Source organism: Amblyomma maculatum, chromosome 1, assembly GCF_055883805.1.
Source record: "Amblyomma maculatum isolate TAMU_Amacu chromosome 1, ASM5588380v1, whole genome shotgun sequence".
In the NCBI taxonomy this organism is placed as follows: domain Eukaryota; kingdom Metazoa; phylum Arthropoda; class Arachnida; order Ixodida; family Ixodidae; genus Amblyomma; species Amblyomma maculatum.
In genome coordinates, this window is record NC_139344.1 from 414,034,251 (window position 1) to 414,178,429 (window position 144,179).

The 144,179-nt window shown below is 43.7% G+C and overlaps 1 long non-coding RNA gene and 1 pseudogene across 1 annotated transcript; both read left to right on the forward strand.

The window, feature by feature from the left end:
* The first annotated feature begins 8,485 nt into the window (after positions 1-8,485).
* Positions 8,486-76,788, forward strand: LOC146208975 (uncharacterized). The gene is made up of 3 exons (XR_014703416.1): positions 8,486-8,733; positions 48,450-48,527; positions 76,702-76,788. It is a non-coding gene; the product is annotated as an uncharacterized LOC146208975 (long non-coding RNA).
* Positions 76,789-143,618: 66,830 nt separating this feature from the next.
* Positions 143,619-144,179, forward strand: part of LOC146208976 (uncharacterized) — a 2,218-nt pseudogene continuing 1,657 nt past the window's right edge.

The window sequence follows — 144,179 nt, forward strand, 5'->3', positions numbered from 1 at the left end:
TCGAGGTCTCTGGCTCACTGCCGGGCCACTTCCTCATTGGAGTACACCAGAATCCTCTAAAATGTTGCACTCCTGCTCAAACCTTTTGCACGTCTTTCGATACTGTCTTCTTTTGCACTTTCACCTCGTCTGGAAAACCATTTCCGAGCTCACTGCAGAGTCCGCACTTTTCAAATGCCTATGCCAGGCGTTGCTGCGTTGTCAGAGGTGCGTCAGCAGAATTCCTTCAGTGGTGGATACTGATCCTGTCCTTTCCTGTACATCATTTATAGTCTGTAATTAATTTTCTTGCCAACCCACATAAACCAACCCACAATATTTTTTTTATTTGCACATATTTCCTTCATGATGTCTCCGATGGTAACTCTCCTTTTTTCGATATAGCAACTACTTCCTCTTCTGCGAGTTTCAGGTACTGAGCATTTCTTTTCTTGTCAACTAATTAACTGGGTTCAAGTTTCGATGAAGGCGAAACGAAGAGACATCCCTGTGCTGTGGGAGGTCAGTGCTCATTAAAGATCCCCACGTGGTGGAAATTATTGCAGAGCCCTACAGTACAGCACACCTTCCATTCTTTTTGCTTTCACTCCCATCTTCCTCCCTTCTTTTACGGCGCGGTTGTGTCCTCAGAACAAGTATGACAGACATTGCGCCTTTCCTTTTCTGTGAAACAATTAATATTGTTATTGGCTTTATATAATTACAAAATTTAACTCATTATTTTATTTGCTTCCCTGTTCTTGATATTTTATCCTTTGGCAGCATTGTATTCTCATATGCCAACTAGTTCCCCTCTCACAGCACTCACAAAGTTATGCTCGCGCGAAACCCACCTACACAGTCACATAATGCTTACGCATTAAAATAGCAGCTTGTGTGCGAATCAGATCTCTGAAGAGCCCACAGTTTAGGTCATCTAAAAAGCGCGGCAACCTTTCAAAGCTCTCATCTCTCTACATTCCCTACAGACGGTTCTCACGACCACGCGCCAATATCATGAAGGATACGTATAGACTGCAGATTTAAAATAGACGGAATCCGGTCTGTCACTCCTCAATTCGATGCCGAATTGCCAGGCGCATGCGCGGGGCCGCTTGCAGACCAACAGATACACCAAGCTGTACGCCGCCGCCCCCCCCCCCATAGAGACAGACACGCACACACACACACACACACACACACACACACACACACACACACACACACACACACACACACACACACACACACACACACACACACACACACACACACACACACACACACACACACACACACACACACACACACACACACACACACACACACACACACACACACACACACACACACACACACACACATACACACACACACACACACACGCACGCACACACACGCACACACACACACACACACACACACACACACGCGCGCGCGCACGCACGCACGCACACACACACACAGATATATCTGATGGCAACACCAATGTGAATGTCAGCTTTCACAAGATAACACAAACAAGATAACAAACACAAGATAACCCACATCCTATTGTCATGTCCACGAATGTCAGCGCTGCGCCGCCATACACACCACAGTGCTGTGGAAGGCACTCGGGTGCGAATTTACACCTGCCTTTCAAACGATGGCATGGACCTCGGCCGCGGAGGCCCGCCCGGGCTCAAACTCTCCCGGATGTATGATTGACTGTTTTCCCTATATTAGATACTAATAACTAATCAATCAATCAGTCTGTCAGAACGATAGAAGTCGAACAATACCATAAACGTATATTGGAAGTAGCGTTTGGGCTAAATAAATAGAACCAATGTTTTAATCACGAAGGTGTCTTCTTGGACAGCGGTGACAAGGTCGCTGTGATGGGAACCGTGGGGAATATTGTACGGTATTTCTCTGTTGAGATCTATATGTTTCGTGTCATGAAGCCTTGAATAGAATCGTATCATTTGCGCAAGTGATATATAACGAATACAAAAATATAGGTTTAGCTTTGTTTCAGCAATATGCAAGGTGACTCTGAAGGGTTTCATTTTAAACTTCATAACAGCGCAATGGAAACACTTATTCGTTGCCGCCATTTTGAGCTTGAAATATCGAAATGTATAATCAATTCAACAAAAGCATAAGCCGGTTTTACCGGGGCAGTGTTTATGTTGTATCAACGCATTCACAATAGCTCCTCTATGTTTTGCATTATTTTAGGAGCGTAATAAACGAGGTCGAAGAACAGCTTACACACAAAATGGCCCTCATGTCCGTATTTCCTCTTAATCCTCACTTTTTCCTGTTTTCTTTATGTTTATGCTAGGCAGAAAAAAATATTTAATTTCAGTGGTAGCGTTAGCATAATCCCTAAATAGCGGCTAATACTTCCACTTTGTCTGCTTTTTTGTTGCATTCAATGCCAAAGAGAAGTAACTTAAAGCAGCGATTATATGACGACCTTTTAAACCCAGGTTGGCACCCAGCATACGAACATGTTCCAGAAAAACTCCTTTTAATATAGTAAAGGCACAATGCACGTTTTGCTGTTGTCTATAAAGCTTACATTTTCTACTACAAGCCCTCTCCGGACATTGCAATAAATACATATTTCGAAACACCTCGAGCGACGGCATACTCGAGGGACGAGTGGTATTTGTTAGCAAAATAAATCTGCTTTTTGTTTCGGGAAACCTAAAAATAAAACTTTTTTCCACATTTGCAGGCACAATTCCCGCGCCTGAGTTTGGCCTCCTGCTGGGACGAGTCGCCATGACTGAGAAACGATACAAGGCGACCACAACGCGAAGACGACGTCAACACGACAAGCTAGGTGCCCTGGTGGCAGCAGCTCCAATCGCTGCGTTGTATCTAGTTCCCTCCAAAGACGTGAAGCGCCAGCCGAAAGTTGGGAAGACATCCTTTACCGCCCCATTGAAGTCAACCACGCTATTCGGAAGTATTTTGAGGCTTAGCAAAGACCCGGTCACGAGCGTATGGGTTCGGGCTCTTGTATTGCCGACGGTCAGCACTCGCGCTCCACTGCCATTTTAATAGTCTACATTTCGCATAAATGTTAATGAAACAAGAATATAAGAACACATCGGGGTGTATGGCTAATGAAGTGTTTCGTATTCAGCTCTTTAACTGTAACGTAAATGTCTTCTTTATAGAGACAATCTGCTCCTTGTTTGCCGGAGCCATTTGCACTTTTTACCCTCTCAAGCTTGTGAACAGGAGAGGGATTCTGTTGTTTTCCTTATACTGTCAAGGTGATGATCTCAGTTTGAGTGCGCTTCCTCTTGTACTAACATCAACCAATAAATCCTGGCTACAAAACATTAGGCTTCTAGCGTTTGCCTGCTTGCTATCCCTCAAAGAAGTGTAAGACGTGCACTCAAAACACCGGGGAGTGCTCACTGCCGAATCGTATGCTTGACAAGTAGAAGTGTTCTTGTATTAAAGATCTAAAAAAGTGTTGGTTGTATGAAGCCTCACAGGCAGTGTTCAATGTTATTACAGAATTTTATCTAGGAGTAGCAAATGTTTCCAGCTGTATTGTCATGCTGTACTTTTAAATCATGGGATTGATTGAATTTTGCGAGTCGCGTTAAAACTTTCAGTCAACTTAATGTTTTCGTCCGCGGCATTACCGGAAAGCGCGCTCTGTGTCTTGAGGGTCAATGCAAGCAAATGTTCAACACATTGCTGATGAATAAGTTTTTTTTTTATATAGTAGCGTGCCTAGCAATATTCTTTTATTTATTCAAATATTCAATTCCCCTCTTGGGTGGTGCTGTGGTAGAGCGCTCAACTGTTGTGCTCAAGGATGCAGAATTGAATCCTCGCCTCGGCGACCGCTTTTCGATGGAGGCGAAAAGGTAGGCGCCCATGTGCTGTGTGATGTGAGTGCATGGGAAGACCTGCAGTCGGTTGCAATTTCCGGAGCACTCCACTACGGCATCTCTCATAGCCTGAATCACTCTGGGACGTTACATCCCACAAATTAAACTAAACCAAGTATTTATTCAATCATTAGATATAAAGATCGAGGCACGCATGGAACATAGGCACCTCACTTCAGCACTTTTATTCCACTGACTTCTTGATGCAGTAGACTATACAAAAGCTGGAAGATTGGCAGATTGCCCATACTTCCAGAGTAGACAGATACTCTGGATCCTCCTACAACCTCTATCGAATTGTGTGGATATCACTGCCATTAAACCACTTCCGTGCTGCCAGATAACCGAAACTTCGTCACCGTTAAAAACATTTCGCGACCTATAGCGACTCCCTGAAGTTGCGCTACCCGATTTACCGACCAAAATCGTTTATATAGCTGCTCCCTTAGCATAGGTCTTATCTGCAGCATATTGCGCTTCATATCAAGGTCGCGAAACTATCTCGATATTCCTGCAATCACCCACCCGCCCTCTCGCTCTATCTGGAAGACACCACCACTAGTCAACAGTACTCTCTCATTCAAGTGCTTTACAGCCTATCAGGTGGCATTTACATTGTCATATACCTTTGTAATGCCGATTTGTTTGTGCTAAAGCAACCGTCCTGTCAATTTACCTAGTGTTTACTACATTAGTCGATGCCATGTAAACATAAACTGTTGATTTTCATGCTAAATCGGCTCTCTGCTGTTATAGATATTCATTAATCGTTACGGTTCCTTGTCTCGAAACTTGTGAGCAAACTGTAATGTGATTCTGGATGGGAGCCACAGGTATGGTGCACATCCGCTGTCGCCGAGCAACCTTGTGCCTTTCTCCACCACAGTTTTCCATTCTTCGCGGGCGGAAAGCCGAATAATATAGATATACTATCAATATATTATCAATATAATTACAAGTCAATGTTTTCGTTTGTAGCTGACGCAAGTCTCTCCACTACATCACGTTATACAATAATGCAAAGCAGCGTATACAGAAAGTTTATATTGGTCGCATTTTTGTAACCCTATGAGAGCGTCTGCAAGAACCTCATGACAAAACTTCCTCTTGTCACTATGACACTGAGATGGATTCCCTTTGTTCCTTGAATCATAGTTTCGAAATATATTCCTGTTTCCTCTCGCCCACACGCTGGAACGTCCACATCGGTACGGATTTGCCAGCAGTTATGGCGCAGTATTCTTCTTCGCAAACGAGTGATAAACCTTCACTACAGATACGTGGGGTAGAATACGTTATTTTGCTGGTTGGTGTATTGAATGAGAGGGGATGATCCAGCCAAAAAGACGCACACGGGAAGAAAAACAGGAGCCAGTATCTTGCCTGCTTGCTTCTTTGTGTTTTTTTTTCCTGCGTGTGTCTTTTTGTGTGCGCACCCATGGAAGCCTTTCTAACCAAAGTTGTTGATAAGCTGGAAACTGAAAATGGAGCCTACAGGAAGAGGAATGGCCCGCAAACAACAAAGTAAAGAATTCTGATAGCGCAGCCAAGAACGCTGGAGACATGTAAAGCTGAAGAAAGCAGGAACATCGAAGCAATCACCACAGACCAGCCTCGTGTTGAAAAGGACGCTGGAAAGTATCCTCGAAGTCACTATGCATTATTAATTTGAGCCATACTTTTCGATTGCTTGTTCGAAAATTTTTGCACTCATTTTTCCCAGTTTGCACTTTTTTCAAGATCACACTCAAAAAACTACCATTTCTAAAATCTATCGCCAAATGCGGCTTTCAAGGGGTTGCTGGACAAATTTTCTTGGAAAGAAGATAAGGTACTTTTTGGATTCCTAATTGTTCTCTAAGATAAAATAAGTATCAATTATGTGACGTATTATGACAACCAAAAAAGGAAATGCTTGCAGTTTTATCAAAATCTTATAAAGAGCCCAATATTGCCTTTATCCTGCACAATGCACTACCCAGAAGTAATCCAAGAACAAGCGGTTAGTAGCTAGTACATATTTATTAGTTTTGAAATGATAGTTTTTCTATACTGGCCCATGTCGTTACTCATTATTACTGTCGAAAATTATATTCCCTTTGCTCTAAAGTGATGAAACTTGGAATCTGTTCTAATAGGCTCAAGGTACGCCGCCACTGGAAACTTTATTTATTTCGTAAGAGAGTTCAAAAGTGGACCCTTCAGCTCCGCATGTCGCCTTAAGCGCACCGTGGCTATAGTTGCGCACCGTGGCACATATAGTTGCAAAAATTCAAAATAAATTCCCCGCCTGTAGAATCTCCACGTCGCATATAATCTGAGATTGCGCTGAAGTTCACTTTCGCGCCAGTGTGAACGTCCGGTCACTTGACTAAGGCAAAATGTTTATTATTACTGACCTATCCCCATAACTCTTCACTTTTGAAGCCTACAGTCTGGCCATAAGAATTTAATTACCAAATTCACTAATTAATTGGAGTAATTTTAAACAATTGCAAAGAAGACAAAGAACAGAAAACGCTGCGGCATCGCTATCACCATCGCTTGTCTCCGGCGCCCATCTCGCTCGCGCTGAAGCTGTGCCCTGCGGCTGGTAATTCGATCCTGCTGTGCCCGAATTACTGCCAGCGCTAGACGTTCAAACCAACCATTAAATCCACATTTCACTAGGATGATTGGCTGTACTTCCCCCTGGTGTCATCGTGTGGCCCCTGGAGACGATCACATTTTGAAAGAAAACGAGAATTCACGCAGTTTCGGAACTGAAACGGTGGTGCTGAATGATGGCTTGTCTCTTCTGTAACATGACATATTTGTTTGGTGGAGGTGCTGGGTAATTTTGCAATAATTTTTACCTTAACTTCGTGGAATAAAAGCACAACTTGTTTTAATGAAGCCACTCCCTAGATTTTGCAGATGAAAAATCCTTAAGGGAATCCTTTCCCCTTTTGTTGCGAGGAGAGAGACTCGAGGGATGCAATACTACCGGAAGAAACCAGACATTGCCTGCACGGATGGATGAAGGTTGTGACGCTGGTAAAGAATATACTATCTTATGGTCGTTGCCGCAAGCGCAATCCTATAATCAAACAAGCAAAAGTCGCTAGGAAACAACACCCGCCCCTCAGATTTTACTCAAAGACCGACAATCATGCACCTAAAAGATTTTTTCTGCAAGAGTATTAGTACAAAGAGGCATATTTTTAGTGCGAAATATGATTAACAACACGTGTTTACTGCATAAAAATTCCAACATTTGTATGCATCAGACATAGATTGAAGGAAACGAGACGCCTACGTAAGAAAGTATGAGAATACAAGAAAGTATTGGGGGCCAGCATACAAGCCATTGTGGAGCCAGCGCTTTCGCCTCACACAAAAACTCCGAACTTTTTCGCTATGTCCAGAGGCGCCTGATGATAAGTGATTTTGTATCCTGAGCAACTTGTCTCCAGTTTACTTGTTAGACTATCGAGTTTTCAGGTCATATTGGATGGAAAAACATCTCAAAGTACGAACACCACAGCAAAGAAACACAAGACGAGCGGTGTTTGTTTTTTGCGTTGTGCGTTACATTATCATTTCTTGTACCTTTTTTATTTTTATTTTTTGTCAAGCTATTGTCCCCAATATATCTATATAGTTACAAACAGAGGATTCTTAAGGATTCCCTTTACTAACGTACTGTAAAGAACAAGCTATCTGCCGAATTATTAATGCCGGCGCCGATATCCGATCGATACCGTCGCGAAGCAACCCCCATTTAGATTAACTTCATAAAATGGAATACTTCAACGAGTCTATAAAGCACGGTTACTTTCACAGCCACCCAGACACTCTCTCTTCGAGCCTAAAAGTTTCATTCGTAGCAAACGCTGACCACCTGCAGTAGTTTTGGGGACGATTAAATATTCAAGCAGGGTAGTTTTTGTTCTTGAACAGTTTCTTAGCGGAAATCTCCTTTAAGAACTTTCTGTTATAGCGTTTTTAAAGGGAATTTGCGTGCTTCACTTAAGGGTTCATAGTTTTTACTTTCGACATCGTTACTCACGTTTTCTTTTTTGCGATGTTGCGTTTGCTGGCTTTGCACTGCTGCTTCAAGAATCCAATATTTTTGTCAAAACTATTATAATATAAAGAAATATTAAATATGAGATAATCCAGGCTAAGATTCGCCGAATGTTAGCAATTTAGTCCTCCCAACAGATCGGTGTTAGGCTTTTAAATTCATATTGAAGCATTCCAACACACATTAAGCCTTCGTAAAACGGTGGACCAGGATAATGATATCCATAAATTATTGGCGGCATATAAGCACTTTAGCTGTATGACACTGCGGCAAAGCATTTTGTTTGCAAAGTACGAGGTCTAATCACAATTTCCGCGGGATATTTCGTCCGGGAATCAAAGACTGAGTTGGAAAGGAAGCACTTCACCGGTATTAAAACGTTCCCTACCCAACGGCATTGGGAAAACTAAAAGAACCTCAATCTATGAGATACGCAATTATTGCTCGCAGCCTAAGGTGGTTTTGAGCACACCTTTCACCTCCGCCATTTACATTCAGATTCAAAATATCACCGGAATCACTGGAACACTAATTAAATCACGTCACGCAGCTGCAGCCACGACAACTAAGACAGAGGATCTTGAGGGCAAGTTCCGTCATTGAGCGATTGGCTTATTGCATTCCAGCGATCAGGGCAAAGTTACTATTGTGAAGTCATGAGGCAGCATCTCAAGGTGCAGAGGATTTTACACTTGAATCAAGAGCGGTTTCTTGCACACCTACACGATGCTGTAGGCTTTTAATTTGTTCATTCGTGGCTGCCAATGGCCACAAGTAAGTATTGCCTTTGCACTGTTGCCTTTCTAGAAAATTCATACCTATAGATTTAACTATTCCCGAGAACAACTAGGAGCCTAAGTATTACTCCAATATACTGTGCGAGCCCAAAATGTTCTAGGTTTTCCGCGTCGGAAAAGCGTCTACTAAATTGAAGTACCTGATTCTCTTTATCATCTCTTTGACTTGACCTATGCCTGACGTTTGGAAATGAACGTCGGTGATAATAATAATATTGCGGTCTAAAATATTTTAGGTAATAATAGTACTGTGCGCAGAAAGGCTTCAGTAACAGAAGTGGAGTATACAAATGTCGCGCATCGTCTGACAAAGTACTGCTTCCGATACTTCAAAACGTTAGTTGATATGGTATCTCGCACGGTATTCAGGAAGGCTCAGTGTTACAGGGGCTCAGTGTTACTGTTTTGAACGAGACAACTCCCTCACCCCTTCTCCTTCTCCCTTAATTTTTAACATTGTTCTCTGCGTTTGGCGCTGCGAGGACGGAAGAGAGGGACAACACAACGGCCCGCGATGCTCACAGAAAAAACGCCGGGGATCCGCGCCGCGCGGCAGAATAAGAGGCAACGCGAATAATTAGGTTTCCTGAACCCGCACAGTCGTGACAGTATGGCTTGCGTGTTCTCATGTTGAGACAAACAGCTTTCCGCGTTGTGCTGAATCCCTTCCGCGAGACAACTTTGTTTCCTGGAAACTAATCTCTCTGTATTATGATTACAGTCTGTCGAAATCCAAGGCAGTCGATTACATGCACCAGTGCCAATATGTTCCTACAGTTTTTTGACGTTTACCTTGCTTTCTATTTCTGTCTCTAAACGAGCTGTGCCCCTTTACCATTTCACATGTTTGTTCTGCTGCAGACATAATGGAGATTGTTGTAAGCAGGGTCTCTTCCTTGAGACCTCGGACAGCACACGGAAAGGCCTGCTCCAAGCAGCTTCAATCCCGAATTTCCGCACGTGTACGACGACGTCTACTTCCGACGTTGCGCCTTCGTATTTCTCAAAATACTAACATTAAAAATTCTTAAAACCAGAAATGATTTGTGGCGCGATGATTCCAGTTCTGAAGAAAAAAGTGGAAATCCTTCATAAATGATGTCTCTGCTCTGGTGCCACCAAATATAGCTTAATCTGACGGATACGAATACCACGTGCCCTTATTTCGGAGGAGTCATTCCGTAGAAGCTAAAAATATACAAGGCGAAACTACAAACTCTTTCCAAATACCGTCTCAAGTTCTTCAAACAGGAAGTAATTTGCGCAAAGTTTCTTTTCGTGGGTAAGATCAAGCCACCAGTCAAAACGTTCCAATAACCTTCTCTGCACAAGCGCTGTTAAAGATAGCAATTTCCGACGACCGCCAGCAGATTGTTTTCCCAGTATTCCCGACTAGACTTGCTAAAAAAGAAGCTTACAAACACTTCGTCAGCGCATGCTCGAATGAACGAATAAGAAAGCACGTGTTAGAGAACAGCGTGTTCTAAAATACTAATAGCAGAAAGCGATCAATAAAATATTTGTTGTTTAGCCTGAACAGGGGGCTATTATGTTGAAGACCACTGTTAAACCTATTCTCGAAATATAGTTCATGTACAATGAATATGATCTTTCCTCTTCCTTCCGCGCGGTATCACGAGACGTGCGAACCCAAAAGGTTTAGCGGGAAAAACGAATTATTGTAAAAGAAGGCCCAAAGGAAAAAGATAAGGGACGATGTCAGAGTTCATTCGTTTTTGTGGTAACGTGGATATTGCTGAGACTTTTTAATGCAGCAAAATTTCCCATAAACTAGGCTCAAAACCGATGTATGCTGTCATTCGTTAAAGCGTGACTTCTGGTTTCCTGTGCCTTCTCGGAACATGTCAGAAGCTCCTTCGCCTCTTTCCACTTGCATTTATTGCGATACCTATTTTCGAAAACACACATGTTCGTTTTCCTATAACAAGTAAAATTCATAGCCAACTTCGAAGTCAAGATTGCCGTGCGCGTTAGAAAATTACATTACCCTCTTGAAGGCATCTTCCGTTTCTGTTTCCTCACAATAAGTCTCAAAACCAGAATCCTATGGTCGTTATAAGTTTTGTTAACTCATCGTGAGTACACAGAAACCTTTCAAAAAATCAACACCTTTAAAGCAACGTCATCGTTTTTGTTTTAAAGTTAGTACGAAAATAAATGTGGTGTGCCGGTAAGCTGCCCTTGCGGAGGCTGTATACAAATATGGATGGTTGGGTTGGGGGGTTTAACGTCCCAAAGTGACTCATGCTATTAGAGATGCCGTAGTGGAGGACTCCGGAAATATCGACCACCTGGAGTTCTTTGACGTGCACTGACATCGCACAGCACACGGGCGCCTTACTTTTCGCCACCATCGAAAAGCGGCCGCCGAGGCCGGGAGTCGATCCCGCGTCCTTCGGAACAGTAGTCGAGCGCCTTGTATACAAACATGTTTTAGGAAGACGACCAAGGCAACCGCCAATATAAATGAATACAATTTAATTTCAATCCATCTAAACAGCCATTGTTATCTAATATTAGGTTTTGAACCACCATCAATCATATCTATGAAAACAAATTGTTCGAGCAGTATGGTTGAAGAGGTAAAGAAAGAATATTTATAGCCCTATAACGAACCATCATCATTTGATATTGGGTTCCGGGAGAACGAAGGCAACCCTACAAGATTAGATAATGCAGTTTCATCTTATTGGAACGCCTATATTGGCCGCCAGCGTTTCTGCACTCGGGCAACATCCGCAATACCGAATTTCAGATATCTGCGATAACTGAGATGTTCTTTTAATTCTCATATTCTTGCCATAATTTTGCATAAAATGTAAGAAAATTGTTGTTGTATGTTCCGCACTTCCGCCTAGGAAGAGCTCAATGAATAAATAATTTGCCGTCTCAATCCAGCACACAATTTCTTCCATGCAGAGAAGCAATATTTTAAATAGTCCTTTTTTTTTTTACAAGTCACACTTCTTTAGTATATTACAAGATTGTGTACTTTGCTATCTTAGTTTTCTTGCAGTAACGAACGTTTTATTGGTGACGTTGTCAGGTAATATCAAGTTCCCTTTTGGTCAGAGGCGTAGAAAATGTACGGAAATCTCTACTCGCCTTAATTTGTCACGCTGCTCCGAAAAATGGTATTTATGGAGTATTAAAAAAATACAGGATGCTTTTCTAGATACAGAAAAATACATATGGCAAAAAACGTATCGAGCACAGTTACTCTCCGTCATTTGTACCTTGCCGTTAACGTCTCTTTCGCAGCAGCAGATTCATTGATAACTTCATCACGTAAGCCTTTTAACCACGACGTCTAGAAGCGCCCAGCGAAAAATATCTTTCATTGTTAGAGAATACACTAACAAATCTCAACGCGCAGCTCTTAATTTAAGGAATGACATCGGCATAGAAGTCAATTTACTTGAAAGAATTCTGCTAACGGTTATGTCATTTATTTAGTTTTTAGTCAGAGTTGAGAGTGGCAGTCATGAGATGTACTCTAATGAGAGAGACGAAGTTTTAAATGTATCTATTGAAACTAATTTACCCTTTTCCCATGTCACAGACCTCCAGCTATTTCAACAGATGTTGTTTCACTTAAAATTTTAAGTAACTGCGGTTTCACTTTGAAGCAAAATGTTGCATTAGTTTTTACATGCAGTGTAAATCAGTGTTAAAAGAAGATGAGTTAAAAAGAGAGTGTCGGTCTTCAAAGTATATTTTTTAAAACAAGCAAGCTTCTCCACATGCAAAGGTCCAATTCAAGCAGTACTTGTGGAGCAGAGTCTATGAAGGAGATTTTCGGCAATTGTATGTTGTGATCACACTAAGAGTGACTTGAACTCTTTCCTCTCTTTGGTCACGCCACTTCACACTTCAGGTCTTCGCCTTGATTGCAGGTGGAGCGCTTTTTACGAAAGGGTTATCGATAATGTGTTGCACACAGTGACCAGGCATGACCCTTTTCTTTCCCACATTTGCCGCTGAATATCTTGCTGTGGCATGAAGACAAGCTACACCCCCCCGCCCCCCTCCCCTTGTTTTTTAGAGGTTTACTAGTGGTGTGATTTGAATCGCCATTTAAAATAACTCAAGCTAGCGGTAGACATCTCATAACCTTCCAAAATGATACGCCGCGCAATTATGCGAAACCGCACATGACTTGTGCGAAGTTCTTGTCGGAGATATAACATTGTTCTCTTCGATATTCGTAATCACTTGAAAATAGTGATGCCAAGTTGTATTATAATTATGAATATTGCAACAAGAAATATCGACTGCACGCTCTGTAACTCTTCCAAAAAGATTGTCTCTAAGAGCCGGAATATCAACCATGACGGGGACGGTAATATTGTAAACATTTATTTATTTAAAATACTCTCAGGGTAGAGATGTGCGTTACAGAGGGTAGGGGCGTTACAGGATATATATATATATATATATGTATATATATATATATATATATATATATATATATATATATATATATATATATATATATATATATATATATATATATATATATATATATATATATATATATATATATATATGTAACACAGAAGGTTAGCCCAGCCGATGTGGCGCAGTGGTTATGGCGCTCGACTACTGTTCCCAGGGACGCGGGATCGAATCCCGGCCTTGGCGGCCGCTTTTCAGTGGAGGGGAAAAGCAAGGCGCCCATGTACTATGCGATATCAGTGCACGTTAAAAAACTCCCGTCGGTCGAAATTGCCGAAGTCCTCCACTATGGCGTCTCTCATAGCCTGAGTCACTTTGGGACGTTAAGCCCCACAAAACAAACAAACAAACAGAAGGTTAACACAATAAGCGTACAAATGTCTGAAAAACAAAGCACATAAAAAACGAGGTACATGTGTAATTTAGGAAGACGGCTTAGGTTTAAAAATAACAAAATATTAAAATATAATTAGCAACACAGCATTCAATGAAGATAAGCAAATAACCATACAATGTTTTAATACTAGGCAAAGTCTGCAGCGTGAATTTAAACTGTTCTTCTTCAGTTACACTTGTTAGGAATTTAATTTTTCTTGTTATTCTTGTTGTTATGTTATTCATTTCTCTTCCCAGAAATTAAGCAAAGACATCTTTGCAATACATTTATCGAGGGTAAAAATAGAAGTGGCCGCTGGAAGTCAATCAGAAGGCCATTTGTTTTGTTGTGGCTGTAGGAAGAAGGAAACGAAAATGCACGTGCCTGCAACTGCCTCTGTAGCTGAGTCACCTCCGCTGCCTCTTGCGGTCAGAAAGAAAAGTAGAGACGAAAGTTTTTTTAGTGACCCCTTACGACGAACCGACCGAAGATTCCTCTGTGCCATGGGCTGCTTTCCCTCTACGTGCTTGTTACTTGTATGAGTTTATTTGAGCTTTGAATTTCATTTGCAGTATGCAATAAGATATTTTTACTGCTGTGACTCTGTAAGTTAATATTTTTTTTTTTTCAGTTTTAATTTCCTAGGCATTGCAGACATAACAGAAAGAGCTCACCTAATCAATACTTCTTATGTGCAACTTTGGTCGTTCTTACCTTTCAGACGTAACAATAGGTTGATGTCTTCAAGAGAGTGTGCGAGGTGGCGCAAAATTATGAAGCCAATGTAAGGAATGCAAAACAGTAAAAATCTCCCTCTCTGTATCAATGCTTCGCTCTGAGGAAAAAAATAATAAAGAAAGCAAAAAATTGCCGAATGACGCTACAAATGGCGTCTTCTACCGTGCAGAACACAAACTTGCTGCATCTGATATATGGGCAAACGAGCCGTTGGTTCGTCAGCTTTCGCGCTAGCACGTTTTTAACGAAGGCGAAAGACATAAAAGCGCCCTGCTCTGTGCATTGGGAGCACAGTCAATGAACACGGGTTTATCCGGAGCCATCCACAAGGGCAATTTTGTTCTCTCTGGCATCCTTCACTTCCTTCTTTGGTTCACGGCTTGACTGACTGTAAACAGGGAAGTGAAGTAGCAACTGCGGTCTTACTTTTCTCAAAATGCAGCCAAAATCCAGCAAAATGACGCTCAAAATGCAGCCTACGATTTAGCCTGTCCCTCCACTGACGTATCTCACAGTATCTGAAAGATTTTCCTAGCAGCGTTCAGGAGCAGCTTTTCAGAAATGATGTAAACCATAGCCTAATTCACAAAACAGTTAAGAACTTAGAAAGACCTCCTGACTACTAATAGTAGCCACAGGTCCACCTCTAGACTGAGCAATCAGTTGTCAACGCTAGCTTGATTCATTCGTTACAGGCCGTTGTCATCTACTTCATCCAAGGAAAGTCTTCACAGCCTGAGCATCATCGCAGAAGGTGAGAGGATTTTGTCTGGGCAACTCGCGGGTAACGGGGCAATAAAAGCAGCCTGTCATTGTCAGAGTATGGCGTTACGCAAGACGTAATAGGTAAATATAGTAAATAAAACAAAAAGTAATTCTTATGTCTGCAAACAGGAACGAGAACCGGAGAATTGAGACTAGATTGGCTTCGTATAGTCCGCGGCATTACACCACTACGCCGCCGCCCTTTTTTCATTGTAAGACATAATACATGCCCAAGAATCATATTCTGAAAAGAAAACGTGAAGGCCGAGGTTATTTTGAGACATAAATCTAAAACAATTTCTGTATAGGTTCGAAGAATCTGCGCTATAGACTGCCAGTTTCTCGTGCTGTGCTTCGGACGTGAGTCTGCATTATCTTCGATCCGTGCGCAGGACAGTCCAAAAGCAAGAGCTCGCCTGCACTTGCACCTGTTGTCCAACATTTGAACGGGTGTTTGCTCTACTGACAGTAAGAAAGGCGCTTGCAAGCACCATCTCGTAACAATGAAGCTAATCATGAAATGACGGCCAATTCGAACAAAGTTAAGCCATAATATTTTGCTTTCACCTAGAGTTGATATCTAATGCTGCCGAATTATTCATGGTTGGTGGTAATTACACATCCGAGAAGTTCAATTTCACTTGAACATACATGAACATGTAGGGAAAAAAAGGTTATATGTTTATATGCGAACCGCATACAGCGCGTCCGGCCAAAACTAAATTGAAGAAAACAAATGGTGTTGGAGAGTATACACACGTGAATTCGCATTTAAGTTGCCACTGAAAAGTATTTGTCTCGATGGAGGCGAAAACCAAGGCGCCCGTGTGCTGTGCCATATCAGGGTGCGTTAAAGACCCCCAGGTAGTTGAAATTTCCGGAGGACTCCAATACGGCGTCTCTCATAGCTTGAGTCGGTTTGCGACGTTAAACCTCACAAACCAACCAACCCGTAATTTGTCTAGGGTTTACAGCGATGTCATATCATTTACGGTTACATTAAGCGTCTATCTTCTTGTCCTGTTGGAGGCTTGGTTAATTTGCGGATAATTATACGGCTAATTACGGATACGGATAACGTATGCACCCCTCACTAGTGTAAATGTACATCTAAAAAGATGGATACTGCGCCTTCCTTTTCTCAGTAACTAAATTAAACAAATGTATAATTTATTCAAGCATGGAGACTCCTGTGAAATATTTCAGTGAATCATCTTGTATTGGAGATCTGGGAGATGTTGATTCTCTGATACGTTTCAAAAACAGCTGGATAGATGGTCATGGCCGACCAGTCATTGATTTTGTCACTGCTAAGTCAACACTATTATTTCATTTTTATCAGAGAGAAGAGTAGGAATCCGTACACTACAGAATATGGTTATGGCGAAATTTTCTAAATAACGGAAGCGCTCGTAAGTGATAAGGCAATGACATTATGCATGAAGAATTAAAGCTAGTTGCTCACTGGGGTACCGTTGTCAGCAATTCGCGCGTCTTACATGCCTTGGATATGCCGCCTAATGCCTTAGCCTGTTTATGAACGATCTGATGAAGCTATAAGCATCACTATCGCTTGCAGCTTTTCGCAAATAATTTGCGTCGCTCTTGCCGTCTCATCGTTTTTTTTTTTTTTTAATTTCGAGTTTTGTAGTCTGCCACAACTCGACTATACGTTTTCAAGCCATTAAAGATATCAGCAAATATGGACCTAGTTTCTGCAAATCCTCCAAAGCAGGTTGTTTATTTGTTCCGCTGCGCTAATTATTCACGCCCCGTGGTATTGCGGTCAATCACTCTTCCCTTTCTCATGTCACACAACAATCCCGTACCTTCAATTTCAGCAATTGCGTAGATGCGAGAACGTTCGGCATGTCCTTGTTTCTTTCTCTCTACATGTTGCTGCGGCGGCCGGAAAGTAGTGAAGTGAACGCATACCTTGGGCCCAAAGAAGGGCTTCGTTCGGTCTCGTTTTATTCTGCTATCCTTTAATTTAAGCCACTTAAGTGGCCATGCCATGCACCAAGCGTTAACGGCCCTTAATAATCCCAATGAACACTCCACACCGGTCTGTAAACTAAGGCACGTTGATACGGCTTGGTTAAAGTGGGGCTTTATATGTGGGCTGGCAGGAGCTGCCAACTTGGGTCTCTCGTTTCATATGGGACGGTTATGACAAAATCAGTCTGACTGGACCCTGCCATTCACGTTACTCTTATAGGTCAGTAAGACACGTTTATACGGCTTGGCTAAAGCCTTATTCAAGGTGAAACGTGGCCTTTCCCGGGACTACGTGACGAGCTGAAACCTGGCGCAGTATTGCTAACGCAATACTGCGCCAGGTATTGCGCAGTATTGCGCAATCAGGGAACGCATGAAATTGTGCTATAATAAATTACACGACGTATGAATGCCAGGAATCATCTCTACATTAGTGTAGCGCATATTAACCGCGCGAAAAATTTCTGACTTAAAACAAGTTAATCGATTTCATTTTAGCATTTTAGCTGTGCGCAAAAGCCACTTAGCCAATACACTCGTAAAAGCCATCAGTTGTGACGCAGCTATCCTAATACACGAACGCCAGCACTGGAGTCTGCAAGTAAATATTTTAGGTTAGACCGCGTTCGGGCTGATTTGCAAGCAAACCACTGAAAACAACTTAACAGGGATGCCATTCAGTCCTGACGAAATAATCGCCCTTTAGTTCATGGAAATCAATCAAGTGCCATTCCGCAAATGCTACTTTTCGTCCATCTCAGACAATGAAGTGGAGCATGTCTAAACCATACTCGATTCATTTCCTATGGGCCTCTTCAGCCTGCATTCGTTAACTACTTGATGCGCTAGAGCTTTGCAAATAAATATATCACAGCTCAATTTTCACTCGAACTGCTTGTACGTATTCGTTTTTGTTTATATGCACCATTTTGAAACATTATGACTGCCACAGTAACTAAACACGCCTAACCTCATATAGGCTATTTTCCCCTAAAGCTACATACCTGAAACTGCATATTTATTACAATTCTTGCGCATTACCGAAGAGAACATCGGAGAATCAGTGACAAAGGTCCTACACTGCACCATTTTAAAAATAGCATAGGCAATATGGAGACAGCAGCAAACAACACTAGCCCTTCTGGTTAGTTTTCTTGTGTATAAGAGACAGTATGGAGAGAGTAGCGGACAACCAGGCTCATTGCTGAAAGTGCAGCGCACTGGCAATACCCATATAGATAGACCGCAAGACAATCAGGGCCTATATTGGAAGTCTCAGAAAGTGGTACTGACAATATGGACAATACGCATTGCAGGTAGGGTCATCGTTGGAAGTGACAGACAGTGGTATTGGCTATATCTGGGAGCTGGTGACAACACTGGTAAATTGGAGTATCTGACTTTGTCATGACCTTGCAATCTCTTCCCCAATATTGGGCCTTTCCTTGTGCTGCCTGTAAAAGGGACAATGTCAAAAGCAGGCGTTGTTGTGCCCGCGCGGTGATTTCGGATGGGCGTTCGTAAGAGCAATGCTTTTCTTGAGCTGTCCGGAGCCTCGAGGAGAAGATGCAGCATAACTGAATACTGCAAGAGTTTATGGGCGTTAGGCATTTTTTGCACACCGAGAAAGAAAAGTTTTCAAAAGAAACAGGCATAGACAAAGAAAGCGTTGACTATCAACAGAATTGTTTTATTCGGAACACGAGCATAAAAATGCTTAAACTGCTGCCATGCGCACGCGCACAAGGCATAAAAAATCAAGTATAAAAAACGGACAAACCGAACCACTCATGCGCATATCATCTCTGCATATAACTTCACGCAGATTGCCGCATCGAGTTCCTAGCGTGTTGCTGAATCCGCGGTGGCGTTACACCAGATATAAATGGATTATTTTCATTGACATCTAAAGTGCAAGAAGCTATGCGCACCTGTCGTTTGGTTTATCCCTTTTGTGTGTTTTTCACGTTTTGTGCAACATTTGAAATCTTTTTAAGCACGAGTTCTTAATCAAACGTTGAGTTCACAGTGCGCGCTTCCTTTCTCTTTGTGTGCATCTTCCGCAGTCTTCAATTTCCGCGCTCTGAAAAAATGCTTAAGGGAATCAATTTGCAACAATCTTCGCTTATTTAAGGAGCGGACATGTACAAGGATAAAAAGTGTAGAGGGTTTTAAAAAAGAGAAACAGAGGACAAGGATAAACGTACATATTAGTAGAAACACATAAACAAGAGTGGTTGTAGTCGACACTGGCTTTCGGCAAACTGAAACCATAGCACAGACAAAGGATCTTCCAGGAAACAAAGTGGAAACAAACACGAGATCATGCAAGCCTGGCATTCACCGCTGCGCCGCAACCCGAAGGATAATTCTTTGCGCTCCCTTTTTTTCTTCCGCACGGCGCGGACATCGCCGTCTTTTCTCTGGAAGCATCGCGTGCAGCTCCCTGATCCCATTTTCCAGTCTTCACTGCGCCGAATGCCGAATGCCGTTTTGAAACACATTTTTGGCAGCTGGGTAGTTGTCCCGTGCAAAGAAATGTTTCCCCTGTAACGGAGTCTTCTTACACAACGCACAGCATACCTTGTGACTGGTCTAATGCACGCACCTGCAGCGGTGTTTTGTCACAGGCTGGGCCACATGAGTCGCCTGCACTCGCGTTTCGAAAGTTTTTGCTCATCATATCAATAATACCTGAAAATTATTTGGGGCTCTACATCATTTTTATCATCTACGCTCATATATCTCAGGCATAGGTCACACCAAAGAGATTATAAAGAGAATAAGACACCAGTATTAAAATGGCTTTCTGACGGAGATGAAAAAGAACTGAACAAGGGTAAATGGGGTTCGCCTCAGTTCGCAGATGAGACAACGTTTCGACAAGTAGACTTATCTTCGTCTGGGTATAGCGATCATCACTGGCAGGGGTTTAAATACGCTTTTGCTTCCGAAGAAGAAAAGCTGGGGAGGGGAAAGTGGGTGTGGAAGAGTTGGGAGGAGAGGATGGGTGGAAGAAAATGGGTAATGAAGTGGAAAAAAAAAATCTTCAGTATGTACTTATCAGCCATGGAACCAGGGATTCTGTAGCCTGCAAAAGAAGAAAAAGCGGCAGGAGCAAGAAGAACTACAATGCCGGTAAGGTGATTAGTCACCACCAAAATCGGTTTGGTGCTGATACACCATACAAAGGGAGGCTATGCAAAGGGCCCTGATAAGGCATACATCTAGGGGGACAATTCTTAAAAGCAGGGGGTAGGGGGAGTACATAGTCACAGGATAATAACCGCATAGTAATATATATATATATATATATATATATATATATATATATATATATATATATATATATATATTATCATCATCAGCCTGATTATACCCACTGCAGGGCGAAGGCCTCTCCCATATTTCTCCACTTAACCCGGTTCTGTGCCAGCTGCATCCACTTGACCCCTGCGAACTTCTTAATCTCATCCGCCCACCTAACTTTCTGCCGCCCCCTGCTACGCTTTTCTTCCCTTGGAATCCAGTTAGTTACCCTCAGCGACCATCGGTTATCCTCTCTTCGCACTACATGTCCTGTCCATGTCCATTTCTTCTTCTTAATTTCTACTAGAATGTTGGTAACTTGAGTTATTTCTCTGACCCACTCTGCACGCTTTCTATCTCTTAATGTTACCCCTACCATTTTTCGTTCCGTAGCCCTCTGGGTTGTCCTCAACTTAAGTAGAACTCTCTTGGTTAGCCTCCACGTTTCAGCCCCATAGGTGAGTACAGGCAAGATGCAACTGTTGTATACTTTCCTCTTGAGCGATACCGGTAAGCTGCTAGTCATAATCTGCGAGTGCTTCCCAAATGTGCTCCATCCCAATCGTATTCTTCTTGTTATTTCCTTTTCGTGGTCCGGATCTGCGGTTACTACCTGTCCTAAGTGGACATATTCGCCTACTACTTCCAGTATTTCGCTACCTAATGTAAACTGCTGTTCCTTCCCGAGGCAGTTGAACATTACCTTAGTCTTCTGCATATTAATTTTCAAGCCTACCATTCTACTTTTCCTGTCTAGGTCATCAATCATTATTTGCAGTTCATCCCCCGAGTTGCTTAGCAAGGCAATGTCATCAGCAAATCGCAGATTACTGAGGTATTCTCATCTACCCTTATCCCTAACTGCTCTCATTCCAAGTATCTGAATAGTTCCTCTAAACAAGCTGTGAATAGTACTGGGGAGATTGTGTCTCCTTGCTTAACACCTTTCTTTATGGGAATTTTGTTACTTTCTTTATGCAGAACTATGGTTGCTGTGCAGCCACTATATATATCTTCCAGCACTTTCACGTACGGCTCGTCTACTCCCTGATTTCGCAATGCCTGCATCACCGCCGAGGTTTCAACTGAGTCAAATGCTTTTTCGTAATCAATGAATGCTATGTATAAGGGCTGGTTATATTCCGAGCATTTTTCTATCACCTGATTGATGGTATGGATATGATCGATAGTAGAGTACCGTTTCCGAAACCCTGCTTGATCCTTTGCTTGATTGCAGTCTAAGGTTGTCCTGATTCTATTAGCGATTACCTTAGTAAATACCTTATATGGAACAGACAATAAGCTGATTGGTCTGTAATTTTTAAGGTCCTTAGAGTCCCCTTTCTTGTGAATGAGGATAATGTTGGCATTCTTCCATGGTTCCGGTACCGTCGATGATACCAGGCACTGCGTATACAGGGTGGCCAGTTTTTCTAGCACGACATCCCCCCCGTCTTTCAGCAAATCTGTAGTTATCTTATCCTCTCCAGCAGATTTCCCCCTTTTCATAGTTTCTAGTGCTTTCTTGGCCTCGTCCTTCGTCACTGGTGGGACGTCTGACTGTTTTTCCCTACCGCCAATCTCATTACGGTCCTGACTACTTTGGCTACTGTAGAGATCTGTATAGAACTCCTCGGCTACTTTGACTATCTTTTCCATGTTAGTGATGACGTTGCCCGCCTTGTCCCTTATCGCATACATCTGGTTTTTGCCTATGCCCAATTTCTTCTTTTCCGCTTTAAGGCTTCCCCCGTTCTTTACAGCATGCTCAATTTTCTCCATGTTATACTTCCTTATATCGGCCACCTTGCGCTTATTGATTAGCTTTGATATCTCGGCCAATTCGATCTGGTCTGTTGGATTGGAAGTTTTCATACTCTGGCGTTTCTTAATCAAATCTTTCGTCTCCTTAGACAGCTTGCCGGTATCCTCTCTAACTATCCTACCACCTACTTCTACCGCGCACTCAGTAATGATATCTCTGAAATTATTGTTCCTTGCCTCTAGGTTAACGTCGCCATCCTCAGTTAGAGCTGAACACCTATTCTGTAGCGAGATCCTGAATTCTTCTGCCCTCCCCCTCACCGCTAATTCGTTAATGGGTTTCTTTCTTGCTAATCTGTAGCGTTCCTCTTTCAGATTTAGGCTAATTCGGGACCTCACCATCCTGTGGTCACTGCATCGCACTTTCCCGATTACCTCTACATCTTGCATAATGGCGGGGGTTGAACACATTATGAAGTCGATTTCATTTTTAGTCTCTCCGTTAGGACTTTTCCATGTCCATTTCCGATTCTTCCGGTTGCTGAAGAAGGTATTCATGATTCGTAAGTTATTGCGCTCTGCAAACTCAACTAGTAACTCCCCCCTGCTATTCCTAGAACCAATGCCATAGTCACCTACTGCCTTGTCTCCTGCCTGTTTTTTCCCTACCTTGGCATTGAAATCGCCCATTAGTACAGTATACTGCTTCTTTTCGCATTGCCGATTGTACATCTTCATAGAAGCTTTCAACTGCCTGGTCATCATAACTACATGTAGGTGCATAGGCCTGTACAACCTTTAGTTTATACCGCTTATTAAGCCTAATTAGGATGCCTGCAACCCTCTCATTAATACTATAGAATTCATCTATATTACCCGCTATATACTTATAGACCAGGAAACCTACTCCTAGTTGTCGCCTCTCTGGTAAGCCTCGATAACATACATGCCCATGCTTCAGTACAGTATATGCCTCATTCGGCCTCCTAACCTCACTAAGACCTATGACATCCCATTTCATGCCCTCTAGTTCCTATGTATATATATATATATATATATATATATATATATATATATATATATATCTATATATATATATATGAAGTAAAGAAGCCAACAGTCGGCGAGGCCAAGGAAAGCGTTGGGGATGGTACTTTGTCTTTTTGTTTTAATGTTGACTTGGATTAAAAAAAAAAAAAAAGACAAAGTACCATCCCCAACGCTTTCCTTGGCCTCGCCGACTGTTGGCTTCTTTACTTCATGTATTATAACGAGCACCCTCATTTCCCCTATATATATATATATATATATATATATATATATATATATATATATATATATATATATATATATGCATAAATATAAATACAAGTAAAACACATAGAAAAAACAATGTTTCATACTCAAAACGTACTTAAGTAACATATGCCAACTGTGCATTGTAATAAAAGGGCAGAAAAAGAAATGGAAATTTTAAGAAAGAAAGTAAGATACCTACCACACGGGCGCTGTGCTTTTCGCTTCCATTATAAAGCGGCAGCCGCGGCTTGGATTGGATCAGCTGAAACCCTTCATTGTTTTGTAAGTCGTACACCAGCCTATATTGATGGGTCGTCTCCATATCTCCTGGGGTAGCCGGGAGCTTGTGGTTCCCAGCGAGTCATGGAGGTTCTATTGGCGGCTTTTGCGTAGCTAGCCTTGAGTCGGACACTGCGATCTGCCATCGCTTCACGTCGATTAGCTGTCATTCGAAAATGTAGAAGACACGGCGAAAGTCAGCTCTGGGTGTCCATTCATTCATTTCATTTATTAATACTGTCAGTCTGTGCAGGCTATTACAGGAGTGGAAATAAACAAAATGCACAAAAAAAGGAGTACATTTCAATAACTACAAAAGTCCGACACAAAAATACAAGCAAATACAATGGACGTCAAACAGAACGCCAAATAATACAGCGAAAGGAACAAAGGGAAACAGATTATGCAGAGGGACCACTTTTATATAGGCGCGTTTTGTTCAAAGTATGTTTTTAGGCTTTCAAGAAAGGAATCTAGAGTATTGCCTTTTACAATGCAGTCAGGTAGCATGTTCCACTCTTTATTCACACGAGGAAAAAAGCTGTATTTAAAACAATCATTATGAGAAAGCGGCACAGGAATATAAATACTATGCCGATGTCTTGATGACTCATAGGGCTGTATTGCAAAATATTGTGATGTGCTAATCGTAAAGTGACCATGGATTAGTAGAAAGAGATACTTCAGCTTTTCTATCTTAGTGCGGCATTCTATTTTTTCGAGGTTGGCTGATTTACACAGTTCGGTTGGTGAATTTGTTCTTCGGTATTTATTGTAGATAAAACGGGAAGCAAGTCTTTGGACTTCTTCATTTTTTTTTTGTTTTGTTAGATGTGGTGTAGGGGTCCCACACAATTTTCCCGTATTCAAGTACTGGTTTTACCAGGGTCCTATAAGTGAGTATTTTTATATCGGGAGGTGCGCTGCGGATATTACAACCTAGCCCCCATATTACCCTGTATACTTTAGAGCATACATTATTTATGTGCGTATTCCAGCGTAGGTGAGAACTTAAGGTCAAACCAAGATACTTGTGCTGTTGCACCCTATTAACTTGTTTACCTGCAATGTAGTAAGGAAATATCATGACATTTTTTTCCTGGTAACAGACATGATTACAGATTTATCATGGTTGAGTACCATTTGCCATTTAGCGCACCAGTTTTCAATTTCTTGTAGGTTAGTGTTCAGGTCTTCTTGGTCACTTGCGGATTTCATTGTTTTGTGCAACACAATCATCAGCGAACAGTCTGACCGGAACAGTGATTGATTTTGGAAGATCATTTATAAAAACCAAGAATAAAAGGGGGCCCAAGACACTTTCCTGCGGCACACCTGAAAGCACTGGGGAAGAAGTCGATTTGTAATCTCCTATATAGATATACGAACTGTTTTCGGGAGGTTAGGTAGGAAGAAAACCAGCCTGTTATTTTGGGATTTCTGAATATGGCGTTAGTTTTAAGCAGCAACTTTGGATGGGATACCTTATCGAATGCTTTTGCAAAATCCAGGAATATTACGTCAGTTTGGCACCGGCAATTTATTCCTACGGAAATATCATGAACGGTTTCTATAAGCTGAGTAATTATGGAAAGGCCTTTTCGGAACCCATGTTGAGAAGGATGAAGCATGTTGTTATTTTCAAGGTACGCCATGAGCTGTTTAAATACAATGTGTTCAAGCAACTTAGAACATGTACAAAGGAGAGGGATTGGTCGGAAATTATTGATACCAGATGTAGAACCACTCTTATGGATCGGAATTACTTTAGCAGTTTAGAACTCCTTGCTCTCTGATATATATTTCTTGAATTGGTGGGAAGAGATGTGAGTCTATTAAATTTGGTGACAAGCCATCCTCAGAAGTGAAAACTGAAGAGAAAAAAGAATTAAGGCTTTCGGTACGTTCTTGACAATAGTTATCTCCCACATTTTGAGTCTTCGCTGGATTACATATCGCCAAAATTTGCTAGGTGCCTCAGTTAAAAATTTTTTGAGTGTTACTTTATAAAACTTATCCTTAGCCACTTTGACAAGACGTTTAAGTTCCTTACTCATTCGGCTAATGACACTACTCCGATTAGTATCAGACCTATTCCTGTTTGCCCTCCGTTTACGTTTTCATTTTCGTTTCGCATGTATGATATCTCTTGTGATCCAGGGAGACCTTTTTCTTGTACATTTTAGGCGCTTGGGAATAAACTGCTTAATACAGTGTTCTACCACGTTTGAGAAGTAAAACCATAGTTCGTCAACTGTAGTTCCGCTTTCGACAAGACACATAAAATTATCAAATGAACGCTCGAGGTAGTCTAAGACAGCAACATTATCACCGGCCGCAAAGTTTAGAACCGTCTTACGAATGTTGTGGGAATACTCTGGTATCATGCCTAACTCCATTATTACCATTTTATGATCCGATATACCGTCGTGGAGTTCACATGTACGTAGATATGGTAGCAGTACGGAGGATACAAAAACTAAGTCAAGGAGTGATGATGTCGTTTCACATATTCTGGTGTAACCTTCTACAACATGTGTTAGGTTATAACAAAAAGCAAGTTCTACTAAATGCTAACAGCTAGGTTTATCCGTTGCACTAAAGGAAAAAGCATTCCAATCGATATCTGGCAAGTTAAAATCACCTAAAAGCAGGATTGGGTTATCATGATTTAACTTTGTGCCCAAGATATGTCTCAGATTCACAAGCATATTTAGAGAGGAATCTGGGGCTCTATAAACACCACCGACAAACACCGAGCGGTTGTTCAACTTAATTTTAATCCATACTGATTCTATATTAGTTGGAGCGTCTAACACAGAAAATACTACATCGCTTTTAACCATCATTGCCACTCCACCACCTCTATCTATTCTATCTTTTATTATTATTGTATAGTTTTGGGGCGTGACCTCCGCATCTGAAACGTTCTGATGAAGCCAAGTTTCAGTCCAAGTTTCAGTTATTACGAAAATATGAAGGTTCGTGCTCTAAGGTAATGTTTTCAATGGCGGGTACTTTGTTAACCATGCTTATGGCGTTTATGTTTATAATCTAAACAGATTCATTAGAAACTTTACTGAGTCACACATGCTCGCTTTCTGCTGGAGCATTACACCTCACTCTTTCACATGTGACTTCATCCCACACGTATAGGACATCGCTAATTTTAATCTTCATCATCATCAGCCTGATTATACCCACTGCAGGGCGAAGGCCTCTCCCATATTTCTCCACTTAACCCGGTTCTGTGCTAGCTGCATCCACTTTACCCCTGCGAACTTCTTAATCTCATCCGCCCACCTAACTTTCTGCCGCCCCCTGCTACGTTTTCCTTCCCTTGGAATCCAGTTTGTTACCCTCAGCGACCATCGGTTATCCTCTCTTCGCACTACATGTCCTGCCCATGTCCATTCCTTCTTCTTAATTTCTACTAGAATGTCGGTAACTTGAGGTATTCAAAGCATTCATTGATTACGAAAAAGCATTTGACTCAGTTGAAACCTCGGCGGTGATGCAGGCATTGCGAAATCAGGGGGTAGACGAGCCATACGTGAAAGTGCTGGAAGATATATATAGCGGCTGCACAGCAACCATAGTTCTGCATAAAGAAAGTAACAAAATTCCCATAAAGAGAGGTGTTAGGCAACGAGACACAATCTCCCCAGTACTGTTTACAGCTTGTTTAGAGGAAGTATTCAGAGACTTGGATTGGGAGCAGTTAGGGATAAGGGTAGATGGAGAATACCTCAGTAATCTGCGATTTTCTGATGACATTGCCTTGCTAAGCAACTCGGGGGATGAACTGCAAATGATGATTGATGACCTAGACAGGAAAAGTAGAAAGGTAGGCTTGAAAATCAATATGCAGAAGACTGAGGTAATGTTCAACAGCCTCGGGAAGGAACAGCAGTTTACATTAGGTAGCGAAATACTGGAAGTAGTAGGCGAATATGTCTATTTAGGACAGGTAGTAACCGCAGACCCGGACCACGAAAAAGAAATAACAAGAAGAATACGATTGGGATGGAGCGCATTTGGCAAGCACTCGCAGATTATGACTAGCAGCTTACCGGTATCGCTCAAGCGGAAAGTATACAACAGTTGCATCTTGCCTGCACTCACCTATGGGGCTGAAACGTGGAGGCTAACCAAGAGAGTTCTACTTAAGTTGAGGACAACCCAGAGGGCTATGGAACGAAAAATGGTAGGGGTAACATTAAGAGATAGAAAGCGTGCAGAGTGGGTCAGAGAAATTTTAATCTTATCGAAGATTAATTTAACTTTCGCGCCGTCGCTCCCCTCCACGACTGACGAATACCAAAGCTTTTTACGGATCTCAACAACTACTTTAGAATAGTCTTCTGATATGCTCGTTTCAGTGCCCTTGAGTTTGTGACGGTTTCGCATAGCTTTCATTTTATCTCTAAAATCTAATAACTTCAAAATAACAGGACGGTCCTTACCCAATGTTTTCTTTCCTAGTCTTTGAATTCTTTCAATAGAATTCAGTTTCTGTCCAAGTTTTTCTCCAAATATATCATCATTCACCTTCTTCAGCAAAGTCTCTTCAGTTTCGCGCCCTTCCTCTTTTACACCCCTAATTATGAGATTGTTTCGACGGGATCTTTTTCAAGATCATCAAGCTGCTTGGAGACACTATCCATGTTGATGACATGACCCTCAACAACAGTTTCTAAGTCAGCAAGCCTTTTGTGAGTTCCGTCAAGACTCTGAAATTTGTTTTCGATAATCTGAAGCCTGGTTTGTATTTCTAAAGTGCGTGCGTCAGAAGATGATTGGTTTTGCTGAATTTGTAAGATTTTGGACAATATTTCTTTCTGTGTGCTAATAATTTCATAGCACATTTGTTCAGTAACATGGCCTGCATTAGATTCAATGTCTCCAGCCAGCTTAAGTAATAAGAGTGCCATTGAAGAACAGTCACAGACACATTGCAGCAGCCTATGTGGACACATCCCGCATAGGGTACTTACAGGAGGCAAAGGCAGGAGTGGATATGGAGAAAGTGACATGCCAATAGAAAGGCTTGCAACCGCAGATCACCTGCTCGAGTTTAGAGGGGTGTTTTTTTTCAGGGGGAGGGGGGGGGGGGGCGAGGTCGGGCTGGATAGTGCCGTCGTTGTTCCTTATAGTAAAGCAAATTCTCTTTATATTACACCATACGGTCCCGTGCACTGCCTGGTTCTATAGCTGGCCCGGCTCCGTTGACGGATTCGATCCCGCATTCTAGGGCACACAAGTCGAGGGGCCTAGCATCTGCAGCAAGACCCCCAAAAATAAAGCTGCAATAAGGCAGACATGTCATATCCTTTAAAGCGCAGTTGAAGTTTCTCAGATTTCTATTTTAGGCCGCGTCCATGGCCAGATCTCCAGTACACGACAGGACACTTTTCATCCACTCAACTCAAGCAAACCCCCTAACGAATCTACCTAAAAGTGTAAAGTACTTCCGAGCATTACGGAAGTTCACTCTGTCTAGAATTCACGCTATGTAGCACTCAGGTAGGTTGCAAAACAACTTTGGAACGACTTAAACTCGCCTTTGAGCCTATGGTACGACCACATTAGAGAATCCCGTCTACCGCTCCGCGTACGCGCTCTTAGCTGCTTGCGTAAACATGAATCCCTGGATTCGTATCACTTTTGATTTGCACTTACGCATGCCCTATTACACTAACGACTATCTGACACTGATATACAACCTCGTTTTACCCAATCAGTATGAATGTGTCTGTGTCGCGTAGGTGTAGCGTGTCTAACTCGACCTCCAAGTGTCCGAGAAGAATACGGTTTCTGTTCACCTTTACTTAACACAATAATAGCCCAAGCTGGCCGTTCGCGCTTCATAACGCGGGTTCATCACTTCACACAACTCTCCACCTTATCAGTGGCAGTTTATATTACCAGCAGTCACTGTCAGTGGCACAAGTATTCTTGCGAGATTTCGCTCACATCACCAGAAATATAAGATTTTCTGCAGCACGAGTGATTTAATAATGTTGTTGAGTTAGATCTGGCGCAACATTCAACTAGGAGCGCCTATCATCCAAATGAGTGTCGTCAAATAGAGCTGATGTAAAGAACAGATTTGAACACCCCAGGCAGGAGCTTATTCGTTGCAATTGGGAGCCACCTGCCTAACACTTTCTTCAAGATAAATATGAAAGTTCGGCCCAATAAGCTACCACTATGACACCAAATTCAAGTGGCTAACACACATCCTTCACAAAGAAGCACATGTCTTGTACCGGGCTCTTCCGGCTATTTAGCGCACCAAGTGTACCAGCGATGTGCCGGAAAGAAAGTCGTGATAAGTAAGAAGGTGGATCAGGGATGAAAACAAAACTGCGGAAAAATAAGGGTAGTTAAGAACAATTGGAAAAAATTGCATCTGCTTGCCCTCAGCTGCAATAAATATATAAAGCTATTCTTAGTTTTTTTTATATTTCCTTCGTATTAATTCACTTCGTCACTGCCTAAATGGTTCTATTTTACGGACTAGCTAAAACGTTAAAGCACCTATGATAAGTTGCGCACGTTTTTTTTAAATTAATCAGCATGAGGATTAACTTTGCACGCTGTAGATGTGTTGAATTTAGGCTGTCCCCAAAATGACGCCCATTTATCAGGGCACGCGAGAAAGCGAACGTAGAAGCACAGCGCAGGAATATAGCGTGGCAATAACGAAGAGAACGCGTAGGCAAAGATGATATAGCGGCCGGACAGAAAGGAATGGGAGGAGGAATGCATGATGCAAGCGTGAGAAAGAGAGTTGGATGTAGATAGGCGAGACAGGCCTCACATTTTATCTGCATATCTGCGGCAACTGATTCTAAAGCGTCAGTGGATAAAGAGGCATTTCTAGCTTTCTGATTAGGTCAACCTGTTGTCATGCGCCGCTGTTATCCTGCGCAGCCTTACATGTGCAATGGCTTATGGTTACCATGTATGATCTGCTTCACATACATTTTGATATTTTTTCATTCTTTTGATATGTCCTGTTTTGCTGTCAAGTACTATAACGGTTTGCGTTCAAGAGAACGAAGAGTATTGCCAAATTTATTTTTCGTTTAGGGCTAACTTCAAAGGCGTTCACAAAAAAAATATCTATTCATAGGTTTGTCAGACTACACCCACAACGCCGGACATGCGCTGCCTTTGCAGTGACGCATTTATTCCGCCCGCGTGCAAGATGCTCAGCATTCTAACAGCCGCCGTGTCACTCGAAAATTCGAAAAGCTTCAGGATATTCTTCGCCGCATTAGATTGAGGAATGGCAGTTGCCCTCCTTACTTCACCAAGCCTGCCTGCAATTAATCGCTGACCTATTTTTCTCTGTAATATTTACGCTTTACAATGACACTTTCCCCAGGTTCCACGTAAAACGTACGCAAATTCTCTATGATCTGTGTATCTCATTTTGGGAACACTTCCCTGGAGAACAGCAAAGAGGTGTTCTTTTGCAAACAATACGAATGCTATACATTCCTTTCGAATGCGATGCTACTAACCAAAGGGCTTCATCTTTTGTCTTAGGTTTTCCCTCACGTTTTCTGTAAGACGCACGCCAGGAAAAGCTGCGCTAGTCTGCTTTATCCCACTCAGATGAAAACCATGACTCGCTTGTTTATTTTCTTGTTTTTTATTTCTAAGAAAGCCTTACATTAGGCATGGTAGAATGCCATTTCCAACTGTCTCCGGTGATTTCTTGATTACTTTGCTAGCACTATAGCTCACAAAGCTCCAATTTGTACTACAACAAACTATTCGTCCTATAGCCTATCTTTATATTACAAGCCTATATATATTATAAGCCTATCTTATAATATATACAGAGAATGACTTTGCGCTAGCTTTTTCTTAGTGCGAGATATTTGAATAATACAGACGTTCTTCTTTCATCTACATTTTTATTCCAACAGTTGCTCTGGGTCTCACGCCACCATAAATAGGTGTAGGTACACTTTCTTCCACCGCGTTTGACGACTTACCTCGCAGACTATTCTCCTAAAATCAGGAGAAAAAAAGTGTTATTCTTTTTTTTCGTCTCCACAAATAGTAGCCTGCAGTTGGGAAGCGCTTCGTACCATACTGCATGAATATAAACTCTGACATAGTCATGCATGACCTTTGTATGTATGCAGCTACCTCATTGGGATACGGCATTAAAATGGAGCAGGTGGAGGTGATTTATCCGCGTCTTAAAGCGCGGAGTCGCAACAACCAGTGAACGTAGTAAGAATTGCATAAATTCGGCTATGATCAGTTTGTCATGAATCGCAAAAGATTTGAAAACTGCGGGAATGTTGCTCGAACAAAGTATATTTGAACAAAGACAAATTTTGAAGTCGGCGTCCGGCGTCTGCCGATAAAAAAAAAAAGGAGGGGGGGGACACTTGGCACCGTCGTATTAAGTATGAAGCGATAGTATTAATAGATCTCATCTGCGTGTCGTGTTGCGAATACTCATTTACGTAATGTATAGGGCAAATGTTTGAAATTCAAGATTTTTTGTTTTGAGCCACAGTACGTAACTCGCAATTACTTCTCAGCATTCCAAACCTCCGTCTGAAGGTAAGACTATTATGGGCCTACCGGTTCCAGCCAGTACAACAACCAAGAAGCCTCCAGCAGTCGCACTACAAATTAGCTCCAATGCCCAACGTTCTACACTTGACGAGTGTAAATACGTGCATCTCACTTTGTTCGTTTTCATTAGCCCATTGAACTTTGAAGCTCGCTCAATCAATACTTCTTTATTTTGGGCCACTGTTATTCACTCATACTTTTCAGGACACACGGTAAGCTACCCTATAATCATCCCGCATATTCTTTAGCGTAAAAGCAAATTATATGGAAGGCCGTACCAAACTGATATAAGGTCTCACTTAACTAAGCTGTTTGAGTGCTCCCAAGTGTCGAAAAGTATCATATCTGAGCCTCGATGCAAGAGATACTGTACCAAAATCCAAAGGAGTTTGTGCCTAAGGGTGGTCCCTCATGAAATTTGGTGGATGACGACTGTATGCTGATAAATGTTATCAGATATTAGAAGAGAAAATAAAAGGATTCATAAATAGGCGAGAAAGAAATTGAATATATCCGAACGGGGGTCAGTATGGGAAGGAGGCCTGCGGGAGCCAATTCAGTCGCAGTGTCTTGCCCCTGAAAAAGAAGCTTAGGACACTTAACATTTTTCACATCAAAAGGTACAGCAGGCCAGTAAGCGGCGCATTTCCGGTAAGCGTCAGCAGTCACTGCGGCGCATACACCTTAACCATGTTAACTAGATGCCTCGGGCTACAGAATAAAGAAAGAAGACGACGAGAACACCCCCCAGGCTGCAGACACTGCGTCAGCGACGAGAATCTTCGAGTCAGAGTTTTAAACAATCCGTTTGGAAGCTTTCTATGCGCTTATAGATGCGTAATCAGATTGTGACACCGTGATTTTGTTTTCTTGAACCAACCATGTTGCCCTGGTGCATAATCCTTAAACCATCACCAATGATCATATTGACTGCAGTAATTTCAACATACAGTGACATATCTGAGTCCACCGATGTAATACTACAAAACCATCGAAGATGAAATTATCATCATATAATATTACCTTATGACTTATGCTAGCCGCTCTCGCTTTTTTCAAGCGCAGCATAATTTATATGCCTTCAGTTATAAAGAGTTTCTTACAACTTGCATTTCCTCTAAAAGGAAGCACCTGAAATCCATTTGGGACACTTAAAAAGCCCACTACCTCACTAGTGCTGAAATTTTTCATAACTTTGCTGTTCGATCTGTCGTGGCTGACAAGTAGTACCTTTATGTCGCAGCACAAAACTTACATACTTCCTTAACACAAAACATACCACAACGCTAAAGTGCACGTGTTTCGGCTTGTTTATAATTTCATCGCCATCCCTCTCTAGAGACGTTTCCTTTTTTGGTAATGTGGGGGCTTTATTAACTTTAGTAAACATCCTTTCAAATATGGAGTGGAGAGCTAATTGGTCAGATATAACTTCATATAGCGCAAGCCTCGTGCCATTGTGCTGCATCGGCTGAATCCTTTTAAAACTAAATCCATTGCCTTTTATTTATTTCTTAATGCCGACTCATGCACTGGTTCCAATGCTGTTCAGAACTTTGTCAGGTCAGACATACTTGAGCAATACATATTATACCGCTCTAATGCCCTGTTCGCTGAGAATTGTGCAATGAAGCTATGTCGCTTGTATTCCAGGAAAATATACGCCTTATCAGGAGCACTCAGCCGCACTAACTAAACTTGTGACTCTTGGCGAATAAGTACGGTTCGCTGCATACGTATTTCAAACGTATTTGTCATCCCACGAATAATGGCTCCATCAATAAAAAGGAGGGAGAACAGGTGGGCAAGGGCACTATGCCAAAGGAACCATTATCTATTTTCAAAGTTGTTGGACGTCTATCTTACAGTGACATCGAACCGAACAGCGAAAGGAAAGACGCATAAAGCACAAGATAGTGTGTACAGGCTTTAACAATGGTCATCTCACTCACCGCACACACCGGTTGATTACTGGCTCCGTACTTCAGCCAACCATTAAAATTAACGGCCCGGTCGCTTACCACAAACTACTAAAAGCTCCGTCGTCGTCACACAACAGCGATGAATCTCAGGAAATAAATAGATCTCAAGAGTGAAATGAATAATAACTTTTATGGAACAAAGCGCCCAATGCGTCACGCAATGGCTCCATCTATAGGACAGACGCATTGCGAATGCTGACTCCTGATTTTGCAGCCTACCCAGAAGTGCAGTACATGGCACGACTTGACTTATTAAAACTGTGAATACAATTCCCACTTCACATTTTAAAGATACAGAGGGGACTAATTTTCCAGTTATTTTTGTAAATATTTGAAGACGTATTTCCGGTCGGCCAAAGTATCTGAGAATCTATTCGTCGCTCTCCTGCTACCTAGATTGACCCAGAGAGCAGCAATGTATGTTGATGATAAGATGGCTCGCCATTTTTCTGCACACACAGTTCGCTTCTCCAGCGAAAGAAAGAGCAACTATAAGGCAATCAGGATAACGTGAACTGCGCCATTCCATTATCAAGCGCCTATTGTCAAAGGCAGCACAGCATGGTAGTAGCTCAATCATAGTTTACGCACCATCCTAGCTGCATGTGATCGCCCTTCCTTTCCGTAATGCTGTACACAGCTTGAGAAGGATGATATGTTAAGTAACAATCAAATAAACAGGTTTAAAATGCAACAAAGTCAAAATAATTTAAAACAATGAACGCAGCAAATATTCATAGGCTTCTTTCTAGATATTCAGAAAGGACCTAATTTATGCATTTCGATTTATTACTCAGGAAATTATCGAGATGCGCGGTGGGAGACATATCCTTAGACCTCCTTATTTGTTATCTAAATTATTGATATCAGGTGGTCAAAACCAGCGATGCAGTACCAAGGATTTCGAAGCTAAAACAAGGAGTGCAACAAGGATTGAATCTTAGGTCTATTGTAGTGTCTCAATTTACAATAACATTGTCTAGGTAGATAGCACCGCTGAAATTATCATGTATCCAGATGAGACTAATATCTTACCCTCTTGACATATTCTACTGACATTACAATCTTCTCTATAAATCTACCCTACACCCATAGACTGAGCTCTCTCAGTGCCTCTAAAACCACATATATTTCCTCCTATTTAAAACATACACCTGATAAACTCACAGCAACATTTGAGGCCAGCTTGATAAGTCAAGTGCAGAAGCTAACGTTCCTCGGTGTTTGATTTCACGAGGATCTATGCTGGTCTGTACACATCAAAAACTTAAGCATAGGATCAGCCCGTACGGCTATATGTCTGTGCAGGTTACCTCTGTTGATATCATTTTAGTGAAGAAAAAAGAATACTTATATAGCAATTTTTATACAACAAACAACCACATTGTTTAACTTTGGGGGCTATTACGCAACACACTAACTATAAACTCGTTAAGTTACTAAACAAAGCGTTGCGATGCTTTGAATTTTTTTATGGAAGCATACAGGATTTAAAAACACTTCTCTAGAAAATCGCAGCATACTTAGGGGGTACCAAATTTATTTTCGAACTTGGTAAAGACAATACATCAGAAGAAAGTTCATCACAATAAAAACTCTGGAAGTGCTCAATATCTTGTAAATAACCGAAAACTTCGAACGCCAAAAGAAATGACTAATTATTGGTAGCAAACAATGGCCTATCAAATACCAACCCACTAAATGAAACTCTATAATTAATAAACCTTGAATGTACTACAGCACATGTTTTAAACAGCATATTACAAAGATTGTGTTATCCACTGGTGTAAAATACACGAAAATGAAGCTCCTTTTGTAGATAATGCTTCTATAGCAGAGGAAGTTTACTGAGCACCTTTCTTATGACACTGTTTTTGTATTCATTTATTATTATGTGTAACGTTTTCACAATCTACAAATGCAATGTATCTTAATTTTCTTGTGCTATTAGCAACCATATATACGTAATATTCTGATAGAGGTTCTGCTAATGCCGTGCAATATATGGTCGTTTGTTTCGTGACATTTTATACGTGAAACAATTTTAAAATTTGTGAACAATGTGACTTGTATGCCTTGCCATATAAAGAAAAATATTGGCATTTAAATCTGCGTAGCTACGTTAATCCTAACAGCAGTGAATAGAGGCCTGTTCCCCACACCTGTTGAAAATACTACATCAGCAGAAATTTCACCAAAATAAAGACTCTGCAAGCGCTCAGTATCTTTTATCGAACCGTAAACTTCAAACACCAAAATTAGGGTCAAAGCATAGGAAGAAAACAAAGCCCTATCCAATAAATGCCACAGTAAACAAATTTCAAGGATCTGTAAACCTTTGATGTACAGCAGATGTGTTCTAAACACTATATTATTGAGATATTGTTGTCCTCTGCCATAAAATATAGACGCAATTGAACTTCATTTTGTAATTAATAGCTTCACTAAGACAGCAAGCTTACTTTGTACCTTATATCCTGGCCTTGTTTTTGTATTCATTTTACTTGAATTGTAAACTTTTCACAATCTACAAATGCATGGGCCTGATTGGCATGTGCAATTACACAAGCGGTAAATTTGTAATATGTTGATAGACATTAGGATAATACCGTGCAATATGTGGTGGTTGTTTTATGCTATTGTTCATGTGAAATATTTTTGCAATTTTACATAAGCTTCATTATAAACCTTGTCTAATAGAGAAAAATATTGTTATTTAAACATGTGTAGTAGCGTCACTTCGAACTACAAGAGACAGAGGCTGCGTTGGAGTCGTTGTTGTTAACTAATATTGACACATGCCATTCAAAGACGACGAAGGTTTGAACGGGCGATTCGGAAAAGACGACGAAGCAATACGGTGCTGCGCTTTTGTGCTGCCTTGACTGGCTGTTGGTGTTCTTCGGTGCCAGAGTGCCTTCTCTGTAACGTTACGTTACAAATCTGGTGGAGGAATAGCCAGGTATCGATCCAGTCCTGCATAATCAACCTGTCAATACGGAGCTTACCCCCGTACATCAACGCCTCGGCCGCCGCCTACGTGGAGAGCCCCCTGAATTTGGACCCCTTCCGGCCGCTACCAGGACGACGCACCCTCAGACGGCCGTAGAACCTGCTGCAATGACATCTGAGAGCAGGCTTCCCACCCACATTCTGTGTCATCAGCCGCGAACACCCCCCTCTTTTCATGGCGACGTGTTCGAGGACGCCGAGGACTGGCTTGAGAACTACGAGCGAGTTGCTCGTTACAACGGGTGGACTGATGAGCGTAAGCTCCACAACGTGTTCTTCGCTCTTGAAGAGTCTGCACGGACATGGTTTGAAAACCATGAGGCTTCCTTCCCATCCTGGGCAGCCTTCTGTCGTGATTTCAAAGCCACGTTTCCTAGCGCCGACCGCCGGGAGCGAGCAGAAGCTGCGCTACACTCACGCATTCAGCGCCAGAACGAGAGCGTGCGTATGTTCTTTGAGGACATGACACGCCTTTTCAACCGTGCAGACCCACAAATGTCAGAAGATAAGAAGCTGCGTCACCTGATGCGGGGCGTTAAGCAAGAACTTTTCGCGGGACTGGTGCGCAGTCCACCACGCACTGTGGCGGAGTTTCTCAGCGAGGCAGCGACCATGGAGACAACGCTGCAACACCGAGCCCGTCAGTACAACCGTGACGTGAACATCATTAGGTCCGACGCACCCCCTGTACATGTCGGCAGTGACATGGACTCATTACGCAATCTCATCCGTTCGGTCGTGCGGGAGGAACTGCAAGCGCTCCGGATGCCTTGCAGCACAGCATCTTTTCCTTCATTGGCTGAAGTCGTCCGGGACGAGGTGCGTATGGCAGCTCAGCAAGTTGCTGACGTTGTTCCCCAGCAGCGCGTTCCTCACCAGACGTTTGACGCGAGGCCCACCTACGCGGCCGTCCTGAGTAAGGCTCCCCCGCCAGACCATAGTATCAACGCCCCAGCTCCAGCAATGGAACCGCAGGGTCCCCGCATGGAGCACCTCGCATGGAGCCGCATGCAGCCTCGCTACTCCCCTCCGCCAGTCTACCAGCCACCCCGTAGAAGTCAAGTATGGCAGCCCCGGGATCGTCGGCCCCTGTGCTATCATTGCGGTGAAGCCAGTCACCTTTACCGGGCGTGCCCGTACCGCCGCGTCAACATGCGGGGTTTCGCCTCGGAGGGCCTCTACCCTCGGAATGCAGAACGGCCCACTGAGATTGCAAGCGACCTTGCAGCACGACAGTACCCCGTCACATCCGGTTACCAAGAGCGTCGGTCTACGTCCCCGACGAGCAACCGTTCGACAAGTCCCCACTCCTCCCGACGCCGCTCTCCCAGCCCTGGCCGGGAAAACTAATACCAGCGGCCTTCGGAGGCAGGGTCGCTGATGTCAGGAAATGTGAAGATCCTCCGTCATCGTCAGGCCGACCCGACGAGATTTCACTTGTGCCAGGTAGCGACAGCATCCGGCATACTACCTCCGATTTGTGTGTAACGATTGATGGAGTGGATGTCACCGCGCTACTCGACACTGGTGCCGATTATTCTGTAATGAGCCGTGGTCTCGCCCGAGAATTGAAGAAAGTTTTGACAAATTGGTCCGGCCCGAAAATTCGTACGGCGGGAAGTCACTTGATTGAACCTGCAGGCAAGTGCACAGCGCGGGTCGGCATCCGTGGTTTTGTGTATGTCGGAGAATTTATCGTGCTTCCTGAGTGTTCGAAAGACTTGATCCTTGGTCTAGACTTCCTGCAGACCAACGGCGCTGTCATTGACCTGAAAGAAGCGCGTGTTTCTTTTTCGACGAAACGAGCCGTGGCGCGCATTGAAAACGAAGATCCGGGTCTGAACGTTTTGCGTATAGTCGACGATGACGTGAGGGTTCCGGCACGTTCTAGTGTGCTGGTTCTTGTAAAGCATGATTTGTTCCACGATTACGAGGGCATCGCCGATGGGCATCTTCCGCTACTACTCGAGAAGGAATTAGCCGTTGCTCGAGGACTCGTACAACTCCAGAACAGTTGTGCTACTGTCCTCCTGACAAATTTTGCTAAGGAGATGCGGCATCTCGCCAAGGACACGGCTGTTGTCGTTCTTCACGATGTTACTGCCTTACCTCATTTATGCACTGCCGGAACGAACCCTAAAGAAGAGGCCGCACCTTGTCATGCTCTGCAAACCGTTAAAATTAGCCCCGACTTGAGGCCCGATCAAAGGAATCTTCTCTCGGCTCTTCTGAGCGATTTCGCAGACTGCTTCGCCACAGGCTCGAAGGTCGGTCGTACTCCTGTCGCCAAGCACCGCATCATCACCGATGAGACCACGTTACCGGTATGCCAGCGCCCGTACCGGGTTTCTCCTAAGGAACGTGACGCCATTAAAACGCAAGTGGATGAAATGCTTGCGGACGACGTGATCCAGCCTTCGACGAGCCCATGGGCGTCGCCAGTGGTCCTTGTCAAAAAGAAAGATGGCACCTTGAGATTCTGTGTCGATTATCGAAAGTTAAATAACGTGACCAAAAAGGACGTCTATCCGCTGCCCAGGATTGATGATGCCCTCGACCGACTACGCGATGCCAGGTACTTCTCCTCATTAGACCTCAAAAGCGGATACTGGCAAATCGAAGTGGATCAGAGAGACAGAGAGAAGACTGCATTTGTGACGCCCGACGGCCTATACGAGTTTAAGGTGCTTCCGTTTGGTCTTTGCTCTGCACCGGCCACGTTCCAACGTATGATGGACACGGTTTTATCAGGTCTCAAGTGGCAATCGTGCTTGGTGTACTTAGATGATGTTGTTATTTTCTCGCCTACTTTCGAGCAACACTTGGACAGGTTGCGCATCGTGCTTCAAGCACTCAAAGGCGCGCAACTAACGATCAAGCCTGAGAAATGCCACTTTGCTTTCAAAGAACTACGCTTCCTCGGCCATGTTGTCAGTGCACAGGGCGTTCTCCCTGATCCCGAGAAGACTACCGCAGTGTCAAATTTTCCACGCCCCACCGACAAAAAGGCACTTCGACGATTTCTAGGTCTTTGTTCGTACTATCGACGCTTCGTCAAAGATTTTTCTAAGATAGCTGAACCACTGACAGCACTAACCAGAGATGACATACCTTTCCTGTGGGGAGACGATCAAGAGCAAGCCTTCCAGGAGCTTAGAAGCCGCCTACACAAACCCCCAATTCTCGCCCATTTCGATGAAGACGCCGCAACAGACGTACATACTGATGCCAGCAACGTTGGCCTCGGCGCGGTACTCATTCAGTGGCAAGGCGGAGTAGAACGGGTTATCGCCTACGCGAGCCGAACACTCTCACGATCAGAGGCGAACTATTCGACAACGGAGAAGGAGTGCCTTGCGGTAATCTGGGCCATCAGCAAGTTTCGACCATATTTGTACGGACGACCCTTCCGTATTGTCAGCGACCATCATTCCTTGTGCTGGCTGGCAAGCCTTAAAGACCCGTCTGGACGCTTAGCTCGTTGGAGCCTCCGTCTTCAAGAGTATGACGTTACTGTTGTCTATAAGTCGGGACATAAACACCAAGATGCGGATTGCTTGTCACGCGCGCCATTGGACTCCACCGCAGTAGAAAACGCCGACGAGTTTCCCTTTATTGGCGCCATTACTCAATCCCACATGGCTGACCTTCAACGCAAGGACCCGGAGCTGGCGCCGCTCATCGATTATCTGGAAGGACGCGGTGGTAGAGTACCGCTTGTTTTTCGTCGTGGCTTGCAGTCATACGCTCTACGAAGTGGAGTTCTCTACAAGCGCAATTTTGAAAGATCAAGAGAGACATTTCTACTCGTAGTACCTACGCAGCTACGGCCTGACATCTTGAGCGCTTGTCACGACGAACCGTCCGCCGGCCACTTGGGAGTTAGTCGTACGCTTGCAAGAATTCGGGAGAAATACTATTGGCCGAAATTATTACCTTCAGTACGATCCTACGTTAAAACCTGCCATGACTGTCAACGCCGAAAGACTCCACCCGTGAAACCAGCTGGATTTCTTCAGCCGATCGCTCCACCGCAAACTCCATTCCAACAAGTGGGAATGGACCTTCTTGGTCCTTTCCCGAAGTCAACTAATGGAAAGCGTTGGATTGTTGTCGCTACAGACTACTTGACCCGATATGCTGAAACCGCGTCGCTCAAAATTGAACTGCCACCGAAGTAGCAGAGTTTTTTGTCCGCGACATCGTGTTGCGTCATGGCGCTCCGGCTCTTATCATTACCGACCGCGGGGCAGCTTTTACGGCCCGCCTGACTAAGGCTGTACTGAACCTTACACATACTAGCCATAGACGGGCCACGGCATACCACCCGCAAACTAATGGCTTGGTGGAACGGCTAAACAGAACTCTGGCCGACATGCTGTCTATGTACGTGGATATAGAGCATAAGACCTGGGATCAAATCCTCCCATATGCCACGTTCGCATACAATACGGCACTTCAGGAGACGACGCGGCTCACACCCTTCGAACTTGTCTTCGGCCGTCGAGTGACCACTCCACTGGATACAATGCTGCCCGTATACACCGACGACGAACATGAGCTTGACCTGGACATTGCTAGTTTTACTCAGCGTGCGGAAGAAGCGCGGCAGCTGGCAAGACAGCGCATATACCTACAACAGCAACTAGACGCTGACCGTTACAACAAGGGACGGCGCTTCGCTGCCTACGAGCCTGGAGACTATGTCTGGATTTGGACGCCCGTTCGTCATCGTGGGCTCTCTGAAAAATTGTTGCGTCGGTACTTCGGCCCATACCGTGTCCTCCGCCGCCTCAGCGACGTAACTTACGAAGTTGAATCCGCGATCCAAGATCCCTCAAGCCGCAGACGACGCAAGTTCACTGATGTTGTGCACGTCGTCCGGATGAAACCCTACCACGATCGCCCCGCTGACTAATCTTGAGACTGATGGCGCCCCGTTTTGTGCTGTGGTATCCCATACCAACCTAGCATACTATCTGTCAGCTCATCGCATCAAGCAGCATTTGCAGCATCGAGGCGATGCTGCCAAGAAGGGGGGCAATGACACATGCCATTCAAAGACGACGAAGGTTTGAACGGGCGATTCGGAAAAGACGACGAAGCAATACGGTGCTGCGCTTTTGTGCTGCCTTGACTGGCTGTTGGTGTTCTTCGGTGCCAGAGTGCCTTCTCTGTAACGTTACGTTACAATATAACATATGGCCCATACCGACAGCGGGGAATCGGCCATGAAGTTGGTAGCAAAAAAAGAAAGAAAGGCCCCAACTTCCTTCAGCTTTTCTTCTTTATCAGGCATCCCATTTGACTGACGTCTTAAGCCCAATAAGTATTCCCCTTCCCCCTGTATTCCAGACACAGAAAGGCTAGGAAAGTTCAATATATTTTATTTATAATTCAATTTGTTATTCCGTATTTTTTATTTTAAATGTTAAATTATGAATACGATAAGCGAGCTGAGCTTAGAACCCATGAAGTATAGGAACACTCTACCATATTCATATTGTTTCACAGTTTTAATTCAGTCAACTTATTACTTGAATATGCAGTGTAGGAATGTCCAGCAATGAGCAAGCGGAGCTATCCCATTTTCCCGAATGCTCCACACGATTCTACCTGACATAGTGCAAGAGATATCGAGCTATCTCTTCTCTAAAGCCAAAATTGATGCAACGTGAGCGAGCAAATTATCCGAACAATTTCTTTGTTTAAAGAGAAAATATCACATGGGAAATGGATAATGAGGGAAATGGATTATACTCCAGGCCAACACGTTTCTTTCCACGTTTAAAAGAAATTCATGGCAGCTCAATTTGGTTAAACGTGGATGTGTGTAGCGAAAGGAAGTAAATTAATTCTTCACAAAATCTGACTGGAACGTTCTTGTTGCAGATTATGCGGCTTTAAACCGGATGACAATCTCTTCGTCTTATTCATCCATTCTGCGGCAGCCGGCAGCAAATGGTTGCGACGGGCATAGTGCATACGCAGCATAGTAACTAGGGACACTTACCGGAACTTCACCGCTGTCTAGCTTCTTGTTGCTTTTGCTACGAACAAATGTGGGGCGACTTCAGCTTCTTTTTAAGGGTAAGACACTACAACTGAAATGGCTCCCGCAGGCCTTCATTCAATTCTGATCCCAGTCAAAATTCAAATTCTTTCTCGCTTATTTCACAGCCCTTTTAATTTTGCATCTAGTATCTCCAAAATATTTTCATCATAAAGTCATTTTCCACCACGTTATTTGAGGTTTCAACCGACGTAGGTACAAACTTCTTTCGAGTTAGGTTCAACATCCATTGCATTCATACGCAGACATGATAACCTTTGGATCATACATTAGCATTTTACAACTTGGTTAAGCGGGACGTTATGTCGATTTGGTGCAGCATTTAGTACAATGTGGTTGCTTATAGGTGTACTAACGAATATATGAGATATAACACATCCGCACATACTAAATGGCGCCTTATATTATCTTAAGATTAGAAGGAGTGAACAACAGTGGCAGAAATTAAAGGATTATAGATTAAGTGAATTGCAAAGTTCAATGCGTTGATGAATAAGAAGGGAGCGAGAAGCATGTATTTACACCGTTGAAGCCCAAAACGGAGGGCCTTGGTGCTAATCATTGTAGTTCGGCTGCTGCAGCATTAGTGTTTGTTCTACCCGATGGAGCTGGGAGGCCACAATTATTCTTACCTTCAGGAGGTTTGTAATACTGACAATAGTTTATAAGTTAGGCATGGTGGGTCATAAGAAAAAGCCTTGCATTTCAATTTTTGTGCATGTAATGCACGTAAACTTGCATTGGCAAAAACGAAACTCATATGAGATATGTTAACGCTATCGCGGCATATTCATTTAGGGTGTGCCAAGTGTTCCTCCTATTTTTACTGAAGGACGCTGGACACCCTACGATGAAATTTTGATTACCCTGTTCTCAAAACTGTCAAACCTGACTGCAAATAATGTTTTCTTCCTTTATTGCGTAAGACATACTACGCCAGGCTTCAGCCCGTCGCGTAAACCCGGCCGGTAGCCACGTTTGACCTTTAGAGCGATCAGGTAAACCCGGTTGGTAGCCACGCCGCGACGCAGGAGGAAAAAGATGATGAAGAGTTAGAAGAAGAAGAAGAAGAAAAGGAAGAAGAAGAAGAGCAAGACAAGCTACGTCGGCTTTGCTTACGCAACCTACCGGGTTTAACTAAAGCTAAACGCCAGCTACTTTTTTTGTCTTTATTCAAGTGGACTTTGATCAAGCATCATTCTCGCAGTTTTCAAATCTTCTGCGATTCTTGCAAACACTTGAGGTCAGAAAGTATAGATGTCTTGCCAAGTAGACTGGTTGTTCTGACTCCCGCGTTGGAACGCGCTTCAATGAGCTCCACCTGCACGCTTTTCTTCAATGACGAACCCCAATGAGGCAGCTGCATCCACACCGAAACCATGCATGTTTATGCCACAGTTTATTTTGATGCAGTATGGTACATCTTTTCTGAAGTGAGATGCATACGCTGCTTTTGCTGAAAAGTACACATTTGCAGAAGGCGCAAAAAAGAAGAAAACAGTTTCGCCATACGAAAAGAATATTCTGTGAGCTGCGCCGACAAATGCCGAGGCAGAAATTGCACCAGCCCTTACTTCTGGGTGCCCAGGCCGAGAGCAACTCACGAAATACCAACGTTCATGAAAAAAGAAACGAAAGTGTAATATGCAGATCTCTCGCCCTAAGAAAAAGCTAGCGCAAAGCCATATTCTGCATATATTGTAAGAGGGCTTTCGGCATAGAGTCCACTTTCTTCAGTCGTGACGAAGATTTGCTGCGACAGATATTACAGCTTTCTGAACTATATTGTTTCAGCATGTGTATGTAGAGCTTCCTTAGAAACAGAATAACAAGCAGCTTATGCTCTCTGTGAAAAAGCAGAAAACTGCTTGGGCATACAGCTGACTAGGGTAACTTTTCCTTCCGTACTTCTTGCAAAAACCATAAGGGAAATATGGAGAGGAAACATGAAGTGCTTTGATTTGCAGCATCGTATTCCCAAGGGCGCAATCTCATTCGTGCGGCTTGCGAAAGGACAGCTCATTGCAAGTCGCCAGTAGCATTTTCTTGGAATGACATACACAGATTATGCAAGATCTATGTACATATGTTTTAGGTGGAATCAGAGGAAGGTGTTATTGTAAAGCATAAACATGACATAGAAAACGTAAGTTACTGGCAAGCTTGCATGGTGAAGTTGGGAGTGCAACTGTGACTCCCAAATCAATTGCGGCGAAGAAAATCCTGAAGTTTTTCGCATTTGCGAATGCAATGACCGCTGTTATAATGCTGACCATCTTGCAAGTGAGCGGAATAACGGAGTTACTGCGAAGGCAACGCAATTTTGACTTTGCAGATGCAGTCTGACAAGTCGAACGGTCGAATTTTTTTTGCGAGCTTTCTTGCTGTTAGTTCAAGACGGAAATAAGAATAAAAAATAACATTCATTCTCTTGCAAGCCCACTATCAAGTAGTTGACAGCGAAATAGGACATACCGAAATTACAAGCAAAAAATCTAAATTTATGCGCAGCAGATCACGTATGCAACTATAACCTATTCCATACGTATAGGCTGTGCAAGACAGTCTCGGTGCATGGCTTCAGCTTGCTCAACTAAAGAACCTACAAATGGTCGTTTCCTTCACTGACTTTGTAGAAACAGCCGCACACATGCAAATGGAATGCGAGGCTAGTCTCGCCTAACCACTCCCTATTCTCTTACTGACGCTTGCGTTCTACATTTCTTCTCCCCGTTTTTTATAGTGCAGCCTCGATACCACTTTCGCCTTTCTCTACGGCCTGCCTTGATATTGCCGCACTATCAATATTCCTGCGCTGTGCTCCACGTTCGTTTTCTCTCGTGCTCTGGTAAATGGCCGTAAATTTTCCATAGATGAAATTCAACCCACGTACAGCTCGTCAAATTATTTCTTCTGATGGCTCGTTTAATGAAACCCGCGCTACTTATCATACGCACTCTAAACTTCTAGCTAGACGGCAAACCAGAATCATTTTGACAGAAACGCTGTGAAATCATACGCAGAAAACGTTAAAGACTAATATTTGCATTGCAGCTGAGGGTAAACGGGCGCAATAACTTCCAAGTGTTCTTAATTTGCATTCTTTTTTCACTGTTTGGTCATCCTTGTGTCACCTTCTTCCTTATCAGACCTTCTTTCCAGGCACAGCGATTGTTCACATACAAAACAGCCAAAGCAATTGCTGCGTTTAATAGCCGGAAGAAGAAACGTTCCTGTGCCGGTTATGGCTCGATGTTGCTTGCAGGAGCAAATATGCTTTCCATATTGGAGCAGCCGAAAGCACTGTCTGGGAAAATTGTGGCTGTAAAGAGGCAGTTGAATATCTCTTGTGCTAATGATCTGAATTTGGGAATGAGAGACATGAGTTATTTTGTACGCTAGATGGCCTAGATTCTAGCACTTTTACTGCGTATACAATCCTTCGTTCGTGTCCACGATAGTCGACTGCCTTTAAGCCATACATGACACTGTTTTGTTACCTGACAGCTGCTGGCTTGAGTGAAAAGTTGTGACTGTGTTCCAAATAATATTTCCCTTCCCCTCATCAATCCCCTTATCCATTTTCCCTAGTGAAGGGCAGCCAACCAGAAGCCTTTCTTGTGCGCCTCCCTGCATTTCCTCTCCTACCAATTTATTATATCCTAAAAAAATAATGGTGGTTTAACTTGAATAAGTTTGGATATTTGGAAACCATAGCTCGTCAACTGTAGTTCCGCTTTCGACAAGACACATAAAATTATCAAATTAACTCTCGAGGTAGTCCAAGACAGCAACATTATCAGCGGCCGCAAAGTTTAGAACCGCCTTACGAATGTTGTGGGAATGCTCTGGTATCATGTCTAACTCCATTATTACCATTTTATGATCCGATATACCCTCGTGGAGTTCACATGTACGGTGATATGGTAGCAGTACAGAGGATACAAAAACTAGGTCAAGGAGAGATGATGTCGTTTCACATATTCTGGTGTAACCTTCTACAAAATGTGTTAGGTTATAACAAAAAGCAAGTTCTATTAAATGATCACAGCTAGGTTTATCCGTTGCACTAAAGGAGAGAGCATTCCAATCGATATCTGGCAAGTTACAATCACCTAAAAGCAGGATTGGGTTATCATGATTTAACTTTGTGTCGATGAAATGTCTCAGATTCACAATCATATCTAGAGAGGAGTCTGGGGCTCTATAAACACCATCGACAAACACCGAGCGGTTGTTAAACTTAATTTTAATCCATACTGATTATATATTAGTCGGAACGTCTAACACAGAAAATACTATATCGCTTTTAACCATAATTGCCACTCCACCACCTCTTTCTATTCTATCTTTTCTTATTATTGTATAGTTTGGGGGCATGACCTCCGCATCTGAAACGTTCTGATGAAACCAAGTTTCGTTTATTACCAAAATATGCCCTTCGTGCTCTAAGACAATACTTTCAATGGCGGGTACTTTGTTAACCATGCTTCTGGCGTTTATGTTTATAATCTTAAGAGATTCATTAGAAAAATTACTGAGTCACACATGCTCGCTTTCTGCTGGAGCATTACACCTCATTCTTTCACCTGTGACTTCAACCCACACTTATAGGACATCGCTAATTTTAATCTTATCGAAGACTAATTTAACTTTCGCGCCGTTGCTCCTCTCCAGGACTGACGAATTCCAAAGATTTTTACGGATCTCAACAACTCTTTTAGAATAGTCTTCTGATAAGCTCGTTTCAGTGCCCTTGAGTTTGTGACACTTGCGCATAATTTTCATTTTATCTCTAAAATCTAATAACTTCAAAATAACAGGACGGTTCTTACCCAATGTTTTCTTTCCTAGTCTTTGAATTCTTTCAATAGAATTCAGTTTCTGACCAAGTTTTTCTACAAATATATCATCATTCACCTTCTTCAGAAAAGTCTCTTCAGTTTCGCGCCCTTCCTCTTTTACACCCCTAATTATGAGATTGTTTCGACGGGATCTTTTTCAAGATCATCAAGCTGCTTGGAGACACTATCCATGTTGATGACATGACCCTCAACAACAGTTTCTAAGTCAGCAAGCCTTTGGTGAGTTCTGTCAAGACTCTGAAATTTGTTTTCGATAGTCTGAAGCCTGGTTTGTGTTTCTAAAATGCGTTCGTCAGAAGATGATTGGTTTTGCTGGATTTGTAAGATTTTGGACAATATTTATTTCTGTGTGCTAATAATTTCATAGCACATTTGTTCAGTAACAGGGCCTGCATTAAATTCAACGTCTCCAGCCAGCTTAAGTAATAAGAGTGCCATTGAAGAACAGTCACAGACACATTGCAGCAGCCTATGTGGACACATTGGGCAGAGGGTACGTACAGGAAGCTAAGGCAATGGTGGATTTAGGAAACGTGACATGCGAATAGAAAGGCTTGTAACCGCAGATCACCTGCTCAAGTTTAGAGAGGTGTTTTTTTTTTCAGGGGGAGGGGGGGGGGGCGAGGTCGGGCTGGACAATGCCGTCGTTGCTCCTTATAGAAAAGCAAATTCCCTTTATATTACACCATACGGTCCGGTGCACTGTCGGGGTCTATAGTTGGCCCGGCTCCGTTTACGGATTCGATCCCGCATTCTAGGGCACAAAAGTCGAGGGGCCTAGCATATGCAGCAAGACCCCCAAAAATAAAGTTGCAATAAGGCAGACATGCAATATCCATTAAAGCGCAGTTGAAGATACCTAGATTTCTATTTTAGGCCGCGTGCAATGCCAAATTACCAGTACACGACAGGACGCTTCTCATATACTCAACTCAAGCAAACCCCCTAACGAATCTACCTAAAAGCGTAAAGTACTTCCGAGCATTACAGAAGTTCACTCGGTCTAGAAGTCACGCTATATAGCACTCAGGTAGGTTGCAAAACAGCTTTGGAACGACTTAAACTCGCCTTTGAGCCTATGGTACGACCACATTAGAGAATCCCGTCTACCGCTCCGCGTGCGCGCTCTTAGCTGCTTGCGTAAACATGACTCCCTGGATTCGTATCACTTTTGATTTGCACTTACACATGCCCTATTACACTAACGACCCTGTGACACAAATGTACAACCTCGTTTTACCCAATCAGTATTAATGTGTCTGCGTCGCGTAGGTGTAGCGTGTCTAACTCGACCTCCAAGTGTCCGAGAAGATTACGGTTTCTGTTCACCTTTACTTAACACAATAATAGCCCAAGCTGGCCGTTCGCGCTTCATAATGCGGGTTCATCACTTCACACAACTCTCCACCTTATCAGTGGCAGTTTATATTACCAGCAGTCACTGTCAGTGGCACAAGTATTCTTGCGAGATTTCGCTCACATCACCAGAAATATATGATTTTCTGCAGCACGAGTGATTTAATAATGTTGTTGAGTTAGATCTGGCGCAACATTCAACTAGGAGCGCCTATCATCCAAATGAGTGTCGTCAAATAGAGCTGATCTAAAGAACAGATTTGAATACCCCAGGCAGGAGCTTGTTCGTTGCAAGTGGGAGCCACCTGCCTAATACTTTCTTCAAGATAAATATGAAAGTTCGGCCCAATAAGCTACCACTATGACACCAAATTCAAGTGGCTAACACGCATCCTTCACAAAGAAGCACATGTCTTGTACCGGGCTCTTCCGGCTATTTAGCGCACCAAGTGTACCAGCGATGTGCCGGAAAGAAAGTCGTGATAAGTAAGAAAGTGGAACAGGGATGAAAACAAAACTGCGGAAAAATAAGGGTAGTTAAGAACAATTGGAAATTATTGCGCCTGCTTGCCCTCAGCTGCAGTAAATATATAAACCTATTCTTAGTTTTTTTCAATATTTCCTTCGTATTAGTTCACTTCGTCACTACCTAAATGGTTCTGTTTTACGGAATATCTAAAAGGTTAAAGCACCTATGATAAGTTGCGCACGTTTTTTTTAAATTAGTCAGCATGAGGATTAATTTGGCACGCTGTAGATGTGTTGAATTTCAGGCGTCCCAAAATGACGCTCATTTACCAGGGCACGCGAGAAAGCGAACGTAGAAGCACAGCGCAGGAAGATAGCGTGGCAATAACGAAGAGAACGCGTAGGCAAAGATGATATAGCGGCAGGACAAGAAAGGAAGGGGAGGAGGAATGCATCACGCAAGCATGAGAAAGAGAGTTGGATATAGATAGGCGAGACAGGGCTCACCTCCCATCTGCATATCCGCGGCAGCTGATTCTACAGCGTCAGTGGATAAAGAGACATTTGTAGGTTTCTAATTAGGTCAACCTGTTGCCATGCACCGCTGTTATCTTGCGCATGTGCAATGGCTTATGGTTACCATGTATGATCTGCTGCACATACATTTTGATATTTTTGTCATTCTTTTGATATGCCCTGTTTTGCTGACAAGTACGTTTTGCGGTTTGCGTTCAAGAGAACGAAGGGTATTGCCAATTTTATTTTTCGTTTAGGGCTAACTTAAAAGGCGTTTACAAAAAAAAAAATATCTATTCATAGGTTTGTCAGACTACACCTACAACGCCGGACATGCGCTGCCTTTGCAGTGAGTCGTTTATTCCGCCCGCGTGCAAGATGCTCAGCATTCTAACAGCCGCCGTGTCACTCGAAAATTCGAAAAGCTTCAAGATATTCTTCGCCGCATTAGATTAGGAATGGCAGTTGCCCTCCTTACTTCACCAAGCCTGCCTGTAATAAAACGCTTGCCTATTTTTCTCTCTAATATTTACACTTTACAATGACACTTTCCCCAGGTTCCATGTAAAACGTACGCAAATTCTGTATGATCTATGTATCTCATTTCGGGAAGACTTCCCTAGAGGACAGCAAAGAGGTGTTCTTTTGCAAGCGATACAAATGCTATACATTCCTTGGAAATACGATGCTACTAACTAAAGGGCTTCATCTTTTGTCTTAGGTTTTCTCTCACCGTTTCTGCAAGACGCACGCCAGGAAAAGCTGCGCTAGTCAGCTATATCCCCACTCAGATGAAAACCATGAGTCGCTGGTTTGTTTGCTTGTTTTTTATTTCTAAAAAATCCTTACATTAGGCATTATGGAATGCTATTTCCAACTGTCTCCAGTGATTTCTTGATTACTTTGCTAGCACTATAGCTCACAAAGCTCCAATCTGTACTACAGGAACGATTCGTCCTATAGCCTACGTTTATATTAAAACCCTATATATATTATAAGCCTATCTTATAATATATACAGAGAATGACTTTGCGCTAAATTTTTCTTAGTGCGAGATATTTGAATAATACAGACGTTCTTCTTTCATCTACTATTTTATTCCAACAGTTACTTTCGGTCTCAAGCCACCATAAATAGGTGTAGGTACACCTTTTCTACCGCGTTTGACGACTTACCTCGCAGACTATTGTCTTAAAATCGGGAAAAAAGTGTGGTTCTTTTTTTGCGCCTCGACAAATAGTAGCCTGCAGTTGGGAAGCGCTTCCATCTCACAACAGAAAATATGTACCATACTGCATGAATATAAACTCTGACATAGTCATGCATGACTTTTGTATGTATGCAGCTACCTCATTGAGATACGGCATTAAAAACGTGCAGGTGGAGGTGATTTAGCCGCGTTCCAAAGCGCGGAGTCGCAACAGCCAGTGCACGTAGTAAGAAATCCATACATTCGGCCATGAACAGTTTGTCATGAATCGTAAAAGATTTGAAAACTGAGGGAATGCTGCTCGAACAATGTCAATTTGAACAAAGACAAATATGGAAGTCGGCGTCCGGCGTCTGTAGATAAAAAAGGGGGGGGGGAGGGACACTTGGCACCGACCTATTAAGTATGAAGCGATAGTATTAATAGATCTCACCTGCGTGTCGTGTTGCGATTACTCACTTACGTAATGTATAGATCAAAGTTTTGAAATTCAAGATGTTTTGTTTTGAGCCACTGTGCGTAACTCGCGATTACTCCTCAGCATTCCAAACCTCCTTCTGAAGGTAAGATTATTATGGGCCTACCGGCTTCAACGACTACAACAACCCAGAAGCCTCCAGCAGCCACACTACAAAGTTTAGCTTCAATGCGCAACGTTCTACACTTGACGAGTGTAAATACGTGCACCTCACTCCAGAGGTGGGCATTTGACCTCAAAAACCTCGACCTCACCTCAAACTCAACCTCATCAATTGAGGTTGAGGTCCCCCAGGCGACCTCACCTCACTTTTCAGGTGACCATTGGCGACCTCACTCAACCTCACCTCAAACTCAAAATGTGAGGTTGAGGTCAGGCGCTCGACCTCAAAAAAAAAAAAAAAAAAAGAATCATTAAATTAAACCGTAACTTACAGCAAATATACATTTCTCGGTAATCCTGGCGTATATATAGGCTAGCCAGAATTTTGTCGTATGAAGGCTGTATTTTACTCCTAATTTTATACTACAATTATATCCTAGATAAAAGCAGAGAAACTCTGGACACTACATGTCCAACTCTGCACTAAAGTGGCAATCCTCTCCCCCTCCTCGCCTACCCTTTTGTGGTCGGTTTCAATCTAAGGCCTACATGGGTACCACGTTACTACGCATAGGCCCATAATGCAATACAAAGAGTTTATCCCATCTGACCCATGTGAATAAGATTCGTATTAGAAATAAAACAAGCCAGTTCTTACTATAAACTGAAAAGACAAATGCTGTTGACCCTAGTGATGACGACAACAATGACGATATGCTCTTTTTCTTTTCTTGCCACATAGCGTTAAACAGACAAGGTACAGCGAGACACACGGGACGGGCACTTTTTTTTTATCGCCCATCCCGTATGTATGGCTGTGTCCCTGTCTGTTTAGCGCTATGAGGCAAGAAAACCGACACCAACGCGCCCAAGCTTTCATCCTTGCTCTTTTTCTTAATTCGAAAAAACATTTGATGATTGCCGAGCTTTTTCTTAATACACTGTAAATTGTTTTGCGACAGAATACATTAAATTAAGAAAAAAATAGGAATACAGTCGTGCCTCGTTAGTATGAACGCTTTGGTTTCCGACCAAAACTGTCCATAAAGCGAGTCATCCATAATAACGAGTCATGAATAAAAACTAAAAGTATATCATTGAGAAAAAATTTATAATTAATGGCTGCTGTTTTAATTATTTGGGTATATAAACACCGCCTTGATGTCGATGCTACCCTCTTCTCCAAAAATCCGTCAACGCAAAACGTCATGTCTGTTCTTAAACCTTGTCAGCCATCCTCTTGAGTAGCTGAAGTCAGTAACGCCTAGACTGAGTGTAGAATAATATTTCTCAGTAAACATCTCCCTGTTTTACTGAACAAAAATTCCGTAAGTCATCACAGGTAAAACCTATCAAGACGGAGGAGAAGAAGCACCCATAATGTTGCCGAGGCAGCGAGCCTCCTCTTGAAGCATTTCGTCGCTCAAGACAGCACCATTCGCGAGCACATTTCCGAACCACATTAACAAGGCTGACTCCATTTCTTCGAACTGTGCTGGGCGCTGTCGGACTGTGGCTTACGCTGTGATGCCGACGTTGAGCCATTTATCGGAGTCCGGTAGTATATATAGATGGTATACCGTCGACCTGACGAGGATGAGGCCTAGTTGAACTTGGGTCCAGTCTTTCACGGCTTGGATTGACTGAGGTTGCTTTTGCCGCTTGTATTCACAGATTTCCCGCTTCGCGCCTAAGTTCAGCTCCATTCTTTTGCGTTTAACTCCCACCATGCCAAAAGTCACACTAAAGTTGAGAGTTACAGGCTCCTGCTTCTTTGCACTCTTTTTCCCTAGTTAACCTCCCTGACTTTCCTTTCTTCTGATTCTCTTTCTTGCCTTGTACTGTTTTTGTAAGGAAGAGAGGGAATCAATTTGGCAGGCTACTATACAGAGGGCTATCAAACAGCCCTTTCCTGTGCCGTTTGTATGTGTTCCTATAAAACAAACACTGCAAGCTGAAGTACAGTTTAGAACGACGGCTAGCCGACTACGAAGAGCTCAGACCTTGTCAAGGCCGCATCGTTGACTCAAGGCGAAGCCGACATGCGGATCGCTGTGGTGCAAAATGTGGTAGTTCGGCAGCGCAACAGTGACGAAAACCAGGAGCATGAGAAAGGAAGGGCGTCCAGGACGGGACGCCCGGTCCTGGTTGCGTGGTCGTCGCGTTTCTGTTGCCGCTCTACTTCGTGAGTGTGTCTTAACCCTGACCGAAAAGCGTTAACGGCTTCATGGAACACACTTTGTGTTCTGGGATAGAGAAACTTCAGTTGCCACCCCCAAATTTGGCGCTTGTCTTTCTTCTTATTGTTTCTTTCTTACGCTTTTACCGGTCTCTCTTCTGTTCAGCGACCACATGTTGCTGTTTTCCCGACTGCGGCCTCTAGTTGCGGCGCTGCCGCTGCACCCAGAAATCTCCCGGTTCCCTCCTTTTGAGGTCTTTCTTAGTTAGCTGACCCTCGGTTTGCTGTGTACGATCCCTGTCATCCACCCTCCTTTTCTCCTCCCCCTCCCCCTTCCCTCCTAAAACGACGACACGCCCGCTTTGGTTCTTTCCAACTCCACAGAACTCGTTCAGGCATCCGACCGTATCGGCTGTCGCATAGGTTCTCGGCTTGCGCACCCTTAACTTGCGTTCGGACTCTTCTGCTTTTTTCAAACGATGTCCATATTAACGAGACAAAAATACATGAGCCGAATAGGCTGTGTGCATTCATCCCATCTCCATTGTTCAGAGAGCGAGTTTCTATATTAACGAGACATAAATACATTGAAAAATTTTCACCCCTAGAAAAACTGTCCATAATTCGGGTCCTCCACATTAACGGATGTCATATTAACGGGGCACAAATTTTCCGTAAAACCCACTCATGAAACGGCTTGTGAAGACTAAATCCCCAACAAAACAAACAAAAGAGGAAAAGACAGCAAAACACCAATTAATCATAAAACTCGGCCAACGCCGTATAACGCTTCAGAAAATTTCGAAGAGGAATGCTGTTTATCTTACGAGGTCCCAACCGGCCAATCCTGGGCGTTAGTTTATAATTCTGTGATCCCGTGGCGTATTGCAAGAATTGGCGAAATTGCTTCTTCGAACACCACGCTTACATTAAAAAATTACAAGGGTCGGAACTGCTAGGAAAAAGGGTAAACGAGAACCACTTTGCTGTCGCGAACATCGGCTCGCCCGTCAAATTTCGCCGGAGCCAAATGTCCTACTCCCACCCGCCTAAACACACACACACACACACACACGAACACACACACACACACACACATACACACATAAACACACACACACACACACACACACACACACACACACACACACACACACACACACACACACACACACACACACACACGCGCGCGCGCACACACACACACACACACACACACACACACACACACACACACACACACACACACACACACACACACACACACACACACACACACACACACACACACACACACGATATAAATACTTGTACGTCCGAACCGAATACTGGATGCCATTTCGCCAACAATTCTGAGACGACCTTCTTTGTTTTATTCACTTGTTTTCCTTTGAAGAATGAACTAATAAATTGCACGGTGGTGTCTCCGAAGCTGCACCGCCGCATGCACCGTAGGTGAATCTAGAGAAACCGTTTCCCCGTTACTGTCGTATAGTTAAAGCACATAAACGTAAAATAAAGGCAAGAAAAACAGAAAGGAGGCGAGCAAGCAGCCGGGAGGGACCGCGCCCCCCGCTGTGCACGCGCTCCTCCCTTCGCCGTCTGTCTGTAGCAGACATGGCAATGATGGAATTACAGTAATTCAATTACTGTAATTGAATTACTTTTCTCGGTAATTTGTAATGTAATGAATTTCTTTCTCGGGTTGGTAATTTAGTAATGTAATGAATTACTTTTTGGCAGTAATTTCGCAGCAAAAGTAATTAATTCCTTTCGAAATTACTTTTACTAAAGTGCGCCACTACTCCTTCAAAAAGTCAACGAAGTAGAGTGGCGCGAAAGCAAGAACGACGTGCGGCAAGCGAAGCCAGCGTAACGGATCGGCAAAGGGGGACAGATTAAGCATTCAGTGCGTCTGAGACCTCGTGTGTTGCAGGGGCAACCATTCTCCAAGAGCAAGATACAAGGCGTCAAGGGAATCCCGAAGGGAGAAATGGTGCAAAAAGGCTGGAGCTGAAAACTAGTTGCGAGCGCGGCGCAGCGGCACTCCCTGCTGCGTCGGCTAGTGCACAGTGGCGCCTGGTTACACTCAACACCACGGTGCGAGGCTGGATTGGGGCTGGGGGAGATAGGCGGAAGGGTCCATGACGTGAGGCACCGTGGCTTGAGCATTACTGAGCAGTGAGCACATATGTGCCGACGTCGATTCTTGGGACTGCGGAAGCAATAAATAACCTAGCTTCTTCGGGCCCTTCAAATCGCGGAGACAGCTCCGTGCCAGCAAGACGCTGGGTTCGCCGGTCATTTCACCACTGTTCGACCACGTGTTTTTTTTTTTTTTTTTTTTTGTAATAGCCCGTGCTGTAGGAGAGGGGGAAGGAATAGCTCTCTGGGACAGAATTTGGCGGGAAGACGAAAGAATGTGTGTCCTTCGCGTCCGAAGACCAAGCTTTTGTTTTGTTTATTAGCTTTGATTAGTTTTTGCATGGATGGAAACTAGAAAGTAATTTAAAAGTAATTTAATTTCTCAGTAGAAGTAATCATAATGTAATTTCATTACTTTTCAGATCAGTAATGAGTATTGTAATTTAATTACTTTTCTTAGATTTTCAGCAAAGTAATTAGTTATGTAATTTAATTCCTTTTCAAAAGTAATTTTGCCATGCATGGTCTGTAGGCATCTGGTTTTGCTCATGCGGTGAATGCCCAACTGTCACCAATACACACTAAACGGCAATGGCTTATATGTGCCAGCTCCGCTTTCAGAGACTAGATCGCGCTTTCCAATATTTGCAAAAGAAAAAGAAAAAAAAAACTAAATGACCGCGCGGGTAAGTGGAAAGGAGGGTTGGGCTATGGGCCTCTGAAAAAGAGCGTAATGTGAGGGAAGAAGCCTGTTCTCTTTTCGGCAGTGTGCGAAATTATTTGACATACAAGAAAATATATATAAATAAATACCATGTTTACGAAAGTAATAACAAATATCGCACACTAAAAACAGAAGAGAACTGCGCTTCACAGAGCTTATAGTAGGTTTGAGACATCGACTTAATACGGCATTCCTCTGTGCCAGCATGTAATTGGCTTCACATCCCGAACGTTAAAATTGATTTTTAAAGAAAAAAACAAATATCTGAAAAAATTATTCCGACATCTGGCCACAAAAATTTTCATCCGATTGATTTGTCCGTCTCGAGCAGACGGGAGCACAAAACAGGCACGTTCAGTTCGCCACACCAATTCGTCCGTCTAGACACCAAAATGTCCAGCCGGAAACCATCTTAATACTTTCTAGCTCATAAAAGCATGTAGGAGAACGCTGTTCTCTTTTTGGTTTTGTTTTTTCTGCGCCTGAATAAGAGATTTCAAGAAAAACGTGATATTATGAAGTCAATAATCCCCTACTCTCCTCCTTCCTCCCGCATTGCTTGATTTCAATAGAATTTGAGAGAGAAATAAAGAGCCTTAGCGGAGCGAAATCATTTTTTTTTTCATTGCGCTTGACTGCATACAAGCCCCATATATTTTTTTTTGTCTGTTCTATCTCGGCAAATGGTTAACATGCGGATGCGTTTTCCTGTATACCAGTTGCGTCTTATAAGATGTGCCGTCCATTTCATCCCATTGCAGTTGTTCGGGGCCACCTGTGAATCTGTATAAGAAACAAGCAGCACAGAACTAAGAGAGGTTGTTCTGGAAAATACAAGAATATAAATTTACAGGACCGAAATATAGAACGATGACGTACAATTCGAAAGGGAGGACTTCGATAAAATGCCCAGATTGTATTGTGCCGGTTTTTCTGGTTTGTTCATGTTTTTTTTTATCTGTCAGTATCACGTCCCCTAACAATTTCTCTGCACCATTTTCTGTTAAGTTTCCGTGTAATGTACAGCAGGGTCCTTTATCGAATGTAAGGCGGCAGCCGTTATAGCGCCTGGAAACGGGCATGCACAAGACACAGTCCTGCACCGCGCCGTATGCGCAAAGACAATTTGCTTCGCTTTTTAGTTTGCTGCTTTCTTTGCGGCCTCCGACAAACGCACCGCAGGTCAACGTGAGTTATGTGCTTTGCGCGCTCCTGGGTGTTTGAGCCTGCCGCAAGCATCGGCACAAACAAGTCAGAGGAAACGGGGGTGGCTGGTGGGGGGCGTGAGGAGTTCGTGAAGTAAAAAAAAAAGATATCTCCTTCCAAGTAGACCAGAGGGAAGCGGTCGCGGGCTGCTGACATTACGGTGGAATGCCGAAAGCTGGGCAGGGGCTGCCGCATCCGGTCGTCCGATTGGGGGGAACCAAACACCGAGAGTCGGTGGGCACACCGCGGCAGTACGCTCGAGCTCCGCGTCAAAAGGGGAGCTCTTCGAAGAAAGCCGCGGCAACAGCAAAAAGCCTGGACCTCACAATTTCAACCTCACACAATGACGACCTCACTCAACCTCAAACTCACGCGTGAGGTTGAGGTCCAATTTCGTGACCTCACTCAAAACATTTCGAGCTGTCACCGACCTCACCTCAACCTCACCTCACTCCGTGAGGTTGAGGTCATTTTGAGGTTGAAGGTCGACCTCAGGAGGTCGAAACCTCATGAGGTAGCCCACCTCGGTTGGTGACAGTTGGGCATTCACCGCCTGAGCAAAACCAGATGCCTACAGACCATGAATGGCAAAATTACTTTTGAAAAGGAAATAAATTACATAACTAATTACTTTGCTGAAAATCTAAGAAAAGTAATTAAATTACATTACTCATTACTGCTCTAAAAAGTAATGAAATTACAATATGATTACTTCTACTGAGAAATAAATTACTTTTAAATTACTTTCTTGTTTCCATCCATGCAAAAACTAATCAAAGCTAATAAACAAAACAAAAGCTTGGTCTTCGGACGCGAAGGACACACATTCTTTCGTCTTCCCGCCAAATTCTGTCCCAGAGTGCTATTCCTTCCCCCTCGCCTACAGCACGGGCTATTACAAAAAACAAAAACAAAAAAACACGTGGCCGAACAGTGGTGAAATGACCGGCGAACCCAGCGTCTTGCTGGCACGGAGCTGTCTCCGCGATTTGAAGGGCCCGAAGAAGCTAGGTTATTTATTGCTTCCGCAGTCCCAAGAATCGACGTCGGCACATATGTGCTCACTGCTCAGTAATGCTCAAGCCATGGTGCCTCACGTCATGGACCCTTCCGCCTATCTCCCCCAGCCCAATCCTTCCTCGCACCGTAGTGTTGAGTGTAACCAGGCGCCACTGTGCACTAGCCGACGCAGCAGGGAGTGCCTCTGCGCCGCGCTCGCAACTAGTTTTCAGCTCCAGCCTTTTTGCACCATTTCTAACTTCGGGATTCCCTTGACGCCTTGTATCTTGCTCTTGGAGAATGGTTGCCCCTGCTACACACGAGGTCTCAGACGCACTGAACGCTTAACCTGTCCCCCTTTGCCGATCCGTTACGCTGGCTTCGCTTGCCGCACGTCGTTCTTGCTTTCGCGGCACTCTACTTCGTTGACTATTGAAGGAGTAGTGGCGCACTTTAGTAAAAGTAATTTGGAAAGGAATTAATTAATTTTTCTGCGAAATTACTGCCAAAGAGTAATTCATTACATTACTAAATTACCAACCCGAGAAAGAAATTCATTACATTACAAATTACCGAGAAAAGTAATTCAATTACAGTAATTGCATTACTGTAATTCCATTATTGCCATGTCTGCTACAGACGGACGGCGAAGGGAGGAGCGCGTGCACAGCGGGGGGCGCGGTCCCTCCGGGCTGCTTGCTTGCCTCCTTTCTGTTGTTCTTGCCTTTATTTTACGTTTATGGGCTGTAACTATACGACAGTAACGGGGAAACGGTTTCTCTAGATACACCTACGGTGCATGCGGCGAAGCAGCTTCGGAGACACCACCGTGCAATTTATTAGGTCATTCTTTTAAGGAAAACAAGTGAATACCACAAAGAAGCTCGTCTCACAATTGTTGGCGAAATGGCATCCAGTATTCGGTTCGGACGTACAGGTATTTATATCGTGTGTGTGTGTGTGTGTGTGTGTGTGTGTGTGTGTGTGTGTGTGTGTGTGTGTGTGTGTGTGTGTGTGTGTGTGTGTGTGTGTGTGTGTGTGTGTGTGTGTGTGTGTGTGTGTGTGTGTGTGTGTGTGTGTGTGTGTGTGTGTGTGTGTGCGTGTGTGTGTGTGTGTGTGTGCGTGTGTGTGTGTGCGTGTGTGCGTGTGTGTGTGCGTGTGTGCGTGTGTGCGTGTGTGTGTGCGTGTGTGCGTGTGTGTGTGTGTGTGTGCGTGTGTGCGTGTGTGTGTGTGTGTGTGCGTGTGTGTGTGTGTGTGTGTGTGTGTGTGTGTGTGTGTGTGTGTGTGTGTGTGTGTGTGTGTGTGTGTGTGTGTGTGTGTGTGTGTGTGTGTGTGTGTGTGTGTGTGTGTGTGTGTGTGTGTGTGTGTGTGTGTGTGTGTGTGTGTGTGTTTAGGCGGGTGGGAGTAGGACATTTTGCTCCGGCGAAATTTGACGGGCGAGCCGATGTTCGCGACAGCAAAGTGGTTCTCGTTTACCCTTTTTCCTAGCAGTTCCGACCCTTGTAATTTTTTAATGTAAGCGTGGTGTTCGAAGAAGCAATTTCGCCAATTCTTGCAATACGCCACGGGATCACAGAATTATAAACTAACGCCCAGGATTGGCCGGTTGGGACCTCGTAAGATAAACAGCATTCCTCTTCGAAATTTTCTGAAGCGTTATACGGCGTTGGCCGAGTTTTATGATTAATTGGTGTTTTGCTGTCTTTTCCTCTTTTGTTTGTTTTGTTGGGATTTAGTCTTCACAAGTCGTTTCATGAGTGGCTTTTACGGAAAATTTGTGCCCCGTTAATATGACATCCGTTAATTAATGTGGAGGACACGAATTATGGACAGTTTTTCTAGGGGTGAAGATTTTTCAATGTATTTATGTCTCGTTAATATAGAAACTCGCTCTCTGAACAATGGAGATGGGATGAATGCAAACAGCCTATTCGGCCCGTGTGTTTTTGTCTCGTTAATATGGACATCGTTTGAAAAAAGCAGAAGAGTCCGAACGCAAGTTAAGGGTGCGCAAGCCGGGAACCTATGCGACAGCCGATACGGTCGGATGCCTGAACGAGTTCTGTGGCGTTGGAAAGAACCAAAGCGGGCGTGTCGTCGTTTTAGGAGGGAAGGGGGGAGGGGGAGGAGAAAAGGGGGTGGATGACAGAGATCGTACACAGCAAACCGAGGGTCAGCTAACTAAGAAAGGCCCCAAAAGGAGGGAACCGGGAGATTTCTGGGTGCAGCGGCAGCGCCGCAAATAGAGGCCGCAGTCGGGAAAACAGCAGCATGTGGTCGCAGAACAGAAGAGAGGCCGGTAAAAGCGTAAGAAAGAAACAATAAGAAGAAAGACAAGCGCCAAATTTGGGGGTGGCAACTGAAGTTTTTCTATCCCAGAACACAAAGTGTGTTCCATGAAGCCGTTAACGCTTTTCGGTCAGGGTTAAGACATACTCACGAAGTAGAGCGACAACAGATACGCGACGACCACGCAACCAGGACCGGGCGTCCCGTCCTGGACGCCCTTCCTTTCTCATGCTCCTGGTTTTTGTCACTGTTGCGCTGCCGAACTACCACATTTTGCACCACAGCGATCCGCATGTCGGCTTCGCCTTGAGTCAACGATGCGGCCTTGACAAGGTCTGAGCACTTCGTAGTCGGCTAGCCGTCGTTCTAAACTGTACTTCAGCTTGCAGTGTTTGTTTCATAGGAACACATACAAACGGCACAGGAAAGGGCTGTTTGATAGCCCTCTGTACAGTAGCCTGCCAACTTGACTCCCTCGCTTCCTTACAAAAACAGTACAAGGCAAGAAAGAGAATCCGAAGAAAGGAAAGTCAGGGAGGTTAACTAGGGAAAAAGAGTGCAAAGAAGCAGGAGCCTGTAACTCTCAACTTTAGTCTGACTTTTGGCATGGTGGGAGTTAAACGCAAAAGAATGGAGCTGAACTTAGGCGCGAAGCGGGAAATCTGTGAATACAAGCGGCAAAAGCAATCTCAGTCAATCCAAGCCGTGAAAGACTGGACCCAAGTTCAACTAGGCCTCAGCCTCGTCAGGTCGACGGTATACCATCTATATATTCTACCGGACTCCGATAAATGGCTCAACTTCGGCATCACAGCGTAAGCCACAGTCCGACAGCGCCCAGCACAGTTCGAAGAAATGGAGTCAGTCTTGTTAATGTGGTTCGGAAATGTGCTCGCGAATGGTGCTGTCTTGAGCGACGAAATGCTTCAAGAGGAGGCTCGCTGCCTCGGCAACATTATGGGTGCTTCTTCTCCTCCGTCTTGATAGGTTTTACCTGTGATGACTTACGGAATTTTTGTTCAGTTAAACAGGGAGATGTTTACTGAGAAATATTATTCTACGCTCTGTCTAGGCGTTACTGACTTCAGCTACTCAAGAGGATGGCTGACAAGGTTTAAGAACAGACATGACGTTTCGCGTCGACGGATTTTTGGAGTAGAGGGTAGCATCGACATCAAGGCGGTGTTTATATATCCAAATTAATTAAAACAGAAGCCATTAATTATATATTTTTTCTCAATTATATACTTTTCGTTTTTATTCATGACTTGTTATTATGGATGACTCGCTTTATGGACAGTTTTGGTCGGAAACCAAAGCGTTCATACTAACGAGGCACGACTGTATTCCAATTTTTTCTTAATTTAATGTATTCTGTCGCAAAAGAATGTACAGTGTATTAAGAAAAAGCTCGGCAATCATAAATTTTTTTTTTCGAATTAAGAAAAAGAGCAAGGATGAAAGCTTGGGCGCGTTGGTGTCGGTTTTCTTGCCTCATAGCGCTAAACAGACAGGGACACAGCCAGACATACGGGATGGGCTATAAAAAAAGTGCCCGTCCCGTGTGTCTCGTTGTGTCCTAGTCTGTTTAACGCTATGTGGCAAGAAAAGAAAAAGAGCATATCGTCATTGTTGTCGTCATCACTAGGGTCAACAGCATTTGTCTTTTCAGTTTATAGTAAGAACTGGCTTGTTTTATTTCTAATACGAATCTTATTCACGTGGGTCAGATGGGATAAACTCTTTGTATTGCATTATGGGCCTGTGCATAGTAACGTGCTACCCATGTAGGCCTTAGATTGAAACCGACCACAAAAGGGTAGGCGAGGAGGAGGAGAGGATTGCCACTTTAGTGCAGAGTTGGACATGTAGTGTCCAGAGTTTCTCTGCTTTTATCCAGGATAATAATTGTAGTATAAAATTAGGAGTAAAATACAGCCTTCATACGATAAAATTCTGGCTAGCCTATATATACCCCAGGATTACCGAGAAATGTATATTTGCTTTAAGTTGCGGTTTAATTTAATGATTTTTTTTTTTTTTGAGGTCCAGCGCCTGACCTCAACCTCACATTTTGAGTTTGAGGTGAGGTTTAGTGAGGTCGCCAATGGTCACCTGAAAAGTGAGGTGAGGTCGCCTGGGGGACCTCAACCTCAATTGATGAGGTTGAGGTTGAGTGAGGTCGCCAAATTTTTTTTCAGTTTTAGGTGAGGTCGAAGTTTTTGAGGTCAAATGCCCACCTCTGGTCACCAATACACACTAAACGGCAATGGCGTATGTGTGCCAGCTCCGCTTTCAGAGACTAGATCGCGCTTTCCAATACTTGCAAAAGAAAAAGAAAAAAAAACTAAATGACCGCGCGGGTAAGTGGAAAGGAGGGTTGGGCTTTGGGCCTCTGAAAAAGAGCGTAATGTGAGGGAAGAAGCCTGTTCTCTTTTCAGCAGTGTACGAAATTAATTGACATACAAGAAAATATATATAAATATATACCATGTTTACGAAAGTAATAACAAATATCGCACACTAAAAACAGAAGAGAACTGCGCTTCCCAGAGCTTATAGAAGGTTTCAGACATCGACTTAATACGGCATTCCTCAGTGCTAGCATGTAATTGGCTTCACATCCCGTACGTTAAAATTGATTTTTAAAGAAAAAAACAAATATCTGAAAAAATTATTCCGACATCTGGCCACAAAAATTTTCATCCGATTGATTTCTCCGTCTCGAGCAGACGGGAGCACAAAACAGGCACGTTCAGTTCGCCACACCAATTCGTCCGTCTAGACACCAAAATGTCCAGCCGGAAACCATCTTAATACTTTCTAGCTCATAAAAGCATGTAGGAGAACGCTGTTCTCTTTTTGGTTTTGTTTTTTCTGCGCCTGAATAAGAGATTTAAAGAAAAACCTGATATTATGAAGTCAAGAATCCCTTACTCTCCTCCTTCCTCCCGCATTGCTTGATTTCAATAGAATTTGAGAGAGAAATAAAGAGCCTTAGCGGAGCGAAATCATTTTTTTTTTCATTGCGCTTGACTGCATACAAGCCCCATATATTTTTTTTGTCTGTTCTATCTCGGCAAATGGTTAACATGCGCATGCGTTTTCCTGTATACCAGTTGCGTCTTATAAGATGTGCCGTCCATTTCATCCCATTGCAGTTGTTCGGGGCCACCTGTGAATCTGTATAAGAAACAAGCAGCACAAAACTAAGAGAGGTTGTTCTGGAAAATACAATAATATAAATTTACAGGACCGAAATATAGAACGATGACGTACAATTCGAAAGGGAGGACTTCGATAAAATGCCCAGATTGTATTGTGCCGGTTTTTCTGGTTTGTTCATGTTTTTTTTTATCTGTCAGTATCACGTCCCCTAACAATTTCTCTGCACCATTTTCTGTTAAGTTTCCGTGTAATGTACAGCAGGGTCCTTTATCGAATGTAAGGCAGCAGCCGTTATAGCGCCTGGAAACGGGCATTCACAAGACACAGTTCTGCACCGCGCCGTCTGCGCAAAGCCAATTTGCTTCGCTTTTTAGTTTGCTGCTTTCTTTGCGGCCTCCGACAAAAGCCCCGCAGGTCAACGTGAGTTATGTGCTTTGCGCGCTCCTGGGTGTTTGAGCCTGCCGCAAGCATCGGCACAAACAAGTCAGAGGAAAAGGGGGTGGCGGGTGGGGGGCATGAGGAGTTCGTGATGTAAAAAAAAAATATCTCCTTCCAAGTAGACCAGAGGGAAGCGGTCTCGGGCTGCTGACATTACGGTGGAATGCCGAAAGCTGGGCAGGGGCTGCCGAATCCGGTCGTCCGATTGGGGGGTAACCAAACACCGAGAGTCGGCGGGCACACCGCGGCAGTACGCTCGAGCTCCGCGTCAAAAGGGGCGCTCTTCGAAGAAAGCCGCGGCAACAGCAAAAAGCCTGGACCTCACAATTTCGGCCTCACACAATGACGACCTCACTCAACCTCAAACTCACGCGTGATTTAGAGGTCCAATTTCTTGACCTCACTCAAAACATTTCGAGCTGTCACCGACCTCACCTCAACCTCACCTCACTCCGTGAGGTTGAGGTCATTTTGATGTTGAGGTCGACCTCATGAGGTCGAAACCTCATGAGGTTGCCCACCTCTGCCTCACTCTGTTCGTTTTGATTAGCCCATTGAACTTGGAAACTCGCTCAGTCAATACTCCTTCATTTTGGGCCACTGTTATTCACTCATACTTATCAGAACACACGGTAAGCTACCCTATAATCATCACGCATATTCTTTGGCATAAAAGCAAATTATATGAAAGGCTGCACCAAATCGATTTAAGGTCTCACTTTACTAACCTGTTTGAGTGCTCCCGAGTGTCCAAAAGTCTCAAATCTGAGCCTGACTGCAAGGGATATTGTATCAAAATCCAGAGGAGTTTGTGCCTAAGGGTGGTCCCTCATAAAATTTCGTGGGTTACGACTTTATGCTGATAAAGTTTATGAGATATTAGAAGAAAAAGAAAAGGATTGATAAATAAGCGAGAAAGAAATTTAATATACCCGAACGGGGATCAGTATGGGGAGAGGGCATACGGGAGCCATTTCAGTCGCAGTGTCTTGCCTTTAAAAAAGAAGCTTAAGACATTCAACAGTTTACGCATCAAAAGGTATAGCAGGCCATTAAGCGGCGCATTTTCGGTAAGCGTCAGTAGTCACTGCGGCGCATACACCTTTACCATGTTAACTAGATTCCTTGGGCTAAAGAAAAGGATAAAGAAAGAAGAAGACGTCGAGACCACCTTCCAGGTTGCAGACACTGCATTAGCGACGAGATTCTTTGAGTCAGATGTTTTGAACAATCCGTTTGGTAGCTTTCTATGCGCTTATCGATGCGTAATCAGATTGTGACACCAGGAATTTCTTTTCTTGAACCAACCGTGTTGCCCTGGTGCATAATCTTTAAACCAACATTGACTGGAGTAATTTCAACATGCAGTGACATATCTGAGTCCACCGATGTAGTACTACAAAACTATCGAAGATGAAATTATCATCATATAATATTATCTTATGACTTATGCTAGCCGCTCTCTCGCTTTTTTCAAACGCAGCATAATTTATATGCCTTCAGTTATAAAGAGTTCCTACCAACTTGCGTTCCCTCTAAAAGGAAGCACCTGAAATCCATTTGGGACACTTAAAAAGCCCACTACCTCACTGTGCTGAAATTTTTCATAACTTTGGTGTTCGATCTGTCGAGGCTGACAAGTAGTACCTTTATGTCGCAGCAGAAAACTTACATGCTCCGTTAACACAAAACATACCACAACGCTATAGTGCACGTGTTTCGGCTTTTTAATAATTTCATCGCCATCCCTCTCTAGAGACGTTTCCTTTTTTGGTAATGTGGGGGCTTTATTAACTTTAGTAAACATCCTTTCAAATATGGAGTGGAGGGCTAATTGGTCAGATATAACTTCATATAGCGCAAGCCTCGTGCCATTGTGCTGCATCGGCTGAATCCTTTCAAAACTAAATCCATTACCTTTTACTTATTTCTTAATGCCGACTCATGCACTGGTTGCAATGCTGTTCATAACTTTGTCAGGTCAGACATACTTGAGCAATACATATTATACCGCTCGAATGCCCTGTTCGTTGAGAATTCTGCAATGAAGCTATGTTGCTTGTATTCCAGGCAAATATACTCCTTATCAGGAGCACTCAGCAGCACTGACTAAACTTATGACTCTTGGCGAATAAGCACGGTTCACTGCATAAGTATTTCAAACGTGTTTGCCATCCCACGAATGATGGCTCCATCAATAAAAAGAAGGGAGAACAGGTGGACAATGGCACTATGCCAAAGGAACCATTATTTATTTTCAAAGTTGTTGGACGTCTATCTTACAGTGACATCTAACCAAACAGCGAAAGGAAAGACGCATAAAGCACGAGATAATGCATCCAGGCTTTAACGAGGATCACAGCACACACCGGCTGAATTCTGCCTCCGTACTCCAGCCAATGGTGACATCTAGTAACCATAGAATTAACTGCCTGGTCGCTTATCACAACTACTAAATGCTCCGTCGTCGTCACACAACAGCGATGAGTCTCAGGAAATCAAATAGATCTCAAGAGTGAAATGAATAATCACTTTTATGGAACAAAGCCCCCGATGCGTCACGCAATGGCTCCACCTATAGCATAGACGCATTGCGAATGCCGACTCATGATTTTGCAGCCTACCCAGAACTGCAGTACATGGCACAACTTTGCTTATTAAAACTGTGAATACAATTCCAACTGCACATTTTAAAGATAGAGAGAGAACTAATTTTCCAGTTATTTTTGTAATTATTTGAAGACGTATTTCCGGTCGGCCCAAGTATCTGAGAATCTATTCGTCGCTCTCCTGCTACCTTGATTGACCCAGAGAGCAGGAATGTATGGTGGTGATAAGATGGCTCGCCATTTTTCTGCACACAGTTTGCATCTCCAGCGAAAGAAAGAGCAACTAAGGCAACCACGATAACGTGAACTACGCCATTCCATTATCAAGCGCCTATTTTCAATGGCAGCACAGCATGGTAGCAGCTCAATCATAGTTTACGCACCATCCTAGCTGCATGTGATAGCCCTTGCTTTCCGTAATGCTCTACACAGCTTGAGAAAGATCATATGTTAAGTAACAATCAAACAAACAGGCCTAATATGCAACAAAGTCAAATTAATTTAAAACAATGAACGCAGCAAATATTCATAGGCTTCTTTCTAGATATTCAGAAAGGATCTAATTTATGCATTTCGATTTATTACTCAGGAAATTATCGATATGCGCGGTGGGAGGAATATCCTTAGACGTCCTCACTTGTTATCTAAATTATTGATATCAGGTGGTCAAAACCAGCGATGCAGTACCAAGGATTTCGAAGCTAAAACAAGAGTGCAACAAGGATTGAATCTTAGGTCTATTGTAGTGTTTCAATTTAGAATAACATTCTCTGTTTATTTATTTATTTCATTTTATTGGTACCCTCAAGGTAAAACATTACAGAGGGGAGTGGGGATTACAACAAAACATTTGGCACATATAAAAACGCACAGCATGTAATGAAATAGTGAGAAAAACAAACAAACTAACAAATAAGCAGATCATGGTAATACATAAACATCAGTACATTATAGCATATACGTAAAGCACTTTTGTGCTAGGCATCATTGCGCGACATTGGACACAGATAACTGGAACAATGGTAACCGCTCAATTGTAGCCACTGACGAATGAAGGTGGTTCCAGTCCACGGATGTGTGAGGTATAAACGAGTCAGAAAATGCTTTGGTGTTACATGAAATTAGGCCGACTTTGTGTGCATGATCAAGGCGTGAAGATATGTATGTGGGTGGTACAAGCAATTATAGATAGTACCGCTCAAGTTATCATCTATCCAGATGAGACTAATATCTTGCCCTCTTTACATATTCTACTGACATTACAATCTTCTCTATAAATCTACCCTACACCCATAGACTGAGCTCTCTCAGTGCCTATAAAACAACACATATTTCATCCTATTAAAAACATACACCTAATAAACTCACAGCAATATTTGAGGCCAGCTTGATAAATCAAGTGCAGAAGCTAACGTTCCTCGGGGTTTGATTTCACGAGGATCTATGCTGGTCTGTACACATCAAAAACTTAAGCATAGGATCAGCCCGTACGGCTGTATCTCTGTACAGGTTACTTCTGTTTATATCATTTTGGTGAAGAAAAAAGAATACTTATATAGCAATTTTTATACAACAAATAACCACATTGTTTAACTTTGGGGGCTATTACGCAACACACTATCTATAAACTCGTTAAGTTACTAAACAAAGGGTTGCGATGCTCTGAATTTTTTTATGGAAGCATACAAGATTTAAAAACACTTCTCTAGAAAATCGCAGCATTCTTAGGGGGTACCAAATTTATTTTCGAACTTGGTAAAGACATCAGAAGAAAGTTCATCACAATAAACACTCTGGAAGTGCTCAATATCTTGTAAATAACCGGAAACTTCGAGCACCAAAAGAGATGACTAATTATTGGTAGCAAACAAAGACCTATCCAATACCTGCCACAGTAAACAAATTTCAAGGTGCTGTAAACCTTTAGTGTACACCACGTGTGTTCTAAACACCATATTATTGAGATATTGTTGTCCTCTGCCATAAAATACAGACGCAATTGAACTTCATTTTGTAATTTATAGCTTCACTAAGACAGCAAATTTACTTTGTACCTTATATCCTGGCCCTGTTTTTGTATTCATTTTACATGAATTGTAAACTTTTCACAATCTACGAATGCAAGGGCCTGAATGGCATGTGCTATTGTACAAGCGGTAAATTTGTAATATGTTGATAGACATTAGGATAATACCGTGCAATATGTGGCGGTTGTTTTATGGTATTGTTCATGTGAAATATTTTTGCAATTTTAGATCAGCTTCATTATAAACCTTGTCTAATACAGAAAAATATTGTTATTTAAACATGTGCAGTAGCGTCACTTCGAACTACAAGAGACAGAGGCTGCGTTGTAATCGTTGTTGTTGACCAAATAATGTGTGGCCCATACTCACAGCGGGGAATCGGCCAAAATTTGGTAGCAAAAAAAAATAAAGAAAGGCCCCAACTTCCTGCAGCTTTTCTTCTTTATCAGGCTTCCCATTTGACTGACGTCTTAAGCCCAAACAATATTCCCCTTCCCTCTGCATTCCAGACACAGAAAGGCTAGGAAAGTTCCATATATTTTGATTATAATTCAATTTGTTGTATCGTATTTTTTATTTTAAATGTTAAATTACGAATACGATAAACGAGCTGAGCATAGAATCCATGAAGTATAGGAACACTGTACCATATTCATATTGTTTCACAGTTTTAATTCAGTCAACTTATTACTTGAATATTCAGTGCAGGAATGTCTAGCAATGAGCAAGCGGAGCTATCCCATTTTCCCGAGTGCTCCACATAATTCTACCTGACATAGTGCACGAGATATCGAGCTACCTCTTCTCTAAAGCCAAAATTGATGCAACGCGAGAGAGCAAATTAAGCCGAACATTTGTTTAAAGAGAAAATATCACGTGGGAAATGGATTATACTCCAGGCCAACACGTTTCTTTCTATGTTTAAAACAAATTCATGGCACCTCAATTCGGTTAAACGTGGATGTGCGTAGCGAAACGTAGTAAATTAATTCTTCACAAAATCTGACTCGAACGTTCTTGTCGCAGATTATTCGGCTTTAAACCGGATGACATTCCCTTCGTCTTATTCATCCATTCTTCGGCAGCCCGGAGCAAATGGTTGCAATGGGCATAGCGCATACGCAGCATTGTAATTAGGGACACTTACCGGAAATTCGCCGCTGTCTAGCTTCTTGTTGCTTTTGCTACGAACAAATGTGGGGCGACTTAAGCTTCTTTATAAGTGTAAGACTACAACTGAAATGGCTCCCGCAGGCCTTCATTCAATTCTGATCCCCGTCAAAATGGAATTTCTTTCTCGCTTATTTCACAGCCCTTTTAATTTTGCACCTAGTATCTCCAAAATATTTTCATCAAAAAGTCGTTTTCCATCAGGTTATTTGAGGTTTCAGCTGACGTAGGTACAAACTTCTTTCAAATTAGATTCAACATCCCTTGCATTCATACGCAGACACGATAACCTTTGGATCATACATTAGCATTTTACAGCTTGGTTAAGCGGGACGTTATGTCGATTTGGTGCAGCATTTAGTATATTGTGGTTGCTTATAGGTGTACTAACGAATATATGAGATATAACACATCCGCACATACTAAATGGCGCCTTATATTATCTTAAGATTAGAAAGAGTGAACAACAGTGGCAGAACTTAAAGGATTATTGATTAAGTGAATCGCAAAGTTCAATGCGTTGATGAATAACAAGGGAGCGAGAAGCATGTATTTACACCGTTGAAGCACAAAACGGAGGGCCTTGGTGCTAATCATTGTGGTTCGGCTGCTGCAGCATTCGTGTTTGTTCTACCCGATGGAGCTGCGAGGCCCAAATTATTCTTACCTTCAGGAGGTTTGTGATACTGACAATACTTTATACGTTACGCATGGTGGTTCATAAGGAAAAGCCTTGAATTTCAATTTCTGTACATGTACTGCACGTAAACTTGGATTGGCAAAACGAAACGCATATGAGATATGTTAACGCTATTGCGGCATACTCATTTAGGGTGCGCCAAGTGTTCCTCCTATTTTTACTGACGAACGCTGGACGCCGACATTGAAATTTTGATTACCCTGGTGTCAAAACTGTCAAACCTGACTGCAAATAATGTTTCCTTCCTTTAATGCGTAAGAAATACTACGCCAGGCTTCAGCCCGTCGCGTAAACCCGGCCGGTAGCCATGTTTGACCTTTAGAGCGATCGGGTAAACCCGGTTGGTAGCCACGCCGCGACACAGGAGGAAAAAGGTGAAGAGGAAGAGATAGAAGAAGAAGAAGAAAAAGAAGAAGAAAAGGAAGAAGAAGAAGAAGAGAAAGAGAAGCTACGTCGGCTTTGCTAGCGCAACCTACCGGGTTTACCTAAAGATAAACGCCAGCTACTTTTTTTGTCTTTATTCAAGTGGACTTTGTCCAAGCATCATTCCCGCAGTTTTCAAATCTTCTGCGATTCTTGCAAACACTTGAGGTCCGAAAGTATACATGTCTTGCCAAGTAGACTGGTTGTTCTGACTCCCGCGTTGGAACGCGCTTCAATGAGCTCCACCTGCACGCTTTTCTTCAATGACGAACCCCAATGAGGCAGCTGCATCCACACCGAAACCATGCATGTTTATGCCACAGTTTATTTTGATGCAGTATGGTACATCTTTTCTGAAGTGAGATGCATGCGCTGCTCTTGCTGAAAAGTACACATTTGCAGAAGGCGCAAAAAAGAAGAAAGCAGTTTGGCCATACGAAAAGAATATTCTGTGAGCTGCGCCGACAGATGCCGAGGAAGAAATTGCACCAGCCCTTACTTCTGGGTGCCCAGGCCGAGAGCAACTGAAGAAATACCAACGTTGATGAAAAAAGAACGAAAGTGTAATATGCAGATCTCTCGCCCTAAGAAAGAGCTAGCGCAAAGCCATATTCTGCATGTGTTGTAAGAGGGCTTTTGGCATAGAGTCTACTTTCTTCAGTCGTGACGAGGATTTGCTGCGACAGATATTACAGCTTTCTGAACTGTAGTGTTCCAGCATGTGTATGTAGAGCTTCCTTAGAAACAAAATAACAAGCAGCTTATGCTCTTTATGAAAAGGCAGAAAACGGATTGGGCATGTAGCTTACTAGTGCAACTTTTCCTTGCGTACGTCTTGCAAAAACGATAAGGGAAATATTCAGACGAAACATGAAGCGCTTTGATTTGCTGCATCGTATTCCCAAGGGAGCAATCTGATTCGTGCGGCTTGCGAAAGGACAGCTCATTGCAAGTCGCCAGTAGCATTGTCTTGTAATTACATACACAGATCATGCAAGATTTATGTACATATGTTTTAGGTGGAATCAGGGGAAGGTGTCATTGTAAAGCATAAACATGACATAGAAAACGTAAGTTTACTTAGAGATTTTGTTACAGGCAAGCTTGGATGGTGAAGTTGGGAGTGCAACTGTGACTCCCCAATCAACTGCGGCGAAGAAAATCCTGAAGATTTTCGCATTTGCGAATGCAATGACCGTTGTTATAATGCTGAGCATCTTGTAAGTGAGCGGAATAACGGAGTGACTGCGAAGGCAACGCAAGTTCGACTTTGCAGATGCAGTCTGACAAATCGAACGGTCGAATTTTTTTGCGTGCTTTGTTGCTGTTAGTTCAAGACGAAAATAAGAATAAAAAATAACCTTCATTCTCTTGCAAGCACACTATCAAGTAGTTGACAGCAAAATAGGACATACCTAAATTACAAGCAAGAAATTTAAATTTATGCGCAGCAGATCACGTATGCAACTATAAGCTATTCCATACGTATAGGCTGTGCAAGACAGTCTCGGTGCGTGGCTTCAGCTTGCTCACCTAAGGAACCTACAAATGGTCGTTTCCTTCATTGACTCTGTAGAAAAAGCCGCACACATGCAAATGGAATGCCAGGCTATTCTCGCCTAACCACTCCCTATTCTCTTACTGACGCTTGCGTTCTACATTTCTTCTCTCCATTCTTTATAGTGCAGCCTCTATACCACTTCCGCCTTTCCCTACGCCCTGTCTTGCTATTGCCGCACTATCTATCTTCCTGCGCTGTGCTCCACGTTCGTTTTCTCTCGTGCTCTGGTAAATGGCCGCAAATTTTCGATAGATGAAATTCAACACACCTACAGCGAGTTAAATTATTTCTTCTGATGACTCGTTTAATGAAACCCGCGCTACTTATCATACGCACTCTAAACTTCTAGCTAGACGGCAAACCAGAGTCATTTTGACGGAGACGCTGTGAAATAATACGCAGAAAACGTTAGACTAATATTTGCATTGCATCTGAGGGTAAACGGGCGCAATAACTTCCAAGTGTTCTTAATTTGCATTCTTTTTTCGCTGTTTGGCCATCCTTATTTCACCTTCTTTCTTATCAGACCTTCTTTCCAGGCACAGCGATTGTTCACATACAAAACAGCCAGAGCAATTGCTGCGTTTAATAGCCGCAAGAAGAAACGTTCCTGTGCCGTTTATGGCTCGATGTTGCTTTCAGGAGCAAATATGCTTTCCATATTGGAGCAGCCGAAAGCACTGTCTGGGAATATTGTGGCTGTAAAGAGGCAGTTGAATATCTCTTGTGCTAATTATCTGAATTTGGGAATGAGAGACATGACTTATTTTGTACGCTAGATCGCCTAGATTCTAGCACATTTACTGCGTATACAATCCTTCGTTCGTGTCCACGATAGTCGACTGCCTTCAAGCCATACATGACACTGTTTTGTTACCTGACAGCCGCTGGCTTGAGTGAAAAGTTGTGACTGTGTTCCAAATAATATTTCCCTTCCCCTTATCAATCCCCTTATCACTTTTCCCTAGTGAAGGGCAGCCAACCAGAAGCCTTTCTTGTACGCCTCCCTGCATTTCCTCTCCTACCAATCTATTCTATCCTAAAAAAATTATGGCGGTTCAACTTGAATAAGTTTGGTTATGCGTAAGGACAGCTAACAAATGTATTGTTCACAAAGTCTGTCCGGGGTTTGCAGAAAATCGTTACACGATTTTTTATAGTATTCCTTATAGGAAGTTATCGGAATAAATTCATTTCACCGGCTTCTTCTTCGTCTTCTTCCTCTCTTTTTTTCTTCGCAAGGTCTTCTTGTTCCCCAGTTTTCTCTTCTTAGCGACTTCTGAATCTTATTGCTCCATTTGACGAAATCCTCCTCCCTCTTCTCTCTTTCCTTCTTTTTCTTGTTCACCTCCTTCTCTTCAATGAATCGGATCAGCTTGTTACTATATTTACTTCTCATGTGCAGGTGTGACTAGCGAAGCTTAACCGAAATGCCCTGCTGACTAGCCTATTGTACTTTTCGCTACAAAAATATGTTGGTAGACTTGTGTTCTTGTTTAAAGAGTAAGACACTACATGTGAAATGACTACCGCAGGCATTACCCTCCTACATATCTCTGTTCAGGTCACGTAACTTCTTTCTCGCCTATTATTCGCTAATCTTCATTTAATCTCTAAGTATTTCACTATTTGTGCAATGAGTATTTCACGTAAAATAATAACATAAAGTCGTAAGCTACCACGTTGTTTAAGGGACCACCGAGCTTAGGTACCCAGTGGGTTTCTAACCAAACGGTACGAATTTGAAGGCGTGAGCAGTGGGCAGCGGGTCTAGCACGCCCTAGGCTTACTCTTGAGCCAACCTTGTTATTGACAGCTGACCATGAAGTCGACATGAACGCCGACCCAACCGGTAGCCTGAAAGGAGAACTAGTTTCGGTTTTTCTCCACATTTCCAATCTTTTAAAGTGAGCCTCGAAATATTGGTGCAGTGGTTAAGATGTCCAACTACTCTGCCCAAGTACCTGGGTTCGATCCCGACCGTCGGCCGCTGCGTTTCGATGGAGGCGGAGTGGGCTTCCGCCCGTGTTGTGTGCAATGTCAGTTCACGTTAAGTAACCCAAAAATTTCTGGATCCTCCACTAGGGCGTTTCTCTTAGCCTCTGTTGCTTTGAGATGTTAAACCCGCTAAAACAACCTTACACCCTCTCACAGTGGCTGTTTTGATTGGCCGGACAATTATATTCCGAGCCCGTACCCAGATGATGTTGCCGCAGTTTTGATGTCGCGGCCGCTCTGAATTTTAAATAGCTTCGGTGTAATACTCCGCGCCTTGCAGCCACATTTCCAAGCACTAAAGAATGCTGGCAGTTTTCCTGCAAAATTATTTATGCGTCCTGGTTAGTTTCCTATCTGTTTCTATTGTCTTAAGTGTTGCAGAGTTGCATTATATGTTGAAAACTATGAATTTGGTTTTGCATTATAATGCTAAACTGAAGCACCCCACCACCACAGAAAATCAACAATAAAATGAAGCCACTATTAGAAACTCGTTGTAGGATACACACTTCTAGTTTGTTGCCGATGATCTACATGATTTCATTATTATTTGCACAATGATTTCTACCAGATAAATATTCCAATTGTTGTCAATGCTGATAATAGACGTTGGCTACCTTTTTACAGATAAAAGTTAAACTGCGTGAATGAAACGGGACACTAGGAACAAAAACGACAACACGGGCGCGGACTTCCAACTGTTAATTGGTGAACGAAAGTACTTGCTATATATACCTCAGAGAACTGAGGCGCGCAACCACTCCTATCTTTCACATGAGACGTGATAAACGGTATGAAGGTAAAAGCTATAGTATTTTTTTTTACTTTATGCGTACACACACACATTACAAAAGGCCAGATAAAAGGTCGAGAACTAAAACGTCATGTCCCAAAAAAGCATCACAAAAAAAAAACATATTCAGACTGAGTAAAAAAGAGCTCCAATGAAGATTAAAAAGGCGAAAAAGGTTTTTGGTAAGGCTATAAAACAATGTGTAGGTTCACGAAAAAACAATGGTGGCGTGAAGGAATTGACAGAGATGGTAAAATAAAGGGAGCATTAAAAGGAGGATAAAAAAAAACACCTCTTTGCGATAAGAAAACAAGGAAAGCGGAAAAAAGGAATAATTATGGAAGCGAACATTAATACCAGCTAAAAGAATCATATGAAAAAATGACGGGACGGAAGTAACAAGAAACAGTTCTAAAGGGGAACCTAAAACCATTAAAGTCGGATAAAATGATCATGTGAAGCAATGACACAGAACATAAAATGACGAAGAGATTTTGTTTCATTGCTTACGTGGCTCACGTACATCACGCTCAGGATAAGCAATTTTCCTTTAGTATGTTGCAATCCAGAGTTACGATTATTGCCTCATATGGATATCAGAGGCATTTCATTACGTTAGATAATCTGATTATTTTTCAAACAGAAATTCAAATGATTATTAAAAATGTGGCATGATGCTTCAGATCACCTGAAGAGCAAAATATGAGAGCACTTGAATCATTTGTACTAATGTGTCTCTCATTGTCGCCCGACGCACTCATTCTTATTTGCTACTACCGACATTCTGTCAATGGCATCATACTCCATCAGCCTTTCTTGTCGATTTTTTGGAGCCCCTGATGCTAGGAGAGCACCGAAACAGCGGGTCTGCTTCCATGCTTTCCTACAAGCACTAATATTTCGTAACTCTAAGCTAGCAACTTACGCTTGCCTCTCATTTTTAATTTTCGTACTATTGTTACGTGACAAATGACGCCGCGGCTGAACCTTCACGCATTGTAGCTAATAGTGCGCATTGTCGCTTCCACCTTTTTACGCCATAGTGTCCATCTTCCATGTTTTAACACAAAACATCAGTCAACTGGAAAATGTGGCAAGTGGTAAGTGACAGCTATTTTGGCCAGACGCTTTGTCTTAGAATGAGGCCACATTAGATGGACAATGCCAGATGCTGCACACTCGCTCTTATCCTCAGTGACTGAATCGTGAATACATTTGAATCCAGCATCCTTGCAATCAGCATTCCTAGCATCCAGACTCAGACATGATACCCTTGGGTCACACATGCTCTTTCGTCCAGATTGGTTAAGCGGGACGTTATATCAATTATCGGCAGCCAATCATTTAGAGGCAAAGGGTAGCTTACAGTGTGCTCCGATAAGTATTGCGAATAACAGTGACATATATTAAATCATAATTTATTGAGCTAGTTGCATGTTTTAATGAACTATTGATTAAGCAAAGAGCGAAGTGTATATATGTACGTACCTACATACAATCTTGAAGTTTAGAAGCCAGGGGTTTGCTACAAAACGTTGCATTTGGACTGCTAGAGCATTCATGGCGGTTCTACCCGTTGTAACTGGCAGGACTAAAGTATTCTGTTCTTCAGGAGGTTCGAAACACTGACAATTATTTACTAGATACGCAATATGGCCCAGAACAAAACATCTTGTACTCAACGCATTTGTACTGTACTGTACATAAACGAGTAATCGCCAAAGAGCCCCGGATATGCCGCAGAAGAAAAGGAGCCAGAACTTCTGGTTGCCGAGACCGAGAGCAACTAACATAATACCAAAGCAGATAAAAAAAAAATAACGAAAGTTTATTATGCAAGTCGTTCGCTCTAACAAAAAGCTAGCGCAATGCCAATTTCTTGATATATTATAAGATAAGCTTTCAGGATATAGTCCACTCTCTTCACTCCTGACGAAGAGTTTGCTGTGACAGACCCTAGAGGTTTCTGAGCTATAGGGCTGGCAAAGAAATGAAAACGCTGGAGACAGCTGGAAATTAAATTTCTGTATGTGTAATGTAAGCCTCCCCTAGAAATGAAAAACAACAAGAGGCTCATGCTCCCTTCGCAAAAAGAAAAACGCTGAGTGGGGATATAGCTTACTAGCGCAACGTTTCCTGGCGTACGTCTTGCTAAAACCCTGAGGAAAAACTTGAAATAAGACACGACGCGCTTTGGTTTGTAGCATTGCATTCCCAAGGGAGCTATCGCATTCGTGTGGCTTGCAAAAGGACCGTTCATTAGTAGCCACTTGGAGCATTTCCTTGGTATAGCTTATAGAGATCATGCAAGATTTATGTACCGCCTTTGCCAAAAGTAACCGTTCTCCCTGTTTCGCTTCTCGGCCATGTAGTAGAGAATTTGTGATACAATTATGAAGCTATAAATTTGCGCTAAGTAACATGGAGTTCTTGTATTCGCATATTAAGAAGTTGTGATTCTCTGAAGTTGTGAAAACATGCAGCCTGGTTACTTTTGAGTAAATCACTTTTCCCATAATTATAGAATATTCCACGAGGTGACTCTGCAAATGCCACAGAAGAAAATGCGCCAGCACTTCTGCCGAAACCGAGAGCAACTACGGAATACCGAAGCAGATGAAAAAATCACGGAAGGTTATCATGCAAGTCTCTCGCTCAAACAAAAAGCTGGCGCACTGGCATTTTTTCCTATATTTTAGGATAGGCTTTCGGGACATGGCCACTTTATCACTCGTGACACAGAATAGAGCTTTTAAGGCTGTAGTGCAGCCATAGAAATCAAGAAAACACCGGATACAGCTGGAAATTGCATTCCTGCATGCCTAATGTAAGGCGCCTTTGGAAATAAAAAAAAAAAAAACTTACGGATTGTGGTTTCTTTGAAAGGGAAAAACACTGAGTCAAAATACAGCCTACTAGAGCAGCTTTTCTGGCGTAGGTCTTTGAAGAAACGATGAGGGAAAAAATTGAGACGAAACCGCAAACTCTTGGCTAGTAGCATTGCATTCCCAAGGGTGGCATCGCTTTCCTATCGCTTGCAAAAGGACAGCTTACTTCTAGCCTCCAAGAAAGTTTTCTTGGAATGAGGTACTCAGACCATACAGAATTTAGATGCGCTTTACGTGGAATTTGGGGAAGATGTCATCGTAAAGCATAAAGATGACAGTGAAAAGGTAAGTCAGAAATTTCTTGAGGCAAGCTTCATAAAGCTGGAAGTGGAACTTTCATTCTTCAATCCACTGAGACGAAGAATATCCTGAAGGTTTTCGAATGCCGCAGCGCCTGCTGGAATACTGCGCATGTTGCACATGTGCGGAATAACTGAGTTCTGCGAAGACGAATCTACCCCTAATTATTTTTTTTTGCGACCTCCATCGCTGTAAGCCCCAGACTAAAATAAAAATTTGAAATATTTGAAAATAGCCACCGTTCTCTTCCAAACGTAGACTCTATAGTAGTTGACGGAAAAATAAAACATACCTAAATAATGAAAAAGCTCGAAATACATGCACGCGGATCACAATTTTAAATCGTGAGCGATAGCACAAGAAACGCTGCGCAAGACGGGAGTTGTACGTGACATGATATTGGCCCAGTCAGAAATCAACATATTGGCTCTGCCTCCACTGCTGTAGGATCAGCTGTCACTGACATGCCGACGGCATGCGATACCAGCCTCGCCTACCCACACCCTATTCTCTTTCTCACGCTTCCATCATACATTCCTCCTCACCTTTCTCGTGCTGCCTCAATGCCGTCTTCGCTTTTTCTTACGTGCTCTCTAGGCTATTGCCCCACTATCTTCCACCGCTATGCTCACGCTCACTCTCTGGCAAATCAGCGTAATTTTGCGAAAGGTAATTTTCAACACATTTAAAGCGTGTCAAAGTATTCCTCCTGGTGAGTCATTAATTGGAACTCGCGCTACTTATCATACACACTCTAAACGTCTAGCTTGGCAGCAAAAGAAAATTATTTAGTCAAAGACGCAGTGAAATAATACCCAGAAAACTTTAAAACATAAATATCGGCAATATTTTTGTATTGCACCGGAGTGTAAACGGGTGCAATAATTTCTAAGGGCTTTTAATTTTTTTGCTGTTTCGCTGTCCGTTCATTCCTGTTTCACATTTTTGCTTGACACGCCTTCCTTCCATGCACAGCGCTGATTCAAATAGAACATAGGCCGGACACTTGTTTCCATCAGTAGGTAAGAGACCACGGTTGAAACAATGGGTCTTTTCGTTAGCCATTGATGAATATCGGTTAGACACTTCGTTCCTGTGTCAAGGCTGAGCACACAGTGCTGATCTTCCATAAACATCTCGAGGAAAATGTCGCCACTTGCAGCGAGCCAGCACTTCCCTTGAACACCCAAATCGGTTGTTTGTAGAGGCTGTACGTGTCGTTCTTTCTGCGCTTCTTTGTTAAATTTTGCGCCAGATTTTACTTACCAAAAGAATTAACCAACCCGCCCTGCAGAAAACGTAATATTTTTTGGCTTTGCGAGTGAATATTTGATAGCGACAGTGACTGTTCGTGAAATGGCCTGCCACTGATAGACGGCGTGTTATGTGAAGTGATGAGAGCGCATTATGTAGCAGAAACGAACACCTTGGGCTACCGCTGTGTTATGTAAAGGTGAACGGAAAACGTAATCCTCGTAGACAATTGCATTCGCAGTTAGACACGCTACACCTTCGCGACACAGACTAATTCATACTGATTGGTTAAAATGGCATTTTTTCGCATTTTTGTTCACATAACAGGGCATGAGCATGTGCACAATAATGGAGACGTTAATCCAGGAACTAGTTTTCACTCAAGCACCTGAGTGCGTGTATGCGGATTTGCAGATGGGATTCACTAACGCGGTCGTGTCATAGGCTCAAAGGCGGAGTTTAAGTCCTTGCTAACTAAACTGAGGGCTATATAGCGTTTATGTAGACAGAGCGAATTTTTAAAGTGCTCAGAAGTGGTTTACGCTATTACGCCGATTCTTTAGGGAGTTTAGTCGGGTTGATTGGATGAGAAATCCCCTGTCCTATAATGTTTATCTGGTAATGCGCGCCGTTAAAGAAAGAAAATGTGGTAAGCATCGACTCCTCTTTGAAACTTAAGTCATGGCAACCTGGTTTGCTATAGTCTGCAGCACTTTTCGTGGGGTCTTGCTCCCACATATGCAATTTACTATTCTCTAAATCTTCGCGGGGTTGCGCACGGGTTGCGTTCGATGTCTACCCAAAGTACGCGGGGTTCAATCCTTCAAACGAGCAGGGCCAGCTATAGATCCAAACAGGGCATGAAAATGCTTAGTTACCTTATACCGAGATAATTTTCTCCACTATAAGGAGCAGCGCCTCCAGTACGACCCCCCCCTCCCCCCCCCCCCCAACCTCCACACATATTTCTCTAATCCCAAACTGGTGGCCTTGCAGTGGCACCACTCACGTAGTGACCTTTCTGTCTTCAGCGCACCCTGCCTTATCCCCTCGGCTTTTTCTCCTCTGTACGTACCCTCCGTAGAGCACGCGGAGTAGACTTTTACAATGTAGTCTAAATTTCCTAGTGGCAGAGCGATGGGAGATCGCAGTATGTTTTTCATACCTACCTGCACGAAAGGAGTATTTGGGGTGTTCTCTAAGATTCGCTGAGAGCCACAAGCTCTCGGACAGCTTAAAAAATATCGAGTCGACTCATCAGTATATACTGTAATTGTAAGGATCAAGAAACAATAAATGTTTTCACCTCCTCCAATCCGAGCCGCGGCGGCCGCTTGTCGATGAAGGCAGTAGAATTTATGTCCTTGGTTCCTTTTCGGAAGGTTCTTAAACCCTTCCTCTTATGTAGCTCGGCGTGGAGAACACCATGAGGCGTACTTGAAGGTGATGATGATAGAGCATATTTTTACAGCATGGCATATATATACAGAGAATAAAACTTGAAGTTCAAATGAATTTACAAAAACCAACACTGCGCTACTTTACTCTTCGACCTAACGAGTTAGAGCCTAAGCAGAACAGCCGCGTTACAGGCCTACGCATGGAGCCCCAGCTAAGACTGGACTGAACTCTCTAGGATCACGTCTCATTTTGCACCTTCACAAAGCAAAGAAATGGGGGCGGTCATTTGCAGAGGCCAGCCCCACACATCAACTGTCCAATAAAGAAATATGCTAGATGGGCACAGCCCCAGTGGTTGGCCTTAGCCTCTAACCCAGGGCCTCACTAGCAATACAAATTAGAACAAACAAAGCACAGCGACTCTTTCCCCAGTGAGGGTGTCGAACCCTCTCCTCTCGGGAGACTTTCTTCCCACTTTTCTCCCGCACACCGCCGCCTCACACACGCTGCCGCTGCTGGCTGAATCCTTTCCAGAGTGCATTGCCCCGCGCCACCCGTGTTTACCACTACGAGCAACGACATGAAAAGGGAAAGATCAACCAGCCGCCATTCTGCAGGCCTGGCGCCGGATTAAAGGGGAGCTTCTGGCTTGCCCGCTCTGAGCACAATAGCCGAGTCAACTCCTGAATGCCTCTTCGGGCGCTCTTTTGTCGCATCTGCAGACAGGATAAACTTTAAACTTCTTTTCGCACTGCTCAAAGTCGCAGTGTGAAAAAAAAAGGCTGAAGGGTCATTTGGGTGCTCGCTACCGGCCAGTACGAAGGGTGCCGTACATGCGAGCACCCGGCAGCACGTTCCGCTACGCGTGTTCCCATTAATGACCTTCGGGCTAAAACAGGCCCCGCAAATCCGGCGTCGACGGTCCGGTCGGCTCTCCCCACACGCGGCACGCTTGTAGAAAGGGGACCGCTTCTACAATACCAGAAGTAGACAGGCGGGTGGCGGCGCCGTGCAGAGACGCGCACCTGCAAGTGATTATCTTCGGGCGCGGCCCTACAAAAGCGAAAACGAAGGCGCCGTGCGCTCTAGGATGCGAGTTCAGGTTAAAGAACCCCTTGTGGGTAAAATATCCGGAGACCTCCGCTACGGCGCCTCTCATAGCCTGAATCGCTCGGGGCGTTAAACATCAAAAAAAAAAAGAAAACAAATGGCTTAATCAGTGGGCCCTAAACTATGCAGCTATTATCTCACAAATATTATTCAGCATGCAGTCGTGCGCTCCCACAATATGTAAACCACCCGACATAGCAATGAAATCCCGTTTAACCAAGCTGTACTCACATGTCTGCGTGACCTAGCCTAAGCGTGTTTGACTCGAAATCGAATGGTCCTGGTTTGATTCATATCTGCTTCTAAATCTGCCGATTATTCTGGTCTCTTGATCACAGAGAACCCAGGAGCCATTCAGCACCAGGAAATGCCGCCTGCCGACGGTCATCTTCCAGGGGTATGATAGTTAGTCTCAGCGCGCAACTCCGACAACGCGGAAACCGCATTTAGAGCTTAACGCAAGTCTTAACGCTGTCACTTTTAAATAGTGAAGTGCGTATGCTTGGCCGCTGGCTGTATGTAAGCGTGCGTGAATGCCGGTACATTATATGCACTCGTTGCCGGCACTGGACCCCTAAGAACCCTTCTTCTTGACGGTTATAAACTTTGGAGATGCAGTCGATTCATGTCACTCAGATTTATAGATTCCAAGTGACTGTGGGAGGTAATGGGGGATTCGTTACGCTTTCCTTCTATCGTCAGAGGCATACATTTCATACTGGACATATAGTCTGAAGAATACAGTGGCAATGGCCGCAATACAGATACATAATCAACCACTGAAAACCACTGCCTTACGTTCAAGGAGTGCTTGTGTAGGTTCAGCATGACAGATGTATTGGGAGAGGGGGTTCAATATGGTCGCAGCTATAAAAATCGGGAAACGTACTTCAGCATATTTAAAATTTATATAACTGACAATAATGTTTCATTCCTAGACAAAACATCACGAAAAGTTGGTTCACACACAATCAGTTTTTTTTTTACGTATTTGTAGATGTTTCGTTCATTCCCATTGCTGTGATTTCCGCTGCTCATACGAATGAACATAGTCTACTGTTTTGCACGGTAGCGTTTTGTTCTTGCTGGATGAGTGAAGCATGGCCGTGGGAATAAAAGACGTTCCAATATCGTGTTTAGAAACGGCAGACACCCCCTGCCGAAGCGAAACATTAGTCGAATTCATACCAAAACACATTTCACTGCGTTGCCTTCTAGACCCCCAATAGGTGCTATAAGCTTCATAGGGTAAACTTAATCATATATCTGTACATGTAATATTATGGTCTGTTAAATACGACACGTGAACAAATACAAAACGTGGAAGGCCGTCTGTTGCAACGTTGTCGAGTGGAAAGCCATTCCACTTTATGGCTCAACGAGGAGAGTATATTGCAGCTAACGTTGTCGTATGACCATATAGAAGGGCAACTTGACGGTCGTAAGGAAGAATGCTAAGTAAGCTTCAGAGCAACTTACAGCACAAGCACATATTCGTGATTACACGACGACAAGATTTGCTAGACCAGACGTCGCTTTTGAAGATGTTCTGTTATTGTTTGAATGGCAATAAAATGAATCTGGGGGCTCGATACTGTTTTGAGCTTTTAAAGGTGTCTGATATATTTGATTAGCACTCCAGAAGGCAATTGCATTCTTTGTTCCTACCAGGCCAGGATTTCTTACTTAATATTTAAACCTAAAGCTCGCGGCCCTTCACTCATCCAGCCTAAAAGCTCAAAGCATGCCGTATAGGCATGGGTTCGGATGTGGCTTTTTCACTGTTATTTTCACAGTTGGATGCACAATTTCAAGTTCTTGGATGTTTTGTACGCTTTGGCGTCATATGATAATGCAGAAACGCAAGCAGTTTATTTGAGAAACAAATCCGCCGAACGCTCAAATTACTGCTCTGCAACCAATACGCTCACTGCGAAGATTACTGAGGTATAGTGTTTCTGCATAGCAAAATTCGAAGCTGTAATTTTCTTTCGCTATTGGAAGCGTCGAACATTTCACGCGAAAATTCGAAGCTGTAATTTTCTTTCGCTATTGGAAGCGTCGAACATTTCACGCGAAGTTGTTATCTTCTAACCCTGCTTTGGTGAGCTTGTCTCTACCATTGAGAGAATACGATGATGTATTGTCTCCCTTTGGATCGCGCTGCTTTGATTTACATTTACATTGGTATACCTTCAGTAATAGTGCCTGCCGGAAAATCACCGAGATGTCGCTTTTTGCGAAAACAGTGTGCCTGCTCCTTATATTGATCTAAACAGCAAACTAAGCTTAAAGAACACTTCGCCAGTCTATTTTTTTACTGCGCATATCCACCGACACGCCGTTGCCGTAAACAATATGTGAGTTGCTCCGGGTGATAAAATGAAGTCAGCGGTCGTGTGCACTTCTTTCATGTCAGTTATTATCAGCTAAGGCCGAAAAGTGTTGTTGGGGAAAGGCCGACAAAATTTATCTCTGCGGCTAACATACTCAAGACGAGGGAAAAGACACGGCACGGTACATGTTTTCATCCAGCCTTTGGTCCTTCTTTGCCGCGCCGAAGTACATATTCACCAGCGATAAAAACTGATTGTTCTGAATAAAACTATTTTGTGGTTTACAAAATTTTTTTACCTTCCAGAATACATATAGATCTACTCTGAGACATGTCCCTCTTAAGCGCAAAACGTTTTTCGCGTGTTGGCTACATTTGGCCTACATCAGAAAGCCCTTTCTAACCATTGGTGCATGCAGACTCTTTTGAACTTCTTTCTTTCATCTGCTCTTTTTTTTTTTTTTGCAATGCACGATTGGCAGAAATTACTTAAGCCCGATTTGATTGTGAAACAATGTTTTTCTATGTGTATCACAAAGTTTTATGTTTCAGCATTCGTAATTAAAATTGAAATACAAACCAAATAACTAGACATGTCTACCCGCCAACCCGCGGTGGATTAAGTGCTCTCTTAGAAAGCAGCTTAAAGAGTTTGCACCAGCTTTTCCTCTAGGTAATAATTAAAGCTTTATGGTACTACTAGACTTGCATGGAAGAAGTATTATCACTATTAAGCTCTGAAGATCGTTTAAAAGCAAATGCAAGGGCTTTTTTCTGGTTAGATCTTCATACATGGTTATAACCAAAGATTTGTAAGAATTGGTTCATTTTACTGCCACGCCTGAGCTCAAGCCAGGGAAAAACATGAGTATGAGTTTTCTTTTTAGTAGGTGCTATTTAGCACCATTAATAGTGGGTACTTCCTAGCTTTGTTCGTCCTTCATTGTTTGTTCATCATTGATAGTCTGATCATCATTTGTTCATAATTTTTTCATCCCTTCCTCACTCTTGTTGCGGCTAACGCAGTCTCCTTGCATCGTTGTGGCACACTTCAAATTGAACTAGGAGCTCTTGGCGCAGTATGATCTTAGAATGCACGTGTCAAGAGGCGATGCGCCTTGGAACAGCTTGAGAAGTATCGGTGTTTCACCGCATTATTTCCCGCTAGGCTTTCACCTGTAAACTCTAGTAAGTAGTAAGGTTGAAAGTTGGGCGTGTTGAATCTGGTTCATTTTGAAAGTAGCGCGAAAAACGAGGACCAAGAGTAGAAGGACACAACACGAGCGCTTTTTCACAACTAAACTTTTTATTGAAAAACACGGAATAAATACCCATCTCGCAAAACTAAAACACAAAAAAGGTGAGCATCAAGTACAGGAAAAGTGTAGGGCACCCCCACCAGCTGTATCATGCCTTACACTTTATCATGCCCTACACAAAATAATTCCTCTCATATCGTTCACAGTCAGTTACTATTAACAACTCCTCCTCTAACTGTCTACCGGTAACATCGGGCGTCCCTGAGGGAGCTGTCCCTGGCCTCCTCCTATTCCTAGTTTATATTGTTTATCTGTCACAAAATTTATCATGCCATGCCCGCCTGTTTGCCGACGATTGCGTTTTTATGTCCTCGTTTCTAATACCGCTGATCAAAAATCCCTCCAGAGTTATCTTAACCATATTCAATCAAGGTGCAATCGCTGGTTAATGACACTTAATCCTAATAAGTGCGAGATGAATGACTTTTTATCGTCATCGCAACCTGCATTTGTTTGCTTATAAAATGTTTGGCTCTCCTATCGAACTTGTTTCGTCCTATACTTACATAGACATTACTATCAGCAATAATTTATTATGGCGTGAGCACGTATCAAAGCTAATACCATCTGCAAATAAAAAACTAGACTTCCTAAACGTCATCTTCACGACTCCCCTCAAAATGTAAAGCAACTTGCTTATAAATCATTGATCAGACAAAAGCTTGGTCTGCATCCGCAATTTGAAATCCACAGTATGCATACCTCGTTGATTCATTAGAAGCCGTGCAAAACAGAGCCTCCCGTTTCATTCACCATTCATACTCATCCTATAGCAGGCTAACTTCATTTTGAGCGGTGGATTTCTGCTCTAAAACAAAGTGCTTTACTACTACTACTACTAGTGTTTCATCTCTCAAGCTAAGCACCAGTTGCACAGTCTTTCCCCCCATCACCGCATATGTAGCTTGTGCCTATTTTACAAATCCTATTATACCCCCAGCTCTAACAGCATGCCATACATCTGCGCACCGCCACCACGCACTTCTCACCGCATCGGTTATCCGATGAAAGTCTCGCGTCATCGTGCCCGCTCGACTACAGTTTCTAAATCATTTTTCCTCCAAACCGCAAGCGACTGGAACGACCTTCGCAATGAAGTTTGCTCTCTCTTGTTAGCGCCATCCTTTATGTAAAACCCCAACAGGGATTTTTTAAGGAAATAAAAATGAGATAAAATTATTGCGGTATTGCAAACTAGCTTAGGATCCTTTCAGTCCTTTGGTCAGGCATGACTTGTAGGGTGGACACCAATGAACACCAAAATAAATTAAGAGGCGTGTGGACGTTTCTCTTAGGAACATTTTGGTGTCTTGAGGACCTCCTCTTGATGTTTTGTTGCCTATGACACTGCCATAAAGGTGAAGAAGCAGTACACTGGGTCATACGAAATCGTCTGCATGGTGACCGATATGAAATATGAAATTAGTCCTGCCTCTTTTCTTACACAATCCACAAGCATTTGACTGATGCCGTCCATATGCTTTGGCCTATCCCCTGCCTAGCCTCTGATACCTCTGCTGATTAGAACTGGGGCGGTGCTTTTGCTGAAGTGTTTGTGGTATGGCCTTAATCTGGGAGAAATTAGAGGACGAAGCGTGGTACTGGTGTCTCTTTGAGAAAGAAGACAGCGGGTCGACAGCTTGACTCTCATTCTTTTGCTCTTAGGTTCGATTTCTGTATCTATACTTAATCCGCTTTTGCTAATACATATCATTCGGCTATAATAATTAGCAAAATCCAGGGACAGCTGTGCCAAGTATTCCGTTTTCGCATTGTGGATTGGTCCTATTTCAGAGGTGTGAAAGCACATAGCTGCTTATAGCATGCTATACTAAATGCAGCTTATTTTCAGCCTTTCTAAGTTAATATACTGCCCATAAAATCTGTCAATCTGTCCTCACTGTCATATTAAGATATAAGCGCCTTTTCAGGTGCCTTCTCAAACCTTAGGGAGGGGACATATACATATAGAATTGCTTATCAAATCATGGTTTGCACTTCAGGCTCATGCAGGTAGGTTCTGAGGATGAGGCCCGGCACTCTCACCATATCTCCGAAGCAAGAAATGTGAGCGGCACAATATGAAGTTTCCTATTTGGACTACTCATTTGTCTCATTTGTCTCATGAGCTCTTGCATGCTTCACGCGTAATCGCGAATGCCTTATGATCAGAAAATTTTATTATCCTCCTCTTAAAAGAACGCTTCTGTTCAGGAACCTGTGGGGGTTCTCTGAGATGAACCGTTCGAAACTACTGATGTCACGGCGGGAATAATGTTTACCCCAAAGGAAAAGACTCGGTAGCACATTAAAAGAAAGCTCCTGCGCCACTATGCTGGAGGCGCTGAAAGAACCGTGTACTTCATGTGGCGTTCGTGCAGTCTCAAAGACCTTCCCCTAACCCCCCCCCCCCCCTCCACTGCCACAACGCTCTCTCACTACTCATAAGGACTCATGCTAGACTATAGAGATTGCATGATTTCGAAACAGGCGGCCATTTTAATTCTTTTCAGCGGTGGTCGGAAGGCTTCTCAATCATCTCCAAAATTTATTCGTAATACTCATTATTATGGTTTCGCAAGCTTCAGACCAAGAAACAATAACTGATGGTAGAATTACAACTGGGAAAATCAAAAACTATCCCATGAATCTGTCCAGAGCTGCGGCTCAGCGCCAAGGGTGCACAACACGAATGAAACGTGCATTGCGAAACCTCCATTCTTCCTAAATGCAGACAACTCTTAACCGCTTAATTTTTTTCCTGCCTTTCTGGTAATATATTTTTTGCATTTTTTGTTATTATTATGTTTCTACGCAGTTCATTTCTTTTCAAGCATTTCTTCGATCTCTACATACCCCTACGAAAAGCACTGCTTTACTGAGTGGGTATAGCTCGCGGCCACGAAGACTAGACTGCAGGTGGAACAGCACGAACGGACAGTATTGTTCCACCCGCCTGCAATCTTTATGAAACTGCTTATTACCTAAAGACTCTCGTTGCAGTGTTAAAATTCAACAGCAAGTGCTGATAGATATGAATAATGTGTTTGTCGCGCCCGCACACGTTCTCATAATAATCTTATTTTCTTTCCCTTCACTGATAATTCTTCGCGGGTGAGGAGGCTTGTTATTTTCTCCTTGTTATCTCTTGTGTCATGATTACAAGTACCTGCATTTTACGTGACCACTCGTAGTGCGACGAAGTAAATGCGGGGCGCATGACGCATTCATGCCCCAGAGGAATAAGTGTTTTGCTACGAAGGTTTTTGCATTCTCAATTTCCCGAAACACATTTATGTACGCTCGAGTTAGTTATTTGTTACGGCATCAAAAAACGATCAGAGACCGTCGTACATTGATAGCAATAATGATTTCTGCGTTGAAACCAAATTTATCTCCAAATTTTGATTCATTTTGGCCTGCACTGTGAGTGAAGAGCGTTAATTTGTGGTAAAATAAGACGAGCAGTATATAAAATTATACCTTCACGCTATGCAATAACCGTCTGCACAAACCAGTCTACGTCGTTTTGTAGTAGAAGATACAAAGGGGGAGGGGGGGAGGCACTTGTTCTACAAGGAGCTGCAACACCGTACCTGTAAAATATACTTCGTCGCATCTCAAAAGTTCGGTTTTTATAATTTCCAACGCCCCAAATAAACTCAACATATTAGGGATGTTGGGTAGACAGCTCTGGATAATTTCGTACGTTGTGATCTTAACACAAACAGGCGCTTTATGTAGATGTTAAGACGCATTGCGTTTCTCCTCCACCGCCAAGTGGCTAGAATCGAATCCCGGTGGCCTCGCTGATTAGTTGAGCACCCTATCCTTTGTTCTATAGCGGCTGTTCCTTCGGCTGATAAAAGGTATAAGATTATATGCCCTAATTTTATTCTAAATAATCCCCTACATATATCTGAAGCTTTTCATTTATCATCACTGGCTGATAGTAGCAACAAATATCACATTCTGTAGATAAAACAGGATCACCGGGATGCTAAAAAGATGGTATATTTATTATAGAGCAAAGAGCATTGAATTTTGTAAATACCTTTTCTTGGAATATCAAAATGCTCAAAGACATGCAGCAGCGTATACACCGGCGTAACCTGCTACCTATTTTGTAATAGCAAGTGTTAGCAGAAATCAAAATTATGATCAACATTGATCAAGGAAATGAAATATAATTGCAATTTTAAAGAGCGTTAATGACCATCACTCTTGGCTTATCGTCGTCGACATGGTCGACAGGTTTTCTCCTCCACCTGGCTACCGTTAACATCTGGCCTGCCTTGAACGGGCCTGTTTCACACCTTCTAGCTGATGGAGTTGGACTGTGAAAAAGGCTGACTGCCGAAGAATTGACGCGTTTTAATTGTGGTGTTGGCGAAGACTCTTGAGAGTTCCTTCGACTGCCAGAAGATCAAATCAGTCGATATTGTCGACCATAAACCCTGACTGCTCATTGGAGGGTCAAATTCTAAAGTTAAAGCTCAGCTACTTTGGTCATCTGATGAGAAGAGAGGAGTCGCTGGAGAAAGATTTGATGTTGGGAAAGGTTGAGGGTCGCCGGAGAAGGGGTAGGCAGCGAACGCGATGGTTAGATGGCATCCTCGAGGCACTGCAGATGAAGTTATGTGATGTTAGCAAGATAGTGAGAGACCGGAAAGTGTGGCGTGACATGGTCCATAGGGTCACGAAGAGTCGGACACGACTGAACGACTGAACTGAACTGAGCTGATGGAGTCGTGGCCAGCACGCGCGCATAGACAGCCCTATGCCTTCACTTCTGACAACACGAATGGGGAACGACGCGCACAGGACCCATAGCAGGACATACGCGTTGCACACCGTGTATATCCTAGATGTACAAGTGTTTTGCAACATGCATTACGGTGGTTATTCTCGGAACCTGTCCTTGCTAGCGTAAATGGTTGTGTGCATACTAGAGGTGGCCTCACGGGCCGGGGTATACCCTAAAGGCACATATATTCCCATTTTCAGTAATGCCTTTGTCTGTGTATGCAAGATGTATATAGAGAATTTTGGAAATGGGTGAAATGCATACGCTTTCGCGTATGCCTATTTGTGTTTTTATATTACTGTGCAGTCCGTGCAGAATAGAACTGCATTTCACTGCAAGTATGAAATGCGGCTATCAAGGCTGCTGTAAAACTCCTTCCTACTTCGACACAGTTGCACAACTGTGCTGCTGTAATTACAGAGAATTTATTGTGATCTGTGGAATTGTAATTATTTTGAATTAGGGCTGCTGTCTCAGATTTCAGTGTTGCTTTAGGCAGGTATTAGTCCGGTTGCAAAACCTGCCGCACTCCATTTTGCTATGACGGCACCGCTTTCAGTCGCGGCGAAATGCTTAATTTTTCTCATGTATAATTGCTTGTTTCGGACCTCAAGTTTTTTTTGTGTGACAGCTAATGTACGTTGGATTGTATATGACTGTGAAATACTCATGTATAAGTCAAATTTCATTTTGCTGACGACTTGTGCAATGTGCATATATGGAGAGGAATTCTAGGGACTTTGTAATTTATCGTTATAGTTGTGGGCTCCTTTTTCAGCAGCGAGCAGCAGATGAGGACGAAACATGAAGCAATGAGCAAAAAAGGCATAACAATGGGCGCAATTCTGATGCTAGGACCTCCAAATCTTCTCAGAAAGGAATAGGCACTCCGTAGGCTATATATTACACTATATATTACGCAGTAGTTGAAATTGCCCAAAGAGGCTTAGCTTCGTTCTGTTGCGCATGCTTTCGTTCTTAAAAGGAAACGGGCCTTTAAAGAGTGTCGTCTAGTGACAAATAACAGCACGTTCATTAAAAGGAATAACACCATAATAAAAACACACACTTTCTGCTTCTTCAGCGCAACAAACGTCTCCGATCAACGCCAAATGCATCCAATAAAATCAACATCCTTTTGTATATTGAGTACATTCTTTCTGAAATTGTGAATGAATGTTGTTAAATTGATTACAAGCATATTCCGGCAGGTCCGCCTTCTTTTAGGCTGAATTAGCGAGTGCAAGTGAATCTGATTAACCGTAAAAATGGCTAAACATTGCCAAGAGGTAACATCTAGTGTTGGGGTTTGACAACGTTATTAAAATGCAACCAACTCTATCAAAATACCTTCCTGCCTCTGAGTAGGTGTTACCTTTATGGCTGCGGTTATAAAGAAATTTGAGCAGATATCACCGTTTGTTTACCCGGGAAAAGACCAGGGACAAGCAGTTACAGAATTGGACCGTTGAGATGTCGCATTATTTTAATTGCGTTGCAAATAGTTGCTATATTATGCGGTTTAACGCCTGTGCACTGCCCACTTCTCTCCAGAGGGTATGTGCCATATTTATTGAGGTCAACCAGCTGATGGCGGATACAACGCACCAGAAAAGAAAAATATGTTTACCCGGGAAAGCGGAGAATGATTTGAATTCGTGTAGTTTCGTTTTCTGCCTTTGTATAACAAATGGTTTAATTTGAAAGTCACCATTTCGTTTTACCACCTTAACGTTAAATGCCCCGCTCACCAGAAAATTAGGCGCCTGCGCCGTAGCAAAAAACCATGGACATGACTCTAGCAGTTGGTAGTTGGAAGGTGATATTGCCGTGTACTGATTGGTCGTAGCATGTGTTACGTCATGTGAGCACATAAAAGAGAAGTTGGTAGGTGCAGAATATTGTGCTAGAACTGCCGTCTTACCTTCTAGAGGAGAGGTTGAAATTTATAACACCTTCAGAGGAAGAAACAAGAAACATAGGAAGAAACAAGGCTACTTAGAAAAGTTACTGTGGCGTCGTAAAACTGTATATTTATATATTTGTCGATAGGGTTTTGTGAGTGGTTGTGGTGTTGTAAAAGGCACAATAAAAAGTTACTGACTGCATTAGCTGGAAAAAGATTTGATGCCAAAAAAGGTAAGCAGGAGGAGCCAGCCAGCGGGAGCCTTTAAAGCTGACGACACAAATATTACTCCTAAAGGCGTAGAACAGGCGCCCCATTTTTAAAGATAAAAGACTCAGCTCACAGGTGGCGACAACCGGGAGTGTCCGCAGCAAGCGGCAAAAAATCCACCATTGTCTGATAGATGCTGAAGTTAGGGGAAAATAAGGGCTAGTCACGGGGTTTTTTGTGATTACAGCATTCGAAAATACAGTATGATTAGAACTGTGACTGCATTTGCGTTTGAAAGTTCTGTATTCATCTTTTTGAGATCAAGCCTTAAATACACGATGCCACCATATTCTTCAAGCACTGCAATCATACCTTTCAAAACTATCTTCATCTACAACGTTTTCACTAGCATTATCAATAACAAACTTTTTACCTGTTGTAAATACTGCGTTCTGTTGTCTGAATTAGTTTGCGATGGATCCCGAGTGACGAAGCTTGAAAATACTAATTCTACTAATTCTGGAGCAGTTCCCCTCTGGTCTGTAGACACACACGTATCCGATTCTAGGCTAAGTCCAAAAGAACCTTCCATTTTCCTATGAAACGGCATACACTCTTTAGGCATTCCTAGAGGACCTGTTTGCGATACCAATTTCCCTTCGTACGTGCAAAAATGGCCTCAGGGAAACGTTCTTCAAGCAGCTATCCGCATGGTGACATTTCCTTTCGTCGTGCAATCAGAATCTATCTGCTAGACAAATTTGCGACTGAGATTCTAACTGTTCTATGAACTTTAACCTAATAAAGAAGGGAACTTTGACGCTATCATTGCAATAATATCATTTAGCGCAAAATACGCGCATGCCAAAAGAAATAAATAAAGAGGATGAAACACAGGTCCAAAGTTTTTCTCTCTTTTGACTTGTGCTTTTTTTGTCATAAGCTATCATCACCGTGAATGAAAAGTAACTAGTCCAGTAATTAACTATCTATTGATTAACTTTATCAGATTGAAATGATGTGCCATATATGGCTCAGCGCTAATAAAGCAGCGTGTTTAACGGTAACAAAGGACGAACAAAAATTGCCGCTCCCAGAAGTTACCGAACATAAAATCTTAATAACCCATTACCTGTGATGGCACAATAACCAAGGGAGGATTAATTATATATATATATATATATATATATATATATATATATATATATATATATATATAGCTTTTTTGGGGTATTTATTGTCGCCTTCGACTCAGCGCTCTAAAATGAAGTTATTCACGTATAAAACTGGTTATGTATGCACTTGAATATGATAAGGTTATTTATTTATTTTATGCCATAATGGCAATGAGAACTGGTTGAACAAAGAATACAGGTGAATGTTTGTTCGTCTCTTGCTCGATAATTTTTCCTTTACAATTTCTCAAGAGCGGAGATGTACGTACGTAATATCCTGCTTTGGAACGATTGCTTGATATTTATTAGTTTTGGTGTATATTTTAAATAATTGTCTCCCTTTCCCGCGCTGTAAACTTTCAACTCAGTAATATCTTCCCTTCTTCAATTGATTACTTGAAATCAATTACTTCTTGGTGAACAAAAGCGTTAGTGGCGAAGAGCCTGTGATGACGCAGTTGCGTCACATTTTCACAGAACTACGGTGCACATGGTTTCGTGTCGGATGCCCTCTCAGCAATTTTTATTCTAGTTTTAACTTGAGCCATGTATAGATGATGCTTAGTGTGAATCGTGCCTAGCATTTCTTTTCCAAAAACCAAAACAAATATTTTCTGTTTCTTAAATGTTTCTTCGTCCCAGTTGCGATAAAGATATACCCGAAATCACGAATATTGAAAACATGCTATAAACTGCATTCGAGGACTATGGTACCAAGCTCCCGAAGGGCGGGCGCGCTTTGTCCTCGTAGGTTCGCCATAACAGTTTTGTGGTTTACGTAACCTGGGGGAAGCGTTTGGCCTGAAGTGTGAATTGACCTGCGATGATGGAGGATAACGGCCCATAGTAGAACTTGCTATGGCTCCACACGAGAATTTACGTCTGAGGTTCCAAAGAAAGCATCTCTTAATGATTTTATTTTTCAGGTTTTAATCGGCCGTGTGCTTCTAGACAACACTAAATTAGAAGCACAGATGGAGACTCTGAGCAACCTTGAGCCACTTCTAGATGTGGTTGGTGCGGTATACTATCGCCATCTCTAGCTTTAGAGTTTACATCGAGAGGAGATTCAGTGTATCGGCTGATATCTTTCCGAGTAAGGGTTCCAAGATCATTGACAATGTTGAGAAGCAACTCTTGTTTAAAATAAACAAGTTTGAGCTAATCTGCAGTGGGACAGCAGTGCTCGAAGAACGTAGCGCAATATAATCTGTTATTGTCCTCTAATATTTCAGTTATTTTTCTTTGACAAAAATTAACCACTGTATACGGTTACATTTCACGCGATGTTGCATATATGAAGGTTGCATATTTTCTGTAACCTGTACAAAACTGGCCTAAAGTGATCCGTTCCTTTGAAATAAAGGCTTTATATAATAATTGATTTCCCCTGTGTATGCTCTAGAGGAGCCTCAAACGAGGCACACCAGCACCCTCGTTCATATAGTTCTATTGTGCGCCAGAGTAGTCAACACCGAGGCTTGTAGTTTAGCGTCTTAGCAGGAGACCAAGCCAGGTGCACTCGGCTGCTTCTGGCTGCAGCATAGCGGACCTATAGGGCTGTGCTTCATAGAAAAACCGCGGCTTTAAATCGGGACTTTTCCGATATTGGGATAAAGCTTGCAAATTCCTTTGCTGCTGCCAGTCTTAGAATTATCTCAGACGAGCGAGCCCGTTTGAAGCCCTGTTTGCATGAATGCAAAAGAGCGCGTTCTGAACCATTATCTCTCCGGTAGGTTAGTCCAGTTAGTTTACCTGTATTTGCTTCTGCGTGCAACAAGCAGAGATATAACACGCACTGGAGCTGGAGGCAGAGAGGAAATTAGGGAGTGATCTGGAAAACGTGTCGCCGAGGCGCCGTTGAAACCATGACAAGAGGGTACATTCTCACGTAGTGGTGGCAAGTTAGGTAGCCACTGTTGCACTAGAATCAAACTCTTTTTGGACTAACTTGCACCAGCGAAAGAATTAAGCGAATCGGCACCTGCGATAACGACATACGTGTTCGCTGTCGTCGAACTACCCAAGTAGCACAAAGTGGGCTATGAAGGGTGGGCCCCGGTGGGTCCGATGTAGGCAATGCAGGACAGCCCCAGTGGGCTCCATGTAGGTGCTGCAATAGGGCCCGACGTAAGCCTGAAGGGGGCTGTCGAGAAAGCCCCAATGGGCCCCACTAGGGACCGATGCAGGCAGCCCTTGTGGGGCAGCCCACATTTTTCCTGCATTGCCAAAAGCGCACATCCCACCATCTCCCCTCGACGGGCCTATTTTGGACAGATTTGGGCAGCTGCTCTAAATGAACATTTATTTTTTGTTTCTGTTAGACTCTCAGAGAATTACATAGGACCGATGCGAGTTCTATAGCGCAAGCCGCACTTGGGATTGCTCACAATATTCTCATAGGGGTCCGACGTAGGTAATTGATGGGAAGCCGTGGTTCAAATTATACCAATCAATATTTATGCACATAATTAAGTAATTAGTGTATACATGTCTGCCTTTTCAAAACAGCCACAATATTAAATTTTATAATAATTCATAACATAATATAGCCTAAATGACATCATGTATATATTGTTCAGGCTGTGGAGATGTGTGTTCTGAACAGTAATATTGTGCTGAGAATTGCAGACTGTCCACAGGAACCACATAAGGAGCAACACTTAGCAATCACTATGCTTTAGTATTTTTTAGCTCAATTTGCGTGATCGCGAGAAATAAAGCCATTTTTAGCCGACTAAAAATGGTAACAAATGTTATACAAATCATCTATAATAGTAATTCAGGGCAACATCTAACACAAATAAAGGTTGAAAAGAATGATTGCACAAATGCACGCACGCCTTCTAGCACCATTACGGCCATGTGGGATCTGCAGCAGTTTTGTGTGGGCAGCCCCATTAGGGCTGGGTGTTGTTTTTGAACCTAAAGCCCGCTCGCTGTTTCACGTGCCTACAAATTCCCTACGAGGCACCAATTTCGGTATCAAGGTGGCCCGCCGGCCTTCCAGCCCCATTGCGGCCCATGTAGGGTAAAAAGCACTTTTGTGTGGGCAGCCCCAATTGGGCTGGGTGCTGTTTTTGAGCTTAGAGCCCAGCTGCTGTTGCACGTGCCTTTATAGTCCCGACAAGGGACCGATGCGGGCACCCTCGCCTTTCAGCCATATTACAGCCGATATGGGACCTAAAGCGGTATAGCTAAGGCTGCCTCATTAGGGCTTCACGAGGGCTTGCCCAAATTGAGCTTTTATTTATATTTCGCCTGCCCTCAAGTAATCTACAAGGGGCCGATTGGGGGCAGCATGTGGGCATGTCCATTTGTTTTGCCCCACTACGGCCGATGTAGGCACCACAAAGATTTAATGGGGGCGGCCTCATTTCGGATCTATAAGGGTTTTCGCATAAAGAACCCATATTTAGGCCAGATTGCCCTGAAATATCCGACAAGGAACCGTTGTAGTCTGGACGCAGGAATGTGATCTGTATTAGCCCGAGCAGCGCCGCTATGGTACCCATACAACAGGAACAGTGGCAAGCCCAAATGGGCCCTGACGACTGTTGCCCCATCGGTGACCGATGCAGCTTTTATGATGCTTGCCCCAGCCCAACTTGCCTACATCAGACCTACTGGGGCCCCACATTCTGTGCAACCTGGGTAAGAATTGATGTCGTACGCACGAACGCTCAATTTAAAGGCGGCAAAGAAAGATCTAGATAAAGCTGCAAATGGTGGCTAGCATAACCTAGAACATTCCAGAAACTCGAATGGCTGGAATTTTCGAGATTCATCTCGACGCCTCTTGCGCGACAACGAAAATTATAAATCTGCGTCTCAGGGCAACGAGAAATAAATAACATTTCGAGTACAAAGTAGACCTGTGCGCTACAACCACACTGTAAAGCCACATGCCAGCGGCTGTAACAAATGCAGATTTGAATGGTATGCGTAAGTATGCTACCACGGTTTCCTTCATAGGCGGAGATTAGAGGAATAGGCTGCGAGCCATCAGTGGTGTTCGTCTTCTTTTTCTTTCCTCACGTAGCTTCCTGCCTTACCGTTTCGCTGCATGACTTAAATGAAGCGTGCCTGATTCAGGATCCAATGACCAAGGGTTCCATTCCCACTCCAACTGAGACGATGTAATTTGTGTAATACGTTTTGTTTATATACTTACTAATACAAAATAGTGTATGCGTCAAGTTACAACTTTGTAATCAGAGTTTGTGAAAATGTGTTGTTCCCTACTCGATTCCGCCGCTCCATGTGTGACGTCACAACCAACACACCGCCGCGCTAACTTAAGGACTCGTTTCTGATGTAGGTGAAAAGGCAGAGCATCTGTCTACTGTGCCATATGTCTGTGCCCGTTAAAAACTCTACACTGCTTTCTAGTTTAACTGGAAACACCAAGCCAGTAGTCCGCAGTCAAAAAAAAAAGAAACAGAAAGGAAAAGAAGGAACGAGAGAATGAAAAAATGGCAGAAAAGAAGAGTGAAAGTAAATTATCCTTTCGAAGTGGTCTTGTGACGCAAAACTTAAAAAAACTATAGAACTATATTCCTTCTCGGTGGACGTAAAATATATAACGCGTAGCAAGATATATTTTAGGTCCACCGAGAAAGCAGCTGATAGTGCTTTAATCTTAAAGACGTGAAGCGTTAGTAAAGCCTCCTTGACCGGGGTGCATATTGGCAGACCATATGCCGTAGGAGTACTCGAGCAGACGACGCTCTGGCGTGTGATTCCTCTGAGTAGCGGCACATGGTGGCAAATAAGGAAACTATTGTCACAACGAATAAGGGCACATTTAAAGGCCACTGGTCCCATCGTCATAATGACTAGCAGCTTATCGGTACCGCTTAAGAGGAAAGTATGCAACAGTCATCTTACCTGTACTCACTTATGGGACTGTAACGTGGAGGCTACCAAAAGTGTTCTACTTAAGTTGAGAATAACTCAGATGGCTATGGAACGAAAAATGGTAGGGGTAACATCAAGATATAGGAAGCGTGCAGAGTGGGTGAGAGAAATAACTCAAGTTACTGACATTCTAGTGGAAATCAAGAAGAAGAAATGGGCCTGGGCAGGAGATGTAGTGCGAAGGAGGAACCGATAGTCGCTTAGGGTAACAAAGTGGGTTCCAAGGGAAGGAAAGCGTAGCAGGGGGCGGCAGAAAGTTAGGTGGGAGGATGAGGTTAAGAAGTTCGCTGGGGTCAAGTGGATGCAGTTAGCACAGAACCGGGTTAATTGGATAAATATGGGAGAGACCTTAGCCCTGCAGTCAGACTGATGATGATAATGATGTTGATGATGGTCCCATCGCATATCTCTTTCCTGCATTTAAAGGCCTGGAATTAATACCATGCTTAAACAAAAAAGTTTCTGTGGCGAATGAATCATTACTGCTCATCTCAGCACTGAGGCCACTGAAACATGTGTTCCAATCCGTATTTCAATTTTTTTTTTAATATTTTTATTCACAACGGTAACATAAGTTAACCACTTTTCTGGGGCGTGTTACCCTTTAGTTTGCATTGAGCGATGTTTTTGTTTCTTAATAGCAAAAAACGCAGTAGTGAACAGTTTCACAAAGTGACGGTATGATAACGTTTACACTAAGCCATTGCCTTCATCGTAATAAATTCCGGCCATCAGTGAGTATATACTACCTCTATGCTGCGTTCAGACACACCTTTCAGCAATAATCGCTATGACAACGGTTACACTAAGCAATTACCTTCACCATAATCATTTTCTGACTTCAATGAGTGTATGTCACCATAAGGTTTCGCTCACAGACACTTTTCTGCAAGAAGCGCGGCTTTCAGTGAGTATGTTACTTTTATGCTACGCTCAGACGCACCGTTCAGCAACAATCGCCGTGTAACTCGCTCAGAGCGTCGTGTGCTCGAGTGCTTCTACGAGATATGGTCTGGCAATACGCGACCGGGATGTGCCGTTCTGCAATAGATTTGGCGCTTACATACATGCTCTCCACATTGAGGTCGACTGTGGCCGCTAAACCGACAAGCGCGAATAATAAATTCATACGCCGCAATCATTCTGCTATAAACACGAGCCTTTTTTATTCAGCTGACAAACCAGTGAGGTTGAAAATGTAGGAAAAGCATGTGTTATTTTTAGCTCCCCACAAGCAACAAAGTATTTTAGACGGGGGTGGCCTGCGCAAACAAGCCCGCCAGCCTTGCGTTTTCAGCAGTGTGTTCGCCCTTTTCGCTCCGATCCAACTGGTGGAAACCCACGGGAACCTGAAGTGGTCGCAACTGAACTGACATCCGTTTCTGTCGTTTCCACCAATCAGTTTACTCGTGGCCAGGATAAAAACGACCCTTGTTAAACGACACAAACTCGGAATATGGTCCTCGATGTAGGAAAGAGTGAATAGGGAGTGGACGTTTGTTTAGTTTCTCTCTTCATCACGTCTCTTAGGCTTACCCACTTTCGGACGTCATTCCTGCGAACCCAACCAGACTAAGATGGCGGACTACACTTGGTGTTTTACTGAACGGGATCTTATGAAGTCATAACAAAGACTAAGGAGCGCAGTAATACTGAAAAAGCCTCTTATGCACTTTATGCAAATGCCAGATGATGAATTTCGGCTATCTGAGAAGTGCCAAGTAAATGCAGCATCAAAAACAAATAGTACCTAAATAAGACATTTACTTAGCTAAAGGTTATATTTACAATGCGGTCGAAGTAAAACGGATTAATGGTCTGACATCATGAGCGCTCGTAAGTGGAGCTCCAGTTATTCAGTATAAGACGACAGTCTAAAAACAAGAAGGAAGCCACGCTTATGGATTGTGACAGCTTGGACAGCCCTCGAGAGAACGTCCACAAATCGGATGCCCAAGGCGGAGTTAGGTGTCGCGGCTGCGATTTGCCATTCATGGAGGTGAGGCGCTTCTTGAAAACAGTCTAGTAAGGAGAAAAAGTAAGTGACACGCTGTCAGGCTTCAGAGAAAACCTTTTAAGGGGAACCACAGGACAAACGCGTATATGCATATAAAGCAACTCTCTTTCTGCAGTTATACGCTGGCTTCGATTACTGAGCAGCTACTGAAGTATGCATTTCTCGCAGAAGCTCTTGTCAAGAACTGTAACGCCCCACAGTCCTAAGCTGTCATCTAGCGTTACATCCTTCCACGAAAACCGCTATTGCGCTTATGTAAGCGTCAGCCAACGCCTAATGCCCTTTATGACATTCCCTCAAAGCGCGGTGTATTACCCGCAGCGTGTATCCTAAGAGAGTGCTGTTAAACTACCCTGGCGGTTTCCTGGCGGTGTTTGCTTCATCATTCTTTTTTATGACGATGTTCAATGTTAGTCATATCTCTATGCCACACGAACTTCCTCCAGTGTATTACATCCATGTTCGTATTTTCTTTAATACGCGAGTCGCATCTGAAGCGACACCTTGAATATGTCTGCTCGGTAACTCTCCTTTTCTAAAAGCACGGCAAAGCAACCTCACCCAGCAAAAAGAAACATAAAAAGTGATGACCATTATCATCAGCTTGACTATACCCACTGCAGGGCGAAGGCCTCTCCCATATTTATCCAGTTAAACCGGTTGTGGCTTAGCTGCATACACTTGACCCCTGCGAACTACTTAACCTCATCCGCCCACCTAACTTTCTGCCGCCCCCAGTTACGCTTTCCTTCCCTTGGAATCCAGTGTGATACCCTAAGCGACCATCAGTTATCCTCTCTTCGCACTACATGTCCTGCCCACGCCCATTTCTTCGCGATTTCCTCTAGAATGTCAGTAATTTGCCTTTTTTCTCTGATCCAGTCTGCACGCTTCCTATCTCTTAATGTTTCCTCTACCATTTTTCGTTCCATAGCCCTCTGAGTGGTCCGGAACTTAAGTAGAACCCTCTTGGTTAGCATCCAAATTTCACGCCCATAGGTAGTACAGGTAGGATGCAACTGTTGTATAGTTTCCTCTTAAGCGATACCGGTAAGCGGCTAGTCAGAATCTGTGAGTGCTTGGCAAATGCGCTTTATCCCAATCTTGTTCTTCGTGTTATTTCCTTTTCATGGTCTGCATCTGCGGTTACTACCTTTCTTAAGCAGATATATTCGCCTAATACTTCCAGTACTTTGCTACCTAACGTAAACTGCGGTTCCTATCTGAGGCTGTTGAACGTTACTTTAGTCTTCTGCATATTGTTTTTTAAGCCTTCCTTTCTACATTTCTTGTCTAGGTCATCAATCATTACCTACAATTCATCCCCCGAGTTACTTAGCAAGGCAATGTCATCAGAAAATCGCTGATTACTAAGGTATTCTCCATCTACCCTTATCCTTAACTGCTCCCATTCCAAGTCTGAATACTTGCTAAGTAACTCGGGGGATAAACTGCAAATAATGATTGATGACCTAGACAGGAAATGAGAAAGGTAGGCTTGAAAATCAATATGCAGAAGACTAAGGTACTGTTCAACAGCCTCGGGAAGGAACAGTAGTTTACGTTAGGTAGCGAAATACTAGAAGTAGTAGGCGAATATGTCTACTTAGGACAGGTAATAACCGCAGATCCGGACCATGAAAAGGAAATAACAAGAAGAATAAGATTGGGATGGAGCGCCTTTGGCAAGCCCTCGCAGATTATGACTAGCAGCTTACCGGTATCGCTCAAGAGGAAAGTATACAACAGTTGCATCTTGCCTGTACTCACCTATGGGGCTGGAACGTGGAGGCTAACCAAGAGAGTTCTACTTAAGTTGAGGACAATCCAGAAGGCTATGGAACGAAAAAGTCAAGATCGAATCTTGCAACATCATATTTGAAAAATCTCCGCGGAAAAAGGGCTTTAGTCCAGACAGGAGACAACGGAAGGGCAGTGGTGCCTGTCAATCCTGGCAGACTGCATACGTCGACATCAAAGGCCACCTTGATTAATTTATACTTTTCCCTCCGCCCGAAACTGTCGCATATATACCGATTTTTAAAGAAGCATAACAGAAGCAAATTCAGCACTGCGATGTACCAATTGATACCACCTGGGGATATTTAACGTGCGCTGACATCGCAGAGCACACGGACGCCTCTTCGAGGCGAAACGAAGAGGCGTCCCTGTGCTGTGCGATGTGGTGGTGGTGGTGAAAACGTTTATTTCATATTGGGAGGTTTGACGTGGAGCCTTAAGGGCTTCGGCCTTATAATACTGGGTGGAGACCCTAGTCAGGGACCCCATTGGCGGTTGCCGCCGCCCGCGCACGCCGCGTTAAGGCCCTTTGGGCCTGTAGATCGCAGAAACCGAGCAGGGTCGCCTCCCAGTCCTCCCGGTAAGGGTTAGGGATGGGGGGAAGGGATGGTTTTCTTGGCAGGCTCATACCATGTGGTAGGTGTCAGCCACCTCCCCACAGTACTGGCACTGTTACTGGCACTGTCCAGTGAATTGGGAGTGAAAATGTTTAAGTACTGCCGGGCACAGCATTGTGTGCCTTGGATGCCTCGGGCCCCCGGATGGGGGCCCGAGGCATCCACGTAGAATACGCCTCATTTGTTGCCATAATGGCGGGCCAAGGCTTCCGCCCGCGCCAGGCACCGCCCATTATGGTCTTCTCGTGACATGTTGGCAGGGAGAGGCCGCACTCTGAGGGCGCGTCTCCAGAGTTCTGGGATGCAGAGCCTCTCCTCTGTGAACTGTTTATGTTGAATGTTCAGCAGGGCAAGAAGGCGGCGACCCGACACTGTCTGTGTGAGGCGGGTATATTGGTTCATTAAATGTACTTCCCGAAACTCCCTGAAAGTGTTCACCACCCCTAGGACCATGAGCCGACTGTTGGAGGTGGGGATTGGGAGGTCGAGGGCACATTTCATGATTTTTCGGAGGATCGCCTCAAGGGTATCCTCCTCGTGCTTCCGCAAGTGGAGGTAAGGAGTCGAATACATGATTCGACTGGTTACGAAGGCGTTTGCCAGCCGCAAGGCATCCTTACTTCAACCCCCCGCGTTTGTTAGACACCCGGCGGACCATACGGCCCACCTGGTCTCCCACCTGGCGGAGCTTGGCTAGTGTTGTGTCAGGGCGTCTTTGGTGATGGATGAAGGGACCGAGTACTCTGATCTCTTTTGATTCATGAAATGGACCGCTCGCAAGCGACAGCGAGATTTGTGTACTGGATCTCAGAGAGGGGCGGAGATGCACAAGCTGATTTCTGGGGGGAATCATTGAAGACCACAGCGCCGGGCAAAACGGCCCACTATGCTCGCCGCTGTTCACAGGCAGGTTTCAATGTCGCCCACACTGCCCTGCGTTGCCCATAGGGTGATGTCGTCGGCGTAGAGCGCGTGCTGCACGCCTTCGACCTCAGCCAGCTGGGCCAGCAGACGCATCACGGCAATGTTAAAAAGTAGCGGGGAGAGAACTGAGCCCTGAGGTGTGCCCCGCGTGCCGAGCATAAATGGTCCGTGCCCCTTGTCCTGTGTTTTGATGTATGATTGTCGGTCGGTAAGGAATTGTCTTATATAATGGAACGTATTGCTGCCACAGTGTGTTTCACTTAAATGGGTCCGTATGACTTCGTGTGTGACGTTATCGAAAGCGCCTTTTAAGTCTAGGGCGAGTACGACCCGGTCATTGTGGGGGCATTCGAATGGGTTGAGAATTTCCCTGTTAAGTTGTAGAAGGACATCCTGTGCGGATCTGTGTGGGCGGAATCCGAACATGATGTCCGCGAAAATGTGCCTGTGTTCAAGATACTCGCATAGCCGATCGCGCGCCATAGTTTCCATTAATTTGCCCACACAGGAGGTGAGAGAGATGGGGCGGAGGTTATCCGTGTCTATTGGTTTGCCAGCTTTCGGGATGAAAGTCTCCGCGCCAAATCGCATTGATGTTGTCGAGAATGGAGTGGTATGCCGCGTCGGGGAGATTCATCAAACGCTCGACGGTGACCTTATCCTTTCTCGGTGCAGTGCCCTGTTTTATTTTGGCAAGAGCCGCCCGCAGATCATGGAGGTGGAAATGTTGATCCAGCTCTGTGTTCTCTCTGTCTGCATAAGACTATGCTCACCCATTGGAGTCTTGTTCTGTACACAGATACTGGTCCCGGAGTTTCTGTGCCAGTTGAGTCGTGTAGCCAGAGAAAGCATGCATGGCTCTCTGCAAATGTTTCTGCGTTTCGGTTCGTGTTCTGGTTGGGTCGAAGAGGGCTCGAAGAGGCGCCGTGTTTTGCGGCTGGACACTTGTATCACGGCCGTGCTGCATCTATACACACAGTTGGAGTCGGTGAGATGGGCCGTTTACTCAACCGCTTTCTGGGTGAGCTCGGAAATTCGAGCTTTAAGCTATCGGTTGTGTTCTGGCGTTGCCAGCGGCGGACGAGCCTGCGACGGGCATCCAAGAGGTGTAGGAAGTAGTCATCTACGTCCGTGACCTCCCCTGAGAGCTGGATTTGTGTTTCATGCGAGTGAAGGTGTGTCAGCAGCTCTTGGGAGCATGCTGAGTAGCGTTGCTCAGAAATTGGTATGTTATCAAGTCAGTCAAAATTTTGCATAATTTTTGTCCAGTCTGGGACACGGGCTTGTGTTGTGGGACGTTTGAGCGGACGTGTGTGCATTGGAATGTTAAGGATGCATTGGTCACTACCGAGGGTTTCTTGAGTGTTGAGCCAGTCGGCGTGTCTTATGTCGCGAGTGGAGGTTAAGTCCGGACACGTATCCTATGTCGCGGAGTTTCCTAACCGTGTTGGGAGGATGGATTCAGTGTGGAGGGTGAGCGCAACGTGAACGCAAGTACTGCCAGCTTACGTCCGCGAGAATCCTCCTTGCAATACCCCCACAGCCAATCAGCTGTGGGGGTATTACCCACCCACGATCAGGAGGGGATCGCGACCCGCTACTCAAAGAGCGTGGCTGAAGAGGCCGGCGAATGTCATTCGCTTGAGTTTGGGAGAGCAGTACACGTTGCGTGCATGCAATGGCGGGTCCCTTCGGTGGAATGGTAGGATGGTTACCATTACATAGGAATAATATAGTTGGAGATCGAGATCCACTAAGTTGGCTGTGCATGCTTTGTGTACGAGAATGCAAGACGCGGGATGCTGTTGGAACGTCGTGTAATTTGAAAGTATGGATTCCAGGCCTGGCTCCTGGAGGATAACCACAGCTGGTACAGACGCGAAGATTTCAAGGTAGAGGCAGAAATTGGATCGCATAGTGCGGGCCTTAAAGCCTCTACAGTTTTATTGTGTTATAAAATTGAGACTGCAGAATTGGACGTTGGAGAACACGTTTGAAAATGTGTCTAGCCATGATTAAAAGTTTTTCGGAAGGCGGAGGGTGGTGTGGTGGACAGCTGCCCCAGGGGCAGCTGTCCACCACACCACCAATGAGGACAGCTGCCCCAGGGGCAGCTGTCCTCATTGTCCGAATCAATGATTCGATGGTTGAATTTTGCAGGACGGGATACGTACCTAATGGGTTCCGACCGAAGGAGGAGTCGAGGGTTGTCCAAGATGTGTTTTGAGACCACGTCGGGTATGGCACTTATGACCTCGGTGAAGATCTGGTACATAGCGGTCTCGATCATAGATCGCATTTTGGAGGATAAGCGCTCCTCCATCGAGGAGTTCGCTGTCACAAGGGCAGGCGCAGCCTCCCGCCGTTCTCCCGTTCTCCATCGCGTCCGAGTTCTGCGCGGGCTAGGAGCGGCGGACGGCAATTTTGATTCTAAATTTTGAATTTTATTGAGCAAAATTTCATTCTCTCCCAGGAGCACGTTAATGTGGTTTTGTTATTCCGCATCGAGCGCGGAGAGACTGAATGGGTAAGAGGAGGGTTGGGAAGAAGAGGAGACAATCCCAGCCCAGTTGCTCACGTGTTGTTCGTGATGTTGGGGCGCTGTTGCCCGGGACCGGGCAGCGCCATCCGTCTTGAGGACTGGGAAATGGTGGGTGTCCGTGCCGCTTGGCGGTAGCGGTGGAGGCGCCTTCTTCCCAGGCGGCATTTTGAGGTCAGTCACAGGAGCACCAGGTGGCGTCCCGCCATTGCTACCTGAAGCTTGATGCCTTGGCTGCTTACCAGTTTGTCGGTTTGCTGGGGGCTCACGGCGTTTGGCCTTGAGGCCAAGCACCTTGAGCTGGCGGAATTTTCCTGTGCAGTCGCGGGAGTTCGAAGGGGGGCTGGCCCACAGACTACACAGGACGGAATTCATTCTTGAGGTGCGTTGACCCCATCAGCGATCGGCACCGTTTCGTTGTCCGGACAGGGGCGTGCGTCCGCCCGGTGACCCACAGTGCCGCATCGCATGCAGGGCGGGACAGTTCTCTTGTACGCACGCACAAGGGTCATTTCTGAGTTTTAATGAATAAATCGTGGTACCACTCTGTTCACAAAAGTGAGCGACGCGACATTTGAGTTTTCAAGCTTGCGGATATCGGGAAGCTCTCCAGCATGCCACTGAATGTGGTTTTGTAGTGACTCACTAGTCGTGGGGTTGGCTACGGAAATGACGCCTCGACACACATCGCCAGTGAGTTTCAACTGGCCGTACATGTGGAGCAGACCCCTGGGTGAGTAAATTTCAAAATTTTGCAAGTAGCTTGTCCGGTTGTCGGGCGCCTGCGACGATGAGATTTTGGTTCCACGTGGGGAGCAGGCTGAGCAATGTTGCGGCCTGGGTTCTCAGGTAGACCGCGAACGCTGCTTCCAGCTCGCCATGTTGGTACATTTCCTTGAGAGCGACAGTCACCCGGGGCTTCAGGATGATCCCGATGTCTACGGGGTGAAGCCGTGGAAGCGTCTAAGATTTCAAAACGGGCAGGGCAAAACGATGTGGCGTCCATACGATCTGCCATTTCAGTGCATGCATGTAAAGAAACTCAGGTGGCCAACCTTATTCCGTAGTACTCCACTACGGCGCCCCTTTCTTTCTTTCTGCTTTCACTCCCGCCTTCCTCCATTTTCTTATTGGTCGGGTCAGGTATTCACAGAACAAATGTGACAGATAAGGCACCTTTCCATTCTCTGAAACATTTATTATTAACCTTAAGGCAAGGAAGTAAGGAAGGAATGGGAAATTTTATTTAGCCCTATGTTATGTTTTGGCGGTTTTCTGGGACGTCTTCAGAGGTGGTCTCTTGATGTGAAATAAGCAAAGGGGACAAGTACTTCTCATCCGTGTTATCCTCAGAACCTGATAGCTAACAAATTTTCCCTCCTGCAATGGCTCAACTAAGCCTGAAATCACATTTTACGCCATCGCTAAGTATTAAAACTGACTCACGGAACTTAACAGCGTCACAAGGCATAGATGCATTATTTCTAACCATTCAAAAGTGCTAAAAAGATTATTGTATAATGTTATCGCATATTAAGACTACTCGTTCTCCATCTCTTGTCGGTATACACATGACTGGAATCTCGAAATGGTCATTCCCGTTTCGAAAAAATAACTTCTTTTCTGCTAGCCAATATGGAAGCCCATCCTGCTCAGAAGTGTCCGTTCAGATTTATTAGAACGCACAGTACCTCTCACACCAAAAATTATCTTCTACGTAGAAAACTTTTTATGGTTACCAAGTAGATTTTCGCTGGGCATTTTCTTGCCGCTCCGAGCTTGCCTACCTCTTGACATAACTCCCCGCCTCGCCATTAACACCCTTAACGATATCTTAATCGTGGAATTCTGAAAAGCATTTGATAAAGCCCACGGCAAACTTTACTTCTGAAGCATTCATCCCTACTCCTCAACATTTGGGGTTTGAATTAGGTTCGGGATAATAAAACCAACCATGATCAATTCGTCCACGCTAACAACGACTCGTCTCCTTCGTCTCTCTTTGCTTCTAGCGTACCAGGAAGAACAGTCCTCAATACTCAGTCCTCTTTTATTTTCAGTTTTCATTATTATATAATGATCTTACTATTAACGTCTCACAAATATTCATTTATTGGCAGACAAATGCGTGATCTACGCAATGTCGATGACATGACCGATTTTTATGCACTGCAGACCGACATTCATATCATGAAACATGTTGAGGTAAATGGCGCTTGCATTTAAAATCTCAAGAAGAATTCTTTGAACTTTCATCGCAGACAGCGCGCTCAACGTGTGCGGGGCTGATAAATAAATGTTACTTTCACCCGGCTGCTAAACGAGATTATGGGAATACCTATGTTGATAGGGAATGACGGTAGACATTCCTTTGTCGTTTCCTTTTCCGCCTGTGGCTGTGACACATTCTCTGCTGTTCTTTTTAACAAGGCCTTGCGCAAATAAAACCAGCTGGTGCAGTGAATAAGTAGCACGTTACAACTTTTCGACCGCAGGAAGATGTTGCCTTCAGCAGCACTTGGGAACGACATTTTTGTACAACTGACGAACAGTAAATGAGCAATATTTCATTACATGAGCTTAGGGTACACAAAACTTAAAGGTAAAGGTTCTGTTCTACCCCAGGAATTTTAAATCCGCAATATATGATCTTATAAAAAAGTTAAGCTGATATCGAGAATGCGTATACTGTGGTTATGTTGGAGCTCATGAAATCGACGTGTGGAAATAAGAAATGGAAGAAATAATTGAGAGAATTTCTCGAGACCTCATCGAGGGTGTTCACACTGGTATCTAAAAAGGATAAAAACACTTCAACCAATAGAATACTTTTCAACCCCAGAAATCTTCAAGAACGGCAAATTGCCTTCTCTCACATTGAGATAAAAAAATACCTCATAACGTGCATATTTATTATATTATATATTATATTTCTATCTATGCATATTTATTGTTTCGTAAAACGAGTCTGCCGCCTCGCCTTGAATATGTAGAATTATGGTGGGTACTTAACAGCTCCAAAATGACATATAACGCACATATTCACTGATCTCAGAAAAACAATTACACCAGCGTTTTGAAGTCATCTTTAGCCGCCCTGCAGCCAACCATTTCGGGGCAAGAGCAGTAAAAGTCTTTTTATATCCACTGAGAAACCATCCATACAATTTTTTCTCTTTCTCAAGAAAAACAATTACACTTTCAAAAGTTTTTATAATGAAGAGGTCTTCATCAAGAAATAGCTGTTTTAGGTTTTCCTGAACGCAGTCAGAAGCAGATTTTTTATTCCAGGTAACTGCTTCTAAAATGATAACTCTTAATAGGCAATCCAAATCATGGGTCATAGCACGAAAGAATATGTCAAAATTTAGATTACTTCCCTTTCACCAGACTGAAAAAAATGGGCGAGAACATAGCATCTGTGCAAAGTTTGCCATAACATCGATATATTGATGAGCATAGCCGGCTGTGTGGGGCGGCAGTACAGCTATAAAAACCGCAGTATATAATATTTGGCCAATTGATAGCGTGTCTAGCCGCACACGTTCAGATCAAGTGCTATATGAGGGGGGAATATTAAGGAAGAAATCATTCTTCCTGATAAGATCTTCCTAAAATCTAGCAACCAAGCCTATAGTTCACATCATGTTTATATTAAGGCAATACGCATAAAATTGGACGCACTCACACGCAGTCATAGATGGCGGTCATGTACAACATCGTACTTACGTAGTCCATCATTTGCTTGGAGAAACACAAAGGCCTACACATACCACATGAAACATCCGAGTGTAACACCAGATATCACCTACGACACGCAACGCCAGACAGGCATTTTGTTCTTAGAATGACTTCCTTGAAGTAATAAGCTACCACTCGAGGCCGACTGCCTATGGCGCGGTGGCCTAAACGATGCTAAGAACAAAGTTGTTGATTTTCCCCTTGCACCACGTTCCAACCTAATACATGGATAGCGCCCCACATACGTACGTTTCTTTCATTTAAATTAAGGATTTATTCATTACCTCATTTCCACCTTGAATATGTTCTAGTAGCCTCAAACAACGAGCATCAGGGGCTTCGTTAATATCTTCAGCTTACAGCCTACCACCGTCGGCTGCAGGAGTCGACACCAAGGGCTGCTGATCTCGCATCTCGGCGGCAGAGCAAGCCCAGTGCGGTTGGCTGCTTTTGGCAGCCGCCTCGAGGCTATGGAATTAATTTGAAATATGTGTTCATTATTATTTGATAACAGTAAAGCGAGAGCAACATTTTTGACGGAAACAAAATGCTCGAAAAAAACAAAAATGAGTGTAACAATGGTGCGTGTGAAGAGGGCGGAATACAGAATGGTTCTTCATGGGTAGACGACTGAATGCTTCCCGGCTGTTGGTCTTCCTTCAGCAATGTGATCAGCCTGTCACGCTGTTCAGCACCCAGTGTCCTGCGCCATGGTTGTGACTTCAGAATTTATGAATCGTCTTATTACTTTCGAGTCGTGTTGATGGGTATAGTATTCTCAGAACGTCTCTTCGTCCTACAAGAGATAGGATACGCTTTCCTGTTCTAGGCCCCATGTCGGATTCTTGGTTTCTCCTAACGCTCCTAACGACTCTGTGCATGGCGTTCGCGTCAGGTCTCGACACATGAGCCCCTTATGAGCCCGAGACCATGGACAAACTGCAAAATTAAAACAGGTACTTGCCATGTAATGAGGTAATTCATTCATTCATTCAAATTTCAACTTTCAACCTTACTAATAATAAGATAATGTTTCGCATCTTTTTTTCAGCCACGCGAATGCCAGTATTTCTCGGATCTGCTTAGAGAAGTGACAGGTCGCATTTTCACTCTTGTTTGTATAAATGCGAAAATGTAAGTACAGATCATTTCTATCTGGTCGGCTACTCAGTTTAGTCTTCCTGCAGTTGAATCATTGTGCAGGTAACAACCAATCATATTACAAGCGCTAGCGAGGGACAGAGGGGGTGGAATTTGGAAAAGATGTCACCCAGACGCTGTTCGATTCCTGAGAAGCCGGCATATATAGGCGCGGATAGTTGGAAAAGACAGACATAAGGGGAACAGTCTGAAGACCTTTGCTTTTCGGAATGCCTTCCATTTCTTTCTTCACGCGCTCTTTAGCCCAAACGTTTTTACTTGTTTAATGTATTAGCCAGAGCAGCGTGTCTGACTTGCGATCCAATGATCAACAATTTGATTCCCAAAACAACAAAAATCACTCTGGGAGTTTGTCTACTATTCTAGATTTACAATGCCAATGATGCGAGTCATGTTCCTTGTAATCAGAGCTTGAGCAATGCCTCGAGTCCAGTCTCACCATTTGTGAAATCACACTCTTTTGTTGGAATCGACACATCACCGCCAGGTCATCCCAAATCGGTGGTAGCATGGTTATAGCACTAGATCGCTGATTTAGGGCACGAATTTACTGCCCATTTTGGTTCGTGCTTTTATATGCAACCGAAGAAGCAAAAAAAGCAGCTACCTAATATGCGATGCCCTTGGGCGAAAAAACTCAAGTGCGTCGCCATTTTGTTCTCCCTCGTAGCAAGATCTAACACCAGCCTGAGCTGCACTAAGACCTTATTCCTTCATACCAATGAACACTAGGTTAACAGACCGCGTCAGTGATCCTAAGGAATCCTAGGGGTATTAAGCTGTACAGTAAGAATGATGAAAGCGGTTTTCAGCTTTGCGCAAACATATATGTTCCCGCGTGCTTAATGTTGGTCGTCTCCGGAGAGCATGTTAAATGGAGCACCAACACGAAATAGAGCTACAAAACGACATTTTCGTTTAAAGACAGTGAGGGAGATGCAATAGAGAAAGCATGAATAAATTCACTGACCATCGTGACTATTGCTCACAGTTGAGCTATACTCCGTTTCATACATCAAGTGCAAACTACCAAAGCTACAGCTCTTGTTCGCGCTCTCCGCATCCGCGATAAAAAATAGTGCCTGCTCTTCACGAGAGAAAATAATAGTTGCTTTGTCTGCAAGCTTGATACATTTTACATTTGCCATCAACTTCATAAAAAGCACCTTTTTTAGGGAGAAAAGGTCGGATTCGGCTAATTTGTATGTTTCTTTATGTCGTTTTTGTTCGTGCCGCGTTTTGCTGCCCCGCAACCTTGCCAGTGGTGCCACCAGGTGGCACTGGCTGTGCCCTCCGCGCTGCGCATCTCTTTTTGAGAAGATGGTTCTTTGGTGCGCATTTTTTCTACAAGATCCGCTCTGTGAAGATGTCTAAGCATGCGAAGCATGTTATTGCAAACGTGTAGGCTCAGAATAGAGCCCGTTTCGAAAGGAACCACTAGCCTACAGAACGAGCGCGTAGTGATACACCTCCTGTTTTTTTTCTGCGGACTACTTACGTAGCTTTCGCTGCGTTGCACCTGACGTATCAAACGGAGTATAGTGAATCAACATAGTTAGAGGATAAAACCTAGAGGAAAGAAACGCTTATGCACAGCATAGTAACGAACGGGGCAACTTCCGAGCACTTAGAGAGCGTCCACAAATTTTACGCTTAAAATGAATTTCTAAGTATACTGGTTGCGATGTGCGGCCCTTCACGTCTACTAAACATTCTCGTAAGGCACATAACGAAACTGAGGTGCAGCTGTGAGACTTCAGCGAAAGAATTCCAAGTAAAACCCCAAGAAGAGGCGTGTTCGTGCATAATAACCAACTACCGTTTGCCGCAAAATTACACGCAGACTCGAAACTCCAAGCATCTACTAAAATGCGCATTTCCCAACACCGCTCTTGTCAAGAATTGTAGCCCAGCAGTGCATTAAAGTGGAACTTTAACGTGAAGTGCTTTCATGAGAACCTCCTTTGCACTAATGTAGCTTCTGCCAAGTTCTAGGCACCTGCGCCACACTTTCGCAGCCATGGCGTATTTATTCAACGCACGGCCTCTCGCATGCAAATCATACTTGCCTGCACTTACGATGTGTGACTTACGCTGCTCTCTGAAGTCGCTCAATGTAAGATCAGACCTCTCTATACGTTAGGAAAACAAAACAGCGCACTCCTGACACACGGACAAAGAAAGAGGCTCAACACAACGCTGTGTTGTCTCTTTTTCCGTGTGTCAGGAGCTCACTGTTTTGTTTTCTTAAGATGAGCTACTAACCAGCCCGTCTTCTCTACACCCTGTTAGCTGTTTCTTTCTGTTGCTGACGAGGGGCACAAGAAAATAAAAAAACAGGGACTTGCCCGCTCTGCAAAATGGTTTTCGTAAAGCTCGACAGAGCTTCCACACGTAAAAAACAAAATCGTCAAGTGCATCCAGAAGACCCTACTGTGGTCTTAAGGAATTGAAAAAAGGCTACAAGGTGAAGCCGGAATCTTGCTTGTCACGTTCAAAACTAGCAGAGTACGTAGAGAAAAAGAGTTACTCCAGAAGGGGCGAGCGGAACGCCAGTGATGATTGTCAATCTTCAATAAAACAAAGAATTAACAGCAGAAGCTGCATTAGGAAATTTTCGAAAGCATTAGCGTTGCGCGACTTTTGTGGCTTTTAGTCGATTCTTTTATACACCTACTTACCCACATGACAAGACCCAGAACTTTTTGTCTCCTAACCGATAATGTGTGACTCACATGACTCATGAATTACATGACTCGACACTTTCACATCATTAGACAGTGGCTCATATTCGCTGATTACACAGCACTTTCGTATGCCATGATTTGTACACCTCTCCCGTTTTTTACAGCCGACGTCCCTAGATGAGGACGTCACGAGGAGACCAATGTCTGGCACCAAAATAGCCTACTAATGCCTTCGCAATAATTAGCGCGTTGCTAATTTAAAGGTGAGCAACAACGATTCTACAAAATACTGATTGCACTACGTTGGATGTAGGGAGACTACATATGTCGAAACCAACTGCGACATTTCTTGACTTTACACTCTCACTAGCGGCTCATCTATGTATCTATTTTATAAGACATATCATAGCAGCAATTCCAGTTTCATTATCTTCAAGTTCCTTTAAATCACATAAGCTTCAGTTGAGACCCTCAAAATCCACATTGTGCCTTTCCCATTTTGGTCATAAGCGGCATGCTTGTGGTACTCGCTGCACCCTCAAGGATAGCTCTAGGGCGGCGGATATAATGACATCGGAACGTTTCACCATGTTTACTCTCATGCACTTTTTCAAAAACAAATGTACAAAAATGTGGGAAGTATCCGATGAAATTTGTTTCTAATGGAAAAAAGCAATCGAGATCTTCGGGTAGGCTTCCGTCTTTCGGAATGCAATCAATTTTTTTGTTAGCCACGCATATATAACTCACGCAGCTGTTCGCGATGCCGACCAATAATAACACGAAATGAGTTCCTTCAAGTCTAATTGCTAGCATATAGTGTGAAAAGCAAGCGCAATAAGTTGATATTATCCTTAGAACTAGAAATCTGACAAAGAGGCCCTTGGGACTTGCCCCGTGATCTCTCGTAGAAACACTTTCATGGTAGTTTCTACCGTATTTCGAGACACAATAGTTTTGCCATTCAACACAGAATTTTATATCGCAGATTACTTGTTTCGATGACTGAAGAAGGCGTCTGCAAGGATTCATTATACTTATCAGCAGAATACACGACAAAAGGGGTGCAATAAATGCGAAGCGCAAAATATTTTATGTTTGTACGGACATATTAGGGATGCATTTTATAGCAGCACTCAATATGTACTCTATCATAAAGTTTTATTGGCCCGCCAGGGAGGTGCAGTGGTTACGGCGCTCGACTACTGTTCCCAAGTATGCGGGATCGAATCCAGGCCTCGGTGGCCGCTTTTCGATGGAGGCGAAAAGCAAGGTGCCCATGTGCTGTGCGATGTCAGCGCACGTTAAAGAACCCCAGGGAGTCAAAATTTCCGGAGTCCTCCACTACGGCGTCTTTCATAGCCTGAGTCGTTTTGGGACGTTAAAATCCCCAAACCAAACCATAAAGTTCTATCGTACTTCGTAAACAATTTACTGCAGAACTAAAAAATACCGGCCAGGTTAAACACACTTGTTTGCCCTGTGCTGTCCGACATATGTCTCGGCACGTTAAAGAATCTCAGAGTAATTTTCATAGCACATCACTGCATTGTTTTCCATCGCCTGAGTTGGTTTGAATGTACAACGTCGTAAACCAAACCAATTTTAACTTTTAGCCACCACCAACTAAATGGGTTTCCTTGCGCCTGGTAACACAACATCAGTATCCTTAAACGCAAACTGCTCCGGTGCTGTTTTTATAAAAGAAAAAATTGAGGTTCGAGATTATGTCATCGGTTGAGCTCTGGCTTGCTCATGGTATCCCTCAAAAATATCGAGAAAACTACGGAGCAATTACAGCGTAAACTGGAGCTGCTTCTTCCCTCTGTGACAAGTTGACATTTACACAAACGAAAAGTTTTTCAATCCAACTTAAGTTCCATTGGGCACGCCACAAAACAAGAACAATGGTCAATTTACGTATTTGTTATGAAGTTTACAACAGTAATGATTAATCAGTACGTTTTATATCTACGTTCTAGCGTCCTCATCATTTCAGAAAGTCAGTGACTAAAATATATGGCTATATGTTAAACACTCCTCAGAAGAGGGTACCTCATCGCATTGAGAACGTGTGGTAGTTCCATGTGTTCCGCTCCTCTGAAAAAAAAGTTGTTGTTTTTTTTTTTAATTTCATTTGCGTTTTTGTCTTGACCATCATCTGGAATTGAACAAATCAGCTTTTGACGACATTGCATTGGCAGTCGCCGTACATATACTTCCCCGCTTTAACCAACCAGTATAAAAGTGTATCGAGACATAAGTGTAGCGTGTCTGACTTAGAATGCAAGAGGTCTGGCAGGGCGATTATAATACTACCCTCCCAAATGAAAGATGGAACCAAATTTGACATCTGCTGCCAAACTTAATATCAGGAAATCCTATGTCCAGACAGACTGCCGTAATCTCAGCTGCCGAGTACCTCTATCCTCGCAGCGCCATGTGCGTGAAATCACGTCGGCGACATCGACATCGGTGAATGTTGTGATGAAGGGGGGTAGCAAAATAATTGTTGCTTTTGTGCTTCCTTGTAAAGATAAAGCTGCTTTTTTTGCCTCCTTCAGAGCAGCTCAACGGTTGAAATGCTAAACATGACCTGCGCCCACACTGTGAAAAACATTAGTATGCTTTCGACATGAGCAGAGGCAGCCTTACAAACGACATCCTCTGCAATGTGAAAGAAGTGTTATGTTGACATCAATTCAGAGGAACGTTTACCCGTGCACCGGATATCCTTAAATACCAAGGGGTGTTTTTATGGAATGATTCGAGAGCCGGCAAATGAAGTTGCTGAAAAGAGCTTTCCTATTGTCCTCTTGTATGTGACGCCGAATATAGTAATTTCTGAAATCTTGGCCGACTTTGATTCTGAGCAGGCAGTAAAAATATTGAAAGCCAGGACAAAACAATTTTCCGCAATAGTGAGCCGATCGTATGGTGAGGGAATTAAGAATGACATCAACAAAATGCACTGTACATTCATTTGTTAAAAGCATCGCGCCGTTTTTTGACGGACTTCCAAGCACCATTCACCTATTGAGGCGCTACTTCGGGCCCTATGTTGTTCAGCTACGTTTATTCGACGTCACTTATGAGGTGGTGCCAGACGTGGTGTCGACATCAAAGCGAGGCCAGCACCAACTGACGTCGTCCACGTTGTACGTATGAAGCCGTACTTCTAGGGCTAACCTTAACTTCCTACTTCCGGCTCTTCTCATCGCGACGATGCATTCTGAGGAGGGGGGCAAATGCCGAATAGAAGACGACGCAAAAGATGAAGACTGGGACGGCAAGCGCGAGCCTTGTCGTCCGACTTCAATGAATAATGATGACTACAACACATTCTTGTTGATGAGGGTTGCGTTTGGGACACCTGGTACTATATTTTAGTCACTCTGAGTGCCTGGATGGTATTTGTCATGAATTATGCAACTTGCTGAGCCGACATGAGAGTTTCACGTTTCGTTTTCAGAAAAAAGACGAGTACCAAAGCGAGCAAAAGGTGCGCATGAGAAATGTATGGATGGGTCTCGCTATCCCGTGCCTATCGGCAGGGCACTAGGACAATTAGAAACATTTTTTTGTTCTTAAAAACTTTTATATAGTAAATCATCGTAGCACGAAGACACGTGAATTTTCAAAGTATTTGAATATTTAAAATAATATTGGAACGCCTTTTGCGTACGCTACGCACGAAAGGCTAGAATATTTACCAACCATCACAGGTTCTGGTAAAAAGGAGGATCAGATGAAATAAGTCGATCTGAAGTGGCACAAATTTGTACATTTTGGCTGCTCATCAAAGAGTAACGCCATACGCAATGTCACTGCGTAAGCTGCTGAAGCAATGAATTTATGCCATTCGATTTAGAATTACCATCACGGACGATAGGTATGGCCATTGGCGTTATATACATTTTTGGGTAATTCGATAGTTTAGGAGGACAAAACTAATAATTTTGATCCCTTCGCACAAGTGAGGATCATTTGCTGCTGCCCTTCACATAGGCCAATGTGAAGAACACTTTAGAAGAAAAAAACGCTAGCAAGAATTCTAAAAGTACCGTCTGGTATATTAAAGTAATTTTGTAGACTTCTTGGATGCACAGGTGAAGGGCTTACCGTGCCTACAAGACAGTTATAGATAGCAGTTTCTGACGAGAGAAAACATTACTGTGATAGATTTGGCTCTATGTGACTTTTGTTATTACATTAGGGTCAATCTCGCTTAAAAAGAACCTATTTTACCTCAGTTGAAGAGGTTCAGGCTAAAACGAAGAATCTGCTGAAGGGCCGAATGCAGACGTGTTTTAATGCTGAAGGTGACTGATTCTGTAAGTACCATAATTTATTGAACAAGTCTCCTATGTTTCGTGTCACACCTTGTATATATCGTACTTTTTAGGATGTACGTTGGTAAAGGCATGTGACGACAGAAAACCTTAACGACGAGAGTGAGAAAACCAAAAGAAAAAAACTTAATGTAGAGGGCATTTTGCAAATCTCAGATCATGAGTATTTGTTTATCAGCGTCAGTCAGAAAGAAACTATATAAATGTTTTATCCTAACGGGCAGAAAGGGGAAATCATCTGAAGAGGGTTCGATCTAAATTAAGGCAGCAAGGAGCTATCTAATAAACAGTAAAGTACAAGGTACTACCTTTAGCTATAAGAGGAAAGAATTGTGCATAGCATAGTTGCTAACAGCATAGTCAAGATTACAAAAAGGAAGTGACCACATGTACGATATATGAACTCGAAGGCCAGATAACCGATGGCGGATGAAGGCACGAAAATGGACACCAAGAAAAAGCATGCAAAAAAGGAGACGCAAAGAGATGGGCTAATTAGGTTAAGACATTTGCAGAGATTACGCAGACGATGACGGCCAAAGGAGGGTTATTTGAGGACTTGTTGGAGAGGCTTTACTCTGTAAGTGTATTTGGACCGACCATGAAAATGATATTGACCAGTCACACCACCAGGAATTTAATTGCGACTCTTGCGGGCGATCATTTTTATATTGAAACGAAATTTATTTTGAATTGTACCAGTTGTTTCGAGAAAGATGGCGTTATCATTTCGTATGGGCTTTTGAATATAGTGAGAAGGCTTCTCATTGTATGTACCTTAAATTCTTCCCCTTTTTTCCTGGCTTCAAAATAAATATTAGGCGCAATTGCATCCCTCTTGGCGGATATCAAAAGACTAGTAAATAATTACACAAATAAGCTATCTAAATAATTTATGATAATACCATTTCTACTTTTTTAGTTATGCATCTATAGCTGCATATAAAGACTTTTAGGTGGTAATTAAAATACTCATGATAGATTTTTAGAACCTAAAATAACCTCTTATCTTCGACATGTGATCAAACTAGTTTTGAAAATTCCACCAAAAACACTTTTCCTTTAACGTCACCTTCTCTGTCTCGCGTCCGCAACGGTGTTCACCGGTATTTGCTGCTAAATGTCTACAGACAATCGACAATGGCAACCGTATAATTTCTCTATGCTGGGCTCCTAGGGCTTGTTTTTCCTTGTGCGATTCACAGAAAGGTCACTAACGCGTAAGGGTTCGCAATCATGGATTGCCAAGGTTTGCAGAATATATATAAAGCAACCGTCCCGTACTTTTTCTACCATTTTTTTTCTTAGACTTTATTTTTATTTTTTGTAGGCTATCTCTTTTTAGTTCTGAAGCTATTCTGTAGTATATTTCTGTAATTTTTAGTTCTGTAGCACTTTTCTGTTGTATCTATAGAAATTTCGAATGTCAGTACAGAACGTGTACTTGTCATAACAAGTTTGCCGTCCAAAACCGCATAGAAATTCTGTCGTAACAACAGAAATCTTTTTGTAGTTTTTTATAAAATATTGATCCCAACAAGATCTTTCAAGGCGCTGTCCTAAATAACGACTAATGTTGTGGGACTGAAGAAAAAATGCCGAATTATCAGACGGCTATGAAATATAAGTTACAGCTCGCAACAAGGTTTATAGCAGCTGCGTTAAAAAACAGTGGATAGTGAAATCTCATTTTCAGATTTTTTCGATTATCAGATTTTCAGATTAGACTGGCCCAAAAAGTTAGGTCGTTTTTTATAATAAAAAGCTGAAAAAATAGAATATATCAGAAAAATTGGCACGGGGATATATTCCCCTTTATATTGCATGCTTGCGCCATTGGAGAAAGAAGGACATATTAGAAACTTGGTAATGAAAGCATGAGTTTTTTTTTAAGAAATTCTGATATTGTAGTCCCATAGATACACACACGGTATGTCTACGGAAAAATCACACGGTGCCTGTTGCTTATCGCAGTTCAATGACGACAACAAAGGGCAAGCCTTCAGCCTCTTTTGCGGAAGAAATTGACAGGGCTTAAAACTGATAATGCATAATTTGTTAAAATTGCAAGGCGCCTTAGCTATCATTTGCGCAAACGTTATAAGTGAGATTAAACGTGTCTATAGCTGAAGTCCATATGAAGACCCCTGCTGTGAATTGCGACAAGATAAATTCCTATTTTGAGGCGCTCGAACCAATAGCGATTCAAAGCGATGACATATGTGCTTCGTAGTGTACACCGTGCGTATTAATCGTATGTTTCCAAAGAGAAATAAGACACATAGTGCCCCTCCCGCCCGTCAAAAAAATAAACAAATTAGTAACGTTTCACGCCTAGCGAGAGATATTAAAGTCAGTTTACGTTCTCTTTTATTTGTTTTATCAATAAAAACAGCGGTTAAGGTTATCACCGCTTTTCTGGAGAGATCCTACCAGTATTTATATAGCAATTAGCCGGGATGAAATTGAAGCATATGCTCCCTCGCCAAAGCTAAACAGTTCTAGCAGCTTGAGGGGCGAGTTAGTGTTCTTTAGCACCCAGCCCTGCCACCTTTATGTTATGTTTCTACCCATGTGTCTGTGTACGTTGCGCAGCACTCCTGGGTACTAAAGAGTTCTCCTGCTAGTTCATCTCTATGACTAAATGTTATTAGTGTGCTCTCAAATCCAGGGTGACGTCTACACGAAGGACGATGCCTAGCAACATATTCGATGAAGCAGAATCCCTGTCGAATTCTTTCGGATATTTTTGGATCAGAAGATGGTGCCAAAGCGCTATACGACTGTTGTTAAGGCGAAGTTTAAGCGTCCTCCTAAGTTTTTGATCACTTACAACACTTAACCTCCATTCGTGCTGGGCTGGAGAGGGGCTAAAAGTGTAACTAGTAATTAACCGGGGCGAAATTGCAGTATATGCTCCTTCGCCAAAGATACGTAGTTCTCGAGGACACATTCTTCGTTTTGGATGACCACGTTCTTGCTTCAACCTTTCTATCCACGGTATAAGGTTATCTTGGCGAGTGACATCTCATATTATAAAGTGGAGTTGGACCACTTAGAGAAAAAATTCATGCTCCTCATGTAGGCACGTCAATCACTATGAAGGGAGTGTCCAAACATTGCCGCAAACACTACGCTAGTGTCACGTCTGGTTCCTAAAATAAAGCATTAAAAGCTGAAACAGTCTCACCCGTTTGAAATTAATGAACACAAAACTGAACGCCACAATCGAAGGAAAAAATCCTTTGCCTTCTATAATCCTCAGGTTTGAAGGAACTTGTAGGAAAAGGGAGAAAGCTTGGGTTGGTTTTTCGGTTTTGTTATAATAAATTACTTATCCTCTGGAAAAGCATCCGCCCTTGCGTGAAAGGCAACAGACGCAACAAAACCAAATTTGTAATTGATGGCAAGAAACAATTTGAAGAGTCTAGAAACAGCAATGTACAAGTGGTACACGGCTTAAAGGTTTCTTGAGAAAGGTAATGCGTTCTGCTGAGGACACGGTGTGTAAACAGAACTCAAATTGGCATAAAAATAACACTGATAACAATAAGCCTCAACTCAGGATGGGACTCCAATGCCGCTTTGCAATCATTGATTTTATGGCCAGCGTGCAGCGTAAACACTGCGGGCACTAGTTTAACAACATCGAAGCTGTCGCCCATTACAGAAAATGCCGTTGGGAAAAACAATGGGAGCACCTTATCTTTAATACGGAGAAAACAGCCCTTTCTATTGTGACATCTCAGGCCTTATCTCAGGAATATATCTAAAGAGCTTACATAGCTGGAAATGAAAGCAGTCTCTATAATGTTTTGGGCGTGACGGGATTGGTTGGTTGGTTTGTGTGGTTTAACGTCCCAAAGCAACTAAGGCTATGAGAGACGCCGTGGTGGTAGACTCCGGAAATTTCGACCAGCTAGGGTTCTTTAATGTGCACTGACATCGCACAGCACACGGGCGCCTTGCTTTTCGCCTCCATCGAAAAGCTGCCGCCGAGGCCGGGATTCGATCCCGCAACCTTGGGAACAGTAGTCGAGCGCCGCAACCACTTGGGCGTGATGGGAGCTCTTACTTCTTCCGTGATGTCTTTCAATATGTACCCGTAAACTGGCTCTGACCAATAAGTAAGGCAGTGAAGGCCACTGCCGCTCTTGCTATGCGACACTTTTTCTCCGGTCCTAGCTTCGAGTTTTTTTGCAAGATAATATTCTTTTGGATGTATTAAGATGTCAGCTATGTAAATACGGGATGATTTTATTTGCAATAAAGCAAGCGCTGGTCAAAGAAACCAGCAGAAAAATATTCTGATAACTCTATTCACACAGATATGCACAATTAAATGTAGGGACCCGGAATGCTGTCTAAAAGTTGTGCATTTCATTGTTAGGGGCATAAAATCCCGTGCAGTAGATTGCGTCAAATACGATCACAACAACCAAGCGCAGCCAGCGCTGATTAAACCGAGAAGTCGACGCTAATTTCAGCTCCTTGTCGAATTCACGCATGACACTGTGAGCTCTTATAAAAACGTTTCATTCATGAATCACACAATTTCAGCAAGTATCGCACCTTTAGTTGATAACTGAGCAGAAATTCGGTCAAGTTTCATGCATGCATGTGTGCTTATGAATACATATTAAGGATTCATGACAACTTGGGCGTAAAGAAAAGTTCGAAGGGTGCGCCAGTAGTACCTTGTATGTGCACCAGCAAATAATCGCCAATAATCTTATTACCGCCTGCGTTCTACAGCTGAAAAGTAGTATCCAAGACAATAAAGATTAAAATGAAATTGCATTTGACGACGTGTTCTTCACGGTTGGAAGAAATGAAGATTATCGTTTTTTTTTTTTGCTCCGGTAAAATCATTTCCGCCTCCTGTTTCCTCGAAGAGTAAATCAGAATGATGTACGAGGGCAAGCCTATTTTATGACGCCACTGCCCGGTCCTCAGGCAGGTCACAAAGTATACGTACTGCGCCTTTTGAAACAGCAATGCACACTGGCTGCATGAACAGTAAAAACTGGCCAGCTTCGCGCCCAGTGCGGGGCTCTGTTCTTGACAGCTTCTTTCCAGGTCTCAGACATTCCCCGCGTGACTACAGAGATCAATACCCTTGAAAAGTACACCAGAAGGTTCAATTTCGAAATACATGGCTTTCCCGTTGAGAGTAACGAGAACCTCATATATGTCCCTGGACAAGTGTCTGAAAAGGTACAGATAGAATTTCAGCCTTTGGACATTTCTGTTGCATACATGTTACTAGCTCGCAAAGATTGCATGCCGGCTATGCTTGTTCAAGCGCAGACTATTGCAGTCAAGCAAAGTGAGTGGATGCTCGCCGTTGATGATGACGATGATGACCTCGCAGTTGTCTCTCAGACCTTGTGTTTGATGTCATAGATTGAAACCCTCATCTCATTTTAGTGATAATCTCCGCGCGCCACTCGGGACCTTGTTTTTTTTTTTTTCAGGTCGAAAAAGAGCAAAGAATAAGAATTACAAGTTCGTGCGGACGCGCAACGGAACGGTGTTAGAAAGGCTGAAGGCTGAAGGTACACCTCTCGTTCGCATCGACACTCCAGTCAACGTTGACAAACTCCTGTCAACATGAACATCGCGAGTCGCCCTCATTTAGTAGCATTTTGAAGTTCATAACTTTTTTTCGCCAACACTAATGGTTTCACTGCCACATAGATTAGTATCCGCAATATCCGAAAACATTTGAATCATTTCTGCGCTCTAACATCACATTTACGGGCTATTTGCGTTGTCTTTGCTTTACCAGAAATTGATGTTCCTGCTCACACAATTACATCGTATTCTATACCATGTTATCATTCTTTTTCATACACTCGCACACTGCGTAAGGCAAGGGGCGTGGCTGATTTTTTGAAAGTTACATGGTCTGTATCAGAAATGCGACTTTCTTTTTTGCAAGCTGAAGTGATCGATTTACAACCGTGCTCATCTAATATGTCAGTAGTTGTATTGACGTTTTATCACCATCGTATTGCAAATGTTATTATTCTTATCAGAGCTCGATACAGCTTTAACACCCCTTTCTCTCGACAAAAATGTGAGTGTGATAGGCGACAATAACACCGGTACACTCTGCCCTACTCTGCCTCAGCTCGTCGACTAACTCTATATTCTATCGAAATGGGGATTAGAAGCCGCAGTATATCAAGCAACTCGCGAGGTATTTGTACCAGGAAAGTTGGTTAAATCCTGCATTGACCATATTAATGTCCGATGATTCAATCTGTCGTCACAGTAAGCGGTTGTCGTCTCTTGTAGAAATTTGCAAACCTATGAAGGTAATTAGCACGAACAAGAAATTTTCTGTTGTTGATCCCAGGCTTTTTGACAAATGCATCACAAAGTATGACTGACAGTTCCTGCTATGCATAATATTTCCCAGTATTCTTTACAAACATTTTGCTCTGAATATGCTCTGGAGATGAATATGTAAGGTAATAGAAGCTCAAGTGAACCAGTGCTTAAACCGGTTGAGAATTGAGCAATACGCCAATCGGGAGCCGCAAGAAGAGCCGCCAGTAGAAGCTGTACAAATATGCAAAACGGTGTGAGCTACAGTCGTATGGTAGCAGAAGAGTTCAGAAAAGGGCGACAACAAGGACACACAGACGATCGCTTCTTCGGAACTGATTTTCAGTGCAAAGGCTACGGAAAATATGATGTCAAAAAAGGCACCAAACTCAATGACAAATAGGTTAAGTGAAGTACTAATTATTGTGGAAAAAGACAAAATGAAAAACACAGTGAAAGCATGCACGGAAGCAACAATACACGAGTAAGAATTTGAATTTTATTCTAGGTAATAAATGCGTATTTTACGCATGTGCCATCCCTTTCATGATAAGAAAGGACTGGTTAATTTATCCCTTGAGCTGAGTGCGTGCTTTACCTAGCTCAAACGTTTTATGAAAAAGTGGATGGAATTTCCACTTCGCGCACTTCTAAGACTTTTTATCTACTGCTAATTGTTTTAAAGAATGGCTTTGTTCAATCAGGCGGACATTCAAAGACCGGGCAGCCTCGATGCTGCAGCACATTCCCAGAGTTGTTCGTTGAGCTGAATTGCTAAAAAATGTTGTGCACATTCTATTCTGTCCACCACGACTGAACAGCAGAGCGCTCTCTTGTTAATAATTTGTGCCTGGAAAGAATCCGCAGTAATTGCTATAAAGTGGAACAAACTTCTGCTATGGTTGAAATGCGTATTGCCAAGGTGCACTAGCTATCTGACAGAAAAAAAAGAAGAGGGCGATGCTTCATCCGCGCTTGCCCCGCGTCTCAGATGAGTTTGAAATGTTACTAATCGATAGTATGTGATACGTTATGCCCGATCTAAGAATAATGAAATACGTTTTTTTGGATGCTTAGATTCGTAAGAGAACATACGTGATAAAAAGCGCCGCTGCTCGTCGCCACCGATATCTTGTCAAGGCCTGCGCACCCCAGCAGTCTACGTCACGACAAGCGGATGGCGATAAAGTACCAGCAAATGAAGGTGCGAGCGCGAATCGGTGTCGAGTCACATGATGTCATCTCGCCCTTTTACCCAAGCCTGCACGCGCAGATTCAGTGGCTGATCCTTTATCGCTCATCCGCTTATCATGACGTTCGCTGATGGGAGAGAAGGTGATGCAAAGGCCTTGTTAAAATCTCGGTGGTGTCGCGCTGCTGCGCCAACCAGAAATCGAGGTTTGCACTGTGCACAAAGAAAATAATTTCCAAAATTTTTAATATTGCAGACAAGTACTACGGTCCGCTAAAAGACCTTCCTTCGATTGTCCGGTTGTTATAATATAGGGATTTTTTAAAATCAAAAGTACTAAATAATGTTTCGAAACTTTCTGCATAGTCTCAACACCACCCCTATTCAATAAAACAGTCGGGTTCGACATATTACATGTAGTCTGTCGCACGCGACAGTTTTATTGAAAAAGGGTGGTGCATAAAATGCATATAAATTATGCATAATGAGCGTGAAGTGCAAATACTGCCCGATTTTAATGGACGTGCTGCCCATGGTAGAGCCCGTTATCAGCGTATGAGCGAGATTATTGTAGCGTTCCATATTAAGCAAGGAGGGGACAACTGTTAGAGGGACTAATTAATTATGCTGAGAAAAAAGGAGATTTCATTTCATACTTCGAGCCAGTTGCAAAGTAATATTCTTTCCTTACTTGCGTTTGGTGTTTTCAACATTTCCTGTCCTCATAGTATTTTCTTGCTCCAATTTTCCCTTCGTATATCATTTTCGATGCTGCCTTTATCTGAATCATATATTATGCATCCTTCGCAATGAAAGTTCTTTTTTTTTAGAACGCTGTCGCAAGTGCGTTTGTATGGTGCTCTAAAATATATCCTAAAACGCTATAATGTGTCTTTATCTTCTTCTGCGTACTTTTTTGCTGCTCCAATTTTTCATCGTCTACCAAAGGAAACTTATCACTCTCCATCACGACGCTGTGTACGAAGCTTAAGTGCTGTAATGTTTACGCAGATTAGCCTAAAAAGATTATTTCTTTAGTGCTTCGCAGACGCCGTTACCATAATAGAGGATTAAGAAACACGTGCCAGAAAAAACACAAAAGTGATTGTGTATTCAGACTGGAAGGTAACCATTCTTTAATTGTGTGTCGTTCGTGTAGTGTCAATCTATTTCGCTTCGAATTTTCTATGCAGCTGCTATCCTAGTTGGAGGCTTGTTCGCGATAGCGATTCTAACCGGCGGGCCTAGTACGTCGACTAATATGCGGTTATTTATAAATCCAGGTGTCCGTCGAAGAGTGCGACAGATACTGTGCCTCCCCATGTTTTTTTTTTTTTTGCGTATGTTAAAAATCATTCCGAGACGTTACCCGGGTTTACATAGTGCAGACCGTTCAACTCCCGGTTTTAGCTTGAGATGTAGCACACTCGTGTGGAAGCGAAATCAATTCCTTTTTTAATCCCATAACAAAGTGCATCCCGGTCGTGCTACTGTAGTAGGTTTGCAAGAAGGCTTACCGCAGATGGTTGGAGAATATGATGAACTCTAAGTAACCAGCAATAAATGCAATAAAAACTGCCGTTACAGCAAAGATGCCACGGAAGATCGAAAGCTTCGGCTTAAGCCTAACCTCTGACTGGTCTAAATACCCCAAAGCTAAGCGAATGACACCTCTGATGCAAAATCTCAAACTTGCTCTTTCGGCATATATTGATTATCCCCCAGACCTCTTTGAATTGAATTAACTGAGGTATTAATTTCAAAGGGTCTATGAGAGGATGACGAAAAAGACACTACGTGCAACACAGTAGATCCATGCACTTAATTGAGAAATAAAAGTGCGCTTTCAGGTATACACTTGACACAAGATAATGCTGAGGACGCTGATCAGAGACAAGTTGACAACCTCACACATCAAATTCCAAATACTAATGCACCACCCACCAAGCTACCTGTTGATGCCCGCTCCGTTGTCCCCATTCTAGCATCCTCTGTACGGAAAAGTACACGGCACGTGCCCTCACTCCGCCGTGCACTTACCCCTTCCGTAATAACTAGACTGAAAGAGGTATTCCTTTGAAGGATAAGGACTATGGTGGCCCTTACTCTGTCGGTCAATTGTCGATGGGACGCCCAAGACATAGGACCTACCACCTGCCCGTAATCTTCTAAATCGGCTGCAGAGGTGAATATTCGCCACCTGCTGTGGGATTGTGCAGAGATGAGGGCGCCCAGGACACGGATTCTCCAGAAAGTAGAACTGTGGGTGAAGAAGGCGGAGGATTCCCCCAAGTGGCTAACGGACAACACTAAAAGCAAAAGCCTTATTCAGTTTCTGGCAGAAAATGGTTTGCTTTACTTTCTATAGTACGCCTTATGACAAGCTAGCGAAAAGACTTATGACCAAACTGAAAGCGACCGCGGCTTACTGCTCAGCAAACAGCTGCATTTGGAATGGACTGCAGATATAAAGGATCATCCTGTGCCCCGTCTTAGCTGTAGTTACCGATGGATACCGTTGACATATTAAATTGTGACTGCATAGTTAATTTCATGTTCTCATAACACCCACTTGCCTACTTTGTGAAGGATAACATAAATAGCTTCTTATAAACTGGCTGCTTGAACTGAAAGTTGCAAGAGGTTATATTTATTGCGCATGCTCGCGAAATATATATTCACGGTTAAAAATGTGACTGCAGTTTGTTTTCTTTTTTCACACATGGGTCTCAGCTTCAGGAGTTCGCATAGAGCGGCATCGCAATATTCCGGGTCAATGTGATGTTAAAAAAAAAGATGTTTTGTGCATGACGGCTTGCTTTTGCACATAATAGGGCTTTACGGTAAAAAATTCAGAGCTTAAGTATAAACGTAACTCACATGAGGAGATGGGGTTCAATTTTTAGCTTTAGATCGTTCTTTTGCACACATAAAAGGATAAAACACCTTTCAAATAGGGGTTCAACTTTTGGCATTTTAAAGCGAAAAAGGAAAAAAGAACGTAACCAGTTCTATTATTATAGACGACAACTTCAAAGCCGTCTGCGCTTTATTCTATTTACGTGCCCTCCTCGAAGATGTCTTCCTTATTTGCATCAAAAAAATGGTACGGCATACAGCATGCGCCCAAAGAATGTAGAGCTTATCGCCCTTCTTTCAGAGAGTAGCAACGAGCAACTGCTGTGTAAATGAAATGTGGGCGGGCAATAAAAATGCCTAATGTCAGCTCTGGAGTCGCTTTGGACGTTAAACTCCATAAACTAAACTAAACCTAAATGAGCAGCGCCCTTACAAAAATGAGTTTTGAAACTCTATTGTTGGACTATTGACCGCCTTTTGAATTTATTGAATTTCGATAGACATTCAACCCCAGCTGAATGCAATCTTTACAGGGCCAACAGAATTTTCATTGTGTTCTACCCAATAGACTTTTTGTGCAATTTTTTCTATGTGCTTTTTGTTGTCAGTTTTCAACGTTCACGAACAATTAGCGTGTACTGTTCATGCTGACCCATGTTTTTTAAGTAGTTTTAGGCACAAATGATAAGAGCATGATGTAACAATTTCGTTATGAATTTTTGGTCTCACTTGTAATCAACTATTGGCCACATTCTGCAAAGGGAAATATAAGAGCAGCATGCAGTTGCGTGCTCGTTCATGTTATATAAAAGTACATATTAACGGTGCACACTTAGCTCAAGCTTCGCAACACAGTGAAAATATGCCCTAAAAACTTCATGATGGCAAAGCCTCCACTAATAATGCAAATACATTGTTGAATGTCAATCAGAATCCGTAATGGATCAGCTTCTGTATGTCGCAGAAGGTAACTTTAGTGGTAGGACATATTTTATATTTATCATAAAACAAGTTCAGTGAGTCATCATACTAACAAACAGGATCCTAGATTGAACCTACCATGTAGGGCAGGACAGAGCTTTTTTAAACCAGTTCCAAAGTTCACTATATATATATGCTTCAGGGTCTGACATTCTGCCGAAGCATAGGTATTTTTGCCCGTAGCTTAGTGCCGCAAAATGAGGTGCAGTCTGTATTGGAATCCTCCACCGCTCTATGTCTTTGGAGAGTTTTACTGTAATTTTTTCTTTTCTTTCCTTTCTTAAAGTGGACACCATGCTAAAATGAAGTCACTTTAAACATTGAGGGGTTCTAATAATCACCTATTGATCCCACGGATACTATAGAGTTAACACGCATAGCAAAAACATTCGCGTATGAAAAAAAGAAGAAAAAAACAAGATTGCATGCGTCTTCTAACGGCGACTCTTCTTTTAATAGAAGCATTCGGCCGCCGCCTTGCTCCTGTCCGCATCCCACTTCCCCCGTGCCCCGCGAACGGCGCCAGCATGTCCGGAGAGGTCGAGGGTCGCTTCCTGTCGGCTGGGGGGAAAAAAGGGGGGAGGGAGGAGGGGTTGCTCCCGCTTGGTCTCCGCTCTCTGCCTTCTCCGTGGTTTGTTTTCACGGAGATGACCTTGGCTTCAGCAGTCGCGCAGCGGGGGTGGCGGCTTTTCACCGAAGCTGTTCTTCTGCGCCCCGTTTTCTTTGCACGCAGACGCGGGTACGCTGAGTGCGGCGATGTGCCAGTTCAGTTGGCGTTTTCCCGCCACCGTGGTCGCATCTTGCACTGTGAACGAAGCACCGTATGTAGGTTTTTCGCTGGTGATTATGACGAAGATCGTTTTGTTCAAATTGGAGCGCGAGCGTACGAATTTAAGTCTTCGGAGGACTCCGCTCTTGGGCGGCAGCTTCTGCGCAAGGAGGACGTGTTTAAGAAGTTCAACAGTCGCAGGCGTTTTGGATTCTAAGCGAAAAGCCGGCGCGGGCGGAGGGAGCGTCTGCACTTTGGTGAGTGTTTTACTTTTTCCTATTCGTGTTTGTGCCAGTCTTGTACAGTGTGTGTTACAAGGTGAAGCCCGCATGTAAATATTTCTAGCAGACAAACCAGCCTTGTCGGAAAAAAAAGGAGGGGGAGAGAGAGAGAACGAGGCTTGTCTCTACGCGGACGCTGGGGCCGATGGAACGCCAGCTGGAATGGCGACATTTTCTTTCTTTTTTTTAACCGGTGACCGTTTTTGACGGATTGTTCGGCACAGTGCTGTACTCTTTCGATACGCTACTCGCGCTGAGACGGACACATTATCGAGATCATAATATGCCTCTGTCACAGATTGTGGATTATTGAATCTGTGCAGCTCTGCCATTTTTGCAGTGTTTGTTTTTGTTTCCACTCATTTTAGTGCTTATAGTTGGTAATTTTGCTTCAAGTTTTCTGGGTAGTAATGCTTGTGACCTGCGCTTTGCTATTTATATTCACAATGGGATCTTTGACGGCAGCATATATTGTTTATCAAGGAGAAATGAACGATGTGGTAGTGCTGCCGAGCTGTGGAGGCGGCGGTCGATGCCGTCTAGGCAGTGAAAGACAGTGACAACTCATTTTAGACAAGAAATTTCGTGAGCTATGACGTGGAGCAGCGCACAAATGCCTTTGCTCTATTTTTAGGTTAGTATATACCGCAACTTAATTATGATTTATATTGTTTATTTCAGCATCACATGCGAGGAGTTCCCGGACGTATCAGCGTTTTACGCAAAGAACAGCCTGACGTCATACCTTGCACATGAATTGAAATAAAGCAAATAAACAACCCAGCTCATGTTATGGGTTCACCAAAGATGCATATTTTTTCTTTCTCATTAACGCGCATTTTTTATTCTGTGTTCCCTTTCCGCTGCGGATTAACAGGAAATGCTGCGTGATCAACGGTTAGCCAGGAGCAGGCACGAGGTGGTTTACATTAATGCAAAAGTAGCACAGCACATATCCTTGCTGCGGTCAGTCAACACATTCTATGTTCTGCTCGACCAATCAACAATTTAGTCAGTTTAGTGTAGGTTAATGAGTGAGTAAGTATAATGGGGCTTAAAAGATCAAGATCTGTTTTGTTCATTTATGCCTCACTATGCTTATCATTAACCAGCACTGATCAGACAGGATTGTTGATTGGTCGGGCAGAACATAGAATGTGGTGACTTATCGCAACTAGGAGATGTACTGTACTACTTTTGCATTAATTAAAATCACCCCGTGTCTGCTCCTGGCAAACCGATGGTCGTGTACTATTTTCTGTTGTTCAGGAGTGGAAAGGTAGCAGAAAATCAAAAAGCGTCACTTGCAGAGTTTCTGAAGCATTTGAGCCTGAAATCAACAGAATTTCAGTTGCGCGAATTCCAAAAGCGCTCTTAAGAAACACATGGGCCACTATTTCATAAGCGCTCAACAAGAGGTCAACACTGCATCATCCAAAATGTTGTTGATTATCGACAGACTTTCAACAGCGTGTATTGACACAACGCTTTCGAATTTCTATAGAAACCCTACATGCATTTTTGTAAGGGCGTACTCCCACGCAACATATGATCCGACCAGATGGCGCTCTTTTATATGGAAAACGTACACGCTACAAACCGAAAGAAGCTACCTCACGCGGAAGCAGGTCACAAATATTGTTTTTCGATGAGGGAAACGGATGAAGGCAGGAAACAAAACCCTTGCACGCAAATGATAAATTTGTTATAGGAAGTAAAATAGCCACAAAAGAGAAACTGCGCTCACGAAGCTGCAACATAAAAGAAAATTAACCTGTTTTTTTTTTTACTTTGAAGTACCAGATTTATTATTTTATTATTAGAAAAAAATATTTAGCCGAGACACTCGCAAAATACGGAACACGTCAGTATGCTTATCATCTACCAAGGTGTGTCCTTCCCTGTCCGTTATTGTAACTGCATTAAATATGTTAAGCGAAGAATACTGGGCGCGTTGTGCCGGAAAGTCGTCGCTGTACCGTTGTTTGAGATGGAACATTCAAGCACCAGAGAAAACAGTGCCTGTGAAAAGATCTCGGTTGCACTGGCATGCGCCAGGCACAGGAACGTACCTGATATATATTTTCCAAGGCAGTAACCTGTACGTTCAAGTCCAACACTGCGAACTTCAAGGGTATGTCGAAATTCGTGCTTGTAAAATGATTAACGCCTTGACTGGGGTGGACGTGATGTATGTTGCGTGGGTTGATTGTGGTTTTTTCATAATGTGATTTGTTGTTCACACTGTGATTGGCTGATTAGTGCGCAGTGATTAGTGATTGAAATCAGTATGGTGTAGACGAATAATTTTGTGAGTGTGTCGTTAAGCTTGATAGAACCTCTGGCCAATACTAGTAGAGCAACGTCACCTGACGTTGTGCCAGATGTCTGTACTATTGTGTGGGTGGGTGTGGCGGGGAGGCGAGGCCTGTTTGGGGTGTCGTTTATTATGTATCATATCATGATGGTAGTGCTTGATGGCGAGGAAAAATTCTTAAGACGGATTTCTCGGTATTCGGAAGCTAGGCAGGTTAAGCGAAAGCAGGATGCCGAGGGAAGAGAGGTAAGGAGAAACCACTCTATAGCATGTACGCCTAAAGCTACTCATTCTTGAGTCCGTGTTTGGCATATATATATATATATATATATATATATATATATATATATATATATATATATATATATAATTATTGCCGCCCGTCCTCATTTCGACCGCTCTCCCAATCATTCGTTCTAGCGCGGAGAGCAGAAGCAGTTTTTAGGAGGGAAAGCTGCCTCACAAACGAACTCTGAATTTCCTCCCAGACTCTTGTCAAACCTGCTGAAGATACTGATCGAAGGAGTATACGTTGAAGCCCTCATCGATACGGGTGCCGCTTATTCCGTCATTAATAGCAACTTGTGTTGTCGTCTCCGCAAAGTAATAACTCCATACATTGGTCCTCCTCTCCGTGGAGCCAACGGTACTACCATCACACCCATAGGGCAATGCACAGCGCGCGTTCTCATTGATTACCAGCGGCATCATACTGAGTTTGTTGTGATTCCGTCATGCCTTCATGAACTAGTTTTAGGCTGGGACTTTTTATCATCGGCGTCTGCCCTTATCTCCGGCCGTGACTGCCTCATTCACATTGCGGACACAGAGTTCGAACCAGAATCTGCATCCTCCCAACTACGTGTGGTCGCTGCCCTTGACTACGTTTTAAGCCGTGGCCATGAACACCTCACCATTGTTAACCTGTATTATGCACTTGACGACGATGCTTTAGTGATGCCACCACCACGATGGGCCTCCGACGGCATAGCGCTTGCCTCCTGCCTCACCTGTTTCAACCTCGGTTGCACGGTTGTCAGGGTGATGAACGCTCGTACCCAGCCTTTATTTTTACCGAACTGTTGACTTTCTATTTGAAGAAGATCCTGTTTCTCTCGCCACGCTTTCCTGTGCTTCTCCGCCATCTGATGCTCTACCTAAGCGACCTTCCTCGGCACTCGCGGCAACCATCAGCACTGACCTAACTTCTGAACAGTCGACGGTACTGTTCGCAGTCCTTTTGAAACTCAAAGACTCGTTTGATGTGTGTAAGTCAAATTTAGGCGAAACATGTGTCACCCCCTACCGCATAGAGACTGAGGGGTCACCCATCATTCGTCGCCGCCCAGATCACGTTTCTTCATTAGAACGCAAAATCATTCAGGACCAAATTGCCGACATGCTCGCGCGAAACATGATCCGGCCATCGAGCAGCCCCTGGTCCTCTCCTGTTGTTCTCGTCAGGAAAAAAAAAGTGGTTCTGTGTGGTTTTGCGTGGATTACCACGCCCTTGATAAAATAACCCGAAAAAGATGTTACCTCGCTACCACGCATCAATAACGCACTGGAATGCCTTCGGGGGTCAGAGTATTTCTCAAGTCTCGACTTGCGCTCGGGATATTAGAAAATTTTCATGCATGAATCCGACAAGGACAAGACTGCCTTTTCTACTCCAGGTGGTCTTTATCAATTCAGTGTAATGCATTTCGGTTTATGTAATGCTCCTGCCACCTTCGAACGCATGCTCGACACAGCGCTTCGGGCAATGAAATATTATAATCTTTTCTTCGCACTTAGCCCATCACGTGCACCGTCTCACGGAAGTTCTCACGTGTCTGGCACGAGCCGGTCTCCAGCTCAACACTAAAAAATGCCACTTTGCCAGCAAAACCATCAAAGTTCTCGGCCATCTGGCTAGCAAGGCGGACATACAGTCTGATCCCGACAAAATTGCAGCTGTAAATAATTTTCCTCAGCCCAAACGCCAGAAAGAACTAGCAGCTTTTTCAGGTTGGCGTCGTACTTCCGGCGTTTCAACCGAAAATTGGCTTCTATTGCGGCACCTTTACACAACCTCCTGAAGTCTGACGGGCTTTTCTCATGGTCCAAGGATTGTGCACAGGCTTTCCAATCTCTCAAGCAAGCACTCACTTCAACTTCAGTGCTTCGACGTTTTGATGAAACAGCTCCCACCATTCTTCATACTGAAGCCAGTGGACAAGGCACTGGTGCAGTTTTTTTGCAACGCAGCGCTGCTTCCCTAGAGAAGTTTGTGGCATACGCTAGCCGTTCTTTCACAGCAGCCGAGTGTAACTTCAGCATTACGGAACAAGGATGCCTTGCTGTTGTTTGGTCAGTCCAAACATTTCGACTCTATCTGCACGGCCGCCAACTCACAATCCTCACCGACCATCATGCGCTCTGTTGGCTGTCGTCGCTAAAGAACTTATCAGGTCGGCTCAGCTGCTGGTTGCTACGTTTACAAGGGTATACCTTTACCATCACGTAGAAATCCTGCAGAAAACACCTCGATGCTGACGCCCTCTCTGGTTGCCCGCTGTCTTCTCCAACCAACTCCTATGCGGCCACTACACTCTGCCCCTCACGTCAGCCTTCTGGTCATCGTCTAGACGTTGTACCCATCGAGGCCTCTCCGCAGGTCCTAAGCAGTAACTTTTTGGCATTGCAGTAGGCTGATCCTTCAGTTCAGTTCAGTCGTTCAGTCGTGTCCGACTCTTCGTGACCCTATGAACCATGCCACGCCACGCTTTCCGGTCTCTCACTATCTTCCTAACATCACATAACTTCATCTGCAGTGCCTCAAAGGTGCCATCTAACCATCGCGTTCGCTGCCTACCCCTTCTCCGGCAGGCTGATCCTTACTGTAGCACAATTAACGCTCGCCTTCACGGTCAATCACCGGCAGCCAACAGTCGCCTGCGTCATCAGCTTAGCCTTTTCTGGATTCAACACAGAACGCTTTACCGCTCTGTATACTACACGACTGGTAATCGGTGGGTTCCCGTTGTTCCTCGATCTTTCCATCATCGAGTGCTGGAGGATTACCATAACGATGCCACATCGGTCAATTAGGACACCACAAGACGTATATACTACCGTATAAGAAGGCGCTACGTTTGGCTCCGGCTTTCTATCAGCGTCGCCAAATACATATCATCTTGTGCGCCTTGCCAACATCGTAAGCTGTCAATGTCTCTTCCTGCCTGCCATCTGCAACCTCTTTCTTACCCATCCGTGCCTTTTGCTTCTGTCGCCATTGACTTAGTTGGCGCCCTACCTCTCATGGCCACCGGTCATCGATGCGTTGTAACCGCCAGTGACCATCCGATGCGCTACGCTGAAACAGCCCCTCTTTGCTCCGGTGCCACTTCTGAAGTTCCCGAGTTTTTCCTGCGGGCGATCGTCTTTCGTCATGGTGCTCCCCGTATCTTGTTTAGCGATCATGGGAGGACATTTTTTTTCCAAGTCCTAGCTGGCTGAAGTACTCCACGCTACCAACATCGTCCACAAATCATCTTCTAGTTCTCTTCCTCAGACCAATCGCCTCATCGAACGCTTTCACCGCACCTTGTCCGACATGATATCGATGTACGTCAGTCCTGACCATAAGAACTGAGACACCATTTTGCCTTTCGTTACCTATGCCTATAATTCAGCCGTTCAACACACCACATGCTACAGCCCATTCCTCTTAGTTTATGGCCGTCAACCTACAACTCTATTTGACACCACCTTCTTCTCTGCTCCTGCCTCCCCATCTGCTTCGTTGGCCGACCAGTTTTCTACACGTATGGCCCATTAACGACCTACTGCTCGCCGCAACACTGAAGTCGCTCAGCAAGAACGGAAGCACCGCTATGCCCAGCACCACCACACTGGCTCCTTCTCAATCGGTGATGAAGTGCCACTCTGGACGCCGCTCCGCACGCCTAGATTCTGCGAGAAGTTCCTCCATTGCTGTATCGGTCCTTACACCGTGCTCCAGCAAACATCCCCCATGAATTACCGCGTTGTCCCATCGCATACCGTCGCTGATCGGTGTCGGCGCTCACAAGAAGTTGTTCATATTTTGCGCATCAAGCCGTCCACCCGCCGACCAGCTACCATCTAAACAGCGACCAGGGTGGCCGCTTCCTTGCCGGAGGGATTTGTGTGAGCGCGGTGCCAGAATTTTCACCTGTTTCACCTGTACATACGCAGCATCGTCATCATTAACCGGTGTTCGCAAAATCACGCGCAGCGTTCAAGACATGGCTGGAATAAAGACATTTGTTCGAGCGGTGGCTCACAATATAGCTATATATATATAAATAATAAAGATGCAAAATAACTTTATGGGGGCTCCCTGCTGCGCACGTTTTACCTTTTATTCCTGCTTCAAATTTTCCTATTCACTCAAAGCACTAGAAAGGTTTGCTTTTTTTCATCACATAAAAATACTTCAGAAAATATTTCTCGCAGTGAAAAAATATGTTGAGTCGAAAAATAAACCTCCCTAATGTGCACCAAGTTTTCAAAATAAAAACAAACGCGTAGTATTTTGAGAACGCGGTGATTTTATATTACTTTTCTAAATTCTGCCAGTTTTAATTCTACTGCAAACGTTCTATTTAAGAAAAGCAGGTGATGATTAGGTTGTATATCTCTGGTTTCTCCGATGTAAGCCCAGTGAAGTTCGCAGAAATAAATGGCACCTTAAGGTGACAAAGAAATTTCTTATTTTCGCTCCTCTTTCTATGCACCCGATAGACATAACACGAAGATCATCTGTAGGGCTTGCTGTACTGGTTTAGCGGCCTTGACAATCAGGTACTCTTTTTAAGATTCAGTACTGAGTGCCATGTGCTGGCTTCTTACGGAGAGGCGAATAAACTATATTGAGCGTACTGTACGATGTTATTCAGCCTGTCGAACCGCAATCGAACCGAACCCAAATTTATCCTGTGGCGTTGAAACTCAACACGAAAAGGAACGAATCGGAGAATCGTTCCCAACCTGTTCGAGGTTCCGACTAACGTTCTGACTCCCTTACTTGCATTACTTTTTACTTTGTGGCTGCATGTAAAGAGTTACTATCGCTTATTTTAAAAGCGCCACTGTACCTCGCAAGCTGCGGAACCATATTGAAAAAGTGTCCTTTCTGTAAAATGACAAGAACAAAGGAAACTATATTGCCACATGGAGGCCACCAGGTGGCGTCGAACAGGGCAGCAGCACCCGCGTCGAGCTCCGATAAAATCCGTACGCATCGCTGTTCTGCGCCACCAACCCCTGAAAGTTTTCAACCTGCGCGTAACCTCATCACCGCGCACCGAATGATACCAAGTACAACCCGGTACCGTTCCGCATTGCGTGGCAGCGGCTGTTCGAAAATGCGAAGCGGCCGCCGCCCTCGTAAGCCTCGCAGCCCCGCAGCATAACATGGACTCCTCGGCCCCAGCGACGCTCCAACCGCAGCCTGCCTATGAAACATAGCCGCCATGCCTCTCACCGCCGCACCGTCCGCCGCCACCTCGAACGATGCCCTCCACGACTCCCCGGACTTTACCCCCGACCCCGCAGACGGATGGATTACACCCGCCGCCCGTAAGACACGCACTGAGCCTCGTTCCCGGTATGCCCTCCACTCCGTGTGCGTGCAACTCCCCGCCGCCGCCTTTGCGCCTACTGTAAAGCCCTACGCTCTACTCACCGCCTTCTCCACGGCGGCTCAGCTATCTGCCGGTGCCTCTTCCGACATTTCTCTCCATCTCCGGCCCCAGCAACGGATTGCCATCATCAAGACCTCGTCCCAGCTGATTGCTTCACGCCTCAGTGCCATTAATCACATCACCCTCAACAAGGAAGAAATGCTCGTGCACTCATACATCGCAGCCCCCACCAACTCCTGCCGCGGTGTGACACACGGCGTCGACGCTGACCTCTCCACAGCTGCTCTCATGCAAGGTCTGGAAAGCTACTCTGCAAAAATCCTCAACGCCCACATGATGGGCACCACCGAGTCCGTCCTGATCACCTTCGAGGGCTCAGTAATTCCAAACACCGTCTATTTTCGCCGCGCCGCGTATCGCTGCCGCCCACATCACCCCAAGGGATATAAATACACCCAATGCCTGCAATACTGGCACCGGACTTATACCTGCACGGAACGTTACCTCCGCTGTAACATCTGCTCTACTGAGCTTCAATCAGCTGAAGACGCCCATCCCTGCTCGCCATGGTGCCTTCACTGCTAAGCAGACCATCCACCTTTCGACACCGCATGCCCCATTCAGTATCAGCAAGACCAAGCCCGGGCCAAAGCTTCCTATGAGCAGCGCATCAAGTTACGCAGTGCTACGTCGATTCATAATGTCTCACCACCTACGGGCCCGGATAGCACTGCCCTACATGCGAATCCGCAGTCATCTGTGCAATTTTTAGCTTCTCTACCTGCCACATCTACCTGGGGAAAGAACCAGCCTCATCAGATGCCTCTTCAACCGCCATCTACAGCACCGACCACATCGTTCCTGCGTCCTGCCACTGTTCAGTTGACAGCCCAACCTCAACCTCAAATCACGGGACCAAAAGAACCCACCCCGCATCAGTCCACCTCCGCAGTGAACCAACAGGCGGCCCCTCAGGAGAGGTTGCTCTCGGTAAAACAACAGTTGACAGCAACTTCGCAAGACACCCCCTCATGCTCAGGTACGCCAGGCACTCTCCCATCCCCCCCTCTCCACCCCTCCTCCGCTAAACTTTTGCAACAATACACTGATCTAAAAAACCGTCTTCCGTGTGAGCAACAACTGACCGAAATCACCCAACGTGTTTCCACCCTCGAAACCCTTGTTTCTAACGTTCTCTCCATTGTCTCCCCCCTCGTCTCCCGAATCGAGGAGCTCACCTACAGCGTCGCTTCCCTCGAAAAAAACCATCCACCTCAACACTCCCACCCCCATGCAAGCCACCTCCCGATCTCTCAAACGTACACACCCAACTCCGGCGGCCGAGGTAGGTCCTCTATCTTCACCCCCGCCGTCTTCGTCGTTCTCTCCCACCTCTAACGCACTATAATGGCTAACACAACCGCACTCCAAATTGTGCAATGGAACTGCCGCAGCCTCAGAACAAATAAAACACCTCTGTATCAATGGCTTCTCACTCTTCCTTCTCTACCGGCTTTCCTGCTACTTTAAGAAACACGCCACACTCATAACATCCCTGGATACCATAGACTGCACACCCCCAACACTACCAAACCCCTCGTTTCCTCTTTCATCCGTAGAGACCTCAAGTTCGAACACATCGAAGTCCCGACCGTGCTACAACCCTATCTCATTGCTTTCTCATTTTATCCCTCACCAAAACAGCGCCCTATATGCTTCCTCAATCTCTATAACAGACCCACCGAATACGGCCTTTTCAAACCACTCTTCTCTTTCACTTCATCCTTAGCTCCCACCCACGAGCTGCTACTGGCAGTAGATTTCAATGCCCCACACGTCAGCTGGGGCTACCCGAATACATTACGGCCCGGCCGCATACTTCACACGCACATTATGCAGAATCACTTCACCGTACTCAACACTCCTGACACACCCACACGCACAGGCACATGCACACAAAAACCGTCCACCCCTGATCTCGCGCTCTTCCTAGGCTCCACACAAATCACCTGGCAAAGCACGGACGCACAGCTCCTCAGCGATCACTATATCATTCTTTTATCTCTCGATCTTTCTCTACGCCACCGGAAAAGTACCCGACACCTCACAAACTGGGAAGCATTCCGCAAAATCCGCACTTCCACCTCATCCCAAGCTCCTTCATATCCAGATTGGCTCCAATCTCTTCATTCGGCACGACAATCTGCAACTATGACAGAAAAGTCTTCTGCGCCCACTGTAACTCCTGACCCACACCTAATCCGCCTGTGGAAGCGGCGCAAGCGACTCCTTAGAAGAATCAGACAACAGCCACACAACCTCCAACTCAAAGAAACACTAGACCGACTACACTCTGACATAACACACTACTGTTCGACCCTTGAGGCATCTAACTGGGATAAAGTTTGTAACCGCATCAATGGCACCCTCCACCAAAAATCCACCTGGCATATCCTCCGCTCCCTTCTCGGTCCCCAACCCAACCCCACCCCCACTATCGATAAATTTCTATCCCTGCAAGGTCCCACTCAACTAGAGCAAATTCTATCGAACCTCTACATTACTCCGCCTCTTCTGTCAACCTATCCAGCTTACACAGGCGCCTCTCAAGCAGATCTCGACAAACCCTTCTCTCTCAACGAGCTTGATTTTGCTCTCGCACAAAATTACCGCTCCTCGACACCAGGTGAGGACCTCGTCACCTACACTCTTCTTCGAAACCTTCCTGACCCCGACAAAGAAGCTCTTTTTTCTTACATCAACGAACACTGGTCTGAGGGCACTTTTCCCGACGAGTGGAAATCCGCGACCATTGTCCTTATTCCGAAAACCAGGTAAACCGTCTACTCTCCAAAACCTTCGTCCCATCTCTCTTACCTCATGTGTGGGAAAGACTATGGAACGGGTGGTTCTGACCCGCTTTCAGGAGGATCTCGACGCCATCGACTTCTTTCCTCACACCCTAATCGGATTCCGTTCTCACGTCTCGACGCAAAACCTTTTCCTCCTCCTCCAACACACATTCCGCCAGCCCCCCTCAGCTCAGGTACATGCCTTGTTCACAGTTGACGTTCGCAAGGCATTCGACAACATCAGTCATGACCACATGCTCGACTCCATTCAGTACACTAACTGCGGGCATAACACATATACTTATCTCCGTAACTTTTTGCAGAAAAGACGGCCCAATTTCGACTACAAGATACTCTTACTGAACCAATCGCCCTAACACGTGGCACTCCACAAGGTGCTGTGCTCTCCCCGACTCTCTTTAACATCGGCATGACCGCACTAGCCAGAAAGCTCACCTGCATCCCCGATCTGCATAATATATTTTACGCTGATGACATCACACTCTGGTGCACCCGCGGGTCCCCCGGAGATGTCGAAAACACGCTACAGCAAGGCCTTGACCTCATCTCCTCTTTTCTTTCTCACAACG